The sequence below is a fragment of the Chelonia mydas genome, chromosome 2 (genome assembly GCF_015237465.2).
Source record: "Chelonia mydas isolate rCheMyd1 chromosome 2, rCheMyd1.pri.v2, whole genome shotgun sequence".
Classification (NCBI taxonomy): domain Eukaryota; kingdom Metazoa; phylum Chordata; order Testudines; family Cheloniidae; genus Chelonia; species Chelonia mydas.
This window is the reverse complement of record NC_057850.1, coordinates 200,895,352-201,018,865: the sequence shown is the minus strand read 5'-3', so window position 1 is coordinate 201,018,865 and position 123,514 is coordinate 200,895,352. Positions and strand designations below refer to the sequence as shown.

Sequence of the window (123,514 nt, the reverse complement as noted above, 5' to 3'; positions counted from 1 at the left end):
CCCATCTTGTCCCCCTCTCGTTCTCCTGCTCCTGACACTAACCTATCTCTTGAAAGCATAAACAGATGCCAACTTCCCCGAGAGCAACTTGATTGCACTCCCTTTGGCCTTTCTTTACTAAGGGGAGCCTGAGCCTGCACATATTGAAGGGAAATGGTCATACTCTTAACTAAGAGTAGCCTGTGGGCTCAGTCCCATGGAGAAAGTGGGAGATAGTGGCCATCAAGTGCCGTTCTTTGATTTTTCCCTGAAAGAAGAATGGTCTTGAAAGGATTATCCTCTAGCCCAGAGGTGGGCAAACTATGGCCCGCAGGCCACATCCGGCCTGCAGGACCGTCCTGCCCCAGCCCCTGAGCTCCTGGCCGGGGAGGCTAGCCTCCGGCCCCTCCCCCGTAAGTATGCTGCAGCGCAGGCAGTGCTCTGGCCTGCTGCTCCTACTGGGCAGCGCAGGGAGCGCAGCTGGCTCTGGCCAGGCGGCGTGCTCCTGCTGCTCTGAGCAGCATGGTAACGGGGCGGTGGGTCCCAGGGGGCAGTCAGGGAGCAGGGGGCGGAAGTTCTGGGGGGACAGTCAGGGGACGGAGAACAGGGAGGGTTGGGAGTGGGAGTCCCAGGGGGCCTGTCAGGAGGCGGGGGTGTGGATAGGAGGCGGGGGGGGCAGTCGGGGGACAGGGAGCGGGGGGGTGGGGTCCCAGGAGGGGGTGGTCAGGGGACAAGGAGCTGGGGGGTTTGGATGGGTTGGGGGTTCTGAGGGGGGCAGGAGCCAGGCTGTTTGGGGAGGCATAGCCTTCCGTACCCGGCCCTCCGGACAGTTTTGCAACCCCGATGTGACCCTCAGGCCCAAAAGTTTGCCCACCCCTGCTCTAGCCTCTGCTGAAAGATAACCTTTCAGTTATGAGAATAGTTAGTAAAATAAGGTAGTTTTGAAAATGAAGTCCAATCTACCTGTTTTACCAGATACTTTCACTTTCCGTAACATACTTTCCCTTTTTACAAACTTGTGTAGATAGCAGTCTATCATAGACAAGTTTCAGACAGACCAATTTCAAACACTGATTAAATTTATGAAAAGAAACGAAAGTAACTATACAGAAAAATAGTTTTCATGCCCTATACAGAAAAATAGTTTTCATGCCCTAATGCTGTCAAAAGGCTACATATAGAGAAACTATTTACTTAATGCCCCATTTCAAACCTGTTTCAGATTCCAGTCCTAGCTGTGAGTTGCTGACAATGCTTCTATAATATTAAGCTTCCATAAAATAGCAATACAGAACACTCAAATTAGACCCATAATCCTAAAAAGAATAGAGATCATCTACAATATCTTCCCAACCATGTTCCTTTGGAGATGCCTGGGAGAAAAACAGGTCTTCCAGGATGTTCTAGAGGTCACCAAATCCAGTCTCTGGTGAAACAAGGAGAAAACTTTATGCTTGGGAATGGGAGAATTAGAAAATAGGAGTTTCCCTTGATGACATCTATTAAAGTACAAACTCACATGAGCATTTGAATTCTAACTGGGGATTGGAAGACCAAGTAGGTCAGTCTACCAAAACTGAAAATTGCCAATTTAATGTTGGTGTGATTGTATTCATTCTTTAAAGCTGTCTCTCTTTTTCCCCGCCACTGTCTCTAATATACTTCCATCTGCCATTTTATTTCTTAACAACTTTCTTTTGTCTTTTGCATCCTCTCCTATGCTTCGTCTTCTATCCCCTGAATGCAGTTTATTTTGGAGCAGCTGTGGAGTGCAGAAATATTTAGGCTTCTCAATACAGGGCTGATGAGCAATTCCTGTCTGTTATGATGGAGGACGTTTAGAGGGAGTGCTAGATTTTTCACTCTACCTTAATTTAATGTTTGCGGTGAAGTTAAATAGCTTTGTCAGCTGGCCCTGCTAGTGTCCGCTGTTATCGTAACAATTTAGTTGTTGAGCTCTGGAATTTGAAACCCTACAAATTCACAGTGAGCAACAAATGAAGTAGAGGCATCAATGCAGTCATATGCACAGCACAACTGGGCTTGGGATTCGCCATTAATATGGAGGAGGGGCTGCAGGAGCTTTTGAATCCACACTTTGACATGGGTAAGAACTAGCTATCTCACTATCACTGGCTGCTTTAAAGTCTCCTAAAGTGGGAAACCTAAGCTCCTAAAATGCGTTTCATGGTCCTGCAAAACATTTTGAGTGAGATAGTTCCAGACTAGAAGTAGTATTTAGTTGAGTGTTTTTGAAGTTGACTTTATATAAAGCAGACTAATGGTACATACTTAATTTCAAATGTCTAGGACATCTACTTCAAAATCCATAAATTCATTGAAATCTGCAATCTCTCTCTCTTTTTCCTAACAGCTAGTGCAGGGGTGGCCAACCTGAGCCTGAGAAGGAGCCATAATTTACTAATGTACATTGCCAAAGAGCCACAGTAATAGGTCAGCAGCCCCCCATCTGCTCCCCAGTGCCTCCTGCCTGCTGGCAGCCCCCACCAATCAGCGCCTACTCCCCTACCCACTGCAATCAGCTGTTTCACGTGTGCAGGAGGCTATGGGAGGGAGGAGTGAGGGCATGCAAGGGGCAGGGGCCTTGGGGGAAGGGGTGGAGTGGGGGCAGGGCTTGGGGCAGAGCAGGGGGTTCAGCAGTGAACACTCCCCAGCACATTGGAAAGTTAGCATCTATAGCTCCAGCCCCGGAATCTGCCTAGGTAAGGAGCCACATATTAACCTCTGAAGAGCCACATGCAGCTCCGGAGCCACAGGTTGGCCACCCCGGGGCTAGTGTTACCCCAAAAGCCAAAATGTAGGTATGTCCATTTCAGATTCTGAATTATTTTCCCCTCCTCTTTCTTTCTCTCCTCCCCCCTCCCGCCCCCCACTTTCCAACCTGGCTTCAGCACTTTGCCAAAAGCTTAGTGTTAATTATAGCCACCCTCCTTCAGAAGGGGAGTTGTATTTACCTTTACCTCAAGGACACGATCCTTTTCCTGAGAGCATCAGGGATAACCTATGTAAGTACCTTTAGAGACTATGTATTCTTAATAAAATTGGACGCATTCAGACATCTTTCACTGAAGTTCATCCACTTGTCTGTGCCTGGACAGGGAGTGAGTGAGACTTTCATTTTGGAATACTTCTTGCTCTCCAGCATTTCCTTGCTCTGGTTTTGAACTTCACTCTGTGCCTAAGGTAGACTGTCCTTCATTGTCTTGGCCACTTTGCAACCTGTTTGGAGTTGCTAATGTGTCTCAGTCCTATTTTTAAAAGTGATTTAGGCATCTAGGAACCTAAATCTCATAGAAAATCACTTGGGATTAAGGATCTTTAGGCACTCTTGACCATTTTACCTTAATCTTATTTACAGTCCTGCACTTCTGTCCCCTAGGGCTTTCTTACTGGAAGGTTATATTTTAGCCTGCTTTGAAGATACTTTCTGAAATAGTCTCCTGCAGGGTAATACTATCCACTGAATGGCACAGCACATCCTGAATTTTCTTCCACACCCCAACCTCTCACAATTTATTCCTTGAGGAGGAATCAGTTGTGATGACCTGCCTACCTTAAGGATTTTTGCACCACTATATTGACATAAGCGGCGAAGAGTCCTGTGGCTCCTTATAGACTAACAGACATATTGAAGCGTAAGCTTTCGTGGGTGAATACCCACTTCGTCAGATGCATGTCGTGGAAATTTCCAGAGGCAGGTATAAATATGTATGCAAGAATCAGGCTACAGATAATGAGGTTAGTTCAATCAGGGAGGATGAGGCCCTCTTCTAGCAGTTGAGGTGTGAACACCAAGGGAGGAGAAACTGCTTTTGTAGTTGGCTAGCCATTCAGTCTTTGTTTAATCCTGAGCTGATGGTGTCAAATTTGCAAATGAACTGAAGCTCAGCAGTTTCTCTTTGAAGTCTGGTCCTCAAGTTTTTTTGCTGCAGGATGGCTATTAAATCTTTAAATAGCTTTAAATCTGCTATTGTGTGTCCAGGGAGGTTGAAGTGTTCTACAGGTTTTTGTATATTGCCATTCCTAATATCTGATTTGTGTCCATTTATCCTTTTACGTAGGGACTGTCCAGTTTGGCCGATGTACATAGCAGAGGGGCACATGATGGCATATATTACATTGGTGGACGTGCAGGTGAATGAACCGGTGATGGTGTGGCTGATCTGGTTAGATACTGTGATGGTGTCATTGGTATAGATATGTGGGCAGAGTGGGCATAGAGGTTTGTTGCATGGATTGGTTCCTGAGTTAGAGTTACTATGGTGCAGTGTGTAGTTGCTGGTGAGAATATGCTTACGGTTGGCAGGTTGTCTGTGGGCAAGGACTGGTCTGCCTCCCAAGGCCTGTGAAAGTGGGGGATCGTTATCCAGGATGGGTTGTTGATCACTGATGATGCATTGGAGAGGTTTTAGCTGAGGACTGTATGTGATGGCCAGTGGAGTTTTGTTGGTTTCTTTCTTGGGCTTGTCTTGCAGCAGGAGGCTTCTGGGTACAAGTCTGGCTCTGTTGATCTGTTTCCTTATTTCCTCGTGTGGGTATCGTAGTTTTGAGAATGCTTGGTGAAGATCTTGTAGGTGTTGACATAATTATGTTGGTGCAAATCCCTGTGTAGATGTACTGTGACTTACACTGTATTGGTGCAACTGAGGCCCTGTCTGCACTGGCAAGTTTTTGCACAGTAAAGCAGCTTTCTGTGCAGTAACTCCCAACACTGCCAAGCCACTCAGTGCGCAGAAACTGCGCCACTGTAGCACTCTTGTTTAAAAAAAAAAACAAACAAACATAAACTACCCTGACAAGAGGCATAGAGCTTTCTGCGCTGGGGCTACAGCTCTGTGGTGCCAGCGTAGACACCGTGGCACTTACAGCGCTGTGATAGGCATTGTGGGACACCTCTTGGAAGCCAGTTCTCACCTCCTGGTCATCCGTTTGAACTCTACTGCCCTGCCCTTACATGACCAACCGTCATTCCCAGCCCATACATTCCTTTGCAAATTTGAAAGTCCCCTTCCTGTTTGCTTGGTGGTCTGTGCAATGGTCTCTGCGCATCTTTCCAGGTGGCCATGCCTGCTCCACGCACCAGGCGATCCCCCGCTTGGAGCAATGCCGAACTGCTGGATCTCATCTACATTTGGGGAGAAGCGTTTGTGTAGTCCCAGCTGCACTCCAGCCATAGGAATTATACCTACGGACAGATTTCATGATGCATGTTAGAAAGGGGCCATGAGCGGGACACATTGCAGTGTAGGGTCAAAGTGAAGGAGCTGCGGAATGCCTACTACAAGGCGCGGGAGGCAAACCGCTGCTCCAGTGCTGCTCCCACGAGCTGCCAGTTCTACAAAAAGCTGTACACAATACTCGGTGGTGACTCCACTGCGAAGGCCCCTGTGGATACTTCGTTGGCTTGCATGCCAGTTGAGAGTGGACCGAGCCAGGAGGAGGAAATCCTTGGAAAAAGAGGGGACGGGGGACCCAGAGGCAGAGGATGACTCGGAAGCCAGAGATGCATGCAGTCAGGAGCTATTGTCTACCCCAGAGGAGCCCAGCCAGTCACAGCAGTCGGATCTTGGCAAAGTGCAAACAGGAGAGGAAGCCCCTAGTAAGTGGATCTGATTTTGGGAAATGCTGAAGCAAGTTGTTGGGGGCAGGAGGGTTGCAGAAAGCAGGCTCGTCTCCCACCGCATGCCTAGTCTGAGCGGCGGAACAAGCTGTTGATTCCCTTGCTCCTCTGAGGGAGATTCCCATGATCTCCAGGAAACTCTCATGGAGATACTGGGCAATCCGCTGCTGCAGGTTCCTGAGCAGAGCTGCTTTGTTTCTTGCCCCATTAACGGTAACTTTCCCGGGCCACTTTCCTGTGATGGGTGGGGGGATCATTGCTACACACAGGCGAGCCACATAGAGGCCAGGGCGGAAGCCACTGGCTTGGAGAAGACCCTCCCTTGATTCCCTGCTCACCCTCAGTGGTGAGATGTCTCCCATAATGATCACCTCCTGAGGAAAGTGTGGGGACAGGAATGATTATCAGGCCCCTCCTACAGTGCTAGCTCTCCCCAAGAGCCATGTGCCCAGTGTACAGCAGGGTCCAGGAAGAGAGATTTACCGTGCCCCTGTTGCTACTCGCCATTTTGGGGGTCTTGTGGCTTGTGTGCTTGCTTGGGGTCAGCCAGTTAGTGACAGGTGTCAGTACTGGCTATGTTTTAAAGCACTGAATCAGTGTTGTCTGTGTTGAAAACAATACTGCTTCTGTAAAATGTTGCATTTAAACTTCACAGAGATGACCTTGGGAGCCCCAGCCTCTCTCTTTGTTATCGGCGGCAGAACAGCTGTGCAGAATTAGAAAACGGCCAAGAAGAACTGAGGAGGACTTTCTCTGTGAGGTTATGATGCACTCCACTGCAAAGAAACAGGAATTGAAGGAGTGGTGGGACAGCGAAAACCGGGATCGAAAGGAGAACGCGGCACATCAGAAAGAAGCCATGGAGCGGCTCTTAAACATTATGGAGCCACCAAGTGGACATGCTCCAGGCGATACTAGCTCTTCAAACCAAGCAGCTCCGTGCCTGCTCTCCCCTACAGCTGCTGTGGCAAAACTTTTGCCCATGTGCCTTCCCCCCTCTCCCCCCCACACACACACACACCCTGAACACATTATCAACCTCCTGGCTCCACTGTCTACCCACAGCATTCCAATCCTCCCTCCTCACAGTCCAGGACTGACGACTCCCACTACTCACTGCACCAACACCCATCCTTCTGCAGTTTGGCCCTGCTGAAGTACAGCACCTGCTGCATTGTACTCCAAAGGAGAAGGTTGGGTATGATCCCTGGACATAAACAAGTCTGTAGCTGACCCAGGACCCCTCCTTGAGACCTTCCCTTACCCTTCCCCATCCCCCTCCCTGCTGATGAATTTTTTTGTTTGAGTCTTTCCTCCAGTTGTCTTTTAATAAAATAATTTTGTTTGAAAGCAATTTCTATTCTATTAAGTGAAAGCAAAAAGAGCATGCAAAGCAACATTCAATTAGGGTAAGGCCCCTTCTTGCATCATGTGCACCAATCACCTCCTAGAATTACAAGCATCTCAATCCTGAGCATAGCAACAAATATTCGTGGCTTTCAGCTTCAAATTACTGCCTTAAGGCATCCCTGATCCTTATGGCCTCATGCTGTGCTCCTCTAATACCCTGGTCTCTGGCTGTTCAAACTCTGCCTCTGCAGTCCAGCCCTCAGTGAAGCTTTCACCCTTCCCTTCACAAATAGTATGGGTGTGTACAGCACGAGGCTATAAGCATAGGAATGTTGTCATCGGCCATGTCTAGCTTCCCATACAGGCATCGCCAGCAGGCTTTTAAATGGCGAAATGCACACTCAACTCTGCACGTGCTCAGCCTGTTGTTAAACCTCTCCTTGATGCTGTCAAGTTGCCCTGTGTATGGCTTCATAAGCCACAGCATTAAGGGGTAGGCGGGGTCTCTCAGGATCACAATGGGCATTTCAATTTCCCCTACAATGATTTTCTGGTCTGGGAAGAAAGTCCCAGCTTGCAGCTTCTTGAACAGGCCAGTGTTCCGAAAGATGCATGCGTCATACACCTTTCCAGACCAGTTTACATTAATGTCTGTGAAATGCCCAAGCTGATCCAGAAGTGCCTGGAGAACCATTGAGAAATACCCCTTGCAATTAATGTACTCGGGAGGTAGGTGGTCTGGTGCCAGAATTGGAATGTGTGCGCCATCTATCACCACTCTGCAGTTAGGAAAGCCCATTTGTGCAAAGCCATCCACAATGTCACGCACGTTGCCCGGAGTCACAGTCTTTTGGAGCAGGATGCGATTAATGGCCCTGCACACTTCTATCAACACAAGTCCAATGGTTGACTTTCCAACTCTGAATTGGTTAGTGACAGATCGGCAGCAGTCTGAAGTAGCCAGCTTCTACAATGCAATTGCCACGCTCTTCTCCAGCGACAGGGCAGCGCTCATTCTCCTGTCCTGGCGCCGCAGTGCTGGGGTGAGCTCATCACACAGTCCCATGAATATGGCTTTCCTCATGCGATAGTTCTGCAGCCACTGCTCATCATCCCGGACGTGTATCACAATGCAATCTCACCACTCAGTGCTTGTTTCCCGAGCCCAAAAGCAGCGTTCCACTGTGGTCAGCACCTCCTTAAATGCCACAAGCAATCTCGTGTCGTAGCTACTACGCGTGGCGAGATCAATGTCTCACTTCTCTTGCCTTCGTAGTTTAAGGAATAACTCCACTGCCACTCATGTTTTGTTGGTCAGAGCGAGCAACATACTGGTCAGCAGTTCGGAATCCCGAAAGAGGCAGGGCACGCAGTACACAAACCGTGGAAAGATGGTGCCAAATGCGGACGAAAGCACAGGGATTGCTGGGATGCAAAGCAATGCATCACAGGGCCTTGGGACAGGACCCACGATGCCCGTGACCCCCTCCCACAAGTCTTAGTGGCAAAAGAGAAAGAGGTGCTCTGTGGGATAGCTGTCCAGAGTGCGCCGCTCCGAATAGTGCTGCAGGTGTGAACATGCTATTGCGCAGGCAGCTGTCAGTGTGAACACACAACAGCGGTTTTCCTTCTGCGCTCTCTGAGCGGCTCTCTAACTTTGTCAGTGTAGTGGTGCCCTTACTCTGGGTATTTACACTGGAGTTATAAATAATCTTACAACTGGAAAAATTATATGTTTAGTGGATTAGGGGAGATGCTCTGGGCACCCTGCTGGCTCACGTGCCTGACTACTGCTTTCTTCAGAAAGCTTTCCTTATTGGAGTTTCCAGTGGGGTACAGTGTTCCCATCTGCTACTGCTTTTTATTGCCGGATTCTCTTTCTTATAAGCTGAAAGCTCTCGCTAACTTCCTTTCCCAGTTCTACAACACCAAACTTATTTTCAAAGTGACTTAGAGGAGAACATACTTTTTTTTCCTTCTGTGTAACATATAAGGAATGCTTGAAATTTCCACACCATTATAATAAAAAGAGATGGTGGTGGATGGTAGCTTTGTTGGGTTTTCTTTACAAATATCAAATCTTGTCTCCCCTATGTTTGCTTAAAAATTAGAGAACTGAAGCCTGGAGCTCTGTCAACTCTCAATTTAGGGGCGTAGTAGCAGGCTCTTGAATCATTGCCTTACATATTTGCAAGGGGGTTGAGTTAATTAACAAAACCAAAATTTTGAACTAAACCTATCTTTGTGTCTCAGCTCAGCTTTCATGTCATCATCCTGTTGTTCAGCAAAACCAGGGGAGAAGCCTGATATTTTTAGTGCACCAAAAAGCCATGCTAAAATAGTCTATTACCTGGATGCTTCCACTATTGCAATCAGCTGAGAAATATTTAAATGTCATTATTTTAATAGTAATAGGCTTCATTATTAGCATTCAGGTGAGATGGGTGTGCTTAGTGCTGTTGTTCAGTTTGCTTACTTGAAAGGACTATATTGATATACCTCTTACAATTCCACAGAAAACCTTAGGGAGATCCCAAATTCTCAGAATTTATGGATTTTTTTTCCTTTCTGTGAATTTTTCCTTTTATAGTCATGTATCTTAAGATAGCATCCATGTGGATTGAACTTCCATGGGAGGCTGCTGACAGCACATATACTATCTCAATATAAAAAAAGAAAATATAAACCAGTACTTATGATTGTTTGTTTGCCGACCTCTTTCCCTCCCTCTCCTTTTTACTCCTCTGAAGAACGTTGTCATTCATGGATAGTTTGAAATACAGTAGTTGCTGGGTTTGTTCATTTAAGCAAGTAGGATAATGTATCTCCAGGACAGCTGTTTTTGATACAAATGCTATCCAATTACAAAGTCTAACCAAAACATTTCAGGCAATGATGGGGAGTATGCAGTAGATGGCTCTCTTCTCTGGGAGACATATACTTGCCTGCTCCCAGTCCCAGACTTCAGTTGTTTCTGTCACCAGTAGGTGGAGTATCAGTGCCCTTACTGGACTGAGCAAAAGAGAAAATGGACTAGGCCACACAGAATTTTGAAGCTTACACTGGATGTGCATCTGCTTCTGTTGCACAAGAGACCAACAGCCCGCACTTGCTTTGTGTCAGCCCTCCAAGAACTGCAACAGTGGTTCAAAAAAGAACTAGTTAAACTCATATAGGATAGGTCCATCAATGGCTATTAGCCAGGATGGGCAGGGATGGTGTCCCTAGCCCAGGGGTCTCAAACATACAGCTCGCAGAGTTATTTCCTGAGGCCTGCCATAGCTCCCCTGCCTCTGCCCCCTCCCCCCCCCCCGAGTGCTGTGTCCCCGTTCCTCCGCCTACCTCCCAGCACTTCCCGCCACCCAGCAGCTGTTTGGCGGTACTTAGGACTTTCCAGGGGGGAGGAGCGGGGATGGAGCACGCTCAGGGGTGGAGGTAGAGAAGAGGCGGTGGCGGGGATTTGGGGAAGGGGTTGGAATAGGAGCGGGGAAAGGGTGGGAAGAGGCAGGGTGGGGCCTCATGAAAGGGGTGGAGTGGGGGCAGGGGCAGAGCAGGGGCCTTTTGTATCTTTGTATGAAAAGGTGTCAGTGATGTCGCCCTCAGGCCAATGTACTAGTCCCCTTGTGGCCCTCGTGGTGATTTGAGATTGAGATCACTACCCTAGCCTCTGTTTGCCAGAAGCTGTGAATGGTTGATGGGATGGATCACTTGATGATGACCTGTTCTGTTCATTCTGTCTGGGGCACCTGGCACTGGCCACTGTCAGAAGATAGGACACTGGGCAAGATGGACTTTTGATCTGACCCAGTACAGGTTTCAGAGTAACAGCTGTGTTAGTCTGTATTCGCAAAAAGAAAAGGAGTACTTGTGGCACCTTAGAGACTAACCAATTTATTTGAGCATAAGCTTTCGTGAGCTACAAGTACTCCTTTTCTTTTGACCCAGCACAGTTGTTCGTATGTAACATGCATGGCTCTTCTAGGAGCTCCAAAGCTAGGAAGTGCCCATGCTGCCAGACTTCCACAGAAAGCAGCCCGCCAGTGTGGTTTTCCTCCTCTTGCTGGCTGCGTTGGAGCTGGGGGGAGGTGTAGAGGAATGGAAGGGTTTTTCAAAGCAAAACAACAAGGTGAGGGCCAAGCATTATGTGTTTTGCTAGGAGAGTAAAGAGCTTCAAGCCCTGCCTGTGAAGAACTACACCTGATTTTTTCCCCAAGGTAAAGCCATTGTTAGAATGGTTCTGTGCTTTATACCGAAGATAACGCCATCCTTTCACCTAAACCAGGATATCGTATTGCTGTCCTGCTCCAGTCTCCGTAACCATTTCGAAACTCGGCCCCACTATCTGATTCTTACAGGACTGCTATGAATCTCTTGAAAGGGCTGTAGGACTGCACAGAGTCCAGGTCCATTCTCTTCAACTGGATAAAGCTCCTTGTCAAGGAACTACTTTTCAGCTCAAGCAAACAGGTCCTGATGCTTTCAGAGTCCAAGTTGGCTCTGTCCTGGGTGGCAAGGTTGTGTGCATCATTACTGGAGATATGTGAGGCAGCCACCAGGAATATTTGTTTACATTTTCGAAATACCATCAATTCATGCATTTTTCAGTAAGAAAGTGCTTCTCTCTAATGTATGGCACAGCACTCTTTTGGGAGGTCAGAAGTATCTAGGTTTGCCAAAACAATTGAAGAGAGGGAAATTTGCCTTTGTTAAATTTTTTTTCCCAGGAAGTCTATGCTAGTGTGACTGTGTTTATTAAATTTCTGTTTGTTTTTGACATTTCAAGTCAGAGTTGTGAATTGCTTTGAACTATGGGAGTCAGTAAGCCCCTTCTACACAGGGACTGACATCACTAAAAGGTCTCAATGGACTGTCTCCACCTTCTGGCAGGGAGGAGCTATGCAGACTAGCACAGAAGATCTGGAAAAAAGAAAACGTTCCTCTTTTTGCCCAATACAATTTGGTTAATTGTGCTGCATAATTTGTACATTGCACCAAGCAATATCAGACTCCTTGGTGTCCCTTCTCAAATGCACTTTTTCCACCTACTGTCCTATCCTTAACCTCCACTTTGATGTCATTCTGCCCTGAGTCCCCACATATTTCAATATTTTTTTTAAAAAATGCATTACATAACTGTACATAAATCTTTAGTTATTGTAACCCTTGACCTCCTATGCCCCTACTTCTTGCCACTTTGTCATCCCTTGTTGTGGTGATATCTGGTTTACACTGTAAGCTTCTCTTGGGAAGGACTGAACATCTTTTAATTGTCTGCAAAGCATCAGTGGTTCTGAACTAATAGTAATGGCTTGTCTACACTTACAATGCTACATCACCAACCTAGCACTGTTTACACCAGGGGTTAGGTCGGCTTAACTACATCACTCAGGGATATGGATTTTTCACACCCCTGGGTGATGTAGCTGGGTGCAACTAACTATTTAGTGTAGACCAGGCTTTTAGTCATGGTTGCAGTGGTCAAAGTTCAAATTCATCTAGTTGCCAGTTGGCTATGTTCAACATTTGCTCTAAAGCAGTGATACTCACACTTCAGGGGCTCAGGAGCCAACTTAGCCATCAACACGATTTGAGGACTTCAATAGCTCAGACATAGATGAGAAGTTTTTCGCAGGAGTGGATGGGTGAGATTCTGTGGCCTGCATTGTGCAGGAGGTCAGACTAGATGATCATAATGGTACCTTCTGACCTTAATATCTATGAACATTACCCAAAAGAGCCACAGTAGTGTGAATTCATGATTTCATTTACTATATCAATTTTTTCTCAACAGCAAAATAACTGACCAAGTATTATTATAACCAACTACAATTGGTTAATAACATAGTAAAGGCATCCTGATTGGTTAATGACTTAGATTGGTTAATAATTAAATTGCAGTGTTTAAGGGCTTGGCTACACTTGCAGATGTAGAGCACTTTGAGTTAAACCAGCCTTCGGAAAGCGCAGTAGGGAAAGCACTGCAGTCTGTCCACGCTGACAGCTACAACCGTACTGGCATGGTCACACTTGCAGCAGCATTGGGAGCAGTGCATTATGGGCAGCTATCCCAGCGTTCAGGTGGCTGCAATGTGCTTTTTGAATGGTGGGGGTGGAGTGTGACAGGGAGTGTGTTGTGTGTATGTGGGGGGAGAGAGTGGGTTTTTGGGGTGCTGAGAGTGTGTCAGCAAGCTGTCTTGTAAGTTCAGACCCCTCCCCCCGCCTCTCTCTCTCTCACTCACTCACTCAAAGCAAATATAAATGTTTGCTTTTTTCTCAGTCCAGATAAGCAGCCGCTGTCTGAAACGGAGCTTTGAAAGGGCACTTCTGCATTCCTGCAGCCGATTTCACAGCAATGGGAAGAGTGGCCACTTGGCTTAAGGGGATTATGGGATGTTTCTGGAGGTCAATCAGAGCGCAGTAATGTAACTCCTCGTTCACGCTGGGGCATCTCAGGCAATACGCAACAGACATTATTCCTCTCACTGAGGTGGATTACCAGGAGCGCTCTAGCCAGGGAGTCAGAGCGCTCTACGTGCCTTGCCAGTGTGGACAGGGAGCGAGGTAGAGCACTCTAGGTGGCTTTATTGCGGTGTAACGTGCAAATGTAGCCAAGCCCTTAGTATCATGTGCTGCAAAGAGCTGCAGAAGACACATTAAAGAGCCACTTGCGGCTCCCGAGCCTCAGTTTGAATATTGCTGCTCTAAAGTATCCTTCAGCAAGCACATAGTGGATAATCAAATTCAACTGTGGCCATAATACCTGCTAATGGGTGATCTGGGCCTTTTAGAAGAGTTCAGGTACTGGCTGTGTGTAACAGTGACTAGTCCTTGATCAGTAGACTACCACAAGGCTTGCTGAGAGAGGAAGTGGGAATAAAACCAAACCATATTCTCAATGTGAGACTTTTTTCTAATGTCTTCTCACAAGTGCCAATTTTTATAAGAACCATTCTGAGAAATCTGGATGATAAGAGCTATGCTACGAAGTAGATGTGAATACATATTAAGTTGTATATAATTTATAGATGGAGAAGATCTCTCAGAGACTGTTTTTGTATGTATTTGTGCATTAGCTAGCACAGCGGGGTCCCAGTCCTGACGGGCCTCTCAGAACTACTGTGATGTAAATATTAAGTAGAAATAATAAGTAATCTGAAATGCTCACAGCCACCAGTGAAGAATTCTTCCCTACAGTATATTTTCTAGTGCTTCAAACAAACCTAGAACTAGGAGTAACCTGAATATTGCTGCAATTCTTGGTTTTAAGAGCTATCTATCACAAAGATACACTCACCTGAGTGGCAAGACAGACCGGAGTATCCAATGGGACTGTGTGTGGCTCTGTTTAAGGCTGATAATATGCCTGAGGAGTTTGCACTTGGTGGACTTGGTTGGTGAAATCTAAGTTTTCGAACTTATGACCAGTTTGGGGTTTGTGCCCTGTTTTGTTTTTTTTTTAAGTAACAGACTGCCCTGAGATTGGTCCTCATGCTCTTGTGGGAGCATCACAACATGGTGAGGGTTCCCAAATTGTATTGGATCCATTGATGGGACCCATGTGCCTATTATTTTCCCACCACCAGGCCTTAGAATTTGTCCACAGAAAGAGGTACTTCTCCATGATGATGCAAAGTCTGGTTGATCACCAATGTTAATGTGTGCTGGTCTGGAAAGGTCCATGACACCAGGATCTTAGAAACTTATTCTTATTTTATGCAATGAAAAAATGAATTTTTCCTGCCAAGACATTAATAGTATTGTGATTCCCCCCTGTCATTCTGGGAAACATAGCCAGCTTACCCTCTGCTTCTCTGGCTTATGAACCCTTTAACAAAGCACTTGGATAGGAGAAAGGAGCTGTTTAACTGTACCCAGAGTAGCTGCAGAACCGCAGTGGAGTGTGTATTCTGAAGGTGGAGGTGTCTAATGATAAGGCTGGATGTTTCTGAGAAATAACTGTCTTGTGTTATAGCTGCTTGCTATGTTTTCCACAACATCTGTGAGAGTAGGGGGGAGAGAGGTAGGCTTGTGGTTGTTCTCCTTGTCTTGGGGGATGAAATAGCATGGGAAGGGCCTGCCCTTTGTAGCTGGAGGATTTAAAGGGGGCTTTCAGTATCCTGTGTTCTCAACCATCTGCAGAACACTACTAGGTTGCAATGAGCAACAGTGTTCTCCAGAGGTTGGTCTGCTTCTGCATCATGCCTAGCATCTTTTCCTGAATGACCCTTTTTCTGTCCATACATTTCCTTGATGGCTCCCTATTCTTATTCCAGAACATGAAACCTTCCCTCCACTCTTCTGTCTTTTTGGCCCTCTGCTAGGATGCTGTGACAAGGTCAGCAAACATGTCCTTCATCCTCTCTCTTTGCCAGGTGTTCAGCAACTGATAATGCCTCTCTCTCTGAGGTCCGTGGTGCATCAGGTGCCAGGAGAAGAGAAAAACCTTACGTTATTAGCTATTGTCTCAATGCTAGTGTTCAGGGCAAGAATGAAAATATATTGCTTTTTTTCTCCATGCTAGAATTCCTTTTCCTTCTGCTCTTCCCAGGCCATATCTACACCACAGCGGCTACAGAGGCATATCTTCGGCACTGCAGCTACACTGCTACATTGACAGAAGGGTCTTTTCCATTGCTGTAGTTAATCGCCTCTCTGGGAGATGGTAGCTAGGTCAACAAAATAATTCATTGTTCTTTGCAAGCTGCTCCTGTCTCAGACCTGACAAACTCACTACACCTAATACCCTGCTTTTACGGTATTTATCCATAAAGAATAGTATGTGAGGTCTCTACTGAAAGCTTGTAACTTAAAGATATTCATAATCATTGTGAGATGTGTTTATGGGTAATATTTAAGGAATAATGCAATTATATTAAGAATTATGCTCTTATCTTGGAATGAAAGTGCATCAGCAGGAAATATGTCTTGGTCATGGCCAATTCAAGCGGAAAGGAGTTGTTGGGGCCCTCCCTGGCTAGCTGATTATATAATGTATTGCTCAATTGTCTACCTTTGCACCAGTCTGGAGAAGTCAATGGAAAGCCATCAAACACAAACGATAAACATTAAAACCATTTGGAAAAGAACAGGAAAGCTTTGACAGGGAGGGGATCTGTGAATAAAGACAAAAGATTCAGTATATCAGAGGGTGGAGAAAGACACTCTGTTCTGGATCCATTCTCTGAGATACCCTGATGAGTGGGGGTGCTTCATGAAAAACTGGGTCCTCCTATATAATGCCTGCATCTGTAATTTTCACTCCATGCATCTGAAGAAGTGTTTTTTTATCCACAGAACTGTTGCCAGCACAGAGTGCCCGAGGCAAGCAACAGTTGGGTTTGTTAACCCGGTGTGCGTCGCGCCAATGACCACAACGGGGTGGAGAAGCAGAAGGTTTTATTTGAAGCTTCAGATAGGGCGCAGGGAGACTGAACTGTCTTAAATCCTATAGCCCCGCATGCAGATTCCAGTATACATTTTATACCTTTTTTTATTTTACTATATAAGCTTATGCAACTAATTATTTGTTGCCCCATACAATACCGTAGCCAATCAGCTAAAGCAGTCAGTTATGTTATTTCTTAGTAGCATTGCCCGAGCCTTGCTTTATTTGGTTCTATTTGTTACTGGTTTTTGCTAAACATTTTTGCCTTATTTATACGTTTCTTAGGCTGAAGCTGGCCTTGGCTAGCTAGCCGTGTGCAAACCTGTCTGTTTGTGTGCTAGCTTCCTCATAGTCGGACAGGGTCACAAAAAGTTCAAGGAGCGGAGGGGCTTCAGTTTGCCTGGGCCTAGAGCAAGAGGGCTTCCTCGACACTCATGGTCTTCTGCCCTCCCGAGTTACCTAGAGTAGTGCCCAGTGTCACCAACAAAAGCTTATGCCCAAATAAATCTGTTAGTCTTTAAGGTGCCACAGGACTCCTTGTTGTTTTTGTGGGTCCTCCTAGTTCCTTGGGGCTTGCAAGTACTGCAAAAGACTGAACTTTGGAGTGAGAAGCCATTAGATAGGAAAGGTAGCTATTAATAAGTAAAGGTCCTAGTTTGTGTTTTATGGTTTTGTTTTATAGTTGTTTTCCAAGCACTCAGACTAGTTTCTATCTGAATGTCTACTCTTTCTTAAATTTCATTTTGTTTTACTATAATTGAACTCAAGTGCTGTGTGGGATACAGGAGCTGGGGGCTAAGATGAAACTGTAAACTGGAGGATAGTATTCCTGTGGGAACAGAGGATCTGGGACTTCTAAGGGATATCCAGTAATCAGGGGCTTGATACCACAGGGGAACACTTTTAAGGGATTAGGGGGCTAGGGTGCATCTGTTGTCACCCTGCAAGGAAAAGACAGACTGGGCTGGTATAGCCCAGACGAGAGTGCTTCCTTGAGTGGCTGACAGGCTAATTGTGTTAGGGAGCTAACATCTAGTGGGCACAGGCAAAATTCCCTCCTCACCTGCTGGAGGCAGGTGCCAACAAGGTGACTCTCAGTCCTGGGTGCCCCGAGAAGTGTATATGGGTTCCCAAGGAACAGATTAGTAATTGCACGTGCTCATCTGCAGGCTATCCTGGAGGATGTTACCCTGAGGTGTGTCTCCAAGAGGCAGAAAAGGATCCTGTTAAAGAAGGCAGTGGGCAAACCAGGACGTATGCAGCCTTGCTATAACGGACATGAGTTAGCTGTCTCCCTGTAAAATCCTAGTGGAAACAAGACACAGTTGTTATTTTGAGATAGCTAAGTGAGGTTGACACTGTAACCCTTATCCAGAGTTGACCTCACCTAGCTACATCAAGGTAAAAACTACCTGTGTCTTGTCTCTACTAGGATTTTAACACTGGCTCCAATAAAACAAAACAACCCCAGTAATTCTTCAGGCTGAGAATCCAATAGGTTTTGTCTACTCAAAAAAATTCCCACCAGCGCCCCCTCTGGTTTGGCTGCACTAATATTGGCATTGGTGGTTATCAGATTATTTTAAATGCCCCCAAACTGCCAGAGCCTTTTTATACTAAGGATTTATTTAGTGCTGCCAAATATTTTTTTTCCTAGAAGACCTAATGAAGACATGGCTGTAGAGTTTTGGGATTTGTAATCTGAAATAGGTAAATCAAACCATATTTTGAAAGTGATGAATCAATGAACTGTCTGAAAGAATGGATAGCTAAGGAATATTTACACACCTAAAATATTCTTTGGCCTGAAAGTCTTTGGCCAGCTAAGACAATATCAAACAAACCTCTAAGCAAGTAATTTAGAGAAGACAAAGCAACAGTCTGTGTTATCGTAGCAATGCAAAGTACCACCTCCTTTGATGTGACTCTTCATATCAGAGGATATCAGGCAATAGAATTCCTGGCTTTGTAATGATTCATGTGGTGATGAGATATTGCTGCACCTTAGGCAATTCGGCTCAAAAAGTTTAGTCCCATCACTACCAAAAAGAGGCAATAGTCCAGCATCACACATGCCCTAAACTGTTATTGCACTTATAAAATGGCCATGCAAACATTTATGTGAGGAAAAATCCTATTACATATTTTCATAAATGGTGTATGGCCTTGTGCCATAAAAGCCAGAGGTTAAGTAAAAACTAATTATTAAAATTATTCTTTAAGAACAGTCCTAATTCTCTGCGATAGCCTCTGTGGGACAGGAGAATATGGAATCATTCTCCTAAGATGTACGTGATACATGGACAATACTGATAGTGCAGTTTATCTGACAATAGCAGGCTTATGGCACTGTACTGTTTCTGATGCAGATGACCTGTTATGAAGCCAAGACCTCTGTGAAGGGAACTTGAAACGTGCTGCTGAGAGGATTCTAAAAAGAGGTAGTTCTCAATAACAACTTAGGGCATTTCAGCTTGCCTCCTCCTCCCTGCTAAAACAAGCCAGCTGAATCAGAATGCACTATTTTCAGGTTTCAGAGTAGCAGCCATGTTAGTCTGTATCCACAAAAAGAACAGGAGTACTTGTGGCACCTACTCCCCTTCATACCTGTCCCCTTGAGGTGTTAATATTGTAACTGAGGTGTTAATACCATCATTTAACTACAGCCATTTAAATGTTCATGTTAAATTCAGCAGCCAAAAAGCTTGTCTACATATACAAGTTGTAACACTTTAACTATATGTGTATAGGTAATGTGGTACAACTTCCGACGAAGTGAGCTGTAGCTCACGAAAGCGTATGCTCAAATAAATTTATTAGTCTCTAAGGTGCCACAAGTACTCCTGTTCTTTTTACGGATACAGACTAACACGGCTGCTACTCTGAAACTCCTCTACCGTGGAGGCAATTATATTGGTGTAGAGGGGTCTTATGTTTGTGTATATTCTGTCCATCAGGGAAAGAAAATAAACTGTACCAGTCCAAGGTACCTTTTTTAATATAGCTCCATCCATATTTGGGATTGTACCAGTGCAACTACTTGGGTAAAAACGTCACACCTGTAACTAAAATAGTTATAGCAGTACAAAAATTGAGTGTAGAAACAAACATGCTCCTCAGAGCAGGTGATCTGTTCTTATTTGTATTGTAAATCATTATACACATGTAGGGTAAACACACCTTTACCCCAGTCTAAAGAACAATAGCCTGGACTATGTGGGGAATATCCACTCTAGCTTTACAAACTTTGTTATGTACTCAAGTTACTTGACAATCCATTAACTCAAGATAAAAACAATCGTATGGAGCTATGTATCAGTGGTTCTCAAACTTTCATATTGGTGACCCCTTACACACCACAAGCCTATGTGTGTGAACCCCCTTATAAATTAAAAACACTTTTTTTATATTTAACACTGTTATAAAAGCTGGAGGCACAGCAGGGTTTGGTGGTGAAGGCTGACAGCTTGCGACCCCCCCCCCCCACGTAATAACCTCGTGACCCCTCCAGTTTGATATAATGAATAAACTAATAATAAAAATCAACATTAAGGGCACATTTAAAGGTGGTTTGCTTTATGCCCTCCCCCTATAATTTTGTTAGAATGGACTCTTCATCCTTGTGTTCCCTAAATCAGAAATGTTCTGTGTCTCCATGCTGGTGTGGGAAAGGGACAGTTTCCCTGCCAATGCACCCATAGAATTGTTTTCCTTTTTACCAGGAGAACAACTGTACTCTTCTAAGTTGTGATGGATACCAGCCTTTTCCCCAATCCATGTAGTAATGCAGCCATTTTATCAGACAAACTTTGTTGAGGTTCTGCCCAATAGTTCCAGGCTCTGGCCTTCCCCCAAACTCCCCTCCATAACTGACATCTCTGCTTTCCTGGGTGCTCTCCCAGCTCCAGCATTTCCTGTCTCTCTGTCCTAATCATAGCTTCCCAAAGCAACCTGGTCAGTAAGCCTGCATGTTCTTCTCAATTCCACCCCTCCCAGGAATCACGCTCATCCCAGACTCAGTGTATCACTCAGCACCTTCCTCAACAAGTCTTCCTGTTTTCCTTTATTTCTCCTCAGAAAAATTTTCCTCCTCCGTCTGTTCCCCGCTATAGGCTACCCCTGTGCTCTCTCCATAATAATCCTGTAGACTCTGACACCCAACTGAGTTTTCTGTCCTGGGACAGTGAAAGCTTGTCTTAGCAACAGTAATTAGATAGGCACTAGTGAGGTGGCTAACATAGGGTGGTTAGAACTGCCATATTGGATGAGATCAGTTGTCCATCTAGCCCAATATCCTGTCTCGGGCAGTGGCCAGTTCCAGAAGAAAGTTCAAGAAACCCTGTAGTGGAAAATCAGGGTAACCTGCCATGTTGAAGAGATCTTCATTTAGAAATGCATCTGTAAAACAGATTTAAAAGCAGCTCTTTTTTGAAGGTTTGTAAGGTACGATTAATCACAAAATTCTGCAGATTGAGGGCAACATCTCAGCAGAAGTTTCTTCAAATTCCATTGGCTCCACTGCCTTAAAGGAAACAAAGGACAAATACATGTGGTAGCCTGGGCCTTTGGGCTCCCTGACAGAACACCAGACTGTTGGTGGCTTGTTCTTATTCTTTCTTACTCTTACTATCCCTGAAGACATCAGGACTGTGGTGTGAAGCAAATGATGGACCACTCTCCCATATTATCTTCAAGTCCCATGCATGTTTTCCTCTGCTGAGATGCCAGCTCATTGGAATGCCACTTTCAGTTGCTCCATGTGAAACTGTATCCTCAAGAAATCCTGTTGTTCAATGTTTTGTTTAGTAAGGGAATATGGACTGAGATCAGAAGTGGACCATATCTTTCCTAACACTCCCACCAAGAAGATGACCCATGAAGAGAGCAGTAGTGAATAGGCCTAGCTGCCTATTCTTCCTGTCCTTGGACTATTGGATGTCTACTACAGAGAACCAGAGGTAGGAGAACTAGGGAGGAAGGGGGACTGGGAGGTAGAGGAGAAGCCCCTGTCCTTTTTCTTGAACAAAAACAGCCAAAGCATTGATCTAAAGTTCTGCAAAATACAAACACAGAAGCTATTTATTTGGGATGTAATAAGAAACTTCTGGATAAATTAAATAGCACCTAAACCACACAAATTTGATTAACAGACATTATTTTATATGATAATAGTCTGCTTTGTTATTGTCACAAAAGTGAAAATTGAATTGAAGCATATATATTTTATCATTTTCACTTGCTGTTTGTGTACTTGTGTTTGTGACTAATAGATAAGTAAGGCTGTAAGAAAATCACTGGCCACAATCTTGTTGTGGAAACCACAACTTTCAACACACACTGCAACTTTTTTGCAACAGCACTCACTCAAATTTGGCCCGAGTGCGCCTCCATCATAATGGAGAGGCAGCTGGGCCAAATTTTAGCAAGTGGTGTTGTGACCTGTGCATGGGATGGGGACAGTGGTGATGAGGAGGAAGACAGGGCCGGGGACCCATATGGGGTGAGACCTGACTCTCCAGGGAGCTCCTCAGAGGTGGCAGATAGGTAGGGCTAGAAGGGACTCAGCCCCATGCCAATCTGAGTTACCCTACTACCCCCATACACAGGCCAGCTTGGGAGGCAAAGCCCTGCCACTCACAGCATCAGGGCCTGCTTGGCGCTGAGCCTCCTGGCTGCGCAGCAGCAAGACAAGGGAGAGTTACTAGAGCCTGGTGACGGGCAGCAAGGTGAGTCTGCAGCACAACATGGTGCTGTGGACAGAGGCTGTCCTGAGTGAAGACAGCTCCCAGCAAGCCAGCCCTGTCCCTGGTGCAGCGGGCCAGCAATCCATCCTTCCAGGGTGCTTTCAAGTGAAGTTTGGGGTTGGGGTCAGGGCCATGGGGCGAGTAAATGAGACAGACGGAGAAGAGGAGAGGGGGAATGTCTGTGGAGGAGGGAGGCAGGCACGGCCATAGCTAGCTGTGGCCACCGGTACCATCACACAGCTCCCTGTGGCTCCCAACCCCTCCACCTTGCTATAAACCCCCAACCCACCCTTTCCACAGCTCCCACCCACCTTGTCTCAACCCCATTCCCACAGCCCCACACAACCCCCAGCTCCTGTTTAAACCCATTCAGCCCCCTGCTACCCCATCCCCAAATAAACACACCCAGTTGGAATTATTAATATTTGAAATTATTAATATGGGAAACCACCAAACACTAATGTAAAGGACTTATACAATTGTTCTAAACGTGCCTAAAAAGCCTAAACAATAAGCAATTTACTACATCCGAAAAGTAACAAAACATTCATAAGCATTTTATCAAGATACTTACACATGGGCTAATTCCAGGGGTGCTTAGATCCATATTGGTTAGCCCCAGTGTGATCAGGCAGATACTAGCAATGAAGCCTTTAAGAGTTTACTTTTTTACCCCCTTCAGCAAACAAGGTATGTCATTCTGACCTCATCTAAAAACCAATTTGAGTTCACCTTTATTTCCAGTCTTAATCCAGATAAGATTTACAACCTCCTTTCTTCCCAAGGCCTTTCCTCCCCTCCTTGCTGTTCGTTTTTCCATTGCAGGTGGGTTCACATCGGCTTTAACACTGGTGTGGGGGTTGGGAAGGTCCATGTTGGCACAGGCGCTGACTTTCCAATCAGCCGGGGGGGGGGGGGGGTGCACCCCTTCCCACCCCATTCCGCCCCCTCCCCCAAGCACACTGCATCCTTGCTCCTCCCCCCTCCCCCCCAGAGCCTCTTGCACACTGCAAAACAGCTAATCTCAGTGGGGCAGGAGGCACGGGGAGGGAGGGGAAGGCACTGATCAGCAGGGCTGCCGGCAGGCGGGAGGCACTGGCGGGGGGGGGAGCTGATATGGTGCTGCTAGTGGGTGCTCAGCACCCACCATTTTTTCCCCGTAGGTGTTCCAGCCCCGAAGCACCCTCCTAGTTGGCACCTATGCACGTTGGCTCATTTTAAGACCGGTTCTCTTTGTTTATTTAAAATCATCTGCAGTTACCCCTGTTGGTCAGAGGCCTTCTTTTTAGAAACTTCTCCTTATCTCATTAGTTATTCTTTGACCCAGACATCCTCCCTACTTTATTCCATCTGGCCTTCCACTTATTATTTTCAAGGCCTTCCTTCTACTTGCTAGTCAGGGCCTTTCTTTACAACACATATATACTTCCTTAACCAAACTTAAGCTAACTCTAATTCTTTAATTTCATATTTATCCTACACACCCCAACTCCCTCCCAGGCCCCAGATAAACCCAAACCATGGGCGGTGGGTGAACCATGGGCGCAGGGAGGGCTAGTCCCTGCTCCCGCTCGCCCGTTCCACCTGAGGCCCTGCTCCTCCCACCCCCCTTCCCCTGCCAAAGCCCAGAGAGCTCCCCCCCACGGCCACCAGGCCATCCCCCCCAGCCCTGGGCCACACGAGCGCCTCCAACCCTGGAGTGCCGTGTGGGTGGGTGATGCACCCCACCCCCTGAAAGAGCACGAGGCGGTGTTGCCCCAGTGCTACCCCAACTCCCAGTCTCAGCCCCAGCCCCACCCAGTAGGCTTCCCAGAAGAGGAGGCAGCCTGCCTGGTCTGGGGTGTGGGGCAACTAGTGGTCAGCAGGAGGGGGCCTTGGGGTGGAACATGGGCGGAGCCACGTGGGGCTGTTTGGGGAGGCACAGCCATCCCCAGCCTAAGCTACATGCCGCCCATGACCCAAACCCTCCTCCTGCCACAGTCTCCTCTTGCACAACCCTCCCAGTAAATGCCCCCAGTAAAACATCGCCCGGCCAAAACCTTCCCCCACCCCTTTTCTCCACTCCCCAAAGCCCCACGTTCCCACCCCGAAACCCTCCCCTGCTGCTGCCTACCATTTCCCTAAGCCCCATTCCCCAATAAAGGGAAGGCCATGGTGAATGGGGCTGGGCAGAGGCTGGGGCTTGTGCTTCCTGCTGGGTGCAGGACTGGGATAGGGCAGCCCTGACAGTGCTAGAACTGCACAGGGGTCTCTGAGGTGGGGCTGGATCTAGGGCTTGCGGTCATGCCCCCCCACCCTGGGGACTGAAGGAATAGGGGAGCATCCAGTCCCTGTTGGAGGATTAAGGACGCTGCTGCCAACTCAACAGCCAGTCAGTTACAACATGAGTTTATGTTCTGCATCCTCCAAGCCACCAACATGTACCTGCACCTCCACACCACCTTTTATGGCACTGAATTGACCACACTGAACCCACCACTTTAACAAACTATGGCCACAACTTTTGAACCAAGAAATCTGTACAATTCAACTCAGTATTTATGTGTGTGGTTTTGTTAAAAGTGATGTGCAAAAACAAACGGAGAGAATATCATTGCTCGTCTTCCCTCTTTGCTGGAGGACTCCATGGAGTACCTGAGAGCTGGAGTTGGAGCTTTCATAGCTCTCAGGGAAGGAGGTAGGGATATTGAATCATTCCTAAAGTGTTAGTCTGCTGTTTGAATTAAATGGGTGATCACAAAATTAAGTTTTCATTAAACAATTTTTCCTCTCTCCATTGCTCAGTTTCTTCTCTTCAGACTAGTGGTGTCATATTTCTGCTAGTTATCTAGTCTTCCATGGAGTAATCCAAGAATAATAGGGTACATAAGATTGGAATTCCTAATATAAAAAAACCAAGCAGATTTTAAAAACCAAAACAACCCCTTTTCATGCTCTTAAAAAAATAAGGCAAACAAAACAGACCACAAACACACAAACTCTTTTATTTCTAATGCAGGGCACCTTTAAGACTGCAAGTTTGGGGTTACTGTTTAAACATACATGGTGTTTCACTTGAAAAAGTAATTTGAGTCAGGTGCATTTTTGTCATTAGAATTTCTAGTAACTGTGTATCTTAAAAAACTTGTTTGTCCTCTGTCCTATTCAAAACCCTCCCCCAGTCACAAACGCACACAAAGACAAAACAAGGCCAACAGCTTTATGCCTCTAGCAATTTTAGATACAAGATTATCTGTCAAAACAGTTTGATGGAATGAGTTATTTTGTGGTTATATTATCCAACTGCTTTCAGTTCCTTTCTTCTATTTTTGTATATTTCTGAAAATAGGATAAAAATATATATATGAGTCAGACACACGGAATAAACCGAATGTATCCTGCTTGTTTCGTGCTTGTTTAAATGAAAACAAACAACATAAATCACTATTCGCCAAATGCAAAGGGCAAAATTGTTGAGGGAAAGTGTTTTCAGCTATTGAACAATAATAAATATAAAGCATTTGACAAGGTTCCCTTTGAATTAAACAAACTGCTACATTCTTTTCTATTCAGATTCTTATACCACGGATGACCATATCTACAGGCCTTCCAGAAATGTTTTAAGCAGTGTGACTATTATATTTTTTGAATTACAGTAGTGCCTAGGAGCCACAGTCTCAGACCAAGACCCTATTGTGCTAGGCACTGTACAAAAACAGAACAAAAGATTAATATTTGTCATGTATGATTCCCTCTTTCTCTCTTCAAGGGCAAGAGAGAGAGTTTTTTCATTTTGTTTTTATTTAATATGTATTATGCTGTGTGTGTTTGTTATTGAAGGCAAGGTCAAAGAAGTACAGCTTGCCCATATATGAACTGGTGCATATGAGACGGATCCTGTAAAGTGATAAACCAGGCACCAATGTGGCATTTTTCGGGTGCATGGGATCGACACTGATAGAACACAATTGAAGGGACAATTGACAGTTCAGGCAAGGTGCTACTGAGTCAGAGTTGAAGGCTAGAAGGGACCACCAGATCATCAAGTCTGACCTCCACCAACACCACTCAGTGCCCACCCATCACACCTGACAACAGTGGCATTTCAACCACTGTGATACTTAGGGCTTTTCTACATGGGGAAAATGACCGGCATAGTGATATCTTTGCCAATATTATTTTATTCCTGAATCAAAGTGACCTTTTCCAGAATAACTACTCTGAGTGGATGCAGTATTGTTGTAGCTGTGCTGGTCCCAGTATAGTAGAGACACAAGGTGGGTGAGGTAAAATATTTTATTGAACCAACTTCAGCTAGTGAAAGAGACAAGCTTTTGAGCTTACACAGAGCTCTTCTTCAGGTCACTCTGAGTAGACTAATTACAATGATTCTGCTATAGTTTTGCTGGTCAATTTCCCCATGTAGACAAGCCCTTCACACAGTGGGTTGGAAAAGGGATGGTTAAAAACACCAACAGCTCGTCTACATCATTTCTATGACAGCTGGAGCTGCACTTGTGACAGAACGTTACAAAAATTTTGGTGTAGACACAGTTTTAGGCAGCTGTGTCTATGCAAAATCTGTCAGGTACAAAAAGTCTGACAAAAATAGTGATATCTGAAGAACAGTTGTTTCCTTTTTGCAAACTTTAGATATTGCTGTAAATATTCCCCATGCAAAACTTGCCCACAAACACAGTCGTCTTCTGCTTAACCCCAACTGAATTAATTTTCCCTCCTCCACCACTTCTATCCCTCCCTACAATCCATTAATTCCCCCTCTTCTTCCACTCTATTAGGCCTAAATCCATAAAGATATTTAAGCACCTACCTCACATTAATGGGAGTTAGGTGACTAAATACCATTGAGCATCTGGGCCTTAGTCCTTCCCCCAGACCCTCAGTTTTTTTCCTCCAGCCCCCTCAGTCCTTCCCACCATTTCCCCCACGTGAATCCACATGGGCTAGGTGGGGCCCCTTACTTAGCAGCTGCAGGAGCTCCTCCTACTTTTGCGGTTTTGCTCCTGGCTCCCTTCCTTGGTACAGGTCAGTGGTTCCTACTCTGAGTTCTTCCCCGCAACATCCTCTGAGTCTCTCACTGGAGATCATGAAAGAGTTGAGGGCAGCCTGACTGGCTGGCAGGAGAAGGAAGGAATGCAGGTTGAGTCAATGGCCCCGACCCATCCGCAGCTAGCTAAAAGCCTGAGATGGTGGTGGCTGAAGAACAGAATATAAAGTTGGAGCCACCAGCCAAAAGCTGGAGATGGGCATGTGTGGTCTACACTGGCAAAAACAGGATGCATAATTCACCACCAGTGCAGGATAATAGCAATGGCAAAAGCAGTAGGGTCATGTGTGTTTACTGTAGATCCCTCGGAATCCATGAGGTTTGGAAGCAGAATGCTGTCCAAACCCTACCCTTCCTCCTCTTGTTGAGGAAACTCATCAAGGAGATCCTGGTGCGGTCTTCCACTCCATGAACACTGTACCCTCCATGGACCCTGTATTTTGTAATGAGGGAATGATTTGGCCCAGGTCCTTTTATAGCATAGGAGTATGAAAGAGCAAAATAGTCCTATAGGAAAGTTTGTATAGTTCACAAGTACATTCTGTAGCTCACTTCATACAGTCATCTGAGTCCTGATGTTTTCCAACCTCTGTTCCATCTGGAAAATGTCTGCAATCTCTGTCCTTATAGGAGTGCACAGTTCCAATTCAAAATGAGGTGCAAGAGAGACAGAATATAAAAATCTGAAACAGGAATAAAATAAATTACATTAAAAACAAGGAAATACTGAAAGTGGTACTTGAAGGACAATTGCTGCAAGTGAAAAATACTTTTCTTTAAGTGTCATAAGTTCTTCCTACGGGCATGGCTACACTTGCGAGTTAGAGTGCATTAAAGCAGCCCTGGGCGCCCTAACTCCCGACGCATCTGCACTGGCAAGGCACGTAGAACGCCCAGACTCCACGGCTGGAGCACTCCTGGTAATCCACCTCAACGAGAAGCATAACACTTGCTGAGCCCCAACTGGAGCGCTGTGGTGCCCGTGTGGACGCCCTAGTCTATTAATGCGCTCTGATCGGCCTCCAGAAGTGTCCCACAATGCCTGTTCTAGCTACTCTGGTCATCGCTTTGAACTCTACTGCCCTGCCCTCATGTGACCAACTGTCAGACCCGCCCTTTAAATTCTCTGGGAATTTTGAAAATCCCCTTCCTGTTTGCTCAGCAAGGCATGGAGTGCTCTCAGCGAAACTTTCCAGGTGACCATGCCTCCACGTGCTAGACGATCCCCAGTATGGAGCAATGGCGAGGTGCTGGACCTCATCAGTGTTTGTGGGGAGGAAGCTAGTCCCAGCTGCACTCCAGCTGTAGGAATTATGATGCCTTCAGGCAGATACCAAGGGACATGATGGAAAGGGGCCATGACTGGGACGCACTGCAGTGCAGGGTTAAAGTGAAGGAGCTGCAGAATGCCTACCACAAAGCCCATGAGGCAAACTGCCACTCCGGTGCTGCCCCCACGACCTGCCATTTCCACAAAGAGCTGGACGCAATACTTGGGGGCAACACCACCTCCACTCCGAGGACCACCATGGACATGTCAGAGCCCAGTTCAATAAGGCAGGAGGAGGAGGAAAGCGGGAGCGAGGGTGCTGAGGAGGAGGGAGACAGTCCAGCATCCCTAGATGCATGCAGCCAGGAGCTGTTCTCAAGCCAGGAGGAAGGTAGCCAGTCGCAGCAGATGGTGCTTGGGGAAGGACAAACACCAGAGGAGGTTCCCAGTAAGCGGCTTTTAGTTTGGGAAGGAAGTTGTTCAGTGTGGGCTCTTGGGGCAAGGAGAGTTAGGGCTGCATGTATGCCTAGATGCGGAATAGGGCGTTGATGTGCTCTCTCATATCACGGTAATCGGCCTCAGTGATCTCTTCAAAGGTCTCATGCAGATGCTGGGAAATGAACTTGTGCAGGTTCCTTTCCAGAGCTACTGTGCTCCTTGTCCCAGTCAGGCTAACATGTCTGCGCCACTGTGTCATGAGGGGCGGGGGGACCGCTGCTGCACACAGGCAAGCTGCATATGGGCCAGGGTGGAAGCCACATTGTAGTAGAAGACCATCCCTTGCTTCCCAGGTCACCCTCAGCAGCGAGATATCTTCCAGGACAAACTCCTGTGGAAAATGTGGGGACAGTGTTCAGTATAGGGGCCCCCTGCAGCTGTTAGTTCTCCCCAAGGCACAGAACCCCAGAGGACAGTACAGCCGTGAAACAATCAGTCCCCCTTGCCCCTGTGCTTACTCACCATTTTGGGGCTCCTGTGGGTTATGTGCATTCGCTCTGGGATGGGCAAATTCTGCTATTGTGTAGACTGTGCTTGTCTTTAAGTACAGGGGAATCATTGCTCTGTCTGCTGTGAACAATGCTGCCTCTGTTAAGTGTTGCATTTTGGCTTTACAGATGCAACCCTGAGATCTCAGCTGTCCTTGTTATCACCAGCTGAAAAACTCCAAAGAATTAGGAAGTGGCCACGTAGAAGCAAAGAGGACATGCTGCATGAAGTAATGCGGCAGTCCCTTAATGAAAATCAGAAAGCGCAGGAGTGGTGGGAGAGTGAAAAGAGGGTCCGCCAGCAGAATGCGGATCGCCGGCACCAAAGCACGGAGCAGCTGCAAAGCATTATGGAGCGCCGTAGAAATGCAGGCTGAGAACTACCGTGCCCGCCCCCCCCACCCCCCTGCAGCCCTTGTCCCAAAACTCTTTCCCTTGTGTCCCCGTGTCACCTCCAAGCCACTTTCTTATCACCACCAGCTGCCTCCAATACCTGTAGTTTCACCACCCAGCCCTGCAAACTATGACCCTTACCCACTGCAACTCCCATCACTATGCATTTTAGCCAGCCTGAAGTGCAGCACTCATTGCACAGCACTCCCGACAGGAAGGCTGAGTATGATAACAGGACATACGCAAATCTGTGATTGAACCGTTCCCCACCCCACCCCCTGGCCCTTTCTGTTTCCCAAGCAGATTTTTGGCTTTGAAAACATTCTTTATTATTGCATTAAGTTAAAGATACCTTAGCCCAGGAAAGCTACAGGCACTGCAAGTCAATGTAGCAAACACCGATTCCTACTAACATTGGAACCACTGCTTTTCACTCTTGTGCAGGGCAACGAACATTACTGGTGACTTTCAGCCTCAAATTGCTCCCTCGAGGCATCCCTAATCTTTGCAGCCCCACGCTGGGCCCCTCTAATAGCCCTGCTCTCTGGCTGTTCAAATTCAGCCTCCAGGTGTTGAACCTCCACGTTCCATGCCTAAGTGAATCTTTCACCCTTCCCTTCACAAATGTTATGGAGGGTACAGCACGCGGATATAACCGGGGGGGGGTGGGGATGTTGTCATCGGCCAGGTCCAGCTTCCCATACAGATAGTGCCAGTGGCCCTTTAAACAGCCAAAAGCACACTCCACAGTCATTTTGCACCGACTCAGCCTGTTGTTGAACCACTCCTTGCTGCTGTCAAGGCTCCCTGTGTAGGGTTTCATGAGCCATGGCATTAAAGGGTAAGCGGGGTCTCCAAGGATCACAATGGGCATTTCGACTTCCCCTATGGTGATCGTCTGGTCTGGGACAAAAATCGCAGCTTGCAGTTTCCTGAACAGGCCAGTGTTCTGAAAGATGCATGTGTCATGCACCTTTCCGGGACAGCCTGCGTTAATGTCAATGAAACGTCCACAGTGATCCACAAGCACCTGGAGAACCATAGAGACATACCCCTTCCGATTAACGTACTCAGAGGCTAAGTGGGCTGGTGCCAGAATTGGAATATGTGTCCCATCTATCGCCCCTCCGCAGTTAGGGAAACCCATTTATGCGAAGACAGCCACAATGTCATTCGTGTTACCCAGAGTCATGGTTCTTCTGAGCAGCATGCGATTAATAGTCCTGCAAACTTGCATCAACACGATTCCAGTGGTCGACTTTCCCACTCCAGACTGGTCAGTGACCGATTGGTAGCTGTCTGGAGTTGCCAGCTTCCAGATTGCAATAGCCACCCACTTCTCCACCGTCAGGGCAACTCTCAATCTCATGTCCTTGCGCCGCAGGGTAGGGGCGAGCTCATCACACAGACCCATGAAAGTGACTTTTCTCATCCGAAAGTTCTGCAGCCACTGCTCATCATCCCAGACTTGCACGACGATGTGCTCCCACCACTCATTTCCCGAGCCCAAAAGCAGCGTTCCATGGTGGTGAGCATGTCCGTGAATGCCACAAGCAATCTCATGTCATATGCGTTATGCGAGTCGACATTGTCGTCGGACTCCTCACTGTCAGTTTGTAGCTTAAGGAGTAACTCGACTGCCAAACGTGATGTGCTGGCAAGACCCATCAGCATATTCCTCAGCACTTCGGGATCCATTCCTGCAGACCGAAAGGGAAGACAGCACACGCAGTACAAAAAACGTTGAAAGATGGTGCCAAATGTGGACGGAAGCACAGGGACTGCTGGGATGCGAAGCGATGCATCATGGGGCATTGGGACAGGACCCAGAATGCCCTACCCTCCCCGCCCATGACTGTTTTTTCCACCGAATGCATCCGATGAAGTGAGCTGTAGCTCACAAAAGCTTATGCTCAAATAAATTTGTTAGTCTCTAAGGTGCCCCAAGTACTCCTTTTCTTTTTGCGAATACAGACTAACACGGCTGCTACTCTAAAACCCCTAGTGTGGATAAAGATATAGCAGTATATAGACGCTTTATACCAGTGTAGCTATTCTTGTATGGGAATGGGGGAATAACTATATTGATAAGTTACCTTTATACCAGTATATCTGCGTCCACATTAGTGTGTTTTCCAGTATAACTGTATCAGTTAAAAAAAAAAATCACGCTGCCAACCAACATAGTTATACTGGTAAAACTTTTAAGTGTAGACCATGCCTTAGGCTATACCAGCAGAACTGCTTAGCAGAGATGCAGCTAATTCCAGGTTCATTTACCAGTTCCCTGAATGAAATAAGCTAAACTGGCAAAAGACTTTTTTGCCGATATAACTGCATCAACCTCGGGCTTTTGCTGGCACAGCGATGCCGGTTAAGGGTGTGATTTTTTTCATACTTTTAACTGACATAGCTATGCCGACAGAACTTTTTAAGTGTAGACCAGGCCTGAATCACCAAACTGAAACTTCCATTGCCAGAATAATCCACTGCAAGGGCAGAAAATGGGACCAAATGACTCACAGGTGGCCAGTGGGGGATTACCGGTCTCAAGGAGATTTCTGGTTTATTTAAGCCATATTAAAAAATTGACTTGAAACCTGAAAATTGTGCACATAGCTAGTGTACGTAACTCTGTGTCCCTGTCAGTGTTAGGGCTTATCTACACAGTGCTTTAGTCTGTACCAGAGGGGTGTAAATTTTAGTCCACATTAAGGTGTTGTGCACTAACTGACCCAGGTAGACTCTGCTACTGGCCTGCCCTAAAAATTCCCTAGTATGTGGCAAAGTTGGGAGCCCTCATGCAGACAAGGTGCAGTGAACATCAGTGCTTTTACCATCATATCATATAAACCTGCACTGAGCAGGGTTACAGGATGCAGTGATTTAAAATCCCAGAAGTCACCTAGAACCCTGCCTAGTGTTCCCATCATTGCTAACACTGCATCAGCTTTAGCAATAACGGCAAATTTTTCAGAAAAAGAGACTGATGTAAACACAAGCTGGGTGTTGCACTGTTTACATCCACTGCAAGGTCTTTGGGGCAGGAAGTATCTCTTGCTAGGGCCCAGATTCTCATACCTTTACTCATTCCGGATAGCATGTTGCTTCATAAGTAATTACAATGAAGTCACCTTTGTTCACATTTGTCCCTAAGGGTTTGCACAGTGCCTGACCTAATGGTACCTCGATCTGATTGAAACTTCTGCGTACTACTGTCATTCAAATTAATAATGACCATTTTCTTTCTATTGTCTGAGGCCACACAACATAGTTTCCCCCTAGAACTTGATTCAATTCAATGTCTTACAGGAAAGATCAGATCATATTTGATATAAGCACTAAGTAAGAAAACAAAGGATCCCAGGCCTCCCTATATTCAGAACTAAATTCACAACTCATCTCTTGCCTTCACTGTTGGAGTCTCTGTTGAGTTTGATAGACTTGCACAGAGAGTTGTTTAAAGTGACACTAGGTCATGCACAACTAGTCACACTCTCTCATCCTTGTTGGCCATTTTGTCCACTGGAGCAAAAGGTTGTAATGAGTTGGCAGACAAAGATGCAGCACTTTTGCGCATTGCTAGTGAGACAATAAAGGCAATAGCAAGTAGAACCCATTGAAGGCCAAGGTGCCCACACCACATCCCAGTGCCTGGGCTGTGCAGCAGTGCCGAAGCTTGCTTGCTAACGTTACTGCAAACTGAAGCAGAATCGCTAACAAGCCCACCAGCTTTTTTTCCCCTCTGTCCCCTGTGACTGGAGAGGTGTTAACGGACCACTTCACCTTGAATGGTCCCATGAGATATGAGCAGGGCCCTTCAATTTCAGTTTTTATTTTATTTAATTTTTCTTGGGAATTTATCGGTGTTTATTACTGCAAAAACAAAAACAGGTGAAAATCAGGGCAAAAAATTATTAATAATTTTCCTGGGTAAATATTGGGATTTATTTTAGTGGATGGAAAGATTGTGGGGGGGGGAAGTGTTCAGTAGATTAATGCTTTGAATTCTGATCATCAATGTGGTTTGCTGCAGAACTGAAACAGAACTCAAAACACAATGCCAATTCTGAGTTTAAAAAAACAATATACCTCCTCCCCAAATAAAACATTTCATTTGAATAAACAGTTTATTGTTGTAGATTTAGAACTATTAGCCTATAACTATTTACATTTAATAATTGGGCCACACCATTTGCAGCGCATACACTCAACTTCATCCTTTTCTCCTGTTTTTGTTTTTCTTAAACTTTTGAATACTTCCTTATGTTCTGAAATGTATTCTGATACAGATTTTTGTTTTCTTCCCATTTAAGTGTGTCAAATCTTTAAACTGTTATCTGCAAACAGCTTGAAATGTGTACGTGGTGGGTGTGAGATTCATCAGTACATTCAGATGCACACGCACTTCAGAGCTCGCATGCCTGTCTGTTTGTTTATTGTGTGTACCTTCTAGACTAATACATAGCCTTACTTCAACAGGCAGCTTTGCATATACACACAGACTAATGTATTATTGATATAGACGATATCTCATGCAATGTATTGTATTTTCTTAATAAAACAAGTTATTTTTATATATTTGAATGATACAAAAGTAGGGTGAAAATCAGAAAAAACTGAATAATACTTTTGGTAAAACCCGGGGACTTTTTGGTAAAAATTGGTTTAAGCTGAAAACGAAGGGGCTTAGATATGTGCTAACTCCTTATGCTAAACAACCTGCTCCACCTTGTATTTCGCTGTGACACTCTGAGTACCTTTCCCAGACCAGAAGAGCTCTGTGTAAGGCTCAAAAGCCTGTCTCTCTCACCAACAGAAGTTGGTTCAATAAAAATATTACCTCCCCCACCTTGTCCCACCAATATCCTGGGACTGATACAGCTACAACAACACTTCATATCATAATATTAAAACAGCATCACTAACACATATATGCCCAAATGTAAGCACCTCACAGTCAGTGTAATGTGGTGTAGATAAACTACAGAGCGCAGGTCAGGGGTGTGTGCAATGATGACATAAAGGTCACCTTTGCACTCAGCTTATGCTGATGCAGCCTCTCTGTACGACTGCCTTTCCACCCCCAGGAGCATGTTAGAGCAGTCTTAGGACTACTCTAGTTTATGCTGACTGCAACAGCAACAGTGCTCTGAGAACACAGCCGAGGATCAGCATAGCACAGGGGTGTTCTCAGGCCATGTCCTGCATTCCCTGCTATAGTAGTAGGGAAAGAGAGTGGAGTAAGAGTCCCTACATTGTTTTTTCAGCACTGGAAGATTACCCTTACACTTGGGTGATCTCTGTGGGTTGCTTCAGATGGTTTTAGGGAGAGATTACACTGCACTAGAGATGGGGTGCAAAGCTGCTGCACTGCACCTGAGAACTCCTTCCCCTCACCCCCCAGCATTTTCACACAATATTACATGTATGTTTCAATAAACTTTAATAGACAGCAATCAAGTGTGTGATTTAGGTAAATAATACTAAAGATGAAAGTAGTTGCTATTTTAATATCCTTACAAGAAAAACATTCCAAAAGAACATGAGAACAGCAAGACATGATTTACCAAGGGCTTGTCTACACTTGCAAGTTTTGTTCCCAAAAACTGGCTTTTGGTGACAAAACAGCGATAGCGTACACACTGCAAGGTCACTTTTTTCGAAAAAAAAAAAAGCCTAGTTTGGCGACAAAAAACGTCCAGACTTTTGTCTTTTCCCCTCCCTTTATTGTTGACAAACAGCCAGTGTAGACACCACAGGGTTTTTAAAAATTTTTATTGGCCTCCAGAAAGTATCCCACAATTCCCAAGCTGCCGCTCTGGTCAGCAGGTTGAACTCTGCTGCCCTGCAGCCAATCCGCCCCTCCCCTTTGCGATCTCCAGGACTTTTAAATCTCATTTCCTGCTTGCTGGCTTCCCAGAGGAGCTTCGCAGGTTGCTTCCCAGGTGAGCATGGCTGGCTATCGCACCAAACACACTCCCACTTGGACCACCACTGAGTTGTTGGATCTGATCAGTATATGGGGAGAGGAGTCTGTTCAGTCACAGCTGCAAGTGACCCGTAGGAACTGGGACACATATGGGCAAATGTCTTGAGGTTTGTGCGAAAAGGGCTATGATCAGGACACACAGCAGTGCAGAGTGAAGATAAAGGAGCTGAGGCAGGCATACCATAAGGCACAGGAGACAAACCATCACTCTGGTGGTGCACCTAAGACCTGCTGCTTCTATAAGGAGCTGAATGCTATCCTCAGAGATGACCCCACCTCCATTACCGATTGCCCCGTGGATACTTCATATGCAACTGAAAGAGAGGGTAATCCAGAGTCTGAAATTGTGGATGAAGAAGTTGAGCTAGAAGAGGATGTGGTGCTCCCATGGGGTCGTTCGATGGGTCTGGCAGCCAGGAACTTTTCTTCACTCCAGAAGTGCTCAGCGGGGAGCAGGAAGCCGATGAGACTCCGGATAAGTTGCTGTGTCTTGTGTATTGAATTGAAAAGTGGGAGGCAGGTAGTGTTTTCTGTGAGCTGGACATTGCTCTGTGTAGCTAATCTGCATGGCCAACCAGGGTGTCGATGGACATCGAGACCTGCAGGGAATCCTCCAGAGAAAGGCTCTGGAAAGTTTCTTATTTGTTAATCCTCTGCCACAGATTCCAAGGGATTGTAGCCTTGTTAGTTCCCCCATTGTAGGAAACTGTACCATGCCATTTAGCAAACACTGGAGCTGGGACCAAAGCGGCACATAGCTGAGCTGCATATAGACAGGGGTGAAAGCCTGAAGCATTCAGCAGCTGAGTCCTGGTTTCTCTGGTCACCCTCAGCAGGGAGATGTCAGCCAGCAGGTTGGCCACCTGTGAAAAAGTGTGGGATAATTTTAGAATGAGTTCCCTGCAAGCTGTGACCTTTTTGTCTGCACGCACAACCGCCTTCCGCCCACTCCCGAAACTCACTATGATTGGGGTGCCTGCGGAGCTGTGTGCCTTCCTAGAGTCTCAGAGAGAAAGTAATTTCTACTAGCAAAATGCCCTTTTTACTAAAATGTTTCAATCATTTGCTGGAATGTAACAATCCCTCTTCTGTTCAGCACAGACCTTGAAGAGCACATCACGCACCCCCGTGGACCGGCTGCGGCAGATAAGAAAAAAACCTAGGCGCAGGAAAGAAGAGATGTTCCGTGAGGTTCTACAGCACGATGAGAGACAGACCAGGGAATGGGAAGAGTGCTGGGAAGCTGAAAGGCAGGACAGAAAAGAGAATGCTGCTTTTTCTAGGCAAGCGGCAGAGCGGATGATAAAAGTTATGGAGGATCAGACAGAGATGCTCAAGTCATTGAAACAGCTGCAGACTGAGCAGATCCAAGTTCAAGCACCACTGCAGCAGATACACAATTCTTTGCTAAACCCACCCCCCTCTATGCCCACACGTTCCTTTTCACTCTACCCCCTCTTACAGCTTGCACAATGATAGCTGGAGCTACACACAGTTGTGAGGTTTTACCCTTTTTAACAATAAATAAAGGCTAAGGTATTTAATGGTACTGCGTTTTTATTCTGTGTTCTACAAAAGCATATAGCAATCAATTTACTCTTGGGAACAGGTTTCTAAAGCATTGTGTTGCCTGGATCTTGGGCCCCAAAATTGTACATTGATGCAACAGGGAAGCAACTCCAAAGCAGACGTGTTACTGCCCCTCATTGTCAAAGTGGTTCCTCAAAACCTCTCTGATGTTAATAGCAGCTCTCTGGGCTCCTCTGACAGCCCTAGCATCTGGCTGTTCAAACTGTGCAGCCAAGCGCTCTGCCTCAGTGCTCCACACCTGAGCAAACATTTCACTCTTAGATTCACACAGATTATGCAAAGTGCAGCATGCAGCTACGACCACGGGAATATTTTTATCCTTGGTAAGGTCTAGCCCGCCATTTAAACACCTCCAGCGAGCTTTCAAATGGCCAAAGGCACATTTGACTACCATGCGGCACCTGCTCAGCCTGTTGTTAAAATGCTCCTTGCTGCTGTCCAGGTGCCCTGTGTAAGGTTTCATGAGCCAGGGCTGTAAGGGGTAAGACGGGTCTCCCAGGATTACCATGGGCATTTCCACATCCCGCACTGTGAACTTGTGAACTGGAAAGAAAGTCCCCGCCTGCAGCTTTCTGTACAGGCCACTGTTCCTGAAGATGCATGCATCATGTGTCTTTCCAGACCAGCCTGCACTGATGTCCATGAAACACCCCCGGTGATCCACAAGCACCTGCAACACTATGGAGAAGTATCCCTTCCTATTGATGTATTCAGAGGCAAGGTGGTCTGGCGCTAAAATTGGAATGTGTGTGCCATCAATCGCCCCGCCACAGTTAGGGAAACCCATCTCTGCAGAGCCATCCACTATTTCATGCACATTTCCCAGAGTCATGGTCCTATGCAGCAGGATGCGATTTATTGCTCTGCACACTGGGAGTAATACAGCCCCAACAGTGGACTTTCCTACTCCAAACTGATTTGCGACTGACCGGTAGCAGTCTGGATTCACCAGCTTCTACACAGCGATTGCAACATGCTTCTCTACCGGAAGGGCAGCTCTCAATCTGGTGTCCTTGTGCCGCAGGTTGGGGGATAGCTCAGCACATAGCTCCAGGAAGGTTGCTTTATGCATCCTAAAGTTCTGTACCCACTGGTCGTCATCCCACACCTGCATGACAATGTGATCCCACCAATCAGTGCTTGTTTCCCTAGCCCAAAAGCGACGGTCTACCATACGCAGCTGCTCTGTGAATGCACAAAGCACTGATAAGTTGCTGCCGTCCATATCACACTCGGGTGCCTGCGATTCATCTTGTGCTAACTTTGCGAGTAACTGTGCTGCCATGCGCGATGTCCTCACGACAGCTGACAGCTAACAGCACATAGGAGAGAAGTGCGGGATTCATCCTCTCTTACTGCAGATGCTGGCGCACACTACAAAAGAATGACAGTTGGAACAACAGTGTGAAAGGAATCCAAAGACCTGTGGAGGGCTGGGACACAAAGCGATGCATGACAGTACATTTTGCACATCCCAGGATGCGCCACGCTCCGTTTCCGCATTCCCACAACACCTAGTGACGGATGGTGCCGCCAGGCATTGTGGGATACATACCCATAGTCCATTGTTCTCACTGTCAACAAAGGTGCTCAGAATGTGGACACAATCTGTCGACAGAGGGAGAAAATGTAGACACACTTTGGTGACTTTGCTTTTGTTGATTTTTCCTTGGCGACATTAGTTTAATCAAAAAAACTTGCCAGTGTAGACAAGTCCCAAGTCCCTGGACTCTACACTATACATCCCACCCCTTAGCTGATCACTGGCTTATGGGCCCATCTGAATTCCTTGCTTACTGCTCTTCCTTCATTTGCAGAAGTTGCTAGATTACAACATCTAGGGTAACAACTGGGGTAGATTCCTGAAATGTGGTTTTTGTGGCTTGCCTCTGCCTTTCTTCACTGACAGCTACTACTGTTGCCATCCTGAGTTCATAATGGATTCCTCCCCAAAATCTATTTTTAAATTAAAATGAGTTGGACGTGTCTCTCTTAAATTCACTTTTCTTTTTTCTTAAATAAAAGACTTAAAAAACCCAGCTTTTCTTGAAGAGGGAATAAAGGGAAGTTTGATTTGCTAGACTCCTAGAAGAAAAGATGTTCTGCCTCGATACATTTGAGAGATTCAGAGTGCTAGTATGCCTGAGTGAAATCTCTACCTATGAAGGCATCTGCAGTCTTGGGTCATTAATTTTATATCTAAGATAGAAAATCTTTTGTTCCTTAATTCTGTTTGTCACAACCTGGCCTGGTACAGTCTGGTACACTGTATGGTCCCCAGTCTATTGTGGTCCCATGTACTTCTAAGCCCCCAAATGGGCCTAACTCACCAGAAATAAAATATGTGACCTCTATCCCAGGGTATGTAACTGGCCATTTCACAACTATGTGCTTAGCAAAAGGCTAGCTGAACGGGATAAGCCTTGCATGCTGCACTTAAGGTGACAAAACTCAGGCTCCAGAGGTTGTAAATTTCATGGAGGCAATAAATTCCACAGCTGAGAGTACCTGTCCCAAATCTGGGGTTCATCTGCCTTATTGCCCCCTTGAAAACGTTGAAGACAGAAGCGGGATCCTGAAATGGGTGGTTAGGCAACCAGAGTGGAGTGCAGAATATCAAAGGGATGTTTTAAAGAGAAGGTGGGTGAGGTAATATCTTTTAGTGGCCCAACTTCTGTTGGTGAGAGAGACAAGCTTTGGCTTGCAGAGAGCTCTTTAAGTTCCCAGAATATTTTAGTACTGAACTTTGCTTTATGCTAAATCAGATCAGGTGACCAGATAGCAAGTGAGAAAAATCAGGACACTTTTTTTTTTTTTTTTTTGTTCAGAGGGAGGGGGGTATAGTTGCATGTCTAAACCAAAGCCCCTCATATCCGGATGTGGTGAGGTCATCCTCAGCCTGATTCACACAGGACACCCAGCCAGAGGCACCTGCTGTCATCCCCCCGGAAGCACAGCTGCAGCAGCCGCAGGATGGCGTGACTGACTGTGCAGCCGCAGACGCCGGCGCCCAGCAGACCCCATCCGCCTCCAGCGCGGACGAGTGCCCTCCTTCCCGCCTCCCCCACCCACGCGGCCTCCCAGCGGGGCACGCCCGCGCTCGCCCGCCCGCCCGCCTGCCAAGCCGGCCCTGGCGGCAGCCGCAGCTCCTCCCGCGGCGGGACACGTCAGCGCCGAGTCCCCGCCCGTGGCTGGCTCGGACTAGGTGAGCGGCTGTGGCCGGGCTGCTCAGCCTGCCGAGCCTGTGCCGACGCCGCGGCTGGGGAGCGCGGGAGCCGCCGCTGTTGGTGTGAGTAGGGCAAGCGCGGCTGCTGGCCGAGAGCGGGGCCCGGCTGGGGTTCGTTCCCGAGCGGAGGCTAGTAGCTGCCGCTCCGAGTGGACAGGACTCGCGGGGCACGCGGGGGCCCCAGCTGCGCTGTCCGGCGGGCGGGCGCCCTGGCCCCGCGGGGGAGGAGGACCTGGGGCGGGAGCGGCGGGGGGTCATTTCGCTCTCTGCTCTGCTCGGGCCGGCGCTTGGCGGCTCTGTCACCCTGAGGCGCTCGTGTGCCCGTGGGGAGGAGGCGGACGCACCGGGTAGCCTGAGCCTGGGGCTCCGCGCCAGCCGGGCATGGGGATGTTGGGGGGGTGGAGACGGGGGATCCTCGTTCACAACCCTCTGGGTCCAAGGGAGCCGCCTTTGCTTTCGGGTGGCCTAGGACGGGAGTCATTGGCTCCCCTGCTAAAGCGGGAGGGGCGGCCGGTGAGATTTAGCACGTCCCCCGTCGACCAGCCGTTACTGTCCTGAGTTGTCTTTGAAGCGCCAAAAGGGATAATGCATTTCTTGATATGTGTTCGAGTGGATGTTAATGCACCGCTGCCCCAACACTGCCGCTTAATGGGGACGGTCAGATGAGATGCCACGGGCTATATAGTCTGGTATTCGCTCTTCGAGTCCATGCCTACCTTGGCAATTTTAGGTAGCTCTCCCCCTGTTGCAGTAGCAATGGTGAGGGAAAACGTGTACATTGGCTATTTGTATTCATACCACTAAGTCACGTGAGGGGGGGATCCCCTGAGCCCAGCTAGCCACAGGTCTAGGCTAGTACTCTCACCAGCAATACTAGTGCGAGTGTAATGAGTGGGAGATTTTAAGAAAATCTTAGTGCAGACCCAGTCTGTATGGATTGGGGCAAATGATACAATAATTGTACTACAAGTACCATAGTTGCAACAGGATTTGGTCTTGTGCATGCAGGAAAACCAAACCGTACTGTAACACAATCAAGGCACTACTGTATAGTAGTAGTATAGATCAGTACATAGTGGTTATTGCCAGACCCAGTTCCTACAGAATGGGCTGCTGGTTTGGGCTTACTGGAGTGAAGGGATGCAGTTTTTAATGAAATTTAGGTAAATGAATTAGATCTGAGCTATTGCCACCTTTGGGGACGCTGGCTATAGCAGTATGTGCCCAAGGGTGTGATTGTTATATGTATACTGGGGACTTTTTCCATTTGAGATCCCACATTTGGGACTATTACTGATTCCCTTTCAGAATATGCCTTTCTTGCAAATTTGTTAGCTATCACAGGACTTGCTTCTCCAGTATAGTATAAAGTACTAATTGGAACAACAGAGAAATAATTTCTTCCTGTACTAGACTGTTAAGCAAAATTATGTCACACAGAACACTGTTATTGTGATTTCATAGGGTTTTTTTTCTTTGATAAACTGCTGCTGTTGACTATAAATAAGAAGTCCTGTACTATGCCCAGCATTATCTAATAAGGCTTTAATTCCACTGAGCTTTTCTAAAAAGTTGTAAGTGGTATGTTCACGTCACCAAGGCACCAGATGGATTTATAAAGCTTGAGCCTTATTCTGCTCTCTCATCCATCAGTGTAAAGCAGTAAATAGTAAACTTAGAGCATAAGTGAGATCAGAATCAGGCCCCTTAAAATATAATAATAATTATTAGTGTAGCATCTGGAATCCCCACTTATGGACCAGAACCATTGTGCTAGGCACTGTACAAACACAGAACAAAAAGACAGTTCCTGGGTCAAAGAGCTCACAATCTAATGTAAGAGACATCTGATGGATAGACAGACAAATATATTCATTACTTACAACATAACTTTTTAACTTCCCCCTATATTTAATTTTGCCTCCACCCACACATTTCTGCTCTCTTCTTTCCCATCTTGATTTTTTTAAAACAGCCTTGTTAGTTTTCACGAATTCATACAATGTTGTTCACTTTTCTATCATTTTCTTATAAACCCAGTGCTGGACACTAGTATTAGTTTGTTTTAATATGGCATATAATGTATCCACAACTGTTCATAAAACTGAAAATTCATTAAGAAATTCTACCAGCATTTTAATATATTTTGAATTTATATGCGTAAATAAAAAATACAGCTGTATTACTTGAATGTATTTATACTAATTCTAGGTGAGTTCATAAGGAGAGGTCCAAAGTTCTAGATATGGCAGTTAATCGATAACCACCAGTGAAATTTTGCTTGTGTATTCTAAAATCACCATTTTCTTCCTCTTTGGCTGCAACATGAACTGCTAGAGTTAGAGATTAATGCTTTTATACTACCTGAAAGAAGAAGTTCCCAGCTTTTACATTATAAAGTTACAAGTATTGCTTCCTAGATCTAGCTGTTTTGAGATTGTGATGGCTGAAATACTATCTTCTTTAAAGTGCATGTTTGACAAAGATAGTAATTAGAATTATTTGATTTTTAAGGTGCATTTTGCCCACAATCTGTTACCATCCCAATGGAAAAACATCACTTCTTTTTTGTCCTTGTGGTACATGAAATATTATGCTTAAGTCTGATCCCCTATAAACTATCAGTTTTCTGGTTTCTCCTTGCTCCCGATTTTGTAATGTGGCTGGCTAAATACTATCTTTACCCTTCACGGTCTCTCTCAGGGCTTGTCGACACTTGAAAGTTGTTTCAGATTGTTCGTGTGTGTTAACTGATTAGGAACAATTGTTCCAAAAGCAGCTTGTCCTCACTGCTTTATGCCCGTTAAAGCTGGTTGCTTTTTGAATCATCTTGTCCACATGGTGCTGTGTTTTACTGAAATATGTGCACAGCATTCAGGGCAGAAATCCCATGGTGCAATGTTCTGCCGCTAGGCTCAATGCATTTGGGGATTTTTCTTGTGGCACATAATAGGATACCTACTAGAAGCCACTGGAATTCTGAGACTTGGGGGTCAAATGAAAAAATTCCCATGATTCCTCTCCTTTTATCCCATCATTCATCTGGGTTTTGGAAGCCAGTGCCATTGTCAGACTGCTGTCAGGCAGCATGCGGGGAGACATGGCTGAGTGCTGTGATCCTGATGGTAGTTAATACAAACTGGCAGATGCACATGTATTGGCAGTCATGCTTTGGGTAACTTGAGAGACAGCCACGGTGGTGCTGTGGCAATATGAGCACAGGAGGATGAAATTGAGCAGTGACCTCTGTACAATCTTTTCTAGGAGCAAGGGCTTCTCTTAGTGAGCTGCCACTTCTGGACTCAGGCAACCAGCACTTCCTAGTGAACAGGATAGTGCTGCAGACCTGGGAAGACCAGCAATGGTACTAGTACTTAAGGATGAGAAAGCCCACTTTACTAGAAATCTGTGCAGAGCTCACCCCAGAGCTGTAGTAGTGGAACACATACATGACAGCTCCCTTCAGCATGGAGACGCATGTGGCTATTGCTGTCTGGAAGCTTGCCATCACGATTGCTAGTGGTCTTTAGTTAACCAGTTTGGTATTGGTAGATCAACTGTGGAGCTGTTGTCCTGGAGGTATGTGCTGCTATCAAGAAGTACTGGCTCCTTTTTATAACTTCTTTTAATGAAACTCCTCTTAATTCTATCCCTGATGACCTTCGTGTGGGACACCACAAACTCCTACATGTTTGTCATATCTCTTTTGTAATTTCTTGACGTTTGGAAGAAAAGAAGGAAACATTTCTCTAGCTGGTTGATTTAAAAACAAAACAAAAAAACCCAACAACTTGTTAGAAGTTGCTCAGAGGTGTGGAATGTTTTAAGTAATCCTGGCCCAAATGGAGAAGTTGACAGAGGGCAGGTGACTAATTCAATGTGGCATGTTTCTGCAATATATTGATATTACTTCCTCATATGTGATCTATAGCATGCATAGGCTCTTGGTTTTGGAATCAAGGAAAAGTGCTGCATCTGGATAATTTAAGATCAGGTGATCTTTTTCCTAGTTAAATATTCTGCTAAAACCTATTTAATCACAGGAAAATAACTCTGCAGCTTATTTTTTCTGATACTAAAAGTAATTGGACCCAGATCCTCAAAGGTATTTAGGTGCCTAACTTCCATAAAAACCAGTGGAAGTTAGGAGCCTGTATTTCTTTGAGGATCTGAGCCTTAGGAGAAAACTGTACCTGTATCCTACAGGAATTCCAGGCTCCAGACAAAATAAATCTTGATATTGAGTGTTAAATCCTGCTCATCTTACTCATTCACTCAAAAGGCCCTAATGAAGCCAAAGGGGCTATGTGTAAGAATTTAGCCCCAAATCTATCTAGGTATTTATATTGTCCGGTCAATATAATATCTAAATTCTGCCCACTATTTAAAAATAGAAACAATTAATCTCTCTCTCTCTCACTCTCTCTCTCCTTTCCCAGCCTGTAAAAATAGATTGGTTAATGTATATGGTTTTGAAACATGTATTTGTTTGTGTGGGTGAAGAATTTATTGAAGCCGAGCTATATCAAGGAAATGAGTTTGGCATTTAGCTTTCGGAAATGGGTAGGCCTGTGGCCACTCCTGTCACTGAGTTAGATCTATTAATTAGGTGCATATCTCTTATGAAAACCTTCCTCTGCTGGTCAACAGGATGAATGTTCCATTGAAACTAGTGTGGAGAGAGAAAGAGAGGAGGTAATTTGGTCAACTATGAACAGTCCTAACTGAGGGCTCTGAACATCAAGACGGGATCTTGAACCAAATTCTGTATTCAATGGGAAATCATTGCAGAGAGTGGAGCATTGCAGTGACTTATTAACAGTGACTTATGATGCTAAGGAAACTGGCTGCTGCTTTTTATATGAGCTGGAGCTTTACTCTTAGATATGAGATGAAGTGATCAAGCCAAATGGTAATGAATTCATGGATCTCTATGGGCAGCCTACATCCAATGGGATGGGACACAGTCTTCTGTCCATTTGCAGTTGGAAGCAGACAGTGTTTACCCCCATGGCTATTAGGGCACCCATTGGCCCTAAGAATTGCAAAAAGATCCCAAACCCTGAAAACCAGTTTGACAATCCAAGGACAGATCAGGCCCTCATCAGTGAGGAATGTTACTGAAGAGGCAAGTTCTTTGAAGCCTTCTCCTCTTCTTACCAGCGTTGTCTGAATCTTACCTGAGCTCAGCTTTAGCCAGTTGCTCTTCATCCAGGTCCTGACTTCTTCCTGACATTAAGATAACTGGACGATGGCTTTTGTAGCAGGATTCAGTCCCAGAGCGCATCCCCTTAGGGCATGGTAAGGCACTACAAGCACCCTGCCTTCAATTCCCTCAGGTTTTTCCCCAATAATTCATTCGCAATGTAGAATACTAAAACTACATGTTTCCTCTTGGGACCTAATTTGTTAAGTCTTACATATTACAGTCCCCTTTGGCCCTTCTGAGCCATTATCCTTCCTTCTCTGGGCTTCCAGTTCACTCTTGTTCCAGGGCTTCAGGTCCCAGTTCCTCTGACCCCGGAGAGCTGACTCTCATGCTCCAGCCCCTGACCTCTCTGGGGAGTCTTTCCCACAGTTTCCTTGAACTCTGGTCTTTAGACTCTCAAACTGCTTACCCCTGGTTCAGGGGCTCCACAGCCCTCCTCCTTGGGGCTGGGTTGTGATTCAGTCAAGCTTCCTCATCTCACCAGCATCTGAGTTCTGATTCTGCTCCAAGGAGCTTCCCTTGGTCTCTAGACTCACGCTCTATTTCTCCTTGGTTCTGGGGCTGTACTGTAACTTATGGCTAGGGCCCTTTGTTTTCAGTTTTCATTTTAATATTTCCTGGGAATTTATCAGTTCATTACCACAACAATAAAAACAGGTGAAAATCAGTGCAAAAAACTATTAATTTTTCTGGGTAAATATTGTGGTTTATCTTGATGAATGGAAAGACGGGGGGTAAAAGTATTCAGTAGCTTTGAATTCCATTCACCAATGTGGTTTGCTGCAGAACTAAAACAGAACTCAAAACACAATGCCACCTCTGAGTTTAAGAAAACAATATATCTCTAATTTCCAAATAAAACTTTTCATTTGACTAAACCATTTACTGTTGTAGACTTAGAACTATTAGCCCATAAATATATATATTTAATAATTGGGCCGCACCATTTGCAGCGAATACACTCAACTTTATCCTTTTCTCCTGTTTTTGTTTTTTTAAAGCTTTTGAATACTTCCTTATGTTCTGAAACATATTCTGATACAGATTTTTGTTTTCCCATTTTAGTGTGTCAAATCTTTAAATTGTTATCTGTGAACAGCTTGAAATTTGTACATGATGGGCATGTGAGTCATCGGCACGTTCAGATGCACACACACTTCAGAGCTTGTGTGCATACCTGTTTGTTTATAGTGTGTATCTTCTAGACTAATACATAGCCTTACTTCAACAGGCAGCTTTGCATAAAGACACAGACTAATGCGTGTGAGATACATGTATTACGATAATATAAGGTATTTATTTTCCTAATAAAGCAAGTTGGTTTTTTCAAATATATTTGAATGATACAAAAGCAGGGTGAAAATCAGAAAAAACTGAATAATACTTTTGGTAAAACCCAGGAATTTTTCTGTAAAAATTGGTTTAAACTGAAAACAAAAGGGCTTACTTATGGCAGATATCCTCAGCCCACCAACATGCAGATGCTGGTTCCCATCCAGGAACCCTTTCCACAGGCCCTAACCCTATGCTTCTGCTTCTCTTCCCCAGCTCAGTACTGGGTTTTATCATGTCAGGAGGCATCTGATTAACACCTGGCCCCATTCCCAGCTTGGCTGCTGATCCCTAGAACACCGGTTTTCATGAAGAGGGCACATCATGGAACAGGGGTTGGCTGGCCCCCAGGCTCCATTGCTCATAAAGTGGACAGACCACCTTGTTACAGTGCTGTTTACATTTGCTGTAAAAGAGGTGCATTGTAGGGTACTGTCTGCATCCTGCTGGCACTTCAGACTCGCTCCCTCAGTAGCTTCAACGACTAGATATTAAATAATAAGAGCAACAGGATTGAACTTTGCAGGAGAGGGCTCATAACAACCCTATAGTCTTGGCCTGAAAGAAAGGACTTAAGCCATTTCAAATGAGTTTCTGTTTGCTCCTGCATCATCTTAGAGGCAGGATTTATTTGTGTTCAGTGGCATACAATGCCACAGAGAGGTCTAGCAGGATGTGTGCTGGTGTACTTCCATTGTCTAAGAACAAACGAACACGGAAACATAAGGGTTCTGTACCATAAGATCTTCCATAAGATGTCTTGGGAATTCTGAGTGTGAAATGAAAACATGACTTGTGAGCATGATGATGATTTTTTCCTTGCTGTTGTCTTATATCATGTGTCTTGAAGTGTCTGTCCTTTAGTATTTTGGGGGTTTTCTGGCTTAAGAAAATACTTTTTTTTTCCCTACCAGAGTGGACAGATGGAAGAGAAACACTATATTTTTATAACAAAACATCCGCTTTACTGGAATGTGAACAGTGATTCATTTAGGGGGGAAACACTGTGACCTTTCCGTGTATGTGCAGCCAACAAATTATTGGAATCTTAATTCCAGCTTCCTGCTGCTCCTTTCCCTCAAGGTCCTAACTCCTAGCCAATTCTTTGTATACACACAATAATTATAATATAATTGGGTGTCTATTAATAAACTTGTCATTTTTAATCACTTGTGTAGTCGGAATGTAAGTTTTGGATTAGTCATAATTTTGGTATCTGTTGTAATGCGATCTTGGTCACGTTCTGGGAATGGGAATTTTTATTTCACCCAAGATGTTTTACTCAGACCGGGGGAGAAAGAGGTTCTAAAAATCCAGAATTAAAGGGTAAATTCAAAAGCTGAACGGAAGACAGTACTTTACAGGGGGAAGGGCAATAGCTAAGTAACATATGTAGGCATAAGCCTTGTTGATAAAAGAGCATTTTGGCAGTGTCAACATGTCTAATGTGCCTGTGACATCCCCACTCACAAGAATTTGCAACCGTGCACAAGTGTTCACAACTGCCATTGTGACTGAACTTGCTTTCAGCAAGGCTAAATACTCTAACTTTGTCCACACTAGTGGTGTAGCTAGGAATGGAAATTTGGGTGGGTCCCAATTTGTGGTGGATAGGCAATGACCAAAGGTCTGATATCACAGCAGCCCGTAGCCTCTAGGGCAGGTAACCAGTCCCAAGCCTCCTCCTTTTTCCACCCAGGGTGACCTGAAGTGCTCTCACCTTGACTGCAGAGTGTCATCTTGCACAGCTCATTGCACTTCCTTGCCTCCTTCAGATAGGGATGGGTCTAGCCTGCCTTGGTCTCCCTTCCCTGTATTCGCAAAAAGAAAAGGAGGACTTGTGGCACCTTAGAGACTAACAAATTTATTTGAGCATAAGCTTTCGTGAGCTACAGCTCACTGCATCCGCTGAAGTGAGCTGTAGCTCACGAAAGCTTAAGCTCAAATAAATTGGTTAGTCTCTAAGGTGCCACAAGTCCTCCTTTTCTTTTTGCGAAAACAGACTAATACGGCTGCTACTCTGAAACCTTCCCTGTAGTGGCTTTGGGCACAGGCCAAAGCTGACCAGTGCCACCCACTGAGGAGGTACCGCTGGCTGGAACAGGTGGTGTTTAAGAGTTACTAATTTGGGTTTAGCTTAAAGTTGATGCTTAAAATAAAGTAAAATAAGCCACTCAAACTGAAATGGTGTTCACACAGGGGTTTGCACCTGTTTAAATAATTTTTAAAAACTGATTTAAATTAGTGAAGTTTATTGTGTAGACGAGGCCCAATTTGCTACCTCTCCCAAACATACAGGAGTAAACTTGAGAACTCTGGAACAACGCAGGTATGAGATGTGCCCCCAGTTTGCAGGGAAGCTACTTGTCTGACGCCTTGGATGCTATACTTTATTATTGATATTCAGAGGTGCCTAAAAGTGTGCTAAGTGCTGTGCTAACAAATATAGGAAGGCATAGTCCAATTCAGTGAGCTTTCAGTCTAAAATGACAGACTGATGAACGGTGTAGGAAAGAGTTGGTACGTACCCGTAAAGTGGTCAAAGTAATGATTAGCCAAGTCTTCACATCTCTCTTTGTTCTTTTTAAAATTATAAGATATTCTCAACTAGCCTTTTACCTCCTCTTATTATTTAACTAATATCTCCTCGGAGGTCAAAGGGTATGTCTCACTGGGATTGGCAGTGTGACTGCTGCTCAGGTAGGTATACCCACAGCAGTTTTAATCTAGCTAGTTCAACTAAAAATAGCAGTGAAGATGCAGCAGCATGTACCATATAAGCCTGCCCAGAACCCTGGCATGTCCATGCGTTACTAACCCATGCCAGGATCTGTGGTACTATATCTTCATTGTTCTTTTAGCTGGGTGAAATTCTAAGGTCTGTGTCATACAGGAGCTCAGAGTAGATCATTATAATGGTTCCTTCTGGCCTTAAAGCATGAGAATTGGTAAATTAAGTTTATCCTAGAAGCACGACGACTTGAAGTAGAGCTGATCAAAATGCACAGAGAGCTGACTTCACTTGCTAAACTCTTTTTCTTATCTTTCCTCATACTTTGTGGTGCAATTGTGTAAGCTGTTTGGGATTGGTCAGTCTCAGGGAAGCGTAGTGGATGCTGTCATTCAAGAGATGAGAACCTTTGCATTTATTATGGTTATTTTACTTTACAATATATATACCCTGTCTGCCTTTACAGACCTCTCCTCAGACCACTGATATTGGGCTGGCAGTTCTAGTTCTGTACTTCAGAGCAGGCTTCTCCTTTTCATTTTACTTCGTTGGTCTCAGGAAACAGACCAGATTGTAGCACACTTCCTACAGGTGACCAGACCCTGCTTCTCAAAAATACCAGTTTTGACACACCATGCAAAACAGAACAAGAAAGGTTGTTTAAAAAAAAAAAAGATTATGTAACTCTTTGGAAAGGCAATTCAAAGTAGCAGAAATCTTAAATACAGAAAACATAAATTAGATGAGAAGTTTAAGAAATGATTGGAGCTAGGCCCAAGCTGGGACCTCAGATCACAAAGTATGCAAAAGGTTCAGAACATTAAAAGGAGCAAGTGTGGAGGGGAAGGATCAGATGGTGGCAGCCTTTGCATGTGTGAATCTATTTGAAAAAGTAGTGTTGCAGTAAGCATGCACTGTGTTCACTAGCTTCTTCTCTGCTCAATTAGCATTAAAAGGACCGCATTTGGTCCTCCCTTCTCATAATTACAGGGGGTTGTTATTCCAGAGACATACTTTGAGAAAGTAATACTTTTCAGAATAGACTTAATTTACATTTATAATATGTTTAACTCCTTAGACATGCCCATATTGTTTCTGACATAGGTTCAAGATCTTCCTTCTAACCAAGGATTTTGGCCAAGGCTCCAGGATGCTGATAGGTTACGCCCACATCCCCTAATGTATTTGTGTAACTAACTGACTTCCTTTGAGAATCCAGGTCTCAGTCTCTATTTATCTGCATGGGATCCTTGCTGCTGCCTCTCTTTCCAACTATAAGTATAAGTGACAAAGTGTATAAGTGACAAAGCTCCAGTTTAGTTGTTTGTAACTGCATCATACAAAAATGTCTGCCTTAGGGTCTTATACTGCTGCCCATCACCCATAGTATTTGAGCACCTGATCTGTGTGTGTGTGTGTGTGTGTATATATATATATATCTATATATAATTTATTTATGCATATTTATATTTATAAGTGTATGCACATCTATGTATTTGTATTTTGTAACTGAATATAAATAATCAACACACGTTTGACTCCCTACACTAAACTTTTGATTTTACGTGGAAGATGCTCAGATACTGAAGCAACAGGTGCCAGGATAAAGCTGTAAGATAAGATTAAAAACAGCATTTTCTCACAGGGTATAGAAAAGGAAATCACAAACATTTTCGTAAGGCAAGAATACATATTAACAGAGAAATCGTCTTGTGAGCTACCAGCCCTTCTGTTTGTGGAGATCACCTCTCCTCTCATAGACCATTGTCTAATACCCTTCTGACAACTACAGCAATTGCTTACACAGAAAAGTAACTTTAGGAAATTTATTTAATGTAGTTAGTGGCTTTTGCAAACAAGTAGCAGAGCCCACATTATGTGACAATCCATCTCTCTGTGGACCAGTCGTTCTGCATGGAGCACTGTTGGAGAGCTGGAGCCATAGAAGAAGAATTTTGAAGGCTTCCAGAATGACTGCAACAAACTCACATCCTTCCCCAATGAATAACCAGTCGTCATGATGAAAATTGACACACATCACAAAATCAGTCCCACCACCCATGCCTACCATCTCCAATAGTTGCCTAATAATTGGCATAGCTCTGGCCTTTTGAGTGTTCTCTAACCAAGATTAGACTGACGTAATGGGTAAGCAACCAGATGAAATAGCAGAAAGTATATGAGATCCCTTGATGGAGCTTATGTTTGTTATCTGAGGACTCTACAATGGGAAGATGGGAGAAAAAGAAAATACATTGTAGGCTGTGTATGAATGTCTTGTTTTTTAAATTATGGCCATCTTGAAGCTTCTCAGAGGTTTGGAATGTGAGTCATTCTGCAGCTAGAGAGGGATTATTAGACAGAGTGCAGGTGACACAGTCAGACTTGCTTAATAAATCCCAATTTCATTTGCAGAGTCATGTAATATCACCTGTCTGTCACTGCCACGTGCTGGTGTGTGTATAATTATTTTTTGGGGGAGGGCTGATGATGATCAAGTTTGATTAATTAAATTAATGGCTCTTTGATTCCCAGGTTCCTGAGTAATGCATGACACTCTCCTAGATAAATGTTTTTTAGGTGATTTCAATTCATTTTCTGATAGAGCAGTTCTTGATAGCAAGGATGGTTGCCACATAGAATGGTGAGCATGCTTGATTGGAAATAGGCATCATGACGTTAAAGAGAAATCTTTCTATAAGATGAGCATTTCATCAGCCATTGAGCTGAAGTCCTGCATGAATGTGAGCAGTTTCACTTCGGCCTCTTGACAGTGGCTGCTCAAAGTCCAAATTTCAGGAGGAACTCTGTAACTTGCTTCAGCATGCTTTATCAAAGGGCTGTTTTTGAAATTGTCCCTCATTGCTGGCTTGTGGCCAGTGCTTAAATTGTAATGAAAGAGGTGCCGGGGCTCAAGCAATTTTTTTTACATTCATAACCAACGCAGCAAACCCAGAGGTGCCGGGGCTATGAACTGCCAAGCCTAGAGATGCTGGGGCTGAGCCCCAGCACAAATTAAGCACTGGTTGTGGCTGCCGAAATCCTGCTGATAATATGGAGTCCCTTATGGAAAAGTGCCCAGTTTCGTTTGAAACTGTCCTTGTTTCCTTTTAATAGCCACGTCAACGAAGTGCTTTTGCTGCTGGTGTGGAAGACCATGACTGGAATGTGCATTGGCAACCTGAGGCAGAAGGACAGCTCGTCCTCATGGATCTTTAATTTGGTTAAATTAACATCTGAATACTGCATAGAATTAAGATACATTTATTTTCCTTTGATTATTTCCTCATATTTTCAGTGGGGCAGTGCTCTAGTAACCACAGCTCCACTGCAGCTTGGCAGCAAGAGAAGGACAGGTTGATGCTGTGAATGCCAAACTGAGGTATGAGAGAGAAGCAGAGATCCTGTTTGGACAAACAGAAATGGACATGTCCATGGCCTAGAGTAATGGACAAAATCCTTTGTCTGTGGGAAGAACGATTCAGACCTAGGCACAAGTGCCCCTATATGTCTGTCTGTTAAAATTTTTAATACTAAGTTGTTTCCTTGTTTCAGGAAGTAACTTATTGTATGTTTTATGTAAGTAGTCTTGTGTCTGTTAACATATGAGTGATGGGGTCCATCTGCATCTACCCCAGCTGATTCTCTAAGGCCACGGGAATGATCCAAGGATTGGAAAACATGCCTGATAGCGAAAGTTTCAAGGAGCTCAATCTGTTCACCTTAACAAGGTAAAGAGGTGACTTGATCGTAGTCAATAAGTACCTTCCTATGGAAATTTGATAATAGAGGGCTCTTCAGTCTAGCAGACAAAGCTATAACAAGATCCAGTGGTTGAGGGTTGAAGCTAGACAAGTTCAGAGTAGAAATAAGGCAAAAAATTTTAAGTGAGGGATAATTAACTATTGGAACAACTCAGGAGGTTGTGATGGATTCTCCATCATTAGAAATTTTTAAATCAAGATTGGATGTTTTTCTAAAAGAGATGCTGTAGTTCAAACAGGAATTAATCCAGGGAAATCCTATGGCCTATGTTAGGCAGGAGTTCAGACTATATGATAACAATGGTCGCTTCTGATTTTATACTCTATGAAAGAACAGCTTGACTTCAGATGGCAGCTTGAAATGAGTATTTTCACAATCCCACTTGAGTGTCATAGGCTATAGCCAAAAGGGAACTAGCAACCCTACTTATTAATACACTGAGGATCATATTCATTGCTGGTATAACACTGGTTGAAGTCAATAGCTTACACCAGAGCTGAATTGATTCAAAATTGTCTAGAGAGGTCTGCATGTGGAGTAATGGAAGCACTGCACACGTGAATGAAACATAAGAGGAAGTGAAATTGAAACAGGAGAGCTTATTGTGAAGTGAGGAGTTACTGGTTAATGCAGTGTATTTCTTGTGAGTGTGAATTTTATGTTAAATATAGAGAGGCCAGTGACACTGGATCCCTGCAAGTGTAAGGAAGACTACAGTCCTGGCAGGGCAGGACCTAGCCAGAGGTGGAGGACAAGCCCCCATTTGGGGGAGGTTACCTGGCTGATGAATGACTCCTACCCAGGGACTGAGCCATTCAGCCTCAGAGTGGCCTCCTGCCGCCCTAGCGGCGGTGGCTCCTTGCACTGCTGGCCAGAGGTCTCTACCCTGGCAGGAGCATCCTCAGCCTGCCTGGACCTTGTGCCTGCAGGGATCAAGTGTCACTGCAGGGAACTTTCTGCAGCCCTGCTGTCATGGGGGTCTCCACTCTGCCCCACGAGGACCACAGCCTTCCTTGTACCTGTTGGCATGGGTATTGCCAGCCTTGTTGCAGCACAGGGAGCCCTCTGTAGCTCCGCACAGCTCCACTCACTCACCCTAGGACAACAGGATTGCGGAGGGCTCTCTGCATTGCCACAGGACCGGTGACAACCAATCCCTGAAGGCACGTGTGTGTGTGTGTGGGGGGGGTGGGGGTGGGGGGTGAGGCTGAACTTGCTTGTTACCAATAGATATTTTTTGTTGTTTTCAGTGTGTCAGCTGAAACCCATGTTTGCTGATATCTATTGATTTATATCGAATCCTGCCTAGCCTAAATGTCTAGTACCTGTAAGAGGTGCCAGACTGGTAACTTTGGAAACCAAAGCTCTTTAATAAACAGAAATAGTCCTGCTTTGGGCAGTGCCAAGTCATTTCCCACCTCTTCTCTCCATTGTGCTGCAAACTCTGTTATTCTGAAAGGACTACTCTAGGGGTGAGAGGGTAGTCCCAGTGCCACACCCTTTGCCTCTGCTGAAATTAGCAGTGGTGGCTACAATGACCTGAACAGATACTATCAACTCACTTCACATAGGACAGTTAGCTTCCCCCTGTAGGTAAGCCTCTGTAAAAAGTGGAACTCATTCCTTCCTGAAATGTCTGTTATACCCCCAGTGTGGTCCTGAGATGATCCAAACAAAACATATATTCCCTCTGAAGATAGACAATAGTTCTGCAATAGGCACATATCCCAGTTCTATAAAAGATTTAATGGTGGTATGATCCATTTACTCCTTTATAGAAGTTCAAAAGTTTGTCTTGCACCAACAGAAGTTGGTCCAATAAGATATTACCTCACGCACCTTGTCTCACTTTATAGAATGTGCATTTTATAAATCTAATTACATTTAGATGTCTAAATTTTGAAAGTACTTGGCCATTGAACAACTGTGTTCAATAACCAGGTAAGATATTGCTTCCCATTTCTTCTGATCTATTAACAGTGAGCTGGAAGAACATCCAATGCATACCCCTGCCTGACATGTGGTCTTTGAGGATATGTCTATGCTGCAATTAAAAATCCAAGTGTAGACACTTGGTTTGGAGCCTGGGCTCTAGGGCTCTGCAGGGTGGGAGGCTCACAGAGCTCGGGGCGCAGCCCGATACTGAACATCTATACTGCAATTAAACAGCCCCTTAGCCTGAATCCCACGAGCCTGAGTCAGCTGGCATGTGTCGACATACCCTTAGAAATAGCCCTGAGCCTGGGCCTTAAGCAAAAGCAATAGTCAGTCACTCCCAGAAGGAGGCCCCGGATGTCCTGTGTTCCATGTATAGGACTTCTGACTCCTCACAAAAAATGTCCCAGTAACACAATCACCTGTGAAATACCCAGCTCTATTATCCCTTTTTTATTTTAAAATTAAGCTCTTCCCCTCCTGTTTGCTCACTTTTTCTCTCAGTATCTGCATTTTCTTTACAAATCCCTGTGGAAGATCCTTCATTCTGGAACATAGTAAATTCAGTGTGCGTTTGAGTTTTATAGGTTATTTGGAATGGAATCCATGTGAAGATGAAGTTTAAACATTAGTTGTTCCCTCATCATGACTACAGTAAAATGGCAAGGATCATTTTATATTTGTAGAGATGCTCAAAATAACTTGTCATCCTTGCCATTTTTCAAAGTCAGGGAGAAAGGAGAGTACAGTGAGCATTAAGTATTGTTAGAGATTTAATTATGATCTGTCACAGGGAACCCTAGAAGGAAAATTCTGTGAAATAACTACCAGAAAATGCGTGTGAGGACTTTGGTTGTATGTGGTAGATTTTGGTAGTGAATGGTCAACTATTACCCAGGTCTGAAAACAAAATTACTCTTCCCTAGCAACAATTGAAGTTGGTTGTTACGTTGGCTCCTTTAGAGATATCCAAAGACGGATGGATGGATATTGAATAGGGGATCAGTGTTTCTTGTTTACGGGAAGCATAACAAGAGGATTTGTGGAATGGACTAGAGGTTTGTGAATAATATCAGAACACGTAAAAGAACCAGCAGATGCCACCAAATAACAAAAGGCTGATCATACAATTGCCATATAATCGAATATAAATACAACCTAAGCTGTTGGGAGAGGTGAGAGATTTCTCTCTCCTTTATTCCATATTCTGCTGCCAGTGATTTAGAGACTGCCAATCCCTGAGTGAGTTGCAGAGCTTGAATAGGATGCTGGGGCAGAAAGCAATTGGTTCTTTTGATCATGTTTATTTGCTTAGTGCTCAGGCCATCCCTGAGTACTCACACTGGCAATTTTTTGTGCCTATATAGTATAGCTTTAAGTTTGGCTATTAGTTAGGTTTGGGAGTGTAGGGAAATTGTTAGTGTCAGCCTGTCCTGCCGTGGCTCAGAGTGTATCAATCTCAGGGGAGACTGTTAAGAAGCAGGGTACAAACACCAAATTGGTTGAGAGTTCTGTACTTAGATTTCACCATCCTCCCTGATTCCTTGCATATTTATATCTGCCTCTGGAAATTTCCACTCCATGAATCCGACGAAGTGGGTATTCACCCATGAAAGCTTATGCTCCGATATGTCTCTTAGTATATAAGATGCCACAGGACTCTTTGCCGCTTTTACAGATCCAGACTAACACAGCTGCCCTTCTGATACTTAACAATGTTTAGGCTACTTCCAGTCCCAAAGGACCAGTCACTTATCTTAGGTGCAACTGACCTGGGGTCTCACACCAAAGACAACACTTGTAGTCAGTCCTACAATAAACTATCTGAAGATGTATTAACTAGGAAAAGGAAATGAGTTATTTATAAGGTTAAAGCAGGTAAACATACACACAAATGAGTTAGTTTTAAGTTTCAAAAGGTAATAGAAGCTTCTATAATAAGCAAGCTCTATATGTTCCCTAGGGCTAACCCAGACTTAACACTGGGGATCTCTTGTTTATGCCGAGAAAACCTTGTTCTCTGGAGTCCAAGCAGCATAGAGATACTGTTCCGCCTTTTTATTCCTTTCCCCCTTCTGCTTTGAGTTGCAAACTTAGCTGATGGGAGGAATTCACTTGCATGTCTCCTTTTCATGGGGGGGTGCGATGGGGGGGCAGAGTGCAATCAACAAAGTCTTTTGTTCTCTGATGTTCCACAGTAACTTATTTGGTGTTGATGGGCCTTCTCTGGCAGGACCTAACACAGCGGTGGGGAAACTTTTTGGCCCGAGGGCCACATCTGGGTATTGGTATGGAAATTGTATGGTGGGCCATCAATGCTCACGAAATTAATAATTCAGAGATAGTCAAATAAACTTTATTAAATAAAAATACATTCTAGTGGGGAAAAAAAACATAAAAACCTTACTTACTATTATAAATATACCATCGTAACAACGTATTACAATAATTAAACCAAACTTACCCCCTTTCCATGCCCTTTCTCTCTAGCCTGGATTTGTTGGGCATCAGCTTCCAGTCATTGGAACTCATTGAGATTCACCAGCCCCCTGCCCTCAGAAATCTCGTCGTCCTCCACGTAGGTTCCGACAGCCCATAACTTTGAAACAGCCACAGAGCGCTCCCTGGCCAACTACTCTTTGTTTTATCCTCAATTATGGAAAATTAACACTACTAAAACATAAGCGTCACCTAAGCCAACAAGTAGCAGGCATGTGGGCTTGCATGTTCCAGGCTCTGACGGTGCATGAGGCGCGTTTGGGTTATGCAGCTGGAGTAACGTGTCCCCTCACGCCCGTCATGCAGGTCCTGAACACGCTGGAGCGCTGGGCTCACGCAGCGGGGCAAGCCCCGACCCCGTTCCCCGGCCGAAGCGAGGCAATGGAGCTTGAGGGCTGGATCCAAAGGTCTGATGGGCCGGAGTTTGCTTACCCCTGACTTGACACCTTCTTTTGGATGCCAGCATTTCACAGTAATTAGTATCTGTTTCCTGTCTGGTGATTTACACAGTTTCAGAGGCTTACAAAGCAAATGCTCACACATTGCCTTACAATATGTAATACAGAGGTTATAAGTGAGATTAATGCATGCAGCAACTTACAAACATTCAGTAAAAGCTAAACATGTTTTTATAATTCTTATACCCATTTTCACAATACTAACACACACGTGAACCAGACTGATTCCAGCTATGTGTTTGTCAGTATTCAAGTGAGGCATGGGAACCTTGGCATAAGCTGGCACCTGGTTTGCCAGTGTCATAGCTATTCATCTAATAGCAAAACTTAGTTTTCAAGATAGTGATATTCCTGGGAATGTTCTATTGCAGGGGTCAGCAAACTTTTTGGTCCGAGGGCCATGTCTGGGTGGGGAAATTGCATGCAGGGCCATGAATGTAGGGCTGGGGCAGGGGTTTGGGGTGCTGGAGAGAGTGCAGGGTGTGGGAGTGGGTGCAGTGTGCAGGAAGGGGCTCAGGGCAAGGGATTGGGGCAGAGGAGGGGTGCAGGGTGTACAAGGGGGCTCAGAAGGGGGTTGGGGTGCAGGAGGGGGTTCACAGTGTGGTAGTGTTATACCAATAAATTAAAAACCAGCAGGATCTTATTAAAGGGAAAAAGGCAAAATACCACATTTATTGTGAATACAGAAAGAATCATAGTAAGCAGTTAGTTACAGCTATAACATTCCATTCAATCTCATATTTATTCACACATTCATTCACACACACACACACACACACACACACACACACACAGGTTCTGCAAAGTTGTTATCATAGTTACCAGCCTTAGAGTTGCTCATGCCAAGCCAGTGGCCAGGTGGCCTGGACATGAGGAGGGAGCAGGGCCTTGTCAGATGCTCATCTGATGCTCCTGGAAGTTGTTTTGCAGAATCGGACCCCCAAAAGTTTTCACTTTTTAGAGTCTGTTTTTATAGGAATTTCTTCCTATGCCAGTCTATGGGAATTGCTTCATCATGCTGTTGCTGAATCAATCAGCAGATAGCACATTCCTGACAGCTCCGTGCTGCTAGATGTTATCTTGTTCTTTGGTTCTCCCATTCTTGAGGCTGTTGGGTGGATTCCAGTCTGCCCTCCGGGGGTCCTCTGGCTATTTCCACTTGACACCTTCTTCGGCCAATGGACACTGGATTCTTAGGCTGGCACCTCCCTGATCATTCAGTTATTATCCACACCAAGCATCCATCCACATACATCCTCTATCTCTATTTTAATCACAATTGTTAATACAGCAAAAGGGCGGGGAGTCTCTGGGTGCTGTTTCTATTGTTAGAGTATTGCTTTGGGTCTCTCTCTCTCTGTGAATTGCTTTGAGAACAGACTCTGTCTTAGAATGTACTAACGCAATTAGCAGCTTGCAAGTTTCACAAAGAGGGAGAGAAACAGTACCAAAAACCAAGAGCCCTCTTAATTAGTAATACCCTGGAATTTAAACTATGGGGAATCAAACTCATTTGTGATTTTAATACAGAACTTCTTTAATATGATCCAACAGGAGGGGAGCCTCTGGGAAGGAGAAGATCCTGTGATCCTTGAAACACATGCAGCTGGTAGAGGAAAAAAAAAGGGACAGTGATATTTAAAAAGACACATTTTATAGAACAATGGGTACACTCTTTCACGGTAAACCTTGCTGTTAACATTACATACACAGCACATGTGCTTTCGTTCCAAGGTCGAATTTTGCCTCCCCCCAGTGCGTGGCTAGCCCCTTCCCCCTTGCCGTGGCTAACAGCGGGGAACATTTCTGTTCAGCCACGGGCAAACAGCCCAGCAGGAATGGGCACCTCTGAATGTCCCCTTAAGAAAAGTACCCTATTTCAACCAGGTGACCATGAATGATATCACTCTCCTGAGGATAACATAGGGAGATAAAGAATGGATGTTGCTTGAATGCCAACAAACACACACTGCAATGCTTTGTTCTACAATGATTCCTGAGTACGTGCTACTGGCCTGGTGTGGTAAAGTGTCCTACCATGGTGGACGGAGTAAGGCTGCCCTCCCCAGAAACCTTTTGCAAAGGCTTTGGGAATACATCCAGGAGAGCCCCAAATGCCAGAGCAAATTAATCATTAAACATGTTTGCTTTTAAACCATGTATAGTATTTTAAAAGGTACACTCACCAGAGGTCCCTTCTCCACCTGGCGGGTCCGGGAGGCAGCCTTGGGTGGGTTTGGGGAGTACTGGCTCCAGGTCCAGGGTGAGAAACAGTTCCTGGCTGTCAGGAAAACTGATTTCTCCGCTTGCTTGCTGTGAGCTATCTTCCTCGTCCCCAAAACCTGCTTCTGTGTTGCCTCCATCTCCATTGAAGGAGTCAAACAACATGGCTGGGGTAGTGGTGGCTGAACCCCCTAAAATGGCATGCAGCTCATCATAGAAGCGGCATGTTTGGGGCTCTGACCCGGAGCGGCCGTTTGCCTCTCTGGTTTTCTGGTTGGCTTGCCTCAGCTCCTTAAGTTTCACGCGGCACTGCTTTTGGTCCCTGTTATGGCCTCTGTCCTTCATGCCCTGGGAGATTTTGACAAATGTTTTGGCATTTTGAAAACTGGAATGGAGTTCTGATAGCACGGATTCCTCTCCCCATACAGCGATCAGATCCCGTACCTCCTGTTCGGTCCATGCTGGAGCTCTTTTGCGATTCTGGGACTCCATCATGGTCACCTCTGCTGATGAGCTCTGGCCAGCATGGCAAGCTGCAGGTGACCATGCAAACAGGAAATTGAAATTCAAAAGTTTGCGGGCCTTTTCCTGTCTACCTGCCCCAGTGCATCTGAGTTGAGAGTGCTGTCCAGAGCAGTCACAATAGAGCACTCTGGGATAGCTCCCGGAGGCCAATACTGTCTAATTGCGTCCACAGTACCCCAAAATCGACCCGGCAAGGCCTATTTAAGCGCTAATCCCCTTGTCGGGGGTGGAGTAAGGAAATCGATTTTAAGAGCCCTTTAAGTTGAAAAAAAGGGCTTCGTCATGTGGACAGGTGCAGGGTTAAATCGATTTAATGCTGCTAAATTCGACCTCAACTCCTAGTGTAGACCAGGGCTGAGAGAACTAGCAGCTTTCCGATTTGTTTCTGCAGGCCATATCAGTCACAACTGTGGTTTTTTAAAACAGGATCTTGGCTTAAGCAAACATTTGAACTGTTGACTCCTGCACTCAGTGCTTCAGTGAGTCTTGCACTTGCTAGAAAACTGCAGTATATATCAAATCCCTTTATCAAATTACAGAAGAAAAAAAATCTTTTTCAAAATGTTTAAAATTTTATGAATGAAATCTTGGCCCCATTTAAGTCAAATCAATGTTGCTGTCTTGCTGGTATGACTACGTAATTTGTGAAATGGGAAATGCAATTTACTATATGAATGCAAGAAATTGTTAAAAATTGTTGCAGGTTTTAGTGTTTAAAGTTTCTAATACAAAAGGTCCCCTGTAATAATGCTAGTAGTAATAGTAATTGCATTACAAAAGTTTGGAAGGCTTCTTCCTTTTCTCGTGCATTCAAATGCCAAGAGCTTTGGCTGATTTACAACTTTATAGGATTTTCCTTGTTTCCGACTACTTTTTTGGTCTATGTCAGGGTAGTCAACTATTTTTTGTCAAGGTCTAAATGTCTTGGTCAAGGTATAGTCAAGGTCCAGACTTCGGAGAAAATAATAATAATAAAAAAAGTTAGTAAATAAAATGATTTCGGGGACTGTTCAAAAGCATCTGGCAGTCTGGATTTGGCTCATGGTCCACCTGTAGACTACCTCTGTGCTCAATAGATTTAGTGACGTACCAAGCATATATGACATACTTGCTCTTCATACAATTCCTACTGTTAACTTATCTGAATTTTTCAATTAAAAAAAATCAGCTGCCCCATAGAAAGGGGATCCCACTGTAGCCCACACTTGCTGGAGTGAGCAAGCAGTAATACCTCTCATTTTCTGCTGAGCTTTCAGGTTAGCTTTATGGTAGGCTTACTGTAATAGACAGTAGGAGTCATGGAGTAGATACTTCATCATAAAGCAAATTTTTTTTTTAAATGGGATACTAGGTCTGATTCTGCACTAATTTATACTAGCATATATGGAGTAACTCCCCTGAAGTCAAGGCAATTACATTGGTAAAAAACTGATGGAAGGAAAGCAGAATCAGACCCTGGGTTTTTTAAAGGCATTTGAATATTGCAGTTATTTTTTATCAGTCTCTCTCTTTTCTTTACAATGGCCAATAAAATATTATTGTTGAAAACTGAAATGGGGTCTGAGCTGCTTATCTGGGGATAGCCAGCATCTGACACAGAGTGAACAGTCTCTGGCCTCCCAAAAGGGATGAAGGAAGCAGATAGAATTTCCTGGGTACAAGTCCTGGGGAGGCAGAAAGGTGCAGCTTTTCTCCCCGATACTCTGCTACAGTAGGGTTGGTGAAGGTGGCACATAGAGAGCCAGCTGATTTGAAAGGTACTAGCCACAGATATAATCAGTGTTAAAGTACAGGTGACGGAGGAGATGGCATTGCAGCTTCCTGGTCTTAGAAACAAATATTTGGCTTCATTCTAGCCCTTTCAGTCTATTTATTGAAACCTGAGTTCAAACACTGGCAGCTGAAGACAGAAGTTCTCTCTAGAGATTCAGGTTTGTATGAATTGCTTGTGTAACCCAACTTTCACAAGCGTCTGGTCCCAGACTGTGGAACTGACTCCCACAGGAAGTAAGGCCCAATGCAAACCTTACTACGTTTTGGTCCACGTGCAATGCACACTTCCTCATCCTTGCCTTCACTAACGCACTTAACAGCCTGTACATATTTATACATATAAAAACCTAATCAAAATTACCAAAATGCTACATTGTGCACACAGCTTCCCCCATGAGGAGAGGATGAGAGAGAAAAATGAACCACAGATGTTAGTCCTGTTGCTTAATGCACTATTGAAAGTTGTTCAGATGCTGTGGTGATGAGGGTGGTGTCACCGTGCCTCAGTGGGTCACAGCTGAGAATACCAGATTCAGGTCAAACTGCTGAGAAATAAGGCAGACTCACCCGCAAACTGGTGGTTATTCTACCATCAGATATACCAAGCCAGAAACAAAAGTAAGTAACCATACTGGTTAACAAGAAGTCAAAAATGGAAAAGAAGCCCTTGAGGGATTTCACTATGATTTCAACAATTTGCATCCCACCATCAACCTCGGCCTAGACCAATCCACACAAGCAGTCTATTTCCTGGACACTACTGTGCTAATAAGCGATGGTCACATAAACACCACTCTATACCGGAAACGTGCTGACCGCTATACTTACCTGCATGCCTCCAGCTTCCATCCAGAACACACCACACGATCCATTGTCTACAGCCAAGCTCTAAGATACAACTGCATTTGCTCCAATCCCTCAGACAGAGACAAACACCTACAAGATCTCTATCAAGCATTCTTAAAACTACAATACCCACCTGCTGAAGTGAAAAAACAAATTGACAGAGGCAGAAGAGTACCCAGAAGTCACCTACTACAGGACAGGCCCAACAAAGAAAATAACAGAACGCCACTAGCCGTCACATTCAGCTCCCAACTAAAACCTCTCCAGCGCATCATCAAAGATTTACAACCTATCCTGAAAAATGATCCCTCACTCTCACAGATCTTGGGAGACAGACCAGTCCTCGCTTACAGACAGCCCCCCAACCTGAAGCAAATACTCTCCAGTAACCACACACCACACAACAAAAACAGTGACCCAGGAACCTATCCTTGCAACAAAGCCCGATGCCAACTCTGTCCACATATTTATTCAAGTGAGACCATCATAGGACCTAATCACATTAGCCACGCCATCAGGGGCTCGCTCACCTGCACATCTATCAATATGATATATGCCATCACGTGCCAGCAATGCCCCTCTGCCATGTACATTGGCCAAACTGGACAGTCTCTATGCAAAAGAATAAATGGACGCAAATCTGACATCAGGAATCATAACATTCAAACATTCAAAAACCGGTAGGAGAATACTTCAACCTCTTTGGCCACTCAGTAAAAGACTTAAGGGTGCCAATTTTGCAACAGAAAAGCTTCAATAACAGACTCCAGCGAGAAACTGCTGAGCTTGAATTAATATGCAAACTAGATACCATTAACTTGGGTTTGAATAGAGACTGGGAGTGGCTGGGTCATTACACATTGAATCTATTTCCCTATGTTAAGTATTCTCATACCTTGTCAACTGTCTAAATGGGTCATCTTGATTATCACTACAAAAGTTTTTTTTCCTCCCGCTGATAATAGCTCATCTTAATTAATTAGCCTCTTACAGTTTGTATGGCAACTTCCACCTTCTCTGAATGTGTGTGTGTGTGTGTGTGTGTACACACACACACGCTTACTTACTATATGTTCCATTCTATGCATCCGATGAAGTGAGCTGTAGCCCACAAAAGCTTATGCTCTAATAAATTTGTTCGTATCTAAGGTGCCACAAATACTCCTGTTCTAAAAGCAGTCTCCTTAGGCATTCCAGCACTTATTTCACCACCCAGACAAGACTTTAAGTGGTTATTGAAAACCAGTGTAATCAAACAAAGGGTTCTTCTGATCTCAAGAGATCAGCCACATTGCCAAGTCAATATATAACTCAGATTTTACCCAATAATCATGCTGCTTCCAATCCTTTCGTAACTAAACTCTAAAGGTTTAAGAGAAAAGAAGAGAGTTAAAGTGGTATACGCACACAATCATTCCTTTGGATCAGGTTTGTAGCAGTGGTGTTACAGACTGTTGGCTTGAAAAGTCTCTGGTAGCTTCCAAAAGATTGGAAGGTCTTCAGTCCATAGTCAGAGTGCTCCTTTTAGTTGTATGTCCAGAGTATTAGAACAGGAAAGAGGCAACATGGAGATGTTCCAAGGGTCTTTTATATCCTCTGCCATGTGGATGGAATTTTACTATCTCAAACAAAGCTCATAGCCTAGTTTGTGGAAAGATACTGGCACAAGATGGAGTCCAGGGTCACCTGATCATGTCACATGCCCTTACATGGCTTGCTGACTCACAGGTGCAGCCACTGGCCATTTGGAATCTGCAGGAAGATCCATCTGGGCAGAATGAGTTTCTTCAGTGGCCCATTGTGAGAGTTAATTGCCTTTTGATGGGCCATCAATACAAAGCTGTCTGGCTTCAATGTAGATTTTACCAGGAGGGTGTTAGCTCAGGAACAAACACATTTGGGATACAGATCTATAGCCAATATTTATAACTTCAGATGAAGTGATACATGGATTTAAAGAAGATAATCATCTTTAATGAATCATAACTTTTCCATTGACTTCTTACATGATATACTTTGTACAAGTTTTGTTGTACTTGTCTAACAGTGGCAATATTAATGACATAAATGGTTATATTTCAATCATACAGCGTCACAGGTGGTATAAGAACCTATAGAATAGAACCTACTGACTTCACAAATAGAGCAGCTTGAAATACATATTGTAAACATTTTCACAGAATTCCCCACTGCCACTCTTATTTTTGAAATTTTTTTGTTCAGCCCTAGTTCTCATCATAAACGATGGGGTCACCTCATCTTAATGATGTAATAAAATAATTTTTCCTCCAAACTGGTTTGGACATGTTGGTAATTGGTGAAACATGTTATCTTATGTCTGCTTTGAAGGACAACTTTCACCTTCAGAGTAGCAAAACACAGTATGCTAATCAGTTCCGCCCGCAGGCATGTTAATAAAACCTTTATGTTAAACAACATCATCATATACTATGTATATGCCATATGTTGCAGAAAAAGTATTTTTGAAATATTGTAGAGGTTTTTAAAATATATTGGGACTACATTTTTGTATCTCTCTGCTGTGAATTCAACTGTACGGACTTTCGGGGCAGGGAAAATAAAACTAAGGCCTTATTTACATGGAAACTGGAACTGAAATAACTAAATTTGTTGTAATTCACTTTTGCTATTTCGGTGAAGGCTTGAGTCCAGACACTCTTATTCCAAAATAAGGCACTGACCCCGAAATGACTTACACATATACTTAATCTTACTATTATGAGTAATTGCATTGAAATCAATGGAACTACTCAGTGTAGTAAAGTTCAGTATGTGTGTAAGCAGGATCGGGACCTAAGAATGTCCACACACAGACTTGTACCTAAATAATTAGAGGTGTGAATTAGGTACAATTTAGTTATTTTGATTCCAGTTTCCATATGGATAAGGTTCAATTTAATAAACATGTAAGACTCTCTTCTAAAATTACTAGTAGTATATTTTCTAGATATAACGTGCAGTGACTGGAAAGTCTGATAGCTCAGGAGATTCCAGAGCGAGAAGCAAGTCCATATCCTTTGGAAGGTACCAATGATGTGGTAGTCTACCCTTTCTAATGATATAAGCTCCTGTTTTTGCTCTTTAAGTATGTGAAATTGAACCTGAAACCTTTCACTGGTGCACAGATAAATATTGTCCATTGTGGGCTGTGGGTAATCTTGAGGGAGAAATAGCACTCTCTCTCAGGTAGATTTGGAAAGAAAAAGTTGTTTTGAAACTACTCAGAGATTTGGAATGTATTCCCGGAAGAGACTAGGTTAGTGAGTAGAGTGTAGGTGCAGTGGTCAGAGGTGCATGCAACATTGTAGAGCCATATGCATTATAACTTAATTTTGGACATGGGCACCACTTCCACATAGGGGTTTGTGTGTAGCTATATAAACTGCATACAACCCAGTCTAGCTTTTCAGCTGTATTCATCTATCCTGAACACATTCACTAATTTTAGAGAAGAACTTAACACCCCCACTGCCCTCCCCCCCCCCCCCACAACATAACTCTGACTCCATGAAATTTACCCACACCTAAAGCCTATATTCTGGAAGGTCACTCATAATGTGGGAAGATTTTTCTTTACAACCATGTTCTAGACTAGGTTATCTATAGCATGTTTTAAGACATATTTATGAAAAAAATCCCTATATGAATCCTAATGCAGATGTTCTTTGTCTTATTCCCTAATGTATAATATGATTCCAAAAATAGCCCTGCACTTTAATTGATATCGGTGTGCTTCTTTATGATCCATATTGTGCCTATAGGTATGACCTTATGAATCATGAGAATGGATTATGTAATTTATAGCACAGTTTTATAATTTTGTGAGAAGCAGGGAAAGTCCCACATTACTATTCATACTATTTGTTTTGCACAGTATTTATTAACATTTAGTCTGTCTCAAAAAGTTACTCTAGTGATTTTATAGTGTGGCTGGGGGGCAGGTGGGGAGGGAAGGACCCCTTTCCACCCTCCTTAGGGAAGCTGTACTGGAACCCAGATAGCAACAACCCTACGTCATGGTTCTTGCTGGCATGGTTCCAGTTTTAGTGTGGACAAGATCTTGGTAATATTCTGGTATAATTGGACTGAGCATATTATGTGACTCACCAAGTAAGGCTGTAGGCAGTTATGAAATAAGATATCACAATACATTTTGCAAAATGCTTTTCCAGTTCCTGTTTCAGAGCAGATGAATACTTATAAATTATTGTGCAAAGAAAGTTAATGGGTCAGGTAATCTGCTTAATCCAGATCATGCTGGACACAGCAGAAGAGAGTGTCAGGAAGCCATTTGCAGCTCCTCAAGTTTCTGCTTGGCCCCAGCTCCAGGGGTGCAGTTTAGACCCCAGTTTTTGCTGTAGTTCCTTAAAGGACCATCTGTAGCTGGATGGAGTGTATCGTGTCCTCCACTCCCCCAACCCAGGCACACAGGACTGTGCAGAGCCTGCAGGGAGAAAGGCATAGGCAGCACCCACTCCATCTCTGTCTACAAAGGACTCCTGCGTGCCAGGGAAATGCCCATGAGGGAACTTGCACTGTGCCTCCACTTCATTTGTTGACATTTTCCATCTGAAGTGTATAGTTTTAGGTAGGGGTTCAAGCCACTTGTTTATTCTCTCAGAGACCCCCTAGCTATAACCCTAGGCACCATATTATATAGAACCTGATCTGGCCTGTTCTCTTGTGGCAGAAGGATTACATAGCCCTATTTTACAGTAAGTTAAGAGCTAACTAGTTTTCCCATTTTGTTTTACAGGTTGATTTTTATCTTCTGTTTTGAGGATGACCCCAAAACATGAAAAACAGGTACGTGACTTTAACGATAATAAATAAATGCCAAGTTTGATGGCGAGTATTGATAGAATTTTACTGTACCCAAAGCCCTGTAGACCGGAGCTTGGAAGATCATAGGGGCAAGCTAACTTGTTGGGTAACCATTAGAGCAGTGGTGCAGTGTGCAAACTTTTCCAGTTGTGCCCCCACTCCGCCCCACCATCAACGGAATCTGTCTGTGTCCTCCCTCCGTTACTACACAGCCAAGGCTTCCTCAGCCATAGAGTCTGGGCTGAAGGCAGAGCTGGGAATGGGGAGAAGCTGGGCCTAGAGGTGGAGTTGGTCTGGGGCAGAGAGGGAATGAAGGCAGAGCTGGGTTGGGGGTGGAGTGGGAAAGGGGGTGGATCTGGCCTGAAGGTGAAGCTGGGCCAGAGGGAGAACAGGACTGGGGGCTGAATGGGAGTGGTGGCAAAGCTGGGTTTGGGGCATGGCGCTCCCTTCCCGGCCCCCATGGGGACTCTCCTGGGCCTGGAGGCAGAGCAGGACTGGGGGCTGAACGGGGTTGGGGGAGGAGCGAGGCTGGGGTGGAGTAGGGATGGAAGTGTGGTGCTCCCGCCCCACCCCCTGTGGGGGCTGGCCTGGGTCTGGCCACATGGCGCCCTGAACATTCCTCTGTGACCCTCTAGGGGGCATGTCCCACAGTTTGGGGACCATTAGAGCTGAGTGAGCAATGGAAAACTGACAATAGAAAAGGGGTATATGGTAGTGGAGGAAGAGGGGGATACATCTGTGAAAGTCCAGGCACCTCAAGGATAAAAAACGAAGGTTTAACCCCCCCACCCCAAATAAGCAGTTAAACCAACTATTTGCATACTGTGATATTTAACTGTCAGAGTATATTGAGTAAGCTCTTTTATGAAAGCTTGTAATGCACTGAGCTCAATAGTCACGATGAGATGTGAATACAGGTTACGGTGATGAATGTATGTGTGCGTATTTTTATACATATAATATATTGAAGAAAATTGTAATTGCAACTATGGTGCAACTTCTTCAGCATCACCTCATAACAGGGCAGTGAAGTTATCAGTTGGAGAGGGGCAACCTCCCCAAAAAGATACAACTGGCTTCAAGCACCTAGCTAATGTTAGCCTAGGAAAAAACAATGAGGAACCATCAGAGCGAATGGGAACAGCTTAAAACTGAAAAGAAAACTTCACAGCCTTCAAAAATTAAGATAGGATGGAGCTTTCCCCACTTTAAATATCTATAGTGACTGAAGAAAAAATCCCTGCAAACGCTTTTGAAATGGAAGGGGTTTGAACTGAAGGGTATCCAGATCTTGGTGAAAAAGAGGTGGGAGGCTGTCCAGGAACTCTGGATCCCTCTTATAGCTACAGGTACACGGGGAAACTGTTCGGGGGCAGTGGTTCTAATACTTATTTGTTCGCACCCCTCTTCCATGTGTCTGTAATAATTTACACCCCCAGGTGCCCGGCCAGCAGCCACCGCTCTCCAGTTGCCCAGCTCTGAAGGCAGAGTGGAGAGTGGCAGCTGCTGGCCGGGTGCCCAGCTCTGAAGGCAGAGTGGAGAGTGGCAGCTGCTGGCCGGGTGCCCAGCTCTGACGGCAGAGTGGAGAGTGGCAGCTGCTGGCCGGGTGCCCAGCTCTGAAGGCAGTGCTGCTGCCAGTCGCAGCACAGAAGGAAGGGTGGCCTGGTATGGTATTGCCACCTTTCTCTGCTGCTGCTGGCAGTGATGATGCCTTCAGAGCTGGGCACCTGGCCAGCAGCTGCTATGCTCTGAAGGCAGTGTGGAAGTAAGGTTGATAATACTGCGACCCTCACCCCAGTAGGCTTGGGGCCCACTTTTGGGTCAGGATCCCCACTTTGAGAAATGCTGTGTACTTCTGTATACTTTTACCCTACTTTTTTTGTGTAAGAGTACACAAAAGGCCAGATTTTACAATCCGTGATGTGATTTTCATGGTCATGAATTTGATAGACCCCTATGTACGGGTGTTTTTCTTATTTATTATTAGACATTAAAATCAATTCATAGATTCATTCATGCACACAGCTTTAATTTACAATTAAAATATATATCTATAGTTATGGGTTTGAATGACAACTAATCTATTGGCCCAAACTAAATCAACATTTCTGTTTAATGTGACAGAACAAAAACACAAACCATGTGAAAGTTGAGTTGCTATAACTGAAAAATAAACATAGCAGGCAGTTTTGCTGTACAATTCCTTGGAGATTTATATTACTTCCATTATTGTGGCTCCTGCCATGAACTACCATGCTGGTATTTTTTTCTGTTGAGTGGCTTGCCTAATGAGTTTATTTTTAGAGGTACATTATTGAAATATTTCCCTTTTAAACTGATGAACGCTGCAAATTGCATGTTCCCGCTAAGGGCTAGTGACTTGAACTATAAGCTCACACAGGGGGGATCAGAGAGTAGGAATCTGGACTACCCAGGTCTTGGATCGAGGCACACAAGAGTAAGCCAGTGCTCATGCCTGCTGCTCCCTGCACTCAGAGCAGGTAGGTGGGGATTGGGTGGAGTCTTGGCTCTACTTCCAATGCTGTACAGCAGAACTGGTCTGGGGCACTTGTAATTTGCTGCTGGGATGGGTGCACTGGCATTTTGCTTAGACAAGACAAGACCAAACTGTTTCATCATGATCAAGGGACTTTTGTGTTATAGAAGAATCCCCAAAAATGATAACGTTTGCTGTGTAGGCAGCCCTTATGCTCCACTGCATTGGCCTAGAACAAAATTGGGAAGCTATGTTCGAAGAGCTATAAATCTCATGCCTGGAATGTTGATATAAAGGGGTATGGCTTGCTCAGGAAGGACATGTAGGAGAAAAAAGGGAGGAGGTGTTGCTTTGTACATCAAGAATATATACACTTGTTCTGAGGTTCAGAAAGAGGTGAGAGTCAGACCAGTTGAAAGTGTCTGGGTGAAGATATAAGGGGGGAAAAATAGGGGTGATGTAATGGTAGGAGTCTACTATAGACCACCAAACCAGGAGAAGGAGATGGATGAGGGTTTTCTAGAATAACAAATATTGAAAACACAAGACTTGGTGATAATTGGGGAATTTAACTACTCAGATACGTGCTGCAAAAGTAATACAGCAAAACTCAAAATGTCCAATGAGTTCTTGAAATGTGTTGGTGTCATGGGGACCTGTACTCATCACCGGAGCACCTCCTTCTGGCCATGTCTGGGGAGTAGCTCTGCCAGCCTGAGAGTCTCTTCTTGCAGTTGTTAGGCCTGTCATCTCACGCTCTCGCTCTGTGGCCTCTCTCTTGCTCCTCAGGAGCTGCTACACCTCATCTTCGTGCCTTAGCCCTCCAACCAAGTCACAGCAGTCCTCCCCATCTGGAATACTGTCAGTCTTCCACACCGCCCCAGGCAGTCCTTAACTCCACTGCCTTAGCTGAGCCACTCCCTCAGTGACTAGAATGAACGGTCCTAGACAGTTGTCAAATTCATTGACCAGATTGTGCCACTCACTCAGTGGCTGGTAGGGGAGCCCAGGCTCATCCCCTATACTGGGTTCCAGTCCACGGGTCCTGGTCTCCAGCAGCTAAGGTCAATACTACTACGAACCTTCATGTCATGTCCCAGAACTAGTTCCTATATTGCCTATCCCAAGCTTGCATTGTCTGCCCGACTAGCTAAACCCCTGTCTCTGAGTCTGCTAGACAAACTCTTCCTTGTCCCAGGGAAAGTGACTGCAGCTCTCCTCCCTGCAGCCCTCTTTCTGCTACCTGCAGGGCTGTCCTTAGAGGGGTGCGGGGCCCAGGACAAATCAGCCTGTATGGGCTCCCCTTAACATTTTTTATACAGGTTAAATCTGGTGTGGGGCAGGGACACCAGTGCCAGGAGGCGAGGGATGATGGAGAGTCGCAGGGTGGCACATGTGCTAGGGGCGAGGGGGGCCCCCTATTTTGGGGGGGGGGTCCCAGAAAAGGGAGGGATCCGGGGTGGAAGGGCAATGGATGGGGTCAGCCTGGCACTGGCGTGTTCCGGCGGCGCTAGGATGCTGGCGCCCGGTGCAGCGGCGGTTGACGCTGGGAGCCAGCGGGGCTGGGCTGCGGTCACTGCTGGAGACTGAACCCCGCGATGCCAAGCAAGAAAAAGAAATACAATGTGCTGGAGGGTGCTCCCTGCCGGTGAGTGCAGGCCCGACCCCCGCTGCCAGCGCCAGGCCCCCCGCTGCCAGCCGGCCTGGCCCCCCCAAACTCCTAATCCCACCCCCCAGGCTGGCCTGGCCCCCCAGGCACCCCTAACCTCACCTGACCCAGGCCGGCCTAGCGCCCCCCCCCCACACACACTGAAGCGCGGGGCCCGGAGCAGTCGCCCCTATTCGCCGTACCCAAGGGGCGGCTCTGGATACCAGCTCCTGGTCTTATAGAAGCCCCGTCTGTTCCCGCACAGGTGAGTGGCCATTAATTAGGGCTCTCCTCTCAAGGTAAATGTCTCACGGTTTGCAGTCTATTAGGTTAATTGCACCCTCTGGCCTATGTTAATCCCTTCAGGGTGAGTGTGGGGAGCACACCTCCATCACAGCTGGGGACAACTTCTTATTTCAGGTTTCAGAGTGGTAGTCGTGTTAGTCTGTATCAGCAAAAACAACGAGTCCTTGTGGCACCTTAGAGACTAACAAATTTTTTGGGCATAAGCTTTTGTGGGCTAAAACTCACTTCATCCATGCATCTGATGAAGTGGGTTCTAGCTCACGAAAGCTTATGCCCAAATAAATTTGTTAGTCTCTAAGGTGCCACAAGGACTCCTCATTGTTTTTCTTCTTGTTTCAGAAGATGGAGGAAGTAACAAGTGAGGCAGTCATAGATTCTGACCAACAGAGAGGAATTGTTTGCAGATCTGAAGGTGAAAGGCAACATGAGTGAAAGTGATCATGAAATGCCTGAGTTCAGGATGCTAAGGCAAGGAAGAAATGAGAGCATAAGGACATAGGCACCAACTCTGTGGATGCCTTGGGACTGGAGCACCCACAGGGAAAAAATGGTGGGTGCTGAGCACTCACCCGCAGCCCCCCATTACCTCACTTTACCCCCAGCCCCTCCTATTCGCTGTTGGCCCCCGCTGATCAACACCTCCCCCTTCCTTCCCAGCGCCTCCTGCCTGCTGCGATCAGCTGTTTCGTGGCATGCAGGAGGCGCTTGGAGGGAGTGGGGAGGAACGAGGGCATGGTGTGCTTGGGGGAGGGGCAGAACGGGGCAGGAAGAGACGGGGTGGGAAGAGGTAGGGTGGGGGTTGGGACAGAGCTGGTGGGGTCAAGCACGCCCTGGCACATTGGAAAGTCGGCGCCTCTGCATAAGGACAATGGATTTCAAAAAAAGGGTACTTTAACAAACTCAGACAACTGGTAGGTAAGGTCCCATGGGAAGAAGAACTAAGGGAAAAAGTAGTTCAGGAGAGCTGGCAGTTCCTCAAAGGGACAATATTACAGACAGGACAACAAACTATCCTAATGCGAAGGAAAGATAGGAAGAATAAGAAGAGGCTAATATGGCTTCCACAAGAGCTCTTTAATGACCTCAGAATCAAAAAGGAATCTTACAAAGAGTAGAAACATGAACAAATTGCTAAGGAGGAGTACAAAAGAATAGCACAAGCATGTAAGGACAAATTGAGTTGCACCTAACAAAGGCAGTAAGAAAAGGTTTTATAATTAGGAGTGAGAGAAAGATGTAGGAGAGTGTAGATCCCCTCTTTAGTGGAGCTAATAACAGATGACCGAGAAGGTTGAGGAGTTTAATGTCTATTTTGCTTCAGTCTTCACTAAAAAGGTTAACGGTGACAGATGCTTACACAATTAATACTAACAACAATGTGGAAGGAACACAAGCCAGAATAGGGAAATAACAGGTTAAAGAATATTTAGATAAGTTAGATGTATTCAGGTGGGCAGGATCTGATGATTTGGGGGTCATGGTGGATAATCAGCTGAACATGAACTCCCAGTGTGAATATATGGCCAAAAGAGCTAATGTGATCCTAGGATACATAAACAGGGGAATCTTGAGTAGGAGTAGAGAGATTATTTTACCTCTGTATTTGACACTGGTGCAAGCACTGCTGGAATACTGTGTCCAGTTCTGGTGCCCAAAATTCAAGAAGGATGTTGATAAATTGGAGAGGGTTAGGAGAAGAGCCATGAGAATGAGTAAAGGATTAGAAACAATGCCTTATAGTGATAGACTCAGGGAGCTCAGTCTATTTAGCTTAACAGAGAAGGTTAAGGGGTGACTTAATTAGTCTGTAAGTACCTACATGGGGAACAAATATTTGATAATGGGCTTTTCAGTCTATCAGAGAAAGGTATAACATGATCCAATGGCTGGAAGTTCAAGCTAGACAAATTCAGACTGGGAATAAGGTATACAGTTTTAATGGTAAAAGTAAAAAACAAAAACAAAAAAACCACCAATGGAACAATTTACAGAGGGTTGTGGTGCATTCTCCATTATTGGAAATTTAAAAATTAAGATTGGAAGTTTTTCTAAAATATATGTTCCAGGAATAATTTTGGGGAAGTTTTATGGACAGTATTATACAGGAGTTCAGTCTAGATGATCACAATGCTTCCTTTTGGCCTTGAAATCTATGAAATTCACTCTAGGGTATTTTAAAGACCTAGCTGAAGCAATCTTGGAACCATTAATGATTACCTTCGAGAACTCCTGGAGGATGGTTAAGGTCCCAAGGACTGGAGAAGAACAAACATAGTTGTGACATATCCAGGGTACAATCCAGACTAATGAGTAGCTATGTCCCCCTGCCCTCTAACGTGGGATGCCCTTTACACTGCTTTGCTGTTGTAGACTCCAGTCTGGACTGCTCACAAATAGGCCTCCAGCATGTAAGTCACTCCCAGTTTTGTGTGTGTGTGTGTGTGCTGCAGCCAGCCACACATTGACTCTTACTCATTTTGTTTATACTGCAGGGTGACTCCAACACACTCCGAGTCTTAGATTTCCCCACAGAAATGTATGTCCTGTACTGCCCTGCCCTCACCTGAACAGTACAAGCTTATAAAATGTCTGTCATTTAATTAATAGAAATGGAGTTTCCCGGACACTTCAATTCAAACACGCTGGATTAGATAAAACAATAAAACAAGTTCATTAACTATGGAGAGAGAGAGATTTTAAGTGAGTACAAGTAATGAGGCATAAAAGTCAGAAATGGTTACAAGCAAAATAAAGATAAAGCACAATTGGTGCCTAACTTAACAAACTATATTAAATTCAAAGCAAGGTTTTCTCACCACATGCTTTAGTAGATTACGGCCATACTCGTAGGTCAGGACTCCTCCCCCTGTCCAGTGCTGCTTCCTTTTTCCTTCAGGTTCTGTGGGCAGAGAGCGAGAGAGAGGGGGGCACTCTTGGGGTATCTCCCCTTTCTCTCTATAGTCCTATTGCCCACTTTGAGAAGCCTCTCCAGCTGGGAGCATGGTGACAGGCAGTCTGTGTGGATGGGAACCCCATGCTGTTTCTTTGCTAAGATGTAGATTTTTTTTGTGCCCTGTTTCCCACCAAAGAAAGGCCATTTAGCAGGTAATGGCCCATTGGCCTTGTTTACACCTGGCTGAGGTGCCAGCTTGACTTTGTCTCTGAGGAACTGGTTTGGCCACTACCCAGACTTGGAACATGTGTTAGAAACACCATACAGTGGAATTTTATAATTTTACATTAAACAGTGTTGCCACACACATTTTACCAGAACAATAATGACCAGCATTATTGACCATAATGACCAAAACTGTAAATTTTCAAATGATACCTCAGAAGGCATACCTTGTACAAAGACTTACAATAGTGTGCAAGGGGTGAATACAGGGGTACAGTCTGTCACAGTAGATTCTGTCTTTAAAAAGGGAAACAAAGAGGACCAGGGAATTATAGGTCAGGCAGCTAACTTCTATACCCAGAAAGATACTGCAACAAATTATAACAATACGTATGTGATCACCTAGAGAATAATAGGCCAACATTGATTTGTCAAGAACAAATCATGCCAAACCAACCTAATTTTCTTGTTTGACAGGGTTACTGGCCTACTTGATGGGGAAGCAGTAAATATGATATATCTTGATTTTTAGTAAGGTTTTTGATACGGTCCCACATCACATTCTCATAAGCAAACTAAGGAAGTATGATCAGATGTAATTACTATAAGGTGAGTGCACAACTGGTTGGAAGACCATACTCAGAGTAGTTATCGGTGGTTCACTCTCTGACTGGGAGGATGTATCCAGAGGGGTCCTACAGAGATCTTTCTTTGGTCTGGTACTATTCAATATTTTCATTAATGATTTGGATAATGGAGTGGAAAGCATACTTATAAAATTTGTGGATGACACCAAGCTAGGAGGGGTGGCAAGCACTTTAGAGGACAGGACTGGAATTCAAAATGATCTTGTTAAATTGGAGAATTGGTCTGAAACTCAAGATGAACGTGAATAAAAACAAGTGAAAAGTACTACAATCAGGAAAGAAAAAGCAAATGCATAAGTACAAAAATGGGGAATGACTGGCTAGGCAGTAGTATTGCATAAAGGATCTGGGATTTATAGGGGATCAGAAATTGGATATGAGTCTACAATGTGATGCAGTTTCAAAAAAGACTAATATTCTGCTAGGGTCTACTAGCAGGAATGTTGTATGCAAGACTGGAGGTAATTGTTCTACTCTACTCTGAACTGGTGAGGCCTCAGCTGGAGTATTGTGTCAAGTTTTGTGTACCACACTTCAAGGAACATATGGACAAACTGGGGAGTCCAGAAGAGAGCAACAAAAATGATAAAAGGTTTAGAAAGGTATGACCTATGAGGAAAGGCTAAAAAAACTGGGCGTGTTTAGTCTTCAGAAAAGAAGAGTGAAGATGGACATAATAACAGTCTTCAAATATGTTAAGGGCTGTGATAAAGAGGATAGTAATCAATTGTTCTCCATGTCCACTGAATGTAGGACAAGATGTAATCAGCCTGATCTGCAGCAAGGGAAATTTAAGTTATTAGGGAAACTTTTCTAACTATGAGGACAGTTAAGTGCTGGAATAGATTACCTAAGGAGCTTGTAGAATCCCCATCACTGGAGGTTTTGAAGAAGAGGTTAGATAGACATCTATTATGGATTGTCTAGGTATATTTAGTCTACCTCAGCATGGGGGTGTGGACTAGGTGACCTCTCAAGGTCTCTTCCAGCTCTAAATTTCTGTGATTCTTTGTCCAGGACTTTGGCACAATTTGGAAAACAATTAAAACACAGTTAGGATCTGTATGCAATACAAGACCAAATTCTTTTGGAACCAGATCCTCCTTTTTCACCCATTGTTTTGTTGTGTTTGAGGTGGTGAAATAGCAGATTCCACTATGTATGTCAAAGTAGTTCCACTGGCTAATTTGGAGGGCAATATGAGACATTTGAATTTTTAAAGTATGAATTAGATCTGTTAGGTGAGAGACTCACTAAAGAGAATTGAACGTGTAATATAACAGTAACGGGTGCTGGGATGCATTGGAGAAATGTGATGGCTACGTAGCCATTTTCAACCTTGAAGTTATGTCATTGGTTTGCTAATAATAGGCAAACTGATTGGAAGAACTTTTTTTTTTTTAAGGGAGCTTCATGGAAAATGACTGGACTGGAGTTAGTGAATAAGTAGATGAGTACCAGTTGTGGTTTCAGACACTCTAAAACATGAGGTTATCACCTGATATTTCCCTCATTACAGTGGTTTGACTGAAATCACAACTGAGTAGATGAAGTAAATAGCTAAACAATGAGAGGGTTTTTTTATCCTTCACAGTAATTTTTACTATTTTAAAGATAGCTATTTCCATGGCAGACATCCTATTTTATAATTAAAAGTATAAAAACCCACCACAATTCTTCATGTTATTTATGCTTTCTCAGAGACCTAGTGCTTTTGCTCTCAAACTTTGTACAGAGCACCTGGTTTGCCAGTTATTGCGAGGCAACATGCTTTATTGTGAACAAACGACATTGGCAGCAGAAGCAAACCTTAAGAATATTTCTTGCATTTGCTTCAGTTCCTTTTGCAACATATTCTCCCGTTTATGGCTAATCGTAACAAGAAGACTCCTGATACCTTCAGCTTTCAGTGGTTGTGTCTACATTAGCCTTTTCCCCTACATATTTCCCACCATTGCCAACACCAATGCAGCTCCACCATGGGAAGCAGCAGTGAGAGTGCTAGTGTAGAAAAGCCACTTGCATCGTCTTTATTGCTGTGTCATGCACATGTATCCCTATATGTCTGGAATGCCCCCATTCCAGACAACATCGTAGTAATAACGTCACTGGTGCCTTGTTTACACTTATCAGTGGAGCTGCACCAGTCTTTGCGATGGAGAGAAATATTTTGATGAAAAGGGTAGTATAGACAAAGGCAGAGAGGCATTGAAGTGCATTTATGGTCAGAAGAGAGGCTATGCTGGTACCTGCTTATTAAATAGCTAGGACTTCTCTTAGTATTCCAGGCCCTGTCTGCTTGCTGTTCTGAAAGATATGTTAGCCCTCTGTAGTTATTTCAGATATAGGAAAGTTAGCTGAGGTTGCATTCTTCCTCATAATCAACAATATTCTTAACTAAGGCCTTGTCTACACAGGAAAATTATACTGGTATAAGGTATCAAGTATCAGAAGGGTAGCCGTGTTAGTCTGGATCTGTAAAAGCGGCAAAGAGTCCTGTGGCACCTTATAGACTAACAGACGTATTGGAGCATAAGCTTTCGTGGGATGCATCCGACAAAGTGGGCATTCACCCACGAAAGCTTTTGCTCCAATGCATCTGTTAGTCTATAAGGTGCCACAGGATCTTTGCTGGTATAAGGTAAGGTATGAATTTATACCTCTATAGTTATACTGGCAATTCCCTACATTAAGAGTGACTTTTTCTGGGTCAGCTTATGTCACTTTGGAAGTGGTTTAAGCAATACCAGAAAAAGCCACTTTTATGCTGGAATTAGGGAGTTATGCAAGTGTAACTATATCAGTATAGTTGTACCGGTATAATTTTGCCACTTAATTTCCCTGTGTAGACGAGTCCTAAATTCTAATTGCAGAATTTGTACTGCTGGCCATGGTATCTGAGCCAGAAAACACCAAGCATGACTGTTGGATCCCAGGTGAAGGTTACAGGACTGGCAGTTAGGGGAAAAAAATGTTTTATTTGTTAACTTAGCTATTTGTTATAAAGTTACTCAAAGAGAATAAATGAGAACCTCATGATGCCATTTTTCCCATTGTCTTTTTGTTATGTTTGACCAGTTCCTAGCACGTTGGGGCCTCTCATCCCTGAATATGGCTTTCAGGTGCTACTGGATCACAAATAATTATACTTTTAAGAATATAACAGCACCTTAAGCATATATTCTGGTGAAACATTTGTGATGTAATAATCATAAGGCAGCCTCAATTTACAGCACCAATATTTTTTGTTGAAGATTGGCCATTTTTAAGTCTGTTGTTGAGTGTCCAGGGAGGTTGAAGTGTTCTCCTACTGGTTTTTGAATGTTACAATTCTTGATGTCTGGTTTGTGTATATTTATTCTTTTACGTAGAGACTGTCCAGTTTGGCCAGTGTACATGGCAGGCGGGCATTGCTGGAACATGATGGCATATATCACATTTAAAAGTGGCCATTCTTCAACAAAAAAACTTCAGAAACAGACTTCAGTGAGAAACTGCAGAACTGGAATTAATTTGCAAACTTTACACCGTCAGATTAGGCCTAAATAAAGACTGGGAGTGGCTAGGTCACTACAAAAAGTAATTTTCCCTCTGATACTCACACCTTCTTGTTTACTGTTGGGAATGAGCCACACCCACCCTGATTGAATTGGCCTCGTTAGCACTGACCTCCCACTTGGTAAGGCTACTCCCATCTTTTCATGTGCTGTATATTTATACCAACCTACTGTATTTTTAACTCAATGCATCTGATGAAGTGGGTTATAGCCCACGAAAGCTTATGCCCAAATAAATTTGTTAGTTTCTAAGGTGCCACAAGGACCCCTCATTGTTTTTGCTGATACAGACTAACATGGCTACCCCTCTGAAACCTTTAATTAGACTGGTATACATAAATCAGTACAACTTTCTAGTGTAGACAGGGCCTAAGAGTTGAGAGGGGTGGGGGCATTCTAAGCATTCAGTTCCTGGCTCAAAGGAGCACTGACTGCAACAATAGCTGTGGTTGCTCACCGCTTGTTGGAGTCAAGTCACTAATATTGAAAATTTCATAGATCTTGGGAAATGCTGTACATTTTCTTTTCTTCCCATTAGTTAATATTTGTCTTGCTTCCTTCTTTCCTTTTAGCCTTGGAATTTTTTTTTTTTTTTTTTTTAAAACGCTGCTACATGTTGTTAGCTTGAGATTGTGGTGTTCATAAGTGAAAGTCACACTGTGTTCATTAAAATGATATAATTAGATGAGCTTTGAGTTAGCTCTTTGCCACACTTCCTCATCGGAAAATGGTATAGTTTATGATGAACCCAGTAGCTACTAATATACATAATAACTACAGAAGCCAGTTCTTGTTTTGTTAGTTATACAAATAGAATGTGAAAGATGTCTAGCTGGCCTATTACTGCCCTACTATGGGATCATAGAGGTTAGGGCTGAATCAAAGCTTGGGCATAAAATGTTTGGGGTGTTGGTTTGGGGGTATTTGGAGGTATTTACCCTAAATGGTCAATACTTTGGAATAACAGATTTTGAAAGCAACATTTTACTTACATGGCTTTTTTGATCTGTTGCAAAGGGGCTGGGGGGGGGGGGGGGTTAAAGTTTATTGGGAAATCATATAATTTGAGGGACCTATGTATAAGGAGGTATTATGGGCAGATTATATGAAGAATGGTGAAGGGAAAGGAATCAAAGGTCAGATTGCAAGAAGATGTCAACCCACTTTGCCCCCCGGGGTGGAAGCCTTTTGTGGAAGGTAAGAACAGTGACCCAGTTCCTGATGGAGACCTCTTCTTTCAGCTAGCTGAAGCTATGTATTTGGGGGTGGGGAAAGAAAGGGAACAGCATGTAGGAGAAGAGTAAAAGAGTACATGGCACTAAAATGGAGCAGGGAGATAAGGGTGAGGAGCAGAGGAAAAACTCAAACAAGAGAAGACAAAACAAGATTAAGAAACGGAAAATCTAGCAGGAGAAGAGCAAAATGTAGGCATGGGGAGCAAGATATGCAGACAGTAAAATAGGATTAGACTGGGAGACTGAAAATGCAGTATAGACATTTGAGACTGGGAGATTAACTTTTCTCCTGCCCTGGTTTTTACTTGATATGTCGAGTTCTTCTGTTTTGGAGAGGGAGTGCTCATTCCCATCCAACTCTCCCATTGCATGTTCCAGCTGTGTTTTTCTTTCAGTTTAAACCTGTGGTTACCTTAGAGATGATAGATCTGCAAACTAAGAGCCAGGTCCTCAGCTGGTTGAAATAATCGTCATAGCGCTGTTGACTTCAGTGGAGCTGTGCCAGTTTACATTGCTGAGAATCTGGCCCTAAAGGTTATGGTCTCTGATGGCTCTGCACTGTGCCATTGACATGTGTGTAAAATGCCACCAGATCAGAATCCAGATGGCACTAGCGTTAAAAGCTACACAAGGTGCAAGGCAATGGAGAATTAGGTCCTGAATGTTTCTATGGTGCTGAAAGAGGAAATGGAATCACCATGAAAACAGTTGTTCAATCTGATGAATTATTTAATCCAGACCACAAATGTCTTTTTGCACATGTGATGCACAAATGTTCTTTCAATCTGAACACACCCTTTCCTGTCACAGATGTCACAATTCTTAAAACATCCACTTGTTTATCTAGTTAGCAGTTTACTGGTGGGAGTATATGGGTTGGATGGGTTGGAGGCAGAGAAGAATTCAGTTGAAGAACAAAGCAGTCTTTTCCGGTATCTGTGGGTTGGTGGTAGAAGTATTCTTGGGAGCGCTCTGTGTCAGTACTTTTGGTTTCTGAAAAGAAAAGTATAAATTAGTCTATAAATAACACTGAGTTCAGAATTCTGGGCCAGACCCATAGCAGATGTCAATCAGGGTGGCTCTCGATTGAAGTAAAAATTACATCAACTGACAGTCTAGCCTTCTCTATGCAACATTTTTTTTAAATAGATCATTGCATTTTTAACACCATCTTCTTCTAAAATAAGTTCGTTTGTCAGTAACTCTGCCCCTTTTCCCAGAATTGTTTCACTTACCAACAGAGCTGATGCAATTCTCCCCTTCCTGTTCTTCCCCTGCCACTCAAAAAGTATAGCTTAAAGTGATTTTCTTTTGTTTCTATATGTAATTTAGAGCATTTCTAAAGTGTATTATCACCACACATGCAGTCATGGGACATAGTCAATTCTCCATCTTGGAGGCTTGTCTAACACGGTATTTTCTGTGATTTTACTAAACTGATAGGAAAAAATGATTTAGTTAAATCAGTGCAATCCTTTAGTGTGGATGAAATTACAGTGGTATTTACAGAGGTATTTATATCAGTATAGCTTGTTTTGGCTCAAACACTAATATAAACACATTTATACCAGTATAACTGTCCACACTAGAGACTAAATCGTTGCAACAACTATGTGTAGACAAGCTCTTAATGTATTCATATGTCTTTGAGCATCCTGTCCAGTTTTTCCTCTCTCTATTTTGGGCTCTTTTCTGGGGGAATGATTTGGTTCAGTAACTATCCTCCAAAAGTTGAACAGGTTATTAAATTACCATACAAACACATTAGTTAGACACACTGCCAAATATTTATATTTTAAAGGATACTTTAATATTCACATATGAATTTAGGGCTTGCTATGCCAATTTCCTTAACATGATGTAGGATCTTCCAGAGATGTTAGCTGAAAGTGTCTGCATTTCTTCAATCTCATACGGCTATTATTAGCAGTACATGTTTATAATGTAGAATTGCCCAAAGGCCTCAGTCCTGACTGGAACTCCATTCTGCTGGGCAGTGGATAAATACTGGGCCACATCATGGTCCATTCCACAAGCCAGCCCAGGGAGTTGAGGGGGCATGTGTCCCTTATTCCCTTGGGCCAATACACTGTACCACCGCTTCCTGTGTGTAGGGAGAAGTGAGCTCTGAAGAGCTGCTACATTCAGGTAGGTGGGAAAGAGCCCTGACTCAGCTCCCCTCCAGTGTGCCCAGTTATGTAGTTTCACTGGTGCATCAGGGAGCGTATGCTGTGACGGGTGTAGGCCTCCCTCCACAGAGCAGCTAGGAGAGAGATTGTGACTTTGCAAGGCAAAATCTCTCCACTTGTGTTGCTCCTGGAGTAGCCTGTGATGTGCTGCCCCTTACTCTGATGTGGATCACAAAGAGATGATCTTCTAGACCATAGAAAAAAGACAATTCCTGCCTCTTTGGGCTGGTGTTAAGCATTTATATAACTTAATTTCAGATATTTTGATTTAAGAAAAATTGTACAGAGTGGTGAGGAAACATAGATTCAGCAGCATGCTAATAAAATGTAGTAGTCATTCTATACCATGGAGTATTTTTTGTAAAGCCTCTTTTATTTAATGAAATGATTGGCATTTGAAAAAACTTCTGCACAACTATTTTTAGTCGGTGATTTACAAGTTAGATAATCAGTTTGTCGCCACTCAGATCACTGAGTCCCATGAATATAGTGTGTTTGACAGTTAAAAAATCTACAATATTATTTAATTTTAAAAATTCCCTTTTTAGCTAGCTGTGTGGCAAGGAGTTTCCCGGACATGTACTGTAGTTCAGATGATTCATTGGTTATTGCTTCTCCTTTTAAAGGATTGCAACTTTCTATAAAGCAGCAGTTTAGCTTTTAGTCTGAACACAGAAAAGCAAAACAATCAAAGAATCTTTCAAGCTCCGTTCTTATTCTAAAACTAATTGCTTGATTTATTATGCACTTACAGGAATTTGTAACTGTCCTGGTACGGGACCCTAGGATACAGAAGGAAGACTCTTGGCATTCACATATAAACTATGAGATATTCATTCATGTAAGTATGAAAATAACATAGTAAAAATGCTTTGCACTTATGTAGCATATCTATTCAAGGCTGTGATCACTTCAGAAAATTACTGATTTAAGCTGTACAGCACCACGGGGACATCAGCAGGTATTTTTATGCAGATGGGGAAACAAAGCAACGGATAAAGTGGCTTGGCCAAAGTCATGCAACAAATCAGTGACAGAGCTTGGAATTTAATCATGATACACACTGGCTCACATTTGTGTGCTCTAGTATGCTCTGTTCTCTGACAGATACTGTTCATGGTTCAAATTCTTAGCAAGACGACCGATGTGGCAGACTTTTCATAGTCATTGGTTTTATCATAGTAAGAAAAACCATTGGATTTCAAGCATCCGTGTTTATACAACTCTCTTTTCAATGAATAATCCAGTTATTTGCTTCATAATCAAAATTCCTGAAGCTGTTTTATCTGTCAAGCTATTTGATTGTCATAACTGTGTAAATGTTCAATGTGGCTAGACATTTATATTGTGCCCAGTTCTGTGGTATCTGGGTACTTCAAGTGTTTTTCTTAATGCTTATAATTTTAGTGTACTGCATTCTAATAAGGATACATTTGAAATTGTGATTCTATCATATCCTAAATCTGCCATACATTTCATTTAATTAAATATTGCTGATTATTCTTCCATTACCACACTTTGCTGGATGAAACGTTGAAGGGATTATAATAATTTCCTCAATCTAGATCCTGAGGTTGAAAAACATGATGTACGAAAAATTTCTTCCATCCCCTCATGTTGGCAGGATTACTGGGTTCAGCCTATTACTGTTTTGAGTGTAAAGTGTCCCCTACAATATTGGGTATCAGACAAACATGGATTACTTTGGTAGAAAAGTGAAATTACATCCTTTGTCACACATTGATGCTGTACTTTGGGGCAGCCCATTGTTGGAAAATTGACAAGAAACTGGTAATGTGGACAGAGTGAATGCATAAGAGGATAATTTGGGTCTCTCAGAGGTTCGGTTTCTGCCATTCCAAGCACTCCAACAGCAGTACACCATACCTTGTCCAGCTGTCTGCCATTACCTGCGGCTTAAGCCTCTCTTGAAGGATTTATTTGATCCTGTTATACTGGAAGCACTAGAGACTCCAGAATTGTTGCAGATATGGAGAGCACTCCATAGGTTCACCTGACCAGTTATAGCTTCTTACGACTTTGTGGCCCCAAAACCCCTCCTTAATTTAGATTGCTAGCAACAAGCATTGAACAAAGATTTGTATATATTCTTGAAAACTAGCCAACGGAGAAATACCTTGCAAAGCATTAAAAACTGTATGTATCTACAATTGAGGCTGATTCAACAGAAAATTTATATTTCATTCACACTGGTCACTGCACAGCTTACAATGCCTTGCCAAAACAAACTGCTGTTGGAGATGTGGGTCTCCCAGAGCTCAGATGTTTTGGGACTGTCCCAGGATACAATCCTTTTGGCTAGAAGTGGGCAGGAGGATTAATATGATAATGGATATCTCTTTAAAAATTACTTCCCAGAACTGTGTTTTGGGATATATCGCATCATCTTGGAAACTTTCCAACTCATGGAAAACTTGTTCTCTAGAGCAGTGCTGGTAGCCAAACGATTCATACTGCTTAGGTGGCAGGGCAGACTGCCTCCAGGGCTAGAAGCTTGGCTCAGCAACTGGGCTCACCTAGCAGCTAAAGAGCAGGTAACATTTCTGAGAAGAAGGACCTCAAACAGATTTGAACAGATTTGGTCCGACTTTTTAGAAGTCTTTGATTAACTCATAGTGCATGGAAACTGAGATAATACTCTCCTCTCCTTCCCTGCTCCACTCCCTTCCTTTCTTTTCCCTCCCTTTTTTTCTTTTCTTATTTTTTGGGTGGAAAATATAAATTAAAAAAAATCTTGCATAATTACTCAAATATTGAGGTGAGAGTTTGAGAGCATGAAGTCATATGATTGCTAAATAAAGCCACAAGTCTGTCAGCACTTATTACTTGTGTGTGGGAGGAAAGCATTCATCTTAGTAAGGGCAAACAATCAAGTGACTGGTAACTAAGGGCCCAGTCATTACATCTGCTTTTCCCTGCGTAGCAAGTATTCATGCTAGTCCTATTGATAGAGCCCTGTGCATGCGATCCACAAAAATTATCTGCGGATGCGGATATCCGCAGATTTGCAGAGCTCTACATTGGGGGCTGGACTGAGGCTCCGAGGCACCCCCCGTCTGGAGCCCGGTCGGGGAGAGATGCGCTGGCAGCTGTGGGGGGCCATGATGGACCGTCCATCTATCCTGGGTAGGGAGCAGTGTTCCCTCAAATTTTTCCCACCCACGTGCGGAATGAATTTTGTTATGTAAAGCAATATGGAGGTGATGTGAGGGGGTGCAGAAGGGTGCTCTGGGGCTATGGCGGGGAGAGAGGACTCCCCTCAGCTCTCTCTCCCCACAGCAGCACCTGGGCTGGGGAAGAAGGGGCCCTTCTTCCCACTGCGGCAGCTTCGGGGTTAGGGCCGCAGTATAGCCGCTCCTTCCCCAGCAGGTCCAGGCTGGGGCTGGGTTCAGGCCAGGGGAGGGCTGCTGTGGCAGAGTTGGGGCCGGGGGAAGGGCGCCCCGGCTGCAGCAGGTTGGGTGCCGGGCTAGGTTGTGGCCTTCCCCGGCTGCGGCAGGTCCCTGGGTGGGTTCCCTGAGCGCCTGCGCTGTGCAAAGAAGGCTGCTGGATGGAGACACAGCTTACAGGGAACTTAGCCAGGGGGCGCAAGCAGTCCCCCATCCAGGACATGTGGAGGGCCCAAGATCTCCACAGATGCCAGCGCAGCTCTCCCCAGCCGGGCTCCGGCCAGGAAGGGGGTAGCTCGGAGCCACAGCCCAGCCACAATAACAGCTGGGCAGGCAGCTGTGGGGAGCTGCGGTGGACCCTCCACCTGCCTTGGGCGTGGGGCCCGAGCAGCCCACGAATCCTGTCCCTACTCCCAAGGCAGGTGGAGGATCCGCGCCGCATTGCAGATACTGTCAGAGCCTTTCCGCATCTGCAATGTTATCTGCAGATATAGTCCATGGATATAAAGTGGATACCCATGGATTTGCAGGGCTCTACCTATTGATTTAACTGGGACTATGCATGCTTGGAAGGAGTAAGTGTTTGCAAGGTAATGACCAGAGCTATTTTAAAAAAACACCCTTTTTTGAAATGCAAAAATTGGAGTTTTCTGTTGGAAGTAATTTTCTGACAGACTTTTTCACCTGATGTAATTGATGTCTTCATTCTGATCATTCTTTGCTTTCAAAACAAAGTGAAGAAAAAAGTATTTCCCTGAGAAGTTAGAAACTGATCCTGATCTGGTTCAAGATACAACTGTTTACATAGCTATTATATTGAACTGAATAGAAGTCTGTCCTTCAGCTTTCAGGGAGAGAATTCTCAGTATCTTTTTGTAGTATGAAATATCTATGCTGTTTTCTTAAGTCTAAAGGATTTACAGGTAAAGTGAATCTCATTTCCCAACAGACAAATAGCATGTGCTTTACAAGGAAAACATCTTGTGTTAGACGACGCTTTCGAGAATTTGTATGGCTTCGGCAGAGACTTCAGAAGAATGCTGTGCTACTGTGAGTGACTTTTTTTTTTTTTTTTTAATTTATCTTCTTCCATCAAATACAAGTTTAATACTCTGAAGATGACACACGCAGGTAGGGTTTTTATCTGTTCTGAACTATTTCTAGAGAATCATATAAGTTAGAGTTGGGCAAGACTTTAGCCCATATACTCTGTACCCTACCAGTGCAAGGTTGTTTTCCACAATATATTTTTTAGTGGTTTGCGGGTACTTCTACACAGTAATAAAAATTTTGCAGCTGACCTGGCCTCTGGGACTGAAAAACTGCTATGTAGATGTTCGGGCTCAGGCTGGAACCATTGCAAGGTCCCAGAGCTTGGGTTCTAGCCTGAGCCTGAATGTCTACACAGCAATTTTTCAGCCAAGAGCCCAAGCCAGCTGACAGTTTTTTATCACTGTGTAGACGTACCCCTGCCTTGCCTGGAGTTAAACATCTCAAGTAGTGGGGCTTCCACCATTACCTTTTGGTAACTATTCCCCAAACTAGTAAGGCTTAACGCATTTAATCTTATATTTTGTTGCATACAAGTTTGAACAGCTAGTGCTCTTGATGAACCATTAAAGATAATAAAAATGTAAATTACACTGTTCTACATTTTCCTGACCCAACTGTTCATCCTTGGAGTTTAGGTGTCTATATACCAAGGTTCTCATATGGTCCTTATCACTGTGGTATCTGAGCACCTCCCAAAATGATAAAATGTGCACACAAAGATACATTTCTCTCTCTCTCTCTTCCCTCCATTCATCAGAGACTGCCTTTGCTTTATATTTGTCCAAGATATTTTTTCCTTTGGCCTGATGTTGTAATTTATCCTCCTAAAATTAGATCACTTGCATAAACTATTTTTCTCAGCCACTTCATTTTTGGTTTTAACTCTGTATTTTATTTTTTAAAGCCAATTACCTGAACTTCCATCTAAAACTCCCTTTTTTAATACGAATAATCCCCATCATGTGGACCATCGTCGACAGGGCCTACAAGAATTTCTTGAGAAGTAAGTACTGCATTTTAGTGTGTTTTTATTGTTAATGAAGTCACTAATTTGCTGTATTAGACAGCTCATCTCTTGTACGGGAGAGCCATCTTGTGGCGAGCATTATATATTGCTCTTTTAGATTTCCTCTGTCTCTCATGGACAAATTTTTGTATATACCACTTCAGCTGAACTGTTGCTACCAAATTTCAGCTGAAGTTCTGCACATTTCAGTGTATTGATTAGAAATTGGTATTTTTGTGAAGCATCACAGTGTTTAAATTATTTCATGGCCTTATTTTGGTTAAAAATGCTCTTCTGGTAAAATCTGTTATCTTTCAAGAATGAGATAACTATGTTAAAACAAAGAAACAGGTTTACAGTGGTGAGGAAACTAGTGTTAACACCTCTCTAAACTCTAAACTCTGCTTAAACACAGTGGGCTTGGGGAAACTCTCTGTAATAAGGAATCATTTAAAAAAAAATCCCTCTCATACTACAGCTGGTTTAGCTGAGCTGGGGTTAATACCTATGTTTGGGTCCCCTAGTGTAGATAAGGCAATCTCACAATTGGCACCATTTTTACCACTTTGCCAAATAAGTTTTATTCCAGCAAGCATAACTAAAACAGTGATCAAAATAATCTCCCAGCAGCACCAACACTCCTTCACCTGAACTGGTGATACCACTAGTGGAAATTTGTTTGGTAAATTTCTCCAGTGTAGACTTGGACAGTAGAACCAGGCCCTGTCTCTTCTTGCAAGGGACATGGTTTGTGAAAACATTGTTTAAAGGGATGGAGCAAAAGAATTTTTTAAAATAGTCTCCTAGGCTAGGGTCCAACCTGAGCTAGAGAAAGGTTTTAAGAACGGTTTTAACATGGCATTTAGCTCAACACTCTAGCTGTTTAATAATATCTAGCTCTTATACAACACTTTTCATCTGTAGATCTCAAAGCACTTTACAAAGCAGGTTAGTATCATTATCTGTGTTTTGCAGATGGGGAAACTGAGGCACAGAGACCTGTTCAAAGTCATCCAGCAACTAGTTGCAGAGCTGGGACCCACGTCCCCTGAGTCGAAGCCTAGCATTCTAGCCACTAGACCAGGGTGGGCAAACTTTTTGGCCTGAGGGCCACATCGGGGAATAGAAATTGTATGGCAGGCCATGAATGCTCACAAAATTGGGGTTGCGGTGCGGGAGGGGGTGAGGGCTCTGGCTGGGGGTGCAGGCTCTGGGGTGGGGCTGGGGATGAGGAGTTTGGGGTGTAGCAGGGTGCTCTGGGCTGGGACCGAGGGGTTCGGAGGACAGGAGGGAGATCAGGGGTGTGGGAAGGGGTGCAGGTTCCGGCTGGAGGGTGTGCGTTCTGGGGTGGGGCTGGGGATGAGAGGTTTGGGGTTCAGGAGGGTGCTCCAGGCTGAAATTGAGGGGTTTGGAGAGCGGGACGGAGATCAGGGCTGGGGCAGAGAGTTGGGGCATGGGGAGAGGCTCAGGGGTACAGGCTCCAAGCGGCGCTTACCTCACCTAAGTGGCTCCCGGAAGCAGTGGCATGTCCCTTCTCCGGCTCCTACGCAGAGGGGTGGCCATGTGGCTCTGCAAGCTGCCCATCTGCAGGCACCGCCCCTGCAGCTCCCATTGGCACGCCGGAGGGGGTTATTGGAGCACGTAGGAGCCAGAGTGGGGCCATGCTGCGGCTTCCAGGACCTGCGTGGTGCGGCCCATGACCCAGCGCCCCGGCTGGAGCTCCGGAGAAGCCCCTGACCCAGTGCCCTGGCTGGAGCGGGGCTGAGCTGCATAGTGCGGCCCCGACCCTGCACCCTGGCCAGAGCACTGGAGCAGGGCCGAGCTGCGTGATCCGGCCCCTGACCCAGCACCCCGGCTGGAGCGAGGCCAAGCCATGTGGTGCAGCCCTGACCCTGTTCCCCAGTGGGAGCTCACGGGCCAGCTTAAAACGGCTCGCGGGCCCATAGTTTGCCCACCTCTGTACTAGACCAACCATGTTTGTACCAACTTGTGGCTTTTTCTACCATTTGTAAAATGTCCTACCATTGCTGTCACTGGTGCAGCTCCGTTTGTGGCTGCAGTGGTAGGAGCACGAGTAAGTCAGGCTGCTACCAGCCACCAGCTTTTTAACCATTGTTTTGTTTAGAGCTACTCTGAGCATGGGTAGATGACATGAGAGTTACAATGCCAGTCTCCGTAGAACTTACCAGTATGGACCTCTACTAGTAGTAGCAAAGGCAGGAATTTTTAAGCAAGTTACTGTGCTTTTTGGTGCATGCTCTTCCCGGCCAGTGTCACGTAGCTTTAAGCGGAGTCCTTTGCTCCTAGTTTGGGAAGAGCAAGGGAAGATCTGTGTTAGCAGTGTGCTCAATAACTGGCAAGAGGGTGTGTGTCTACAGTGACCCCATTAGTCATTTCAGGAACAGTCTTGTCTGTTCCTGCATAGAGTCATATCTAATCTTTGTTGGCCAGGACTTTAGTCATGACACTGCTTGAGGGTACATGACACTAATACAGAGAGTGGAGGAGGATTTAGGGATTGCCCCTCAACCTCACTGATTAAAAACAACTCAAGAGCTGGGAATACTGATGGTTTGGACAAAGCCTGTGGTGGTTCAGGTATCCGTGTGTGAGCTCTCAGCCTTCTCTGTGCCATGATGTGGATAATTGTTATTTTAAATACTCTAATTTTAAAATGAAACTTGTAGGAATGGTGATCAGCCCAAACTGCTCCAAAGTGACTTTTATTACAGGACACACAGTATTTCCATCCAGTGGCTATGTTTCCAGAAATGACATTAAAACAGAAATGTACTTTCTTTCAGCTTTTTGGATACTTGTAGTTAAATTGAGTACTGGATAGGAGAATGTTGAGCATTTCAAGTATATTGCTCCATGAACATTAGAATGATTAGTGTTCGGTGCATCAAAGTTTTTAAACTGGGTTTTTCCTCTTATAGTAATGATTTAAATGTTTGTGCTTCAGTGCTGCATGAAAGGTGGCATCGTTCTCCCAGACATTCTCAGCCACAGGGGAAAGCTAGACTTGAAAGGAGTTTTTAAAAATATGGTTGTGTTAGGATAAATTGGCTTGGCATTGACATCCTGTGGCGCTGCCCTCCGCTGGATGGAATGTCAGACGTCCCAGTTTGCAGAAAAGTTCTCTCCATTAGCTGAACTAGAATGCTGCTCCGGACGCCTCTATTTTGGAGATTGTGGGTTTTTTCTTTTTTTGGAACAAAATGTCATGAATTCTTTCCCCGAAGCTGTATTTATGTGACTCATTGACAAGCGTGAGATCTGCATAATTCCAGCACTGGATAACTGCAGATTTTTTTTTGTATGACACATGCTCCAACAATTTAAAATAGTGGCACTGACATATGGTTAGTCTGGGGCCTTTCAGATTCCTCTGTCTTGATTTTGTGTACATTTATGGACTTTTTTTTTTTTTTTTGACATTGCTTAGTACTTTAGGTGTAAATTCTGTGCCCCACAGTGCCTATAGCACAGAGCCCTCAGCAGCTCCCTAGGGCCGCCAGGCTGTGCATCTGTAAACAACCACTTCCTGTGGGAGACGGAACATCCTTTGAGACAGCGAGGTAGCACTTATACAGATGTTCTGCGCTTTTATACACCCCCACACAGCAGTTTGGTGCCTCCAGTGTTCCAGGGGGAGCAACAGGGGAAATCAGTCATGGAGAAACTGAATGGGACCCTACAGGCCAAAACAGCAAAAGTGAGCTATTAGCCAGGGCAAGGAGACAGGTGCCTGTCAGGCAGAATGACACACAGCGCCCTACCCCCATCCCCACCCCCCCTCCCGGGCTGGCAATTTCTTCTGGGAGTGAGCAGAACAGGGATCACAAACCACACGTGCTAACCAGCTTGAGGAAGATGGGGCCATGGGTAAAATTTTCAAAAACCCTCCTTGAATCTTAGGCTCCTAAGTCTCTTCTGAAAATGTGACCTATGCTCCTAAATCACTTATTTGCTTTTGAAAATGTAATGCACCATCCCTAGTTCTTTTCTTTTTCCCTCTCCTCCATCCACCTCTCTATGTGGGAAGGTTACTGCAGCAGCTCCCAGGGCACCCGCGGAAGACAGAGGGCCAAGAATTTATGGAGGGCTGGTGGGGAGAGGAGGCTCATTTGCATGAGGTTCCTACCCCGCACCGTTGAAGCACTCTGTACTACCCAGATGGAGAGTGGATGTGGATCTTTGTTGTTCCCCACCTCCACACACCATCCTCTGGATTAGTTAACTCTGAACAGCTAGTTACTTAGACATACAGGGTTTCTGCAGCTCTTCCTGATGCATAAATCAGGGCCAGGATTTGACCCTTAGTTTGAAACAGAAGTAAAGCATTATAATTCATGTTGGAAGATGAGGTTGGATGAATCTGGCTTTATCATATATTTCCAGCACTGATCCCATTTGTTTTATAGGGGATTATCATTTTGATTGACAAAAGAACTGTATAACTCAGTCCTTGTTACTGTCAAGTTCAATGTTTGAGAACTGTGCCTCCATTAGCTAGACGTCAGATTGCTAATTTTCAGTCATCGATTGCTTTTTGGGAATGAGGAAAACTACACATTTCCCATTGGAAATATTCCTGAAGACGTATTGTGATGCTGATGAATTCTCCTTTAAATTCAAACAAAAAAGCTTATTACTGAATTGAAAAAAAAATCAAGAAATTATCTTTACTAATACTAAGTTTTGTTAGACCCTCTTCCTTTTCACCCATTTGTTCTGCACAAAACTTAATTTTGGGGCCTAAAATTACCTAAAATGATGATTTGCATTCCAGTTTATAATAACTCCAATATGTATTTACCAAAAGCAATTTATTGTATTTAAGTTGCATTCCATTATTTTGCTTTAATTGAATGAAACTGGAGTTATTTGCTCATACCAATGTGTGGTTTAGAAAAAAAAGTAAATATCTATTAGTAATCTCTTGAGAGTGGCTATTTCTGGAAATTACAACTGGGAAACATGCTTACTATTACATCTCCTGACAAGAGATTAATATGGAAATAGATTTAAATAATGTTTTTAAAAGTCCACTTCTGATTCGCCAAACCAGTTCCTAATCCTGCCTCCCTACCTTGCATGCGTAAATATTATGTGTGTAGTCCCAATGGGCCTGGTTCACTTTTGCCCTGTACCTTGTGTAGTCATTTGCATCACTGCAAAGTGGATATTAAACACTACTATTCTGATCTGGTTGTACTTTACTCTCACTTTGCACTGTATAAATGACTACACAAGGTACAGGAAAATAGTGATCCAGGTCCATTGACTACATGTAAGGTTTACTCAGGCTAATAAGGGATGCAGAATTGGGCCCCATCTTTCTATTAGCATTATTCTTAATAGAATGCTCCAAATATTTCAAATTTGATGAGTTGTGCTGAAGTGAGTAACACTTAGTATGGGATCTGGCAGCCCCTTGTAGCTGCTCTATTTAGTTAAATTCTCTTTCATATTCCCAACTAGCACCTGCTGCCTTTCACACTGGCCTATTATCAGTACTGTTTCCTCTTTTATAAAAAGTATGAAGAAATATAGGACATTTCGCAAAGGAGGAAATAGAGCTTTTTTGACTGTGGCCTGTATTTCCCCATTCTCCGTGTTTGAATTTGTGTGTGTGTTCAATAGAGGGCACCAGAACACAGGCTGTGATCAGTTGTTTCTGGTAAGTTTTATTTTTCCCCCTCTCATGATCTGATGTAAGTGGGCAGAGTAAATTTGCTGAAAACGAAATCAGAGTGTTAACCTTCCACACACATTCAAGTGGGCATCTGTCATTGTATTAGGTTACAGTAGATACAGGAAATCTTTAGTTAGGATTAAGTTGTACTGTTCAGCCATATGCTGTTCTCCTCCAGCAGAACAATGTATAATATACCTAATAAAATCACATTGAAGAAAACCAGATTTTGGCCTTTGTCCAAATAAGACACACCACATGTTTTGCCTTTTGTAAATGTTCTCTCTTAGCTTGGGCGAGGGAACAGTCCCCATGTAGCATACAGCATCTCCTCAAAAGCTATGTGCTTTCTTTTGTGTATCAGTTGGAATTTTATTAGAGGTCTGCTCAGGTCTAATTTTAAAGGCCAACTAGACCACAGCTGACCTGAATCCACCCCGAATCTGAGAGTCTCCAGTCATTTTCATAACTGACCTGACCCTTACAATCAGGCCATGTCAGGTTGCAAGGTCAGGGATGGAGCGGCAGGAACCAGAGCTAGCATAGCAGCATGTCCAGGATGCTGCAAAGAGACCCAGGTGTTTCTGCCATTCAGAAACCTGGCCCACACCCCTTCTCTCCCCTGCAGCTGCGCCAAGAAGCCCAGGGTTGCCCATACCTCAGTGGAGCCTCAGTCCCCCAAACTCCCAGCCAGGGCAGCCACACGGCAGGACAGACCCATTGCCATGCAGGCACAGGGCAGCTCCCCTTCTCTCCTCCACTGCCGCCTCCCACCTGGCCCTATTGCAGGGTGGATGGGGGCATGGGCCCAGGGGTGGTGCAGGGAGGGTACCCATCTGCAGACCCCAATGAAAGCCTCCTGCTGGGCAGGAGGGGTGAGGTGCAGGGCAGGCAGTGCCTGGTGTGGGGTCCCAGCCGGCCATGTTGTTTCTCTCTGTTCACACCTGAACCGCACCCGTGTGTGTCTTAAGGCAGCTGATGTGAATACAGTGCCACCTCTCCTCATGGCAGCACCTCCACCAGTCACTGACCCATGTAGACAAAGGACTGTTTACCACCACCCTGCCGAGCCAGCCCTACGGCTGCCTGTGACCCTGCGCCTGCCCCCAGTCTGCGCTGGCCTAATTTTAAAGCCTGACCCGAACCCAATGTAAGCATGTCAACTCATTTTCATCTTCAAACTGACCTGAACCCAACACCTATAGTTAGGTCCCATTGGGTTTGGGTCGGCTTGCAAGACTCTGTATTTTATGCCCTCTTTCTGTAAAGGTCAAGATATTATAAATTTTTACCAAGACTGCTTACAAACCAAGATCCTTGTGACAACAAATAAAAAATATTTTATCATCTCTAATTCAAACATAGGGCCTGGTTCCACAAACCCTTACTCATGTAAGGGAGTTCTTATGTGAGAGTAATGACTAGTCACGTGGGGAAAGGTTTGCAGGATTAGGACATTAACTTCTATCCTAGGTAGGCATAGGAAAAGTTTGACTTTCCTTTAAATCTGCCTGCTCGGTTTTTTTCGGATGATACTAGAATTATCAGTGTGAGCTGTGATTTTTTTTTTTTTTTAATAAACTAACTGTGTGGGCCAGATTTTGATCTCATTTACCGTAGATTTATACCAGAGCTGCCGAGGTCAGAATCTGTTCCTGTATTGGTACTTGCAATAATGAACAGGCTGATGTTCATTGAACATTGTGATAATTGCTGATTGGCTAAAAATTGCACACATGGTTAGTCAGTGCTGCCGCATCCTAATTGTATGTTACCCCCCCCCGCCTCCTCCACTTCTTCCTTCCTAGTTGTTTGTCTCATCTACATGTCATGTCTTGTCGTTTAGACTGGACGCTCTTTGGGGCAGGGACTGTCACTTTTTATGTGCTTGTACAGCACCTAGCACAATGGGGCCCCAACCTAGTTGGGGCCCCTGAGGGCTACTGTAATAATATTCACCAATACTAACAACAGTGGGTGACGAAGCTTGCATGTCCTTGTTTGGAGGTATGAATATTTTGAACATAAAAACAAAAAGTTAGAACTTGGATAGTGCAGACACTTTATTTTTCATTTTGATTGCTTTTTAATTACATCCTTCAAGCAATATAAGCGGCTGGTGCAGAAGGAAAAAAAGCAAAAGTTGTCATTTCTCAATTAAAGAGTAGACCAGGCATTCCAAGGGCATACCTAGGTGAAGAGTGCGTATATGACTGCTCACATGTTGGCTTACAGTGGTTAGTAAAGAACTCTAAATGTTTTCCCTTATAGATGTGGTGTGTGTGATTGGTTCAATGAACATCTTTCTCTAATTCTTCTTCTCTGTGTGTCTTCTCTCATTTAACCTCCAGATGGCACTATTAAGCAGAAGAGAAAATAACTGTGAAATAATGAGTCCAATGTACAGTAAAATTGGAAATTGAATTATAGCTGCTGAAAAAGGACAGTAGCCTTGAGGTTCTGATCAACCTGTACCCTTATCAGTTTTGTTTGCTGTTGCCATGTGTTAGGTTACCAGCAAGTTAATAATAGTGCTTCAGCAGTTCAAGGCTTAGTAGAATTGCTGTGGACATGAAATAAAGCTAAAATGAATTTGTGTCCAATATCATTGACATTAGTGCTCATTACTTCTGTGGTGTAAAGCCTCAAACCATCTAAAATCAATTTTAAAGATTACCCATTATTTTATAAAGAAAAGAAAATACATTTCAAGCAGCAACAAAACTGCAAGTATAGCGTAATCTCATGAACAGTTAGTTACTTGCGCTTTAGCCTGGGTGGCAGGAAGCTACTAAAGGTACAATACAGGAAAATCTTTAGGGAGACTAAAGCTTATGCACGTTGAATTTAATGGGCTGGCTTTTTACTATATTACTCTGAATTAGAAATGCAAACATTAGTATTGCAAAAATGTGAATCTCCTCACTGTTATCTGTTTTTAAACCTGGAACATAAATTCCAGTAAGATTTACTTTAAGGAAACAAACAAACAAAAGGAATGAGTTGATGCCTCCAGTGCTTACGCTATGAATCTGTATTTATTGTGTGGTATGGTTGGGGTTGTTGTTTTTTTCCTTTTTGTTTCATGATGTTTGTGTCATTTCTTGTTTGGGATTTCACGTTGACCAGGAGTGGCCAATGAATGATGGCTTTTCAAACTGTATTCATGAAGTTGTTGCTGTCGAGGAGGGAGGTGTGTGGATTTGTAGGTTCTGTGGCTTGATTCATTTTTGTACACTATTAGGTGGTTTCTTTTGGGTTACTGAGAAGATATTTTTAAATGTACTGTGCATTAATACTTTGTAGGCATGGATTTTAAGAAAGACTATATTTGCGATGTCTATTTTTAAGAAAATTATCAGAATAAAAGCTGAGTTTTATCAATGTTTAAAAATGTCCTTATCTTGGACAGTAGCCAGAAGTGATCTCTGTTGCAGCCCCACTGTCTCAGATATATATAATTTCACATGGAATGTGATAGATCATTATGGGCCACTGCAAATATTTTTCATTACTGCAAACTTATCAATTTCAAGTGTGTGTGCAAACACACACAATACCCCAAAAATTAAAGTTTAATATTATAGGTCTATTTTCATTTTGCTTTCCTTTAACATAAAGACAGAAATCCTTAAGTATATTACAATAATTAAATATTATTAGTATATTGGTCACAATAGAGAACAATTTTCCGAGTTCATTTATATTTAAAATATTACAGTCCAAACACATGGTTAAAATTGGAAGAACCAGTCTGTTATACACTTCATGTTAATTACGGTATTTATAATACAGTTGATTTTTATTTATTTATTTTTGCTTTCACCAGTTCTTATGTTATTGTCTTGTATCTGATTATATTCAGTAATGTTGCCAAATAAATGGAAAAGATATTGATAACTAAAAACTAACTTAAATATTTGTAAGTAGGCGAACATTAATTCTGAACGGTTCTGGCTTGCTTAAATATACTGCAGTAAATTTGCACGCAATGTTAGTTGTTAGTGTCATAGGCCTTATATTGCAAATGCTGAGTATTCCCATTGAGCTCAAAAAGACTACTCCCATGAGTAAAGTTATGCATGCACAGCAGCATTTTGTAGGAATAGGCCCTTATTGTCGTCTGCTGATCATGTTAGAATAGATCTATTGTGTAATTCATTCCTTATACAAATATTGCAGGAGCGTTGCATTTTCAGAGTAGCAATGCTAATGCTCAGATTTCAGTCCTTGTAGAGAAACTCTTAATTTTCCAGTTTTTTTGAATGCATTGTACTTGGATTACACAGTTCTCATGATTAAACAGGTTATGCTAAATGCATTTGAAGGCTTATTTTCACAAACATAAACTGCAGTTGAAGATAGACTTTTTCAAAAAACAGCTGAAATGAAGAGTATTGTCAGAACTTACTGAAAACATTTTATAAGCAGATTAAATTAATGTACATCAATGGCATTTTTACTCTCCCTTAAATATATATAAATTTGTAAAAGTGTAAATATGTACTTCTAGTTTTTGTTGGTGCACATGCATTCTGTTTCACAAGTATGTCAAAGTCCTGACTTTTCATGCTTCTAAACTCCTCTACCTTCTTCCACTCCCCCAAGAGAAATCAGGCAATTGAAATTTTAAAGTAGTTTAGTATTTTTAAATATAGACAATTCTTGAATGTAGACCAAATTTCCATAAGTGCATGTGCCTTTGCCCCCCCTTACAATCATTAATTGATCCACATGGTAATAACAGATGGTTAAATGGAAGAAACGCCCTTGAAGTTATTCTTAAAACAGATGTTCTTAACTATTAGCTTCATGTTTTTACTCACCTAAAATTCCAGATAATGTAATAAAAAGGTAACACATACCTAATCATTTTATTATGTGCAGTGCATTCTGAAGCTAATTTGGGATTCATTTAAAAGCAGGACACCTTTGAGAAATTGTTCTAGTCGTGTGTTTTTCTTTTTTTAAAGGATCCTACAAAATGCATTATTGCTTTCGGACAGTAGACTTCACCTCTTCTTACAGACTCAGCTAAGTCCAGAAGATATTGAGGCTTGTGTATCTGGACAGACAAAATATTCCGTTGCTGATGCGATTCATAAGTTTGCCTCTTTGAAACGACGTTTTCCTATTGAAGAGGAAGAGAGAAAAAGAGGAAAAAATGATACAGATTCTGATTCAGAGAGGTTATTTTCTTCCTTACATTCCGATATACATACATATATACATACACAGACTTCACTTTTTTGTTGATGTAATACTAAGATAATGAAAAAATTAATTGACTGAGATTTTATTGAGCTGTGACAGCTCATCATAGAAGTCTTCACACACACCTCCACACTGAATTAATGAATGCAGTAGAAATTCAATTATCTGCATTCTGATTATGTGAATTTCATTTAGTCAGACTTGAATTATTCGCGTTTAAATTATCTTGCTAAAAAAAATATCCAACTGCACTCCAAATGGCTAATTAAAAGTCCAAATTTCCTGTCTCTCTTTGTGACTGGAGATAATTAAAGTTCTCCTCTGTTACTCAGGCTTCGAGTGTGTTGTGAAAACCAATTTCCTTTCTTTATTTTTTATTTTTTTTCTCCCCTTCTCTGTAGTTCATCCTCCGGGCTTGGACACACCAGTGATGACAGCACTTCACATAGATGTAAAGCAAGCACAGTCCCCGAAGAATCCTGAAAAATCATTTGTATATTGCCATCTTAAGACCAGCAAAATAATGTGTTCTCTCTCAATTTTCAAACAGCTTTGAAACTGTTTCTTTGTTTGTTGCTTTTATTAAATTGCACTGATTTATATTTACATGTCGCATACTATATTTAGGTTTATGCAGCCATTAAAATCTTGACAAATATTGGGCTAATGGTGCTTTATTGCCAAGTATGGCTGATAAAATATTTCCCTGGGTGACGCTGTATTTCAGATCTTAAAAAAATAAAGGTATTTTACATTAGTTTAGAAGTTGTGTATCAAATTAAAATATACTCAAAGCAACTTTGTGTACTTTATACCAGAGAAGTTTCATTCTAAACAGTTGTGTAACATTGGTAATGAAGTTATATAGACCACAGTATTAACTTTTTAAAACAGCATGGTGACTTAAGGAAAACAGAATCTGTACTGTATTTGTTGCTGACAATTGGAGATATAGACTTTCTCCAATATTTATAGAAAACTTGCTCTTATCGTGCACAAGAGCCAGAGGCCAACATTTTCAAACATAATGCCTAAAGTTAGGCACATAAATAAATGTGACATGATTTCCAGGGGTGCTGAAAACCTTCAGCTCTCATGGAAGGTAGCAGGAGTTATGATTGCTCCCTCCCTGTGAAAATCATGTGTAAAATCTGGCCCCACTGAAATCAATGGGGCATTTTGCACTGACTTCAACGGAGCCAACATTTCACTCTCGGTGTCAAACTGAGGGACCTATGTCTGAAAATGTTAGCTAAGTTGTTCTAGATTAACATTTTAAATGAAGTGAAACTGTCTTTCCAAAACAGGGCGGCCCGGCGGGGGGGAGGGCGGCAAGTGGGGCAATTTGCCCTGGGCCCCACAGGGGCCCCCACGAGAGTTTTCAGCGGTACTTTGGCGGCGGGTCCTTCAGTGCCGCTGAACACACCCAGAGTGAAGGACCCGCTGCCGCAGACCTGCCACTGCTTCTTCCGCTCTGGGTCTTTGGCGGCAATGGTCCTTCCACTCCATGTCTTTGGCGAAGTGCCCCAAAGACCCCAGGCCCCCTGAATCCTCTGGGTGGCCCTGTTCCAAAAGGCTGATAGTCACATAGCTATAACACAGTGTTCAAATATAGAACGCTAAGCTGTTGGGTACAAACTCAAATAACTGGAGTTTTTTATTTCACTTTTACTGTAGTCAACACATTGAAATATTGACTTTTTCACAAATAGCAGGCCTGGACACAACTTTTTAACACAAACATTTGTTATAATCTTCTTTGCTCTTTATAGCAGCAACTATGAGTTGGCTTGTCCCAGAGCCTGTCAATACAAGGAAGAAACCATTGAAAAGATGCAAGAATAGAATGGTTTCCTGTGTGTCACCCACTAAATTTGTTAGTCTCTAAGGTGCCACAAGTACTCCTGTTCTTTTTGCGGATACAGACTAACACGGCTGCTACTCTGAAACTCATTAAAAGAACTGCTAAAAAAAATTAAAAATGTTTCAATGTTTGTTTATATTTGATGTTTAACTGTTATTAAAAACAACGCAGTGGGTCTGATCCTGTTCCCACTGAAATAATGGCAAAACTCCCCTGGATTTCAGTGCTGCAAGTTCAGGTCCAGTATGGATTTTGTCTCTGACAAAGATGCGGTAGTTAGTATCTTTTAACCTGTGAATTACAGAAACAATATATAATTAATTGGCCAGCTAATAAAAGTTAGTGTGGATGTGTTTTTAAATCATCCAGCTGGGAATCTGTATAGTTTTAGAAAGGTGTGTCTTAAGATCTTGAGGATAACATCTCATCTCTTAGGTAGTTACTCTGACCCAGTTTTCTCTTCATGGTAGCACTTTCATAAGATAAATACCTGTTTCTTTTGCTCAGTTTTGTAGAATTGCACAAATATATCTAGTTGCCATCTCTGCTTGTGTGTAGAAGAGTCAACAAAATATTTTCATATCACATCACTAGCATTAATTAAAGCAACAAGTTATTATGGCAAGATAGCTGCTATTGCAAAGTGCGGACTTCTTTTGGAATATGTTGCCTCATTGATAGACTTATTATTTAGCAAAGATGCCCAAAACATCAGTGAAAAAAGTCTTGAAATGAACAAAAACTGAGAGCTGGAATAATTTTTTAGAGAAGGAAATTAATGATCACTTTGTTTACCATACTATTGGGGGTTGTTTTTTTTTTTTAATGTTGAGCTAGATCATTGAATGCACTTTATGCTTTGTGGCCTGCTAACACACATCCTGACTGTCTGTTTAAAAGTAAAGCAAATGTAAGAGTTGGAGAACCTTTGTGACTACTTTCTATAATTCAGGGATCTTGTCTTTTGTGTATTAAGGAGATTTTGCAAAGCAGCCTGTTTCAGTGATAAATATTTGGGATTCATAATAATTGTATTGTTATTAACTTTATCACACTCTTCACAAGTTATATCTGTGCTCTAAAATCTATTGCATTACCTTCTTCCTATCCTGCATGGAAATTAATTTAAAATGTTACTCTTTTGAGTTCTCTGTATACCTAGTATTAGTGGAAACGTTCATGTTAAATGATAATGAAGAATATTCTGTTCTAGGGTTTGTTATGTAGCAAGAAAAAACAATTGTAAACATTGTAAATGTTTTAGGATATGTTTATTTTGTGAAATTTAAATATAAAACTTCTTAAAATTTTTGATTAGTGTGTATTGTGATTTTAGCACTACGTCAAATATTGTGTTTCTACAAGAAACATCTTTTTGAGGTTTTGATTCTTGGTTTTTGTTGTTTTTGACTATAAGTGATATTTCTGTCTAGTTTTTCAGTCAGGGTTTTTAATGTGCCACTCCTGCATCCAAAACCTTACATCACTTTAATTGTTCCTCTTTTGCTGCTTTGCTACACTTACACTTTTATAAGAAAGTTTAGTAGAAACAGAACTTTCTTAAGTAATTAAATGACAAAAATAAATTGCTCTGTTTTAACTCGTAAATGAGATTTATTTTATTTTTAAAATCCATTTCCTAATTTATTTTTGTCATGACTTTTAGTAACTCTCCACAGTTTTCTGTTTCTCACATATTTTTGTGTTTGCTATGTTGTTAAACAAACATAAATAGCCCCAGTCATTTATATTTTTGAATTGTAATGCATATTTAACTTAAGAATATTCTAAATCAGCATTCCAACAACCTGTTACTTGTAATGCAGCTGAAACATTTCTATAAACAAGGTAACAAAAATCCTCTTTTAAAAGAAAATAATTCATTCAATACCAGACAGCTCAGTTTTTACAAACATTAAGAGTAAGAAACTTGACAGTTATTTTCTCAACACACATTTCTAAATTCTGTGCCCCCCTTTTCCAAATTCTGTGCATTTTTGTTTCTAGAAATATTTTTGTGATTTGTTGAAGATAGGTTTTCAGAACTATATTAAAAAGTATCCAGTTATATTTGTGACATTATCTGTTTGTAATACAAGAAGCGTGTAAAGTTAGCAACCCTTTTAAGGGCTGGGTAAAATAAAACCATACATTTCTAAGTAGTTATAACAACAGTAGTAGGATCCATAATGATGATCAATGTTTATCCCAAAAAGGTGGGGGTTTTGTTGTTGTTGTTAAACTACTTTTACAATGCTGCACTCTTTCTTTTAAACACAAAAATGTAATTTAGTACTTCCACTGTCAAGACTGATTCTGCTCATGAAAGGCCTTCAATACTTAAAGAAAGATAGACTTTCCCTCTTAAAATTAAAAATATTCCATTGCAGGTTAAACTGCTTTTTTGCCTATTTGAATAAACCACATTTAGAAGATAACTGAATTATCTTTTATAACAGGAACCAAAAATACTCCTTTTGGTTTGGAACATTTAGAGTTCTTGAATTGTGAGATACCCATAACATATATGTATATATTTCTAAGTATTCCTAATCCTATCAATTTTCCATGAGCAATTATACAATATTATATTATGTTTTGCAGTTTTGCTATTTTATTGTAGGATTGCTGGTGGAAAGTTAAATAATAATACCTGGTTGATATGATACCTCTACAATCTAAGTTTGCAATTACAATATATACTACTTAAAATCATCATCTACAGTTTGGCAAATACAAAACTTCCAGTTCCATGAGGAAATCACTGCAAGTACTAAGGCAAAGCTGAGCACATCTACTGGAAATCATATTTAAAAACCTGCAAATCAGAAACTTTCCCAACCCAAATATACTTTCCAAAACCTTGCTCTCTCTTTGTAGCTGTATCTTAGTAAGCAGTTCCCCTTGCCTACAGAATGGCAAACCTTTCACTAACTGATCCTGTAACTAAAACTTTTCCTAATTGTTAGGAACACAGTTCCCCCAGTTTTTTGACATTTGCCACCAATTGATCTAGCAGCACAAACTCTTCCAGCGCCTGCTCCTTTCCTCTCCTTGCCTGTGCTCTCCCGCAAGGCCGCCGTGAAGCTTTCAAGCTACCTTTTCCTGCCCTGAATTCCTAACTTTATAAATTCCCCTCACTAGCCATCTGGCTCCATGCTAAGAGGCAAACAGTTCCTCCAACAAGTGCCGAGTCATCAGCAGGCCCCCCCCCCCCCCCAATCGCCTCCTGCCTTTCCTCCTGGAGGCAGCACTGGCAGCCCTTTCAGTTGAGTTTTGCTAGTTTCTTACCTCAGGGCCTTCATCCTCTCTTCCCCCCCACCCCACTTGCTGTAGCTTTTCCTGCAGCTGCAAGCCCAGACTGAGTGTGTGTGCAGGGGGCTCGCGCGGCAGCTCGCTCCCTCCCCGCCCGTGAGTGTGTGTTCCAGGCGCCTCCATGCGCCCGGCCTCTGCCGGGGGCTGTTTGTCAGGTAAAGAAGCTCGCCGGCCTTGATCCGGTAACTCGTAGCAACCGCAACCCATAGCAACAGCGGGGGAAGGAGGGGGGGCGGGATGGAAAAGGGAGGGGAGGGAGACGCAGCAAGTTGCCGCTTTTTCGCCCCCGGAGCCAGAACCCCGGAGTCTCGTGCATGAGATCTGGGTCTCCACACCCACCCGCCCCCACTTGAAAAATACAAAAGCACCAGGAGATGCTGCCGCCTGGGGGGGGAGCCAGCAGCATCCCCCTCAACACCCAAGGAAGCGGAGTTTGGAGGAGCGTGGTAGGGGGGGTGCCTGGGGAGCTCTGCAGGGATCGGACATTTTCAGGGCGCTGCTGATTTATTTTTAAATGTATCTTCCTCCCCCCCGCCCCCCACATGAATGTAAAACAAAAGGCTGGGAGGGGGGCGCGTGCGTGCGAGCCAGGCTGGGAGAATGGGAGGCTGCCTCCAGTGCCAGTCCCTGGGCCGGTGGGATTCTTTGTTAGGCAGAAGCCCAGGGGGCTGGGCTCCTCGGGGCAGGCTGGAGGAGGCTCCGAGCCAGAGGAAACCGTGTTGTTTTTTGGGTGTGTGTGTACAGGAGTGCGGGATCCGGAAGGAGTGTGCCGGTCCCTTCGTTTTGGGGTAGCCCGCTCCTCTCTGCAGTTACATTTCAAATCCCAATCAACGCAAGTACCAGAGCGTGGCCAACACTTTCCTGTTTGCTGCCCTCAATATCCCCACCTTCCATCAAATCTTTATGGCTTTATCTAGTTGCAGCGACACTTGTGCCCCCACGAATTCTTTCCCCCGGGACTGGAAGGAACTGGTGCTTTGTGAGGTGGGTTTTTTGTTTTTAAGTAAAAGACTAGCAAAATAACCTCTGTGCATTGCTCACATGACAACAAGCCAATGCAATTTGGTCAGTCCTCCCTTTACATTAGATTAGAAAACCTAGTGCCTGCAATGGGAGTGCAGAGTCTGAGACTCTGCTGGGAAGAGAGCGTCCCCTCTGTGCATGATGATGGGGAGACTCTATCCTGCCTGGGCATGAGGCAGGCCCTGCTTCCCAGCACCAAGTTTGCCTGACCCGATTGGGCCTAGAGACCGCTGTGTGTAATGCACCTACCGGCCGGAGGGAGGCGCTGCCAGGCGGAGAGCCCGCACGGGGAGATTGAAGGAGCTGGGAGCAGAGCCCAAAGCTGAGCCGCCGCCACCTGCCCTTCCCTGGGACATTCGACTCCAGCAATCTGTTCCCCAGCCCCTCTTCACAATGCATTAAACCTCTGTGGTGGGTGACAGGGCCCTTCTGGTTTGTATGGGACCCTCCCAAGAGGTGGAGATTACAGAGTATGCACCAGACACAGAGAGCTTAATGAGTTCATTGCATTTAAAACACACAGGCACACACACACACAACCCAGCCAGTTCCGAAACCTGGGCATCTCTTTAGCCAAGGAAAAGGATCCATTGCTACAAAATACATATAGATCCACCTTCCCCATGTGCAGTGGCAGTGTGCTGGGGTGTTAGATTGTGTGTGAGCAGAGACAATGGCTTTCTGAGGAGCCCACTCCTTAATCCTCCCCCCCATACACACACAGCAGCTCTAAGCCCTTTAATTAATTTATTTTTTTTAACAAAAGCAATTACAGAAAAGTGAAAATCTAACGCGTGACATTTAACACTTCGCTGTGGCAGGCAGGCTGCCTTTAAATGGGGGCCTTTCTGCGGAACAACAAGAGCCAAAAGGCCCTGTGTCATGGAGTAATGTAAGACACAATCTTGCCTGCAAATGCACAATGAATCGGGAAGGATTTATGTAATTAATTGACCAGTCTTAACCTGTTATCGTGATGTAAGGAATTTGGAACTCATTAATTTGGGCTCTGACAGATTTCATATTAGAGCTGGCAAATATGGATTGAACCTCTTATTCTTGCAGCAGCTGGAATTTCCATGACAGTGAGGATTAGTGAAGAAGACCTATTGCTGGAGTCAAACTGCCTCTTTTGTAATCAGCAGCCCTGCTCTGCGTTAAAGGGATAATGGGTGATAGGGGAGACAAAAAAAGTGTGTGTGTGCGTGTGTGGGGAGGGAGAGAAGATATTACCCTGGTGGTGTAGGGAAGAGTGGCCCTTTTGCTCACTCTGCTAATATTTATATAGGTCCCAAGCATTTGCAGCTGAATGAAAACCTTAATACCCATCACAACGAGAGTGCAGCTACCTGGAGCTAAAAGGAGAGGACAAGGCCACAGGCTGAAGATGTTCTGGGGGAAGTTTAAGGTTTACAATGTGAGGAGGCAGGCGTTTCTGCAAAACATTCTCTGCCTGTAGCGCAGAGCCTGAGAGTCAAAGGCTGCAGAAGCCAGGGGATTCTAGGTTTAGGCCAAAAGGGAGTTGGTGCAATGCTTTAATTGTAAGTGAGCACACCAGGGCAACTCATAATGCAGGCTGGCCTTCCCTGGAGCACACTTACTGTCTCCTAGACAGTGGGCTACACACAGTCTTGTGCAAAAATAATGAATCTGTTGAGGTTCCTGTACTTTAATATGAGCCTTAGTCCCTCTGTGCAGAATTTATAAGTCATCTCTTAAGCAGTGTGAAAAGGTGGTTTAATGGTTAAGGGATTGGATCAAGAGATCTAGGTTAAATTTTTGGCGCGTCCACAGACTACTGGTGTGACCTTAGCAAAGCTTTTAATTCGTCTGTGCCTCAGTTCCTATTTGTAAAATGGAGGATAATAATACTGCCTTTCCCACCCTTTGTCTGTTTTCCCTATTTAGGGACTGTCTCTGACTATGTGTTTGCACAGTGTCTAGCATAAAGAGGCCCCAATCTCCATTGTGGTCTCTGGGCACTAATGTAATAATAAGGTATCCAGACTCCGGCTTATATCTGGAAGAAAACAGTCTTAGACCTTTTATCTTTCCTTGGCAAGTCATAAATTATTGCGCAGAAAACCAATAAAGTTCTTAGAAGGAACACTAAATGCACTGAACCAGACCCCATCTACTTAAAAATCACATTTCTGTCTATAAAGTTTTTACCTACTATTGTTACTAATACAATTTACTGAAAGACGTTAAGGAAAAAACATTTCTCCTTTTTTTCTGATTTCTCTACTTTGTGCATTTGACAGCAAGTTTTGTATCTAGTCACTTTCAGTGTTTCCCCAGCATAGTCAGTGCACTAGGTCTCTCTTTTATTTGTATGGGTCTTCTGCACAATAGCAAAAGAGAGAGAACAGCATTAAAAATAGGCAAATATGGCTGTGAAACCACAACGTTTGATAGGGGGCAAATGTGGTGCCAAAAATACAGTTAGATTTGTGCTCTTTAAGCAGACCTATCATTTATTATGCATTTGGATAGTGCTTAGCACAATGGTGGCCTTTAGCCTGCCAATATAAATGTTAGATAATAATAGTGATAATAGGTTTAACTGATTTTATTTAAAAAAGACCAGATTGCAAGTTGATCATACCCCTTTAAAGTGTATCTTTTTATTGCTTCCTGATAAATTAATCTTAACATATGCCATGGAGATTTTTATTTATCCACAGGTAAGACAACATTTATCTTTTACAGATTTACATGAATCTGTCCTAACAGTTGCTTCACCGATTCTGTACTTGCTTTTCTTAGTGATCAAGAACAGCAAACGGCTCAGTTTACACTGTAAGTATACATTTTACCAAATTTTTACTCTCATTAAATGTTGATCAAGCGTAACTAATTTCCTTGTTAAATTAAATGCTTTGGCATATGGTGAAGCTTAACGTTATTTAAAAACAACAAAACAAAGCATGTTTAAGGTTTTGTTTATTTGTAGGGTCCTGTATTTTTAAGTATTTTCATCCTCTTTGATTCTTTCAGGTGACCAAATTCAAAGTATGAATCATTTACATTCTTTTCTTAATATTACCTTGTATTTTGGATGCTTGCAAAATGAAAGTTAGTGGTTATTATTAGTAATAGTGAAGGTTTTTGCAAGATATATGTTGATTAAAAAAACAAAGATCATGTCATAGAAACTTTGAGATCAGATTTTTATTTTGTTTTGAGATGATTAACATACAATGCAAGGCAAAAACTGTGTATATTATAATTCAGTATAGTCAAACCTTCCAGACTAATTCGTTTTTGCTTCAGATATTTTGTACCTGAAGAATACAAACATATATGGCTCATTAAAAGTTTAGTTTATTTATAGAGGGTAAATACAAATTTCTACCTAGACCCAATGAAGGATGAAATGGTGGCCCCATTGAAGTCAATGGCCAAACTTCCATTGATTTCTGTGGGGCCAGGATTTCATTCAAAGGGTGGATTTTTACCGTTATTTTAGTACCATCTTGTTTGCTGCTTACGCTCAAATTGAAAAAGTGCCCTTTCCTACATGCAGCTTAGGTTAAAATTATGTCCTCTTTGAACCAACAGGTGGCCTTTTTGAATGTAGTTAATTTTTGCCTGTAAAACTGATGAAAGTCTGATTTGAGTTTAGGAATATTTTCAAATACTATCAGGATGTATTTTTATTTATGCAAAACATGGTAGACAAACTTTTGATTATTTTGTTTTCTAAACTGTATTGTAATGCAATTGATTTCATTCAGTAAACGTTTTTGGATGTCTACTTTTTCTCTTGGTCCTGGTTCTTGAATGTTGGATAATAAATAGTAATGATGATGAGTAAGGCTGTAAACACCATTCTCATTTCTGTTTCTCATATTTCTCCTCTCAAGTTACATCTATCTATGCTCTTCACTGCAGCGTGTAGCTTACCCATTGTTACCCTAAGATCATCCGAGTGCCAGAGGGCAAGGACCTCACTGGTATCAATGAGTTTCAGCTGGCTTGACCAATTCAGTGTACCCCAACTCATTATGGTTATAAACTGTATCTAAAAGGTATAATGTAATATGTCATTGGAAATCTAATGACTCACTGATCATTAATATTCTTGTGTGGTGTATGTTGTGGTGTGTATTAAGAGTTATGGACATATGCTGAAATTATGACTAAAGAGTGTTTAAACCAGGCATGTCATGGGGAGTTGGTAAACAGGTCTATTCGAGACAAAGGAAAGTGGTTGCTTCTCTGACCAGTCTGGTCTTCAGGCAGACACAGTGAAGATCCATTTACATAAAAGGTAAACAAAACTAACAAGAGGGGAAGGAGACAGCTTGGCAAGACGTCTACACACCAGCAGTAGAGAGAAATTTTATCTGAGCTATCAAGAGAGGGGTCTGAACCTCAAGTGACAAGCAACTGACTCAACTGATTATGTACATATTACTGTACAATAAAAGTTTAACGAGTGAAGTGTTTTCTGAAAGCTTAAAACCCACTGGTGATTAATATAATTGTTAATTCTATGTATTAATACTACGTAAAGAATTATGAATACTTCTTTCTGTTATGCTTTACGCTCTGTGAGCAAACAAACATGTCTCTCCCAGACAGAAGGGACCATCACAGCAATCTGTATGTCACCAGTGAAATTAAGTAAGGTGTGACAACAACAATGGAAGCTTCATTTACATTAAATCAGCAAAGGAATGGGAAGCCCACAGGAAGGGAAGACCAGCATGAGGTCAACCTGCCTCTTGAAACAAGGTCACTAAGCTGTGAGAGATTTAAGCAGAGACAGAAAGCCATTTTGTCATCCATCACTGGACAGACACAAGGGGCCAGAGCTCTTGCAAGCTGAGAAAGATGGGTCCTTCAACTAAGGAGGGATTGCAGTCTCTGAGAACTGAATATAGGTGAGAAACCTGCATTGGCAAAGATTTTTCACCTTGGAAGACAAGGGAACCCAGCACCTTGTGCTTCTGTGGAAGGTCCTGATTGAAGGAAAGTCAGCCATGGCTGGGAAGAAGAATGACTGTCAGGAGGAACCATCTTGAACAAAGCCTGTACTGTGCTAGATTTTAAGTTTTAGACTACGCGTTTTCACTTTTATTTGCTTGTAACTATCTCTATTTTTATTTCTTTCACTTGGCATCACTTAACCATGTCCTATTGTTAACAAATCTGTTTTATTTTTACTATAAACCAACTCAGTGTTGTTTGAAGGGAAAAGTGTATTTACCTCAGTCAAGTTAATAAGCTGTAATGTGCTTTTGTCACTTGCAGAGCACACGGTTTGGGGAAAACTTGGGACTGGGAGTGTGTTGAGGTCACCCTGTAAGAGGTAACTAAGGCTGGTGGTGGCCAGGGTGGGGCTGTTGTGCTATAGACAGGATGCTGGAGCCGGAGTTGCTGGTCCAGGGATGTACAGCACACAGACACTTGGGTGTGACCTGCATGTTTTTCTGCTGGCTGCTAGTGTCTAGGCTGTGAGCTACAGTAGCGGGACATTTCATGGACCCAGGGTTACAGGGCAGGTTGTGACACAACCCCTCACTGGTTTGGATTGCACCCCATACACTACACACTATGCCAGTAGTGTGCAGTGTAGATGGAGCCCTAATGTGGAATCAGAGTGTTTCCCCCGCCCGGGGGATAGTAAGGAATGGCTATGGCAGTTTTAATGCATACGCTAGCTGTTTCACACTAACTAACCTGTGAATTCCCCATGTAGACAAGCCCTCAGTGTTTTTTGTAGACACAGGACTATATTTTGCTTTTTGTGGTATTTAGCAATATTTGGGGCCCATTTCTTCTCCCTGGGGAATTTAGTATAAGTCTAGATGGGTTGTAAAGTAGCACAGCATGTAGTACTTTCCCCAGCACTCTCAGAGTGAAATCCTCACTCCATGGAAGACAATGGGAATTTTGCTACATTGATTTCACCAAGCATCAAGATACAGCTTCATCCATACTGTGTACCTTATGTATAGCAGCTGGTTGGATAGTTTCATAGTATAGGGCTGGAAAATGCATTAGACACTCTGTTCATGTTAAGCTTCCCAATAATTGCTACTTCTTGGTGATATAAAAGATCGCACTTCAGTGTCCTTTGTTAGTGCTGCTTTGTAAAGGCTAAGGAAATGGGGAAAGAAGCAGAATATGACTTCATCTGTCCAGATCAGGAAAATCATTCTTGGCCCATAAAATACAGAACTGTTGTTAAAAAAACCTTGACCACTGTATACTATCAGTTGATCTTGGTGATTGAGTTTTGACGGCAGATCTAAAACACCTTTTTGTTTGAGTATCTTCACATCACTGACGTGTGATGCTGAAGGAGGGATACAGGGCAATTAATAAAAATACTTTATATTTCCTCTAATGCTTTCCACCCAAAGAGCTCAAAGCACTTTGCAAACAATTAATCAAGTCTCAAAACACCTCAGGAGGTAGGTACTATTGTTTTACAGATGGGAAAACTGAGCCATAGAGCAGTTAAGTGACTTGCCCATGGTTGCACAGAAAGTCTGTTGCGATCTTGGAAAGGAATAGCAATTGTCCGTTGCCTATTTCTGTGTTATAAAGGACTTCCCAATGGGAGATGCTAGGTAACAAGCTCTTTTGAGAATCTGGCCACAATTGTGAATGCACAGTACTTTTAAAAATATGATTTCTGGGGCCTCAATTTTTGAATGCCCAACTCAAGACATCTCAAAAACACCTAATTTTCAGAGGGCAATGAGCACCCATCCACTCAAAATCAGGTCCCTTTTGGTGCATTTCAGGTTGGGCACTCAAACACCAGGGCATCCAAAATCACTAGTCACATTTGATAACGTTGGCCAAAGTATTTTTCAGGCTACAGCATCCATAGTAGAGTTCTGTGTTTATTTTGGGGAAGCGAGAAGCAGTGTACGCACCTTGCTGATTACAGAGTCAGAGAAGGGGAGAGAAGACGGAGGTAATTAGTGTATGCTTCTACATATTGGTTAAATAGGCAGCATCGACAGAATTTCCATTTAGGGAAACTAGTAGCAATGTTGTAGTCTTGTTAATATCAATAGGTGTTATCATTGGAATTGGTGCCTGAGAAAGCAGGATTGGTGTTGATTAGAAATTGTAGGAAAGATATTGATTTTGGGCCAATCCTGCAGTCATTAGTAGCCCCTATTAACGTTATTGGGACTACTAGCATAAGTAAGGACTACTCATTGAGTAAGTGTCTTAAATATATCTTATAATAAATCTGGGCCACACTGGGCTGTTAATTTCAAGCAGAACTCCCCATAAGTGGGAGTTCTGTTGTTCAAATTATGCTATGATATGGCCCTCCATTATTATTTCCTCATGTTATAATAAAATTAGTTCTTGAAAATTGATCTTATTTTACAACTTATCATTTCAGAGATATAAAACTTGGTAGCACATGACAATCAATTTAACCAAATATATTGAAAATGTATTGAGATCTATATTTTCTTTTCTGAAAAGGTCTTTTCCCCTTAATGCCATTTGTACAGGTTTCTGGCCAGGAAGAATTATGCAAACAGCTTGTATTTAAAAACAAAACAAAATCTTGTTTCTTATTTCACAGGTATGTGTTGCATGTTACCAGAAATCATATGCACTTACAGAGTAAGATTTTTGTCTTCCATTGCTAACAGAATGGCCATCAAGCAATTACAGAGAAACATATTTTCTTGTTCATACTTAAGACACATTTCTGCAACTTTGACTGACAGAAAGAGTCCTTATGCCTATGACTAAGACACCCTTGAAGAGGATTTTACAGGATTGGCCCTGATTTTGTATTCTTCACATAAAACAATACAGCTTCTTTTCATTAGCATTAAACTATGCCGGGGCTGGCATAAAGACAGCCTGAGACTCAAGGAACCACAATTGACTCCTTTACTCCCGCCCACCCTCTGATGTGCCCATTGGTGTCAGGGGCTGCATCTGAGGACTTCAGATGCTTTGCCATATGTCTGTCTGTCTCCCTATCTAATCACAGTGGCCTCTGAATGCATTACAATAAATTTAATAAAGGCCGGAATCTGTAAATAATTGGACTCTTGTTCTCTCCCTCTATTCCATGAGCCTGCAGTAAGAGGCTCTTTCTCTTCTTTCCCTTGAGTAACATTCATTCGCTTAGTATGATTTTCATATTAGTCTTCCCCTCTTTGTTTCCCATCTCCCTGGGTGGGGTTGGTTCTGGTGGGAAAGATATGGGTCTTACATTTCCTTCTGAAGATTCACTTGCTTAAGTGATTTGCTGGATCAGGGTCAGAGAGTTCAACATTTGCAGGACTGAAACCATAAAGATCAAGGCCAAAACTTAGAGTTCAATCCAAAATTCTTTGGGAAGTCGGTGCAGTATGCAGAAAGCATTGAGGGGCTGTGTTTGCATTCACCTGTGTTACTTAACAGGGTAGTTGTCATATTGTGCACCAGCTGAAGTTTCTTCAAAGACATTGGATTAATTCCCAGCTACAGTGCATTGCAGTAACAGGCAGGAGGTCACAAATGTGTGGATCATTGTGGCTTGGTCTATGTCTGTTTAGATAAGGTTTAGCCTTTTGGCTAGCAGGAGGAAGATGTTTCTGGTTTAGAATGACCCAGAGACTGTTCATTCTCTGAATGACTGGAGGAGCAACACCCTCAGTTGTTATCATTTTGGCCAGTTCTCTGAACTCTTTCCCTGTTTCACTAAACTCATGTCTGTGTTGCTTTGGTTTAGCTTTCACTGGCCGTTCTTCAACCGCATGCTAATTTTGGGATCCCTGATGGGAGCAATGTCTAAGATCTGGGTGTTGTCTGCATGTTTCTGGCATGTGAGTCCATGATGTTTCACAGTCTCTCCCAGGCTGAAGTCTCAGAGCTCTCGTGACATGTAGGAAGGTACCAATAGTATATGAATGTAGAAACTTGAAGTACAGAGAGTTCAAGGGTTTGACTTACCTAAGGTCACATGGCAAGAGACAAATCCTCCCTTTACTTACAAGATTTAGAAAACCCTAGGGGTCAGTATGACTGTTCAAGTGAGAAGGGCAAGCAGGACGTCCTGAGATGTGCAAAAATTATCTTCTGTTAGAGGTGAAGGTACTCATTTCCTTCCAGGAGGCCCTCAGCATCTTTCAGGATTAGATGTATACATTGTAAGTTCTTCTGGGCACGGACTTTGCCCTTGCCCATGTCTGTGAAACACACATTTGATGCTAAGTATGGTAAATAATAAATAATGACTTTAGACACCTGCTGCACATGGGATTATGAACTGATTCTCCCTCCTGATTAATTTCCCGTTCCAAGATGCCAACTGTGTGGTTTTCCTGGAATATGTCAGTAGCTGGTATGAAGGCCTCTGCTACTTTCTTTTACACTATACAGCATTAACTGTTGGAGTACTGTCATCTGCCATATACAACATATTTTACAGCACAGAAGAAGAATTTTAATAAGACCTCCAAGGGGCTTGCTGCCATTTTTTAGTGGAAAGGTTTCCTACAAAGAAAGTGCACTGAAGTTCCCAAGAGACAGCAGGAGAAAACACTCCCACTGAGAAGAGCCTGTGTCATCCCATTTTATTGTCTATATGTCACTACAACACTAACATGATTCTGACAAGCTGTTCTTTTCTGCCTTAGCTAGTGCTGCTTAATGTCATTTTCTTGGTTGAACATCTTCATTTCAGACTTGTTACAAGGCATTAACTAGTTTCTAGGTTTCCGCATGTTGGCTGTATGTTGCTTTGAATAACATTCTCCTTTCTCCTTCATATAAGGTAAACCGCACGTTTCCTTGATCCACATTTTTTGTAGCACATCACAGAAGGAAAAGCTCTGTGATGTCTCCATCCAGATTAAGCATTCTAGGATCACATAAATGTGTTTGACGGGCAAATTAGACAACACTATTTCAATGAGTTACAAATAACTGGTAAAAGAACATTGTCCATGCAGTGACGCCAATACTATACATTTAGGCCATCAGTGTACTACAGTAATATTATTCTCTCTCATTGGTAAACCACCAGCTAATCCATTTCTTAGTGCAAAATTACTGAGAATATCCTTTGAAAAGCAATGGGCAGCTCATCCAAGTGTTTCTCATATTTTTGCCTGTGTATACGGTGAGTACATCATGTTTGTATCATTCTAAATGTTTGTTTTGTTTTGGACTTAACACTGTTACAGGAGAAGTGGATCATTCTGAGATTTGGTAATCAATAACCTGGACCTTACTCAGAGAAGCAATCCCATTGAGGCCCCTCCTATAAACATGCATGTGGGTGGTCCTTATGGGTCCTAGTCTGATAGCTTTACTTGCTCAATAGCATATGATTTCACAAATAATCCTATTGACGTCAAGCGGTCTATATGTGGAGTAAAGTACTGAACATGAATAAAGGTATCAGGACCTGGCTCTGTTTAATTCAGAGAGACTGTTGTGAGTACATGTTTGCAGGATCTGATCCTACCCTAAGTGATGAACCTTGTTTGCAAAACAAATGCAATGGGCTTTTAAAATTAAAGGGCCGAATGCTGCAAGGAGTGGCTTCCTTGAGATGAAAATACCCTCTCCCCCTCCGCGGAGATGGGGTGAGGGATGGCGTTCTGCCTCGGCCGGTGCCTAGCAGCTGACTTAGAACTGGTACACACCTCTGAGTGACATAAGTTATATTGACCTAAATGGTAGTGTAGACAGTTAGCAGGTGTGCTTCAGCACCTCTTTGGCTTGTACCAAATGTGCACAACAGAGTAGGGTCTCATTTTTGGGGCCTGATCCTTACTTGCCTCAGAGTTATCTTTTGAAGTCAAGGAGATTACTCACATAAGAACTGCGCATGTGAATATGGGTTTGCAGAGTGGGTTTGTGTTCCTGAACTGATATTGCTTCACACCTCAATTATAGTCAGCAGCTATAGGGTTAACCAACAAGTTCTCTTCTTTCTCACATTGCAGTGCTCATTCATTCTCCACTAAAATATATATTGTAAGAAACTGAATGCTTTAGAAAATTTGACCAAAAGCTGATAAATCAACTGTTTTCCAGATTTAACTTTTAATAGGGAACAGTGATATTTTTTGTGCATTCAGATAACAAACTCCTAACTACTAAATTAGGCACAGTTTTTGTTTCATTTTGCTTTTAAATTGAACCTGAGAAGCTGATGTACATGAGTTGCCCTGTTCTGAATCTTTGTCATCTCAGACAGCTCTGCTTATTGCCCGCTCATTTCACAGAGATCTATTTCAAATCAACTCATAAATTATTAATCGTACAAGTGTAGGTCAGAGAGACACTAACCCTGACAATCACTCCCTAATATTCTCTCTTTTGCATCAGAAATAAGAAAGGAGATAGGAATAATCAATATTCAACAACCGAGGTATATCTCACACAGATATGGTTATGTGCACTCAGAAAAAAAAATCGTATCTTTACAAAACCTGTCAGGTTGGCATTAATCTTGCATGATGAATAATGTGGCAATTTATGAATTTTTAACACCTTTAAAATGATGAAATTGTGGGAGGTGATATCCAAAAGTAAATTTGATCAAATCCGAGAATATTTCTGATCAAATGGAGAGATTGAATAATGTGTAGAAAAATATTTAAACATCAATTTAGTCACACAGCAAGCAAGAGAGTTCAGACAGGTTTGTTACTGGGAAGAAGTTCTGGTCACAAATAATTCACTTGAATATTTAATTATAATGTAAAGCTTAAGCAGTAAAAGGTAACAAACTAAATCCTGTAAGGTGTTGAATGCCTCCCGTGCCTGGGAGTTAAGGGCGCTAGCAATTCACAGGAGGCAGGCTGTACCATATAGGCTGTTGGGCCAGACGGTGCTACCTCGACTCCCACTATGTAGTACCTTACTTCACGGAAAGCCCCACTGGTTTCAGTGGAACTCCTTGCAAAGTAAGATACTAATCAGAGTGAATAAGGGGACGGAGGGAGAATCTGGCCCTTTATTAATACTGGGGTCTGAACCTGAGAGGTGCTAAGCACCTGTGACTCCTATTGACTTCACTGCGAGTTGTGGGCATTCAGCACAGAATCAGGTCTTTGTTCTGATGAAACAAAACACCAGATCATTTGCCTACACATTTATTTATTCATTTTTGAGAGAGGCACAAATTATTGCTATTGGCTAATAATGAAAACTATGGGACCAATCCTGTGCCAGCTGAAGAGTTTGCCATCGACTTTAATGGGAGTAGGGTCAGACCTTATCTTTTAAATTCCCTAACTTTGAAATTGCCTGACAAATACCAAACCAAAATGTTTCATTTATTAGCTGTCAGGAAGGAATTACTAACATTTTATGATTATTAAAAATAGTTACAAGTTTTCCAGGAACCATGGAACAGTTGTACATTTTAATTTTTCATTGTAAGTAAAATAAAAATGAAAATCAAGAACTTTATTTAGTAACAAAAATCATCAACCCTTCTGATGCAAACATTTTATTCAGTATTTGTTGAACAGAAAATAAAATGTGTTTGTTTCCACAGATTTGAAGAGAATTAACATGTGTCTGATTGTTAATATTTGATCCTTCTTTAATTATTTATGATGCCAAGGAATGAATCTGTCAAGTAAATAATGAAATGCGTACATGCAGCATATGTAATTAGGTTAGGTGCATAAATCCAAAGTGTTCACTTTGTAGTTGTCAGTGCAAAATTTATTAATAATGAGAAATGCTAAATGAAGAAAATCTCTAAGTCTACTCATTAGCGTAGGTTTGAGAAGTTGCTGAAAAAGAAAGTGACCATTGGTCCTCTTTAGCTGCAGTTCATAGTTTAAAAATGTTGGTAAACTGCTGTCCATTTTGCTTTTCCCTGCTTTGAACTTGTAACAGGAGCATCCTCTAAGAAGGGTGTTGAGAATGCATATTTTAATTTCACTTTGTAAATAAATGTACCTGTATCTGACTATAGTAATGTATAGGTAGAGATTTTCTGCATCCACCCAGCACTTAAAATTCAGTAGATTACTGCATGTTTTATTTCTTATGAGACTGAAGTTCCAATAAACACTAAAATAAAGCAAACCAACATTTGGGTGTTAGAATGTTAGGATCAGAAATGTGCAATAAATTCTCATATTTAAAAAACAACAACAACAGGAACAATACTGCACACAGACTCATGAGTGGAGTGATGCTTGCCATGTTATCTACTTGCTTGCATTGTGTTCTGTGCACTAGACAGAATACGTCATACATAGGAGTGTGTGTCTGTGTGACATGTGTGTAGTTCATTTAAAATGCCTCTTAACTGCGGAGCAATGAAAATCCTCCTTTAGCTCACAGTCCGAGTCTGTAGCCAGTTATAACCCGACTCCACAAGCTATGTTTAGCTGAATGAAGACTGGAGCATCTGGATATAAGTATTAGGCCATTGGGTAGTTGTGTCCACACGATCAAAAAATTTAATGTATCACTTTATTAGCATGCTTTCAACTTGATGTCTAGCTGCCTCTACCTTTTGTGTGGGAAAACAAAAAATGGTTCTATTTAACAATAACAAAAAAAAGCTATGAGTTCATGTCTATTGGAGTACTACAAAAAGTGAGAGAAATACCTTTTGGAGACAAACACCTGTAATTGTGGGACTCAGAATGAACATTTGTCAATCCCCAAATGATATTTTGAGCTTAACTGCTAAATTTATGTTTAAAACGTCTTTCAATATGATGTCTGAAGTACATAATTAGCACATGCAAATAATAAGACAATTATCTACACATGAGATGCTAACACATCAGTGGCATTCTGTTGTATTTTAATACACAATATATCATATGAACCTTGTTGTTGAACCAAGTCATATTTTGGGATCCAGAATGAAAATCATCTCAGGATGGCCATAAGAGATAAATATTTCAGCCTATCTAAATGACCCTAGCTAAGAGCATATGCTTTCTTTTTCAAGGCATCAAAATATCAAGACCACCAAAAGAAAACTGGTAGCCACACATTCAACTTTGTAGCAAAAAGTTAGTTTGCAACTCCAACTTTATGCTTCAGAATCACAAATCCTGTTATCTGTCATCAGGGCTACTTCCAGGACTAACATTTCTTTGTCCCACATCAGATACTACAATATTGATGTCCGCTAACCAAACCTAGAAGTTCATTGACTTGTCCATCCATAAAATCAGGAACAGGCATTTAGTGATACAAAATGGTCGTGCTAAGACCTAATACCGGAGGGGCAGATCACTCATATCAGACTCCCAGTTCTGCCTGAAAAAGACCAATTAGGTTATCCTGTCTCTATTCCACTACCAGTGCAGGATTGCTCCCAACAGAATATTCCCTAGTGCTTTACGCAATCTAATTTTAAATTACTCAAGTGCAAGGGCTTCTATCACCTCCCTTGGGGGACTATTACAGTCTCAGGTCTCACTGGTAGGAAATCTTTCCTGTTATTCTGCCAACACTTTCCTGTGCTCTTTCATCCCATCACTCCTAGTTACACCTTCCTGGACAACCTTAAATTCCCCTTTTTCCTTGGTAGTTTCACCATTCCAAAATGTAATGACAGTTACCCTAATCCCTTGCAGCATTAATTGGCAAAGCTCTTTAAGTTCTCCTTAATTGTTTTAAGCTTTCAGCAGGAGCGGCAGAACCAGAATGCCTAAGCTAAACCCTCCCCAGTTTGTTGTGGGCCCCCTCCGCCGCCTTGGGCTGGATTTTTGTTTTACCCCCTCCCCCCCAGTGTCCTGTTGTCACTACCCTTCCCCTGTGTTATCAGACAGGCAGAAGTGGGAGCCTGAGAGCCAACCGAGGAGTCATAGCCTGACATTTCTGTCTGCAATAAGTAACCTATTGATGGGGGTGCCCATCCCTTATGCAGCGGTTCAAGGTGATAAATCCTAGCTGCAGAATGATATGCTGCTGACATTTCTAGGATATTAATTAGATCCAGCTTGTCAGGCTGGAGGGAATTTGCTTAACATTCATTAGGAATTTCTTACAGCGAGAGATAGGCATCTCCCCCGCTTTCCTCCCCTGTCTTTCGGCTTTGATTGACAGATGAGGTCAGGCCACAGCCAGGTCCCCCCCGAGCCGGGCCGGAAGAGCCGGACCCCGGGGTGGGGGTGGGAGGGGAGGCGTATGAGCTCATGACACGGGACAAAAGCTCGGCTGCCTCGGGCTCCCTGCCGCAGCCCGCGCGCACCGGGCGGGCAGGCAGGCGAGGGCGCGACGCAAAAGCCATTTGCGTCCCCTGCAGTCCGTTTTCCACGCGAGTCAAGTAGACCCTGACGGCGTCCTCTCCCCTCCCCCCACCGCCCCCGCGGTTCTGCCAACGAGCCCCGCCGCCCAGGCTCCTGCTGCGCGCGCACTCGCGCCCCCGCCCCGCCTAGGCAGGGGGCCGCGGGCGCGCGGGCGGCTTCGCGTGGCGGCGGGCGCTGCTGCCGGCCGGGCCGGGGCTGTCGTTGGGGAGCCCGCTGAGTGCGCCGGGCTCGGTGGGACCGGGGCAGCGGGTGTCAGTGGGGCAACCCGTGAGCGCCGGGCAGAAACTGGGCGGCGTTTTATGACTGGCCCGGGGAGAGGCGGTTTTACTCGGGGCAGTGGGAGGAGCCGTCGGGTTCCCGCCGGAGCCGGTGCCGGGCGCAGCCGCGCTCTCCGGGTGGTTTGGCCGCTCGACTGCGCGCGTGCTCCCACAAACCGTCGGCCGCGGGAAGGCAGCAGCCACGTGACGCCCGGCGGGGGCAGCCGGCTGTTCTGTTGAGGGTGGTAAAAGGGTGGGTGTTTTGGCCAAGGAGTTTTGGCTGCTCCCCTACGCGCAGCCAGTGCCATGGGAGGGCTGAGACAGGATGCCAAGGCAGATCAGCCTGGGCGCCGGTGTTGTTGTTTTTTTTTTAAAGATCATATTCGGAAAAACTCCCTCCTGATCAGATGGCCCTGGAATTCTATATATTGACATCAGCATGAAGGGGGTTACAGCCCTGCTAGCATTGGAAACCCGTTACTCCAAATCTGAAGCCAGATCTTCAGCTGGTGTCCGTGGCATAGCTCCCTTGAAGTCAATGGAATGACGCTGATTGACACCAGATGAGGATCAGGTGCTTGATTTTGAGGCCACTGAGGGACACAGTTTTAAAGGGAGCTCAGTCTCTCTTCCATTTTTGTAGTTGGCATCTGTTGTGATTACAAATCACATTTTGGTGAATGTGCAAATGATCACATTTAGACAACAAACTGATTGGTTTGCAGGTTCAGTCAGGGTGTTAGAAATCTACATTCTTTACTTTGGGCCTGTAATTGATAGAGGGTGCAAAATTAGGGGCTAATAAAAATTGAACCCACTGATAAGTATTTATCTGCCATCATATTCTCATTTTTGGATCACCAATTTATTCATTATTTTCAGGAAAGAGTATTTTCTGTGCCCTTATGAAAATGATCAATGATCCTTTAGCACAGAAGACTCATGGGAGTAATTTATTTTGTAAGCAGTATTTTAAAAACAGTGGTTCAAGCATTTTAAAAGGTACAGAAGGCTAAAAAAAATTCAGTTAGCTGCTGTTTTGTTCTGCCTTTGTTCTTACAATGAGATTTTGCAGATCCCTAGAAATTTGGGAGGTCCATGGATTTACAGTGCATGATACATAGTAGTGAAACTAGCAGTGTTTATGCCTTTAGGATTTTCTTTTTTCACAACTTGAAATTCATTTGGAAATGTATATACACTAAAACAAGTTTCAGAGTAGCGGCTGTGTTAGTCTGTATCCGTAAAAAGAAAAGGAGAACTTGTGGCACCTTAGAGGCTAACAAATTTATTAGCGCATAAGCTTTCGTGAGCTACAGTTCACTTCATCGGATGCGTCCGATGAAGTGAGTTTATACACTAAAACAACTATTCCATCTGTATTTTTAGGATACAGAGTTACTCTGCATGCGCGGACCTGTCGGTTAAAGGCTCCCCAAATATACTTTGACATGATGCACTGTAAATGATCCACAAATGGTGGAGTCCCTAAGT

General features: G+C 43.5%; 1 protein-coding gene and 1 long non-coding RNA gene across 4 annotated transcripts; one reads left to right on the top strand and one right to left on the bottom strand.

Annotated features, from left to right (window-relative positions):
• The first annotated feature begins 39,940 nt into the window (after window positions 1–39,940).
• SNX10 (sorting nexin 10) lies at window positions 39,941–103,498 on the top strand. 3 transcript variants are annotated; one of them, XM_043541022.1, is made up of 7 exons: window positions 39,941–40,582; window positions 68,677–68,726; window positions 84,696–84,782; window positions 88,298–88,398; window positions 89,306–89,404; window positions 100,082–100,297; window positions 100,724–103,498. In XM_043541022.1, the coding sequence occupies exons 2-7, from the start codon at window positions 68,703–68,705 to the stop codon at window positions 100,803–100,805; spliced, it is 609 nt and encodes a 202-aa protein (XP_043396957.1). In that variant the 5' UTR covers window positions 39,941–40,582; window positions 68,677–68,702; the 3' UTR covers window positions 100,806–103,498. The 3 variants fall into 3 exon arrangements, with proteins under 3 accessions (XP_043396957.1, XP_037746434.1, XP_037746435.1); XM_037890506.2 differs by having other exon boundaries at window positions 40,533–40,666; XM_037890507.2 differs by lacking the exon at window positions 39,941–40,582 and adding an exon at window positions 40,616–40,714.
• On the bottom strand, window positions 97,154–105,639 carry LOC119565396. The gene is made up of 3 exons (XR_005224021.2): window positions 105,478–105,639; window positions 99,974–100,239; window positions 97,154–97,465 (listed from the first exon to the last, which is right to left on the bottom strand). It is a non-coding gene; the product is annotated as an uncharacterized LOC119565396 (long non-coding RNA).
• Window positions 105,640–123,514: the final 17,875 nt, after the last annotated feature.

Excerpts from the sequence above, each read along its gene's own strand:
- SNX10 (XM_043541022.1), top strand. The coding sequence starts at position 68,703 with ATGACCCCAAAACATGAAAAACAG. Across the intron at positions 88,399-89,305 it reads CAGAAGAATGCTGTGCTACT|CCAATTACCTGAACTTCCAT; the intron begins GTGAGTGACTTT and ends TATTTTTTAAAG. Across the intron at positions 89,405-100,081 it reads CTACAAGAATTTCTTGAGAA|GATCCTACAAAATGCATTAT; the intron begins GTAAGTACTGCA and ends CTTTTTTTAAAG.